This window comes from Callorhinus ursinus, unplaced genomic scaffold (assembly GCF_003265705.2).
Source record: "Callorhinus ursinus isolate GAN/ISIS: 27379988/994484 unplaced genomic scaffold, GSC_fseal_2.0 scaffold59, whole genome shotgun sequence".
Lineage (NCBI taxonomy): Eukaryota > Metazoa > Chordata > Mammalia > Carnivora > Otariidae > Callorhinus > Callorhinus ursinus.
In genome coordinates, this window is record NW_027397121.1 from 5,967,762 (window position 1) to 6,111,940 (window position 144,179).

At 43.1% G+C, this 144,179-nt stretch overlaps 1 protein-coding gene, 1 long non-coding RNA gene and 1 other non-coding gene across 5 annotated transcripts; 1 reads left to right on the top strand and 2 right to left on the bottom strand.

The window, feature by feature from the left end:
* Positions 1–16,033: 16,033 nt before the first annotated feature.
* Positions 16,034–27,555, bottom strand: LOC112815947 (uncharacterized). The gene is made up of 4 exons (XR_012375898.1): positions 27,414–27,555; positions 26,224–26,281; positions 16,371–16,548; positions 16,034–16,151 (listed from the first exon to the last, which is right to left on the bottom strand). It is a non-coding gene; the product is annotated as an uncharacterized lncRNA (long non-coding RNA).
* Positions 27,556–27,763: 208 nt separating this feature from the next.
* ILRUN (inflammation and lipid regulator with UBA-like and NBR1-like domains) lies at positions 27,764–120,265 on the top strand. Of its 3 annotated transcripts, XR_012375933.1 has the most exons (6): positions 27,769–28,133; positions 63,384–63,538; positions 69,526–69,723; positions 100,484–100,812; positions 111,766–111,972; positions 117,019–120,265. XR_012375933.1 is itself a non-coding variant. In XM_025862290.2 (5 exons), exons 1-5 carry the CDS (start codon positions 27,976–27,978, stop codon positions 117,052–117,054), a joined length of 876 nt encoding a protein of 291 aa, XP_025718075.1. In that variant the 5' UTR covers positions 27,769–27,975; the 3' UTR covers positions 117,055–120,265. The 3 variants fall into 3 exon arrangements, 2 of the variants coding, with proteins under 2 accessions (XP_025718077.1, XP_025718075.1); XM_025862290.2 differs by lacking the exon at positions 111,766–111,972; XM_025862292.2 differs by lacking the exons at positions 69,526–69,723; positions 111,766–111,972 and having other exon boundaries at positions 27,764–28,133.
* On the bottom strand, positions 95,644–95,746 carry LOC112816194 (U6 spliceosomal RNA). The gene has a single exon (XR_003206142.1). It is a non-coding gene; the product is annotated as a U6 spliceosomal RNA (small nuclear RNA).
* Positions 120,266–144,179: the final 23,914 nt, after the last annotated feature.

Genomic DNA, 144,179 nt, shown 5'->3' on the forward strand with positions numbered 1-144,179 from the left:
GAAGCCAGACACAAAAGAGTGCACACAGTTTGTTTTTAATTATATGAAGATCTAGAACAGGAAAATCTAATTTATAGTGGAATAAAATGAAAAAATTAGTTGTATTTGAGGGAGTCAAATTGCTGAGGCAATGAAGATGATGAAAGTATTCTATATTTTGGTAGGGAGGTGGGTCTCATAAATGTAGGCATTTGTCAAAACTCATCAAAATTATGCACTTAAAATGTGTGCATCTCACTGTCCACCACCCCCCAAAAAAATCTGTAAGTAACTACTGACCTATACTTGGTAGATTAGGCTTGAATAAATGAGAAAATTTGCTGTGGGTAATGGGAGCCAGTTTTCTCACAGTTGGATAAAGGGAGTTACAAAAAGGGGGAATATGCCATGTAATGTTGGATTAGAATTGGAGGTATCAGTATGAATTTGTGGTTTTATACAAATTTTCTGGCTTTGTCCACTGAAAGCGCCTAGAGAAGCAATTACATACCAACTTGCAATGAGCATATATAGCAGCCAGACCTGGGTTTCTAAATACCATTCTCCAACAAGGGGAACCAGGGTGTCTTGGAGAACAGACTTCTGCAAAGAAAGAATAAGATGAACCCGAAATATCTTCTCATGCCAGAAAGTAGGAAAGTGCTCAACAAATTCTGGGGATATATCAAAAGAACACAGGAGGGGCACCTGGGTGGCTCAGTCAGTTAAGCGGCTGACTCTTGATTTCACTCAGGTCATGATCTCAGGGTCCTGGGATCAAGCCCAGTGTCAGGCTCTGTGTTCAGCATGGAGTCTGCTTGAGATTCTCTCTCTCCCTCTCTCTCTGCCCCTCCCCTGCTGCTCACTCTTTCTCTCTCTTTCTTAAATAAATAAATAAATCTTAAAAAAAAAAAAGAACACAGGAACCAGCCTGAAGGGGCTCCCACCAGCCAAATCTGGGATAATCTGTGCATCAAAAATAAATAATGATGTTAGTGGATTATAACCCATTGAATCAAATAAGGATCCATGAGTTTATTCTGAAATAAATAAATATTTACTAATTTTTTTTTAAGTACACCCCATGCCCAACATGGGGCTTAAACTCATGACCCTGAGACTGAGTTGTGCGCTCTACCACTAGCCAGCCAGGTGGCCCTGAAATAAATAAACAAATGAATAAGTAAATAATGGAAAGGAGGAGATCTTCCTTCAATAGAATCATATCTGCTAATACAGAAGGAATAGTGGAGTTGGAAAATCATCATGGAAATGGAAACTTGAGAGTTAAAGTGTGATGAGGAAAATTCTCAAAGTATCTCCTCACAAATTACTTTTTAGCTATAAAGGGGAAACTAATAAGTTTACAGTGGAGAGATCTGGCAGCTTCCACCTTAACCAAGTGATTAAACATTATTAATCTTGGGACAGGGCATCTTCATGTACCTCCTGAAATCATATTCCTGTCAAAATGCATAACCTGAAGGTAAAGTTGAAGGAACATCAGCCAAACAAAAAATTATTTTATTCTACAAATAAAAAGCTGCCGCATTTTTCAAAAGGTCAAGAAAGGAAAAGTAAGGCTGAGGAATTGTTCCACATTAGAGGAAACTAAACACACCAAATAAATGCAAAGTATGATTCTGAACTGGACATTAGATCGAGAACCAAAACAGGTGTAATGGATACTATCTGGACAAACATTTTGAATATGGACTATATTAGTTTCCTATGACTGCTATCACAAATTACCACAAATTTGGTATATTAAAATAACACACATTTATTCTCTTACAGTTCTGAAGACCAGAAGTCTGAAATCAGTTTCACTGGGCTGAAATGAAGGTGTTGGCAAGGTCATGTTCCCTCATAGTGGTAAGGCACACAATGTCTCCAATTTACTTTTGAATAAATCAGAAATGGGGCAAGATGTAAACAATTGGGAAATCTGGGTAAAGGGTTGTACAGAAGCTCCTTATACTATTTTTGCTAAAATTTAAAGGTACCGGAAGAATAACTATTAGGGATGATAGAGGCAGGGCTAGGAGGACTAAAATTTCACGCCAAGTCTAAGATCAGTGGGACAGTTTCCTAATCAGAGGTAGGAAAATGGGCCAGATAATAATACTTTCTTGCCTTTGTATAGTGCTCATTTTTTAAATTATTTCACAGTGATTGTTTTATATGATCTTTGCAATAAGCTTATGGGATTAGAAGGGCAGATACTTTTATTCCCCAAAGGACAAATGAAAAACCAAGTCACTCACCTAAGATCCCACATGAGGTTAGTGGCAGAGTTGGCGATTAGAGACTCTCTCCTTATCCTGCTGTGCTAATTGTTAGGAAGTGGTTAAGAGCAGCTGAAATCAGACAGACCTGAGCTCAAATCCTGGCTACCACTCAAGGTAGGTAGGTTACGCAATAATGACAAATCAACCCTGAAATGTCAGTGGCTTAACACAACCAAGCTAAGGTTTACTTATTTTTCCCATTACAGTGTACGGCCAGTCAGCTCCCTTGAGAGGCTCTCCTCCAGGCGGTTTTTTAGGGGATCTGGGCTGTGTCCTTGGGAGGGAGAAGGAGGCAAGGTGGTTCTTGGCACGTGGAATGTTTTAAACCTGGAAATAGGGTGTATCACATCTATATCTGATTGACAGGAACTCCATACATGGTCCCATCTAAATGCATGGAGATCTGGAAAATGTAACCTTTCTGTGTGGTCCAAAGGAAAATAAAAACAGTTGTGTGAACATCCAGCTTTGGCTCTACCATACTAGTAAACATGAGCTATGTAAACATGAGCAATTTATTTAAACTCTTTCTAGGTTTTCTCATTCATTGAATGGAGAGAGCAAGACTACACAGGGTTGTTTTCTTAAATGAAGCCCCGAATGCCCATGGCATGTGTAGCACAGGGCCTCACACATAGTAAACCATAAATTCATGTTAGTAGTCTTAGTTATATCAGTTTGTTACAGTCTTAGTTATATCAATTCCCTGGCTGGTTGTGGAGTTATTCATGGCAAACCTTTCCACGTGCTGCCCACTTGTACCTTGCTCTATGACCACAATGTAATGGACATTAGTCTCCTCAAAAAGAAAGATCAAGGCCCTGGAGCAGGGCTCACATGGTAGGCTGGAATGTGAAGAGCAACGGGTCACAGGGTGTCGTTTGGCAAAATATACCTTAATGCAGATACGTGAGGGCAGTCCAGGCACCCCTGAACCCCCTGGGGTGGCTGAGATGGCCCCTCTGATTGTTCTAAACAACAGATGTTGACAAACTTCCAACAAAGTTGGCTAAGGAGTCTGTCCTCTACTCTGGAATTTAGAGGGAAAGGAAGACGTGGTATCCAGGAAAGGTCAGATGTAACATCTCTCCAGAGTTCATAACTTTCCCCACAGTCAGTGCCGCAGTAAGTGGCCCAACTAAAGCCTGTCCCAAGAGACCCAGCTAGGGACACTCTGGGCCTCCTGGTGACCTGAAAAGGAGAACATTGGGATTCATGAGCAGGAGTAGGATGGACTCCAAAGAGTCCTGCATGACCATGTCTTTTCTCCCAGGTGGAAACGTCCCTTTCGGTCTGGAAATGGGCACCCGGGGCCAGGATTTGAGAACTACAGCTTACACAGATCTTATTCCATTTCCTACACACAACCAAACCAGAATTTGACCCACCAACACAGAGGGTGGTTTAACCTTCCACCGATCTTCCAGAGGGGAGAAGATGGGCAAATTTGGTAAACAATGTAATTCATAATGGCATAGCCAAATTAGTCCTCTCTTAGATTAGTAGATGTCCCAGATCTGGGACACAGTAAAGTAAGAACTCAAGACTCCAGATAGAAATGTGAATCCACTTGAAACAAATAGCAAGTTTTACTGAAGTCTTAAGCATGCAACTTTTTGGTCATTCTTACAAGAAGGCCTCCCAATATTTCCAGTGGTTAACTGCAAGCCCTGGACTTCTTTGTGGCTCAGATCAGCATGAGTGGGTTCAGAACTCCTCTCATGTCCCTACAAGACCAGAGTCCAGACAGCCTTCCCCCAGGGTCAATGTTAGGCCCTGCTTAATTGTGCTGTGTTTGCTGACTAAACTCCCTGACCTCTGGGACTCTGGACCTTACCTGTCTCAACCTGTGGTTCTATTCCATTTCTCCCTTACTTTAGTGATCTCTGTGGACTTGACTCCTTTCTGCTGGTATCTGCCAGATCCTGGGAAGTCCTGTTTTCCTACCACTTATCAAAGGTGGCTCCAGAATTTCTGTCATGGGGATTCTTAAATGGGGCAGCCCCTTTGGAGGGTGGTTAGGCATGTCTCCCTCCTTGTGCAATCTAGGGTCATCCCTTACTTGATATTTCACATAAATAATACTTCTTGGAGCTATGGAACTTAGGGATGCTGAATTTCAGGAAATTGTTATGAAGCTGAATTTCCCTAGCACTTTTTCTACTTAAACTGCATGTTTACTTGGAGTGGCTTGATGAGTAGGAGGCTAAAGCCCTCCTCAACCACCTCTTGGTGCCACCACTGTCCACCCATCCATGACCAGAGGTAAAAATAAAGTGTGGAGAACATTTGCAATCAAAGGTTGTGGCAGTTTGCAGCTACCATCAACACCTTCCAGAGTTTCAAGAGGTGACACAATGGAAGTGAGACTAATAAAATGAAAACTAGAGAAGGAAAGAAAAAAGAGAAAGAATTTTCCAGAGGCAATTCTGCATGTACAGGCTCTTGATTCCTCTCTACTGGTTCCAGAAAGGATGGCTCATGAACCCATGTTGGTTAAAAGGCTTTTCTGGAAGAGGAGCAGTGTGGGGTCATGATTCAGGTGACTCAAGTTCACATTCTCTCTCTCTCTCTCTTTTTTTTTTTAAATTTTATTTATTTATTTAGAGATAGAGCATGAGCTGGGGGAGGGGTATAAGGAGAGGGAGAAGCAGACTCCCCACTGAGCAGGGAGCAGGACGACAAAGGGCTTAATCCCAGGACCCTGGGATCATGACCTGAGCCGAAGGCAGACGCTTAACAGTCTGAGCCACCCAGGTGCCCTCAAGCTCACATTCTAAATCCTGTAGCTCCAGGTACTTAATCCTGTGAAAACTGCTTCTCTCTCCCAGTCAGTCTCCTGGTCTGTCAAATGGAGTCAGTGACCCAGACCACCTCCCAGGTTCTTGTGAGGCTCAACTAAGATAATGGTGTGAGAGCGTAGTTAGGCATTTGGTTTGTTACAGATTTTAAGTTTCAGTCTATCTAAAAGCTTCTGGGCTTCTCGGAATTTCCTCAAAAAATTTTAGGGAACCTGACAATCATTTCAAACACAACTTGTTTTTGTAAACTCCCCTTCTTCCTCTCACATATATCTGTCTAGAGTGTCTGTAAAGTCCCCTTTTATAATGCCAGTGCCCCTGGGGGGAAGGCAGAGCTGACCCTTTCTCAGGTAACATCTTCTTTGTCCAAAATGCTTCAGCTCTCCACAGAAATGAGATATGGGCTGGGCCTTTGGGAAGGAAGGAAAGACCACTTGGAGGCCAGAGCTCTGTAAAGAAACTCAGGGACCTGATAGCAAGATGGTGGAAAACAAATTTAGTTTGCCTCCCAATTTTGCTGAGGGGAAAAACCAGGATGACCATCTTTCAACAGTTTAGTTATGTGTCCCAATTCCTATCCAAAGGGTTGGAATCATTTGTTTTCCTCTCTGATAGCTGTATATCTTTGTAAGTGTGTATGTATAAATTATATTTAATCCAGTCCCTTAACTGACAAGCCACAAATGGATGGATTAGAGTTGGAATCTGAGGTTCGCCTGGAATCTGAGGTTTCAGTGTTTTATCAGCCTTCTGTTTATCCATGAGACGTAAAATATGAAGGGACTAGGAAAATATTGAACCTTCTCAGGAGAAAAGCTCAGACTGTCTTTTTTGTGGAGGAAGCCTGGCCATTTTTTGTGAGCTGTGTTTTCCAAGCTCTTAATTTTCAGTCTTAGTATTTATCATCCAAACACTGAAGAAGTAGCTTTTCTCTTGCTGCTCTAATGCTTTTTTTTTTTTTTTGCTGCTCTAATGCTTTTTAATAAAACTTTTAAAAAATTAAGGTATAATTATATCCAGTAAAGTGTGAAAATCTTAAGCTTTTGACGAACTGGAAATGGGCACCTGGGGCCCATTTGATGAATTTTTACCCATGTATATACCTGCGTAACTCCAGATCAGGTTCCCTTGAATGTTTCCAGCACTTGAGAAGGCTCTCTCATGGTTTCACCCAGCCTTGTCCTTCCTCCCCATCTTTCCAGATAATCAACAGCCCGGCCTCTATCAGCAGAAATTTGTTTTGCCAATCTTCTCAATGTGACCAGAGAGACTATGCTGCATACGCGCTTTCAACATTATGTCTGTGCAATTCATCCATGTTTTTGCCCATAGCAGAAGTTCATGTTTGTATGTAGTATCCCACTGTGTGGATAGCTCACACTTTGTCCTCCCTGCTGTTTATTGGCATTGGATGTTACCCATTTTTAGTGATTATGAGTTGTGCCGCTATGAACATCCTTACGTTTCTGTTAGTGGACATAAGCCCTCTCTTCCCTCTGGTATATACCTAGGAGAGAAATTGCTGGATCAGAGTGTAAGCATGGGTTTAATTTCAATAGGTAAAGACAGTTTTTCCAAGTGGTTGTACCAATGTATTCCACCACAGATATACGAGAGTTCTTTTTTTTTAAAGATTTTTTAAATTTATTTGACAGAGAGAGACACAGCAAGAGAGGGAACACAAGCAGGGGGAGTGGGAGAGGGAGAAGCAGGCTTCCCGCCGAGCAGGGAGCCTGATGTGGGGCTCGATCCCAGGACGACGCTGGGATCATGACCTGAACCGAAGGCAGACGCTCAACGACTGTTGAACCACCCAGGCGCCCCAACATATGAGAGTTCTAATTGTTCCACAACCTTGCCAGTATTCAGTATTGCCATTCTAAAAAAACTTGTGCCATTCAACTTATTTCAAAAAAAAAAAAAATTCAGAAAGCCTGGGGTGCCTGGTAGAGTGTGCAACTCTTGGCCTCAGGGTTTTGAGCTCAAGCCCCATGTTGGGCCTAGAATTTATTTTTTTAAAAATCAGAAAAAATTTGTGCCATTCTAATGAGTATGTATCTCATTTGTGGGTTTTACAAACCACAATAAGTCTATGTACCTTTTAAGATACATAGAGGTACACAGACTTATTGGAAATTTTGGATCTTCCCTTTTGTGAATGCTTCTTTCTGTCTCTCACCCATTTAACTATTGGGCTGCCTATCTTTACCTTAGTTATTTATAAAATAAAATAAAATAAAAAATTTATAAAATTTTTTAGAATTTGTGTTTTGGATTTGAGTCCATTATTGGATACATGTATATATTTTTCCAGTCTGTGACTCACCTTTTCCTCTCGTAATGGTGTCTTTCATAATTTTAACAGTTTATTTTATCAATTATTTATTTTATGCCTGGTGCTTTTTGTGTCCTATTTAAGAATCTTTTGCCTACTCTCACTTTTTTTAAAAATAGAAAATTATTCTTCTCAAAATTAAGTTGTAAAAATATTAGAACAGATAGATTATCACAAAGAAGAAAAAGAATCACCTGGAATGATACCATCTAGAGATATAGCCTCTGTTAACATTTTGGTACATGTTCTAGTACTTATAAATGTTTATACATATAGTTTTTTGGTGTTTTCTTTTTCAAAAAAGTGGGATTATACTGTATTTATTTTTTAGTTAACCTTTTAAAACATATTTTATATAAACATCAGTAAATACTCATCCTCGTAATTTATAATGATTATATAATAACCCCTCATGTGGATATGCCAGGAGTATTGTAAAGTTCACATAATAATATGTGAACAAGCAATATCAGTAACACTAAATGGAACTGTCTCAAGGATTGAGAATCATTTGAGACATCTACCAAGGCAATGATATACAGTGTCAGAAATTCAGTCTCAGTTCTGCTGCTAACTCCATGGCCATGGGAAAGTCACTCAACATCTCTCCACCTTGGAATTCTCCATGTTAGAGAGGTCAGAACACATATTCTATAAGGCTTGCTCTAGCTCTGAGTGTCTGGGGATTTACCCATCACCGAGGCTGTTGCCATGTGTCTTTCCTTCTCCAGTATTTTGAGTGACTCACTTGTAATCCAAACAATCTATTACATCAGAGTAAACAAAAACCTTTGGGAACTGTGTGACAAGGTAATCATGTCCTTGGTGCAGAATGAGTGTAGGGGATATACATCGCAGCTTTACCTAAAATCAGCTGTGGTTGTGTGACCCTAAGGGACTTCCCTGGAGAGGAGCTAAGAAATTAAACTTTGCTTTTTATCAGAAGACAGGTAGTTTAGAGAGTTAAGGACTTTCAGGGGGGAAATCACTGTTGTTTAACTCTCCAAAATTGGGGAGAAAGAATCCCAAATTTAAAAAGACATCAAAGAAGGTAAAAGCGTAAAGACCTTTTACTAAGAGAGTTGAGCAGAGGAAATACTATCAGATTAATTACACTTGGAACTATCTCCTTGAATTACTGGAATGACAATTAGGAGTCTGATTTGGACAGTGAAGGTCAGAAAATGGAATTTGGGTTGGTGCTTACTTTTTCGCCACATCACTGTGGACCGATCATCTCTCTGAGCCTGTGTCCCCATCTATAAAATGAGGAAATGATAGTATCTCGTAAGCTTGTCAAGATGATTAGGTGACAGAAGTGTCTTGAAGCAAGTAAAGCCCTTCAGCTAGTCTTAGCATGTGGTGAGTACAATTTATTTTTCTTTTTGCAATTTTTAAAAATCAAGGCAAAATTCACCTTTCATAAAATTCACCATTTTAAAGTGTATGATCCAGTGGTTTTTCATATATTCCCAAGGTTGTGCAACCACCACCACTATCTAATTCCAGAACTTTTCCATCACCTCAAAAAAAAAACCTTGTCCCCATTATCAGTCACTCTCCATGACCCCTTCCCCACAACCCCTGGCAACCAGTAATCTCTATGGATTTACCTCTTCTGGACATTTCATATAAATGGAATCTATAATCTGCAATCTTTTGTGATTGGCTTCCATTAGCATAAAACATTCAATTATTGTTGTTATTCCTATTTTTTATTACTCATATAGCTTGAGAACCAAATAGCATAATGGATATGGAACCTCTTTGTAAAGAAGAAATTGCTCTGAAAATCTAAGAATTGACTTATCCATTGAGGTAGTCACTTTTTTGTGGGAACAGAGAGATGATCACAGGGACTTCCTAGAGGGAAAATAAAATCATAAAATTCAGAGGTATGACAGAACTGAAAATATCCTCTATTATCCAAAAATAAGTTACCCATTTGAAGAATGGTCAGTGAACTTTCTACCTAAAGCCTTTTGCTTGCTCAGTTCAGTTCTCTTTGCTGTGAGATTTGCCACCACCAGTCCAAGTCATCAGCCTCCCCAAACCTTTGCACCACACTATGCCCGGATGTGGGACTTGGAGGCAGGACTGTGGAAGATCTTAGGAGGAGGCTGTCAGCCATCCTCACAGGCCAGCTGCCCATAATGGCCTCTGACCTTCCCCAAAGGGTTGGCGGAGGCCACCAACAGATCTGGAAGCAGATACTACATTTGATTTCTAATCTCGCCTTAGTTGTGCTCTGATGTAATACAGCAGAAGCTTGGAGTCCATTTTTATTTTATTTGTGTGGATTGTGACTCATTTGGGAATTTGCCCATTCTAATGGTCCTGCCCAAATGCAGATAGCGATTTAGCAACATTCAAAACTCTCGAGATTATTAGCTCAGACTCTAAATAAAAAATGTCTTCGTTCGTAGAACTAATTATTCTGCTTTGCTTTGCCTTCCAGAGAATTTCTTGAAAGTTTAAGATCTCCAAAGAGTCTTCTCAGAATTTGTTTGACTTCTCTCCCTCATGCCAAGCCACAGGTGACTTGGCCTTTACTGTAGTGTTACCACAGTCTTGGTATGTTCTATAGATTGTTGTATGGTCTGTAGGTTCAGGCAGGGTCTTTGGCGTTTGTCATGTGGTCTGGTGAGAAATGTAAGCATTTCCTTCCAAGAGCAGAAGAAGGTTAGGAAAGATTGTTGAAATGCCTTTTCACTGACCTGTGTGATACTAGAGGGTTTTACCTCCCTGTTTGTCCCACGTCCCTCTTATTTGAAAAAAAAAAATTTGAGGGGCTCCTGACTGGCTCAGTCAGGAGAGCTTGTGACTCTTCGATCTTGGATTTGTGAATTCACGCCCCACTTTGGGGGTAGAGTTTACTTAAAACAATAAAATAAGGGTGCCTGGGTGGCTCAGTCGTTAAGCATCTGCCTTAGGCTCAGGTCATGATCCCAGGGTCCTGGGATTGAGCCCCACGTCAGCCTCCCTGTTCCTCGGGAAGCTTGCTTCTCCCTCTCCCACTCCCTTCCTTGTGTTCCCTCTCTCGCTGTGTCTCTGTCAAATAAATAAATAAAATCTTTTAAAAATAATAAAATTAAATTAAAAATTTTAAAAATTTTAAAAATTTTAAAAATTTAAAAATCTTTGAAGTGTTTCAAGAGGCAGTAGGGTATGGTTGTTAAGAGATCAGACTCTGAAGCCAGACTGCCTTCAGATTCCACGATCACCACTTACCAAAAACATGACATTGGGCAAGTTTTCTCATCAGTATAATAACAACATAATCACAGTAACTACCTTACAGGTAGAAATTATTACATTATTTTAATACAAGTAAAGAACCTAACAGTGCCTATGACATAGTCAGCACTGTATATGTTTCTTGCTTATAAACATATATGTATGTGTATAAAGAATAATATAACAAACATCCAAACCCTTACACACAAATCCTAACATTATGGTATATTTACGTTAGATACTTTTATTTTTTAATTTTTAAAAAGATTTTATTTATTTATTTGACAGAGAGAGCACAAGTAGGCAGAGCGGTAGGCAGAGGGAGAGGGAGAAGCAGGCTCTCCACTGAGCAGGGACCGGGACATGGGGCTTGATCCCAGGACCCGGGATCATGACCTGAGCTGAAGGCAGCCACTTAACCGACTGAACCACCCAGGGACCCCTTAATTTTCTTTTTAAAGATTTTGTTTTACTTTTATTTATTTTTTTAAAGTTTTTATTTATTTATTTGAGAGAGAGAGAGGAGAGAGACAGCACACACAAGTAGGGGGAGCGGCAGAGGATGAGGGAGAAGCAGACTCCCCGCTGAGCAGGGAGCCCCATGCAGGGCTCTATTCCAGGACCCTGTGGTCATGACCTGAGCCGAAGGCAGAGGCTTAACTGACTAAGCCACCCAGGCGCCCCTAAAGATTTTATTTTTAAGTAAGCTCTACACCCAACATGCGGGTGGAATCCAGAACTCCAAGATCAAGAGTCTCACACTCCATCAACTGAGCCAGCCAGGTGCCCCTAGATACTTTTAAAGATATAAAATACTACAGAAACAATTACACACATGCGTATGTATATCTCCCCTATTACGTTCCCTTCTTTTTCTTTCTTGAAATAACCATCCTTCTGAATTCATTACTTATTATATATTTTTTAAGTTTGTTTACTTATTTATTCATTCCTTCATTTTTAAGTGATCTCTACACGAAATGTGGGGCTCAAACTCATGACCCTGAGATCAAGAGTCACATGTTCTTCCAATTGAGCCAGCCAGGTGTTCCTACTTATTTGTAAAAGCTGATATATATGATTCCATAAAGATTGTATCCTATTGTTTCACCTGTTTTTAGACCTTATAAAAATCACATCATATTGTACAAATTCTTCCACCACTATTTTTTCCTTCAACCTCATGGTTTTGAGATTTACCCATGTTGCACACATGTAACTAGTTTAGTCATTTGAACTGCTGCAGGTGTTTCATTTCATGATTATATCACAATAGATTTATCCATTTCCCTGTTGATGGACATTTAGATTGCTTCCAATTTTTTGCTCGCATAAGTATTGTTGCAATGAACGTTTTTGTGTCTGTCTCCTTGCCACACATTTTCTAGGGCATATACCTAGAAATGGACTTGCTGGGATGTCAGGAAAACCGCCTCTTCAACTTTCCTAGACATTGCCAAATAGTGGCTGTGTTGAGTGGTTGTCCCTATTTTAACTTTCCCAGTAGCAAATGAGCAGTCATCTGGCTCCACACCCTCAGCAATGCTAATTAAGTTTGTCATTTTCTTCGTCCATCAAAGGGAAAACAATATTACGGTACGCTTCTTAAAGGTATTCTAGAAATGAAGGGAATATCTTGTAGTGGGTCATTGCCAATCCACTATGTGTTGGGCATCATGCTAAGTGCTTTATACTGCATTCTCCTATTTGGGTCTCTTACTGATTGTAAGAGGTAGAATATGAGATTTAGAAGTAGTAATTCATTTTCCCAACATCACATGGCTGATAGGCGACAGGGCTGGAATTTGAACTCAAGTGTGTCAGGATTCAAGGCCCCTATGATTACGCCAATGCTGATTTGCATGCATAATCTTTAGGAATGGCATTAAATCAAGTCTTTGTGGTGGTGTTAAATTTCTGGTAGAATGCCTTCCAAGAATGAACAATCTGGAGAGATAATATGGCTGGTTACCGTTTTGGGGTATTTTTTTTCCAATTTTAAGTGGTATATATTATGACTCATACAAGATTTTAATATAAATCATAGAAGGTTTCCATATATATTGAGGGGAAAATGTCACCCACAATCTCATGACCACACTTGACACAATATTGTCACTGTTCACACTCTAGTTGTTTTTTAGTGAGTATTTTTTCAAGAAGGGTTTGTAGCCACTTTAGAGCTTGAAGTGATGACAACACCATGGATGAGAAGTTACCCATAATGAGTCATTTCTAAATGCCAGACATTTATGCTAAGTTTTGCACATATGTTAATTCCTGTCTTTTTTAAAAAAATATTTATTTTTAGAGAGTGAGAGAGAAGGAGGGAGACAGAGAGTGGGGGCAAGGGGCAGAGGGAAAGGGAGAGAGAGAATCTCAAGCAGACTCCCTGCTGAATGCAGAACCCTGACATGGGGCTCAATCTCACCACCCTGAGATCATGAACTGAGCCAAGAGTTGGGCGCTCAACAGACTGAGCCACCTAGGTACCCTTGTCCTTTTTTTTTTTAATTGAAATGTAATTCAAATACCAGAAAATTCACCTTTTTAAAACGTTCAAGTCTATGTTTTTGGATGAGGAACTAAGGACTGCAACATTCTCCCATGTACGTGAAAGTTACAGAGGTTCAGTGTCAGTTGAAAATCTGGCACTTTGTTAATGGGAGAAAGGGAATAGGGGGTAGATATAGCTAAAACAGAATTGACCCTAAGTTGATAATATTGAAGCCAGGTGATGTATATGTGGCAGTTTATTATATTATTGTGCCTACTTTTTATATATGTTTAAAATGTTTCCATAATAAGAAGCAAAAAAAAATTTTTAAAGGTCTAGCATTATGCTTTAATGACAGATCTTTGTGTGTTGTATTTAGGTATTGAATGAATTCAGTTCTCTGATGTGAAAAATCAATACAATACACTAACCTTATAAAACATCTTATAGTTTACAAAACATTTCCATATTTTATTTCATAAGTACCCTCTGAGGTGTGCAGTACAGGTGTTACAATCTCCATGTCAGAGAAAAGAAAAGTGCGGTTCAAAGCAGCAGATCTGGGACTTTAACCCAATCTTTTTTTTTTAAGATTTTATTTATTTATTTGAGAGAGAGAGACAGAGAGTGCAAGCACAAGTAGGGGAAGGGCAGAGGGAGAGGGAGAAGCAGGCTCCCCACTGAGCACAGAGCCAGATGTGGGGCTCTATCCCAAGACCCTGAAATCATGACCTGAGCACACATCAGATGCCCAATGGACTGAGCCACCCAGGCGCCCCTAACCCAATCTTCTGACATGGACCTCAGTGGCCTGTTACCTTTTATTTGAAATGAATATAGCCTTGTTGCTTTTTCCTGATTAAAAATAATATATCTTATTTTAAAAACAATTTAGAAAAGTTATAAAGAAGAAAAATGTATATTCCTTGTAACCCTACCACTCAGAGATAATTACTGTTAACATTTTATTTCTTATCTTCCAATTTTTTTGTTTTTAATTTGGTAAAGAAATGAAACATGATAAAATTTTTTTGTAATCTTCTTTTTCTCTTGAACAATACAGTATTGTAAACATGTTTCCATGTCAATAAATATCAATCTGGATTTATTATATGATGCTATCATAACTTATTTAACTAACTTCCTGTTAGACATTTAGATGGTTTCTAGTATTTCACTATTATGAACAATGGCAGAATCAACATTCTTGTACATATCTCAGGTCACTCATTACATTATTTTAAGATACATGACTAGGAGTGGATAATCTGGGTCAAAGTATTTGGAAGGATTTTGATACATATTGCAACCAATCTAAGAAAGATTGCATGGGTTACATTCCCAACCATCCTGCAGTTTGTTTTGATTTGTTTCTTCACTGATTCATAGTTGCTTTTCTTGAGACAGATGTAATTCAAATATACCAGTGAAAATACAGTTCAATTTGTGAACCTACAATCAAGGTGTACTATTGAGCAAACCATCAATAAACAATTAACTGTTTGTCTAAAGTAATGATGTTCAAGTTTTAGTGTACATAAGAATCACCTGGTGATTCCTGGGCTCCATCCCAGACACACTGACTCAGGTTCTAGGGACATGGGACCCAGGAATGGACATTTTTGAAAGAGTTCCCCTTCCCCCAAGTGACTCTGATGTAAGTAGTACAGGAAATTACACTCAGAGAAACACTGGCTTGAGAATATACACAGGGGAAGATTGGGAGTTTGTTGGTTATGGACCTTAGTACCTTTTGGTCATGTGAGGTCTGGTAAGAAATGAAAAATTCACTTTCTCTCTCTCAGACTCATTCATATCATTCTCTCTCTCTCTCTCTCTCTCTCTCTCACACACACACACACACACACACACACACACACACACACATACATCATACTTTTGCAGAGAAAACAAACATTTTGCTTTGGCTGTCATGATCAGTTACAGAGACACATTTATTTATAGAGATTCTTCTTTGGGCTTTCAGTTTTGTTTTGTTTTGCTTTCTTTTCCAAGCAAGCCCCTCTGACATTCTTATTCACTTGAGCACCTAAAATTCACTTTAATTTCCCCTTTTCTATAGAAATTGAGATCATCTTAAAAGTGGTCTCTGAAGTTCTGGGGGTGAGCAGGAGAGAGACTGAGGGAGGCCAGCAAATTCTATTGCCTCTGAGGCAGGGCCCTTGAGGTGCTCTCACACTTGAGTCATTATCATGGCCCTCTGAAATTCAAATTAACTTTTGAGGCATATAACTTTCCAGGAAATGCTCACCTTTGCCCAGCTTCAGAAAATGGCTCTTGTTTTTCCCCTTGAAAGTTTATTTTTAACACCAAGACTTCTTTCTCATGGAACCCTTCAGCTTTTGCATGCGTGGTGGCATGGCTGGGGCTTCACACATGTGGCCCTTCTGGGCAGGTCTGCCCCTGTGAAGTGTATGCTGAGGGGAGGGCTGTGTCCCTGAGGCCTGGCTCCTACCCAGATGCCTGCCTGAGGCCCACTGTTGAGGACCGTACTGTCTAGGGCCCAGCTACTGTCTGGCCGCCCAAAGCAGCAACATCTATAGGCCCCTATGCTGAGCGGTAGCTCGCCTCTTTGGGTCAAGTCCGTGAAGACGATTTATTCCCCTGATAGGTAGTAAATCCCTGCTAGTGTGAAAGGACCAAATAAGTGTCTTTCATCCTCTTAAGCGGCAAGTATAGTCATTCATTCAGTGACAGCCATTTATTATGCATGCCAAATGTTTATCTCTACCTCATGCTGCACACGGGCATGGAGACAAAACCAAAGGGTCAGTTTTAAAGAAGAAAACTTTACTGAGTTATAATTTACATACAATAAAATTAACCATTTAAAGTGTACCATTTGAGGGGCACTTGGGTGGCTCAGTTGATTTCATCATGAGATCTCAGGGTCGTGAGATCGAGTCCCGCATCAGGCTTCACGCTCAGCGGGGAGTCTGCTTGAGATTCTCTCTCTCCCTCTCCCTTTGCCTCTCCCCACTCCTCTCTATCTAAAAAAAAAAAAAAAAGTGTACCATTTGATGACTTTTGACAAATGGATACACCCAACTAACCATCACCGTAATTAAGATAGAGAACAATTCCATCAATCCAACCCATAAAGTCCATTTATGCCCATTTATGCCCCTTCCCAGTCAATCCCTCACCATCCATTCAAGTTTCCTTGCAACCCTAGGCCTCATTGGTCACTTTGTAATGCTATAGCTTACTTCTGTCTGTTGAACTTCATGTGAGTGAGGTATGCAGAATGTAGTCCTTTCTGTCTGGCTTCTTTTGCTCAAGATCATATTTTCAAGATTCATCCATGTTGTATCTATAGCTCATACCTTTTGATTGCTGAGTATTATTCCATTGTACAGATATATCAGAATTTGTTTAGCCATTTTCCTGTTGATAAACATATTTAGATTGTTTACATTATTCGAATACTAGAAATAGCTGCTATGAACAATTATGTACAAGTATTTGTATGGACATATGCATTCATTTATTTGGGGTTAATACATAGGAATGGAATGACTGGTTTTATGGTAAGTATATACTTAACCTCTTAAGAAATGGACCAGTTATTTTAAAAAATCTCATTTTTAGTTGTCAAGTCCATATATATGTTACAAATCCCAGTTTCCTGATCTTGGTATTTTAGTTGAAAAGAGCACTGCTTTAAGAGTCAGAAGTCAGGGGTTTAGCTTAAGCATTACTTCCTGACCTAGAGTTTTAAAAAGGGGTCATATAGCTTCTCAGAGCTTCAGTTCTCTAATCTTATATGGGAGTTAACAATTTCTTCCAACAATAAAAAATTGGAAGTAGTCTCAGTCCATCAGTAGGAGATTGGTCAAGTAAAATACACTCCTAAAGTGGAATACTATGTAGCCATTAAAAATGATTATGTAAATGTATATTTACTGATGTGGAAAGCTGTTTTCAACATACTGTGAATGAAAGAAGCAGGCTAGAGAGGCAGGTACAGTATGATATCATTGAGGCAAATTATACAAAAAGAGAGTTTTATGAAAGATGTATTTACTAAAATATTTTTTAAAGATTTTATTCATTTAAGAGAGAGACAGAGAGACAGAAAGAGAGCATGAGCAGGGGGAGGGATAAAGGGAGAGGGAGAAGCAGACTCCCCGCTGAGCAGGGAGCCTTATGTGGGGCTTGATTCCAGGACCCTTGAGCCGAAGGCAGACGCTTCACCAACTGAGCCACCCAGGCATCCCATTTACTAAAATATTAATAATGGTTATCTCTGAATAGTTGGATTTAGGTTGTTTTTTTTTACTTTCTCCTTTATAACTTTCTTAATATAAATTTCTTAATTTTATTTGCAATAAGCATGTATGAGTCCTTGCAACCTGTTTTTCTTGAGGATGAGATGAGAGAATGGATGGCTATGTTGAGAAATTGTAAGGTTTTATTACATAAATTGAAAACATTAGTGTTAGTATTAGTATTTGTTACCCAATCTTTTCTGGCAGTATCCTAGAAATTATCAAAGAAACACAATTAGAAGCAGTAATGACAGTTCCATAGAAACATAATCAGGTTGAATATGGTGAAAATGTAAACTCCCTAGAAATGAAAGAAATCTAGAGTAAAGAAGAGGGCACAGGTTCTGAGCTGTGGGCTTAAATCCTGGCTGTCCCCTTGGGGGCATGATTTAAACTCTCACTCTCGATTTCCTTATCTGCAAAATGGGAATAATAATAATATTGATCTCATTTGGCTATGAGGATTAAATGAGTCAAAGTACCTGAAGTGCCAGACATTGGGCATATTGTAGGGGTTCATTAAATATTTCTTTCCCTTTTCTTCCTTTCCTTTCTTACTGCTAACTTGGATGCAGATAAGAAGATGCTTTACACATTGTGACCCAGTTGGAGAGAGTGAAAAGAGTGATCATAGTAAAACGAGAACGGTTGTGAGGTGTGTTTGTTTGTTTTTTACATGAGGGAGAGGTGAAGAGCTGGTGTTTACTGAGATGATGTCTTGGCTCTGGGAGATTAAAGGAGCCAAGAAAAGATGAAAGAAGAAAGACAAAGGAAGGAAAGAGAAAGAAGAAGGAGAAGGAGGAGAAGGCGGGGGAGGAGGAGAAGAAGAAGAAGAAGAAGGAGAGAAGGAAGAAGAAAAGAATGGACTACTTCTGAATGTATCTAGGTCGAGGGACTGGGGGACACGAGAGAAAGACAATCAGGTTTTCTTTGATATTGTCCCATTTGCCACAGTAAAAAAGAGACCCAGGGCATCAGATGCTTTCACCGGAAGAAAAGATGGCACAATAGGTTGGTGCCTCCCATTTTTGTATCTCTTGAGTAGGGAAATAGGGTAGAGGAACTGGAAAAACCCCAAATGTGGGGCATCTGGTTCTTTCCCATCATGCTTTGGATGGATGTTGGAAGCAGAGGTGCTGCCCACTATAGTAGGCTGCCCTTCAACCTCACCATTCACTTCCCAGAGAAAATGCCCCCTCAAGTACCCCTTAGATTTTATTTCCTTTACCTGGATTCACTTCTAGGTGTATTTCTGTGATCAGAACAGAAAACAGGAGGCAATAAAGAGGAGCCTGGGTCTCACAGCTGTTAAAGATTCCCAAACGCATGCAAAAGAATGAAATTGGATCGTTATCTTAAAACATATGTGAAAATTAACTTGAAATGGATTAAAGACCTGAATGTAAAACCCAAACTATACAACTCCTGGAAGAAAACATGGGGAAAAAACTTCATGATGTTGGACTTGGCAATGCTTTCTTGGATAAGACACCAAAAGCACAGGCAATGAAAGCAAAAATAGACAAATGGGATAACATCAATCTTAAAACTTTTGTGCATCACAAAAAGATAAATATTGTATGATTCCACCTGTATGAAGTATCTAAAAAGTCACAGACACAGAAGGTAGAATGTGGTTGCCAGGGGCTGGGAAGAGGGGGAAAGGGGAGTTATCGTTTAGTGGGCACAGTGTTTCAGTTTTACAAAATGAAAAAGTTCCAGAGATTGGCTGCAAAATAGTGTGAATATGCTTAATATTACTGAACTGCACACTTAAAAATAGTTAAGATGGTAAATTTTGTTATTTTTTTAATCACACTTAAAAGAATAAATAAATGTCTAAATGACTTTGTTGTAATGTGTCCCTTCTCTAGCCTGTTCCTCAAATCCTGTGAAAAATCACCAGGGCCTGGGTAAGGACTCCTCCAGCTGGTTAGCTACCTTTATATAGTTATTTATAGAAATGTATGTCCTTGTATGTATGTCCTCCCCCATTGCCATGTAATACCTTAATATTTAACAAGCATCTGTGCTTACCCCGTTAGAATTTCCAGTCCCGGGGAATAAGCACAGAATGTAAGTTTGGGTTCATGGTTATGTTTATGTAAATACTAACTGTAGCCATAGGTTAAATTCCAAAAAATTTTATTTTTTGCTTGACTTACTATTTTGCTCCACTTCAGTGATCTTTTTTTTTTTTTTAAGATTTTATTTATTCATTTGAGGGAGAGAGAGAGCATGAGCAGATGGGGGTGAGGCAGAGGGAGAGGGAGAAGCAGGCTTCCCGCCGAGCAGGGAGCCCAATGCAGGGCTGGATGCGGGACTCAATCCCAGGACCCTGGGATCATGACCTGAGCCGAAGGCAGATGCTTAACGGTTGAGCCCCCCAGGCACTCCTCCACTTCAGTGATTTTTTGCAGCATTCCCTATATAGAAATGAGTAAACCAAGGTCTACAGAGAAGCTCAGTAATTTGTCCATGGTCACATAGCACAAGGATGAAGGCTGTCTTTCTGGACCACTGTCCCTGACTCAGACTTGCTGATGGTAAGTCAGCAGGTATTTGCTTGCTCAACTGGATAGTTCATTGGACTGTTAGCTGCTTCCTAGGTTTTGCAGCTTGCAAAGTTTAAGGCAGCTGACATGGAGAAGAGAATGTCAATAACTGAAATGAACTCATGTGTGTTTTTTATTTGAGCAAGGAGCTCAACGCGGGGCTCGATCCCAGGACACTGGGATCATGACCTGAGCAAAAGGCAGTCACTTAACTGGTTGAGCCACACAGGTGCCCAGAAACGAACTCATGTTTGACAAGCCCCCAGGTCACCCAACTTTCTTTTCTTCAAAATGAAGTGTCTCTTGATGTTTTATGACACGATTATTTTATTAAAAATCTGAAAATGCGGATAAAAAATGTAAAAATATCCATCATTCCCCACACTCAGAGATTGTCATTGTCATCATTAATACCTTGAAGTATATCCTTCCAGACATCTCTTGCACTCATTCATGAATCTGTTAGAAATTGCAGCACAGATAATACTACAGTTTTCTTAGAGCTTTTATCATTCAAGAATATATTATAAACATCTTTTTATGTTAGCAGAGATAATGGATCCATCAATTAAAAACCAAAGTTTTATTTCTTTAAATATAAGAAAGTACAAAAAGAATTAAAATTATTAATAATTCCCTATTAATATTTCCAATCTTTTGCTATATAATTGGGTTTATACAGTATACTAATTTTACAAGCTGTTTTTTTCACTTAATTTAGTATAGGCAAGTTTCCTGGTAAAATTGCTTCAAGCTTATTGTCAAAACTCTGGAAAATACAGAAAAGTGTAGAAAGAAAAACAGAAATCTCCTGCAATTTTTCTGTGTGATAGAATCAGTTGTAATATTTCGATGGATTTCTTTTAGTTGTTTTACTGTACTTACTATAATGAGTTATATCCACATTTTAAAAAGACAGGATTATATTGTATTTACAGTTTTGATGCAGCTTTTATTTATTTTTTTAAGATTTTATTTATTTATTTGAGAGAGAGTGCACATGAGCGGAGGGCGGGGGTGGGGTGGGGATGGGAACAGGGGGAAGAGGCAGAAGGAGAAGGAGAAGCAGGCTCCCCTCAGCAAGGAGCCTGATGTGGAACTCGATCCCAGAACCCTGGGATCATGACCTGAGCTAAAGGCAGACACTTAACCGACTGAGCCATCCAGCTGCCCCCAATGTAAGGATTTTTAAAAATAGCATTAAACGTTCCTCAAAAATGTGTTTTCAAAGAGCTACATAAAGTCCTACCTTACCAACATAAAATTTTTAAATGTTATTTAAAGATTGCATCTTTTTAAAACAACTACATGCTCAGTGTAAAAATTCAAGCAATACAGAAATGTAACATTAAAAGTCAACATTCCCCATAAATTGGGTTGCTAGAGTTAGCAAATAAAAATGCAGGATACCCAGTTAATGTTTGTGACATACTAATATTAAAAAAATTGTTTACCTGAAATTCAAATCTAACTGGATATCCAGTTTTTATGTGGCAACCCTACCATAAACCCACCTTCCTTAACCGTTGGTATATATTCACAGTTTGTTATGCATATATTCCACACATATACATAAATATATACACTTACTATGCTTTTTAAGTAAATACAAAAGAGATCATAATATATATACTGTTTCACAGTTTGCTTTTTAAAAAACTCAGTCTTCTACAACTTGTCATGTTAGTTCATATAGACCTCTTTTTTTTTTTAAAGATTTTATTTGTCTGAGATAGAGAGAGTGGGAGAGAGAGCACGAGCTGGGGGGGCAGAGGGAGAAGAAGAGGGAGAAGCAGGCTCCCTACAGGGAGCCCCACGTGGGGCCTGATCCCAGGACCCCACAAACATGACCTGAGCCAAAGGCAGATGCTTAACCGACTGAGCCACGTGGGCACCCCCTATTTCATTTTTTAAATGGTGGTGTAGTATTCTATAGCATAAATATAGTATAAACGTATCAAAACTCTATGGTTGGTCATTTAGATTGTTTCCAATTTTCCAGCATTACAAATCTGTAATATATGTAATTCTACATATATCTTTGGCCATCTCTTTTAGTTATCTGTATGAAATCTAAGATACAAGATGCATGTTTAAAATTTTAATAGCCACTGCCAAAATGCCCTCCAAAAAGGTTTCTACCAATCTGTAATCCTATCAACATTGTATGAAATTACGTTTTTCTTCACACCTTGTAAAATACTGCCTATAATCAATCTTTGCCAAACTGACAGATAGAAATATTGCACTTTTATTTTAATTTGCATTTCTCATGATATTCAAAATATCTTCATTCATTTATAGGCCATTTATAATTTTTCTTGTCAATTGCTCATTCATGTCCTTTACCAATTTTTCCTTTAGACTGTTTTTTCCTTGTTGATCTTAATAGCTTTTTATTAAGTGATAATATTAATATTCTGTCCTGTGTGTTACAAATATTGTCCTTGAATTATCTGTTTGTCTTTTGACCATGCTTATGGTGTTTTTTAATTTTATTTTTTAACTTTTGCAGCAAAGAGGTTTTAAATTTTTTTTTAAAGATTTTATTTATTTATTCATGAGAGACAGAGGGAGAGAGAGAGGGGGAGAGAGAGAGAGAGAGAAGCAGAGGGAGAAGCAGGCTCCCAAGGAGCAGGGAGCCTGATGCGGGACTCGATCCCAGGACCCTGGGATCATGACCTGAGCCAAAGGCAGACGCTTAACCATCTGAGCCACCCAGGCACCTGAGGTTTTAAATTTTTTATACAGGCAAAACTATTGGCCTTTTCTTCATTTCATAATTGGAGATTTCTTCTAAGATTGTTAAAATATTCATTCAAGTTTCTAATTCCTTACTTTTTTGGTCATAGATTCATGTAAAATTATATTGGTGAAAAGAATGAATCCACCCCCGCCCACATTTTTTTTTCAACAGTTTCCCTATTGGTGGACATTTGGGCTCTTTCCAACTTTTTACTATTATATATATTATACTTTTTTTTTTTAAAGATTTTGTTTATTTATTTGACAGAGAGAGAAACAGCGAGAGAGGGAACACAAGCAGGGGGAGTGGGAGAGGGAGAAGCAGGCTTCCCGCTGAGCAGGGAGCCCGATGTGGGGCTCGATCCCAGGACCCTGAGATCATGACCTGAGCCGAAGGCAGTCGCTTAACCAACTGAGCCACCCAGGTGCCCCTATATTATACTTCTAATGAAAAGCTTATTTGGGGGACTTGGGAGCTATATATATATTTATATACATATAAATATATATATTATGAAGGTAACTCATATCAATTCATCTAAATTCACATCTACTCACCTTTAGAAAAATTATATCAGTTTACATTCCTAGAAGCAGTGGTGTTTGAGAGGACCTGTTTCTCCATACTCTTGCCAACAAAAGCTGTTATGTTATAAAGTGTTGACAATCTGATTAGGAAAAAGTGAGGCTTGTTGTTTTAATCCATTTCTTTAACTATGAATAGCATAATACATCTTTTAATATGTTTATTGGCCATTTGTATTTCTTCTTCTGTGAATTGCCTTTTTGTGTCCCCATTTTTTTTTCCTACAGGAGTTTTCATTATTTCTTTTAAAGATTCATTTATTTGAGAGAGAGAGAAAATGTGCGAATGGTGGGTGGGCGCAGGGTGGGGTGGTAAGGGTAGGGGGAGTGGGGGCAGAGGAAGAGGCAGAGAGAGAATCTTAAGCAGACTCACTGCTGAGCACGGAACCCATTGGGATCTCACCACCCTGACATCATGACCTGACCTGAGCTGAAATCAAGAGTTGGATGCTTAACTGATTGAGTCGCCCAGGTGCCCCCATTATTTTTTTAAGTTTATTTATTTATTTTTTTAGCAATCTCTATACCCAATGTGGGCTTGAACTCATGATCCTGAGATCAAGAGTTGCATGCTCTATCGACTGAGCCCCAAGTTTTCATTATTTTTAAGGGAAGGATGTCCATCCCTAATTAGAAATCAAATACTGTATTTATTTTTTAATTTTTTAAAAAAGAACTTGATTCTTTTTTTACTTCATCTAAGAGGTGAATTATTTTGAATGGAACCTGGAGATTTTCATGGAATCTAAAGGAAGCTCAATAACCAGAACTCAGGATGACAGGAACTTCTCTCTCCCATGCCTTCAGGTTTCTTATTTTTGTTTGTTTTTCTCTGTTTCTCTCTTTCTGCAGATGGGCATTATCTCGTTTTCATGGGTGCCCCACAAAGATGGTCCCTTTTCTGTATTTCTATCACTTTCAAGTAAACAGCCCTGGCCTGTTCCACAAACTCATTGAGTTCAGTTCCAAATTCCTGAGAGAGAGAGAGAGAGAATCTGATTGGCTGATCCCAAGTCAAGCATCTCCCTCTTGTCCAATCAATGGGGGCTAAGGGACAGGGCCAAGTAGGGCAGACATGGCTGCTGGAGGCCACACAGAGGGTCATTAATGGTTTGCAGAAAAGGAGGTCATCACAGTTTGGATATATACCCAAAAGCTTTCTACTATAAGTTGCTGTTATCATATAATGTACCCTAATGTCTATTTGGACTCTGTTCTCTTAATCAGTTATGCTGTAGTATAATCTTAGTACTAACTGGTCTTGGCAATTCTGAATCTTAAGGACTTAGAGATCTGCAGGCAATCTCAGCTGCCTTGGTAAGATGAATCACTTTTCTCCTAGACTTTCAACTTCCAGTGGTAGAATGGCTTAACTCCTTAAAGAAACTTTGAAACTAACCTGGTCTGGAGATTTGGGATTCATTTAAATTTCTTATACGAGATCACCAGCCCAAGAAATTCAGAAAGAAACTGGCTGGTCTTGGGCATATTCCAGGCAGTGGCATCTCCAGGCATAGTTCCTAACATTGTTTTGAGATAATACCTAGAAGCCCTTTTGGAATATTGCCATCAGCTTTTCTTCCTTAGGGTGGTGCTCAGCAATTTGTCCCTTTGTCTCTCAACCGGTCCTTCTCCATGCCTTCTTCCCGACAAAACAAAACAAAACAAAACAAAACTGCAGAGCCATTACAGCAGAACCATATGTGTTAATAACCCCTCAGATTCAAGCGGAAACTCACATTCCCATGAGAGAATCATTCAATGGAGGATGGAGCGGTTGGTAGTTCCTTCATACCTAATGTGCCAGCCACCTTGGTCAGTGTTTTTGCATAGTGGATCAGAATGGTCAGCTCTTTATTGTGGGTGACCATGCCAAGAATTGCAGATGTTAAGCATCCTTGGTCCTCAAGGAATTAATGGCTACGGTACCACTTCCAATCTCATGAGAACAAAAATATCCCCATGATGTTTCAGAATTCACTTGAGGAGTAGTTGTACTCCTTTGAGATAACTTCTGCCATGAACCGAAGTTCTCAGCCACTTGGGTCTCTTATTTGCAAGGATCTCTTTGCATTATGTAGGCTGTTTATGTGTGAGCTAGTATACCCCTCGTAGTGCATGGGGTTGGCCAAAAGTTGTTTCTCTTGGGTCAGCATTCTAATAGAGTTGTCAGGTTCCAATAACATTTTCTTCTCTTGGATTCTTGGTCAACACAACTTTAATCCATGGGTGTTGCAAGTTAACTTAGTTTTAGTCAATAGACTAAAATCAATTTCTTTTTTTTAAGATTTTATTTATTTATTTGCCAGAGAGAGAGAGCACAAGCAAGGGGAGCAGCAGGCAGAAGAAGCAGGCTGAGCAAGGAGCCCGATACGCAGCTCGATCCCAGGACCCTGAAATCATGACCTGAGCCAAGGCAGACGTTTAAACGACTGACCCACCCAGGTGTCCCTAAAATCAATTTCTGATTATTATGTAGGTAAGGCCAAATTGAACTCAAACCATAAGGGGAACTGTAGCAGAATATAGTGGATAGAGTGCTAGACTGGGAGTTTAGAGATCCTTACTAGCGTGTCATCTTGGGTGATCAGTTACCCTCTCTTGGTTTCAATTTCTTCATATGTAAAATGGGGAGGTTGGGCTCGACGGTCTGTTTCTTTCAGGTCTAATATCGGGATTTTTTATAATCTGTGTCCCCATTCCATCATCCATAAGATTGGGACAACATGTGTTCACCTCTGAGACAAAATTTTCCTTAATGTTAGTAAAATATTGCAACATTGTGGCCACCCAAAAATTAGGCCCTGGCAATGATCTAAGCTTCCGCACAGGTGTTAGAGGTGTAAGACCAGTTTGTTATAAAATGTTTATAACTACTGTAGAGTATGAGTTTGTAAGTATTATACCTGTATGCTGTTACAGTTGTCTCCCATAAGATAGTCACGTTGGACGGAAAAAAAATCACTGGAGAAGAGAAAGGGCATACATTCCATATTTTAATAGAGGACAAGGAAGGGAAATGAAGTAGAAGGGAAGCCAGGTGAAGAAATGACCTGGGCTACTAGTACCATTGTCTATTCCCATAATCATCTTATGTTTGTGGCCACAATAGTTATCATTTCTTGAAGTGTTTTTTATGGAATAGGCACTGTATTGAGCTTACATATTTTATCTCATTTAATTCTCACAGCAATCCTATCCAAGCAGGCATTGTGATTACCAAGAATTGGCAGAATGAGAATTTGAATCCTAAATGTGTATGACCCAGAACCCAGGCTTTTAAAGCCATTATATTTTATTGTCTTATTTGGTACTGGGACAGGAGGAGGTAAAATGCTTTCCCTTTCTAAAATCTTCTAGCAACCCAGACACTATTGGTTACTTATCCTAGTGCTGTCTGCTGTTGAAATTGTTATGGAAAACATACCCCATTAAGAATCTGAAAAGTGGGTTCAGTTTTACTGCTCTATATTTTTGGACAAGACATAAAAGCTTTCTGGATCTCACTTTCCTTATTTGTAAAACAGAGAGCTATGTGAAGGCAGAAGGCCATTTCTTACTCATTTCCTCTGTTGGATGTAGCGGTGTTGGGCAAATAGGAATGCAAGGGGGTAGACAAGATGGTCCCTATACTGCGTTTCTTTCTTTGATATTGAAATGGGGCCTTGACCAGGCAGGTGTACCATATGCACAGCAATATTTTGTTTTCTATTTTAAAACAGGAGGTATGCCAAATTCTCGTGACTTAACCTTTATTTTGAGAGGGTTGGTCCTGACCAAATGGGTGGGAGATTATGTGTGTTGCTGTCTGGATCTGTGATTGATGTTCGTATCCAGGCCTCCCTTACTTTCCAGAGACTTGATACTACTGTTGCATAACAGAAACAACACTGATAAATTGTAGTAACCATTATGAAGGGTGGCTGGGAACCAAGGATTCATGGCACTATCGATCCAGGAAAGCAGCTCTTAAAACTTATGCAAAAAGCCCTCCTTCCAGGGCGAGGGGCAAACCCCCGGCTAAGAAGACTGTGTTCTGCGTGCACTGTGGTACTTGACCTTGCCCTAGTCTCTTCTCTCAGACTTGATTTCTCACCTGCAAAATGAAGTTGCCGTAGACCGAGATCCCGGAGCTTCTCCCAAGACCCCGAGCTTTGACTCCTCCCCTTGAGTGTGGGGGCGGGGCGAGGAGAAGGTCAGGCCAGGAGTCACCCCAACCACCCGGCCGTCCCTTTCCTCCTTCCCACTACCCGCCCCCTCGCTCCACCGCGGTGAGGTCACGCGGGGGACGTCACGGGTTTGTGACGCCACTGAGGGGCGGGGCTCCAGGAGAGGAAGGGGCGGGGCGCAGGCGGGCGGCGCTTGCGCAGTGGGCGCGGCGCGGGAGGAGGCGGAGGCGGCGGAGAAGCGAGAGGCGGCGGCGGCGGCGGCGGAGGCGGCGGCGCTGGGGGGGGGGGGGGGGGGGGGGGAGCGAGAGAGTGAGTGAGTGGCCGAGTGAGTTTATCCCTATGAGGCGGTGAGAGGCCCGGGGCCTACCTCAAAGGAGCGGGGTCGCGGCGCCAGCTAGCAGCGGGCCCCCTCCCGGTCCCCGGGCCCGGCGGCGCGGCGGCGGCGGCTCGGTTTTGAGGAGGCGGGGAAGCGGGCGTCCGGCCCCAGCCATGGAGGGCATGGACGTGGACCTGGACCCCGAGCTGATGCAGAAGTTCAGCTGCTTGGGCACCACCGACAAGGACGTGCTCATCTCCGAGTTCCAGCGGCTGCTCGGCTTCCAGCTCAACCCGGCCGGCTGCGCCTTCTTCCTGGACATGACCAACTGGTGAGCCGGCCCCGCCGCGCCAGCACTGGGGCCCGCGGGGAAGGGAAGGGACACCCGAGCCCGGCGGCAGGGCGGGCCGGGCGGGCACTGAGGGGCACCCCCTTCCCGGGGCGTGGAGGGCGTGTGGGGGAGCCTCAGGGACATGGGGGAAATTTGGGGGGTGAGCAAGGCTAGAGAGGACCTACGAGGGGAGTGGGGGGCCACGGAGTGCACGAGGGGCGGAAGAGAGATTGGGGAGGGGCTCCTGAGGTTCTGCAGAGAATTAGGGGCCGAGAAACGTGGGAAGAGGGGAAAGACTTGAGTATCGAGGCATGGGGGTAGACTTGGGAGCAAGAGGGCTGTGGTGTTGGTTAAGAGTAAACAGCACAGGAAATCTGAATTTGGGGAGTGGGGAAAAAAGCCTGGGGTATGGAGTTGGGGTTGAGGAAGACAGGGATGAGGGGGGAACTCCGGGAGAGAATTAGGTGTTGTGGAAGGACCTGGGGCACGGGAGAGACTTGGGAGTTAGGAGCTGAGAACAGATATTGTGTGTGTGTGTGTGTGTGTGTGTGTGTGTTTCTTTTCGAGGACAGGGAAAAAGGAAAAAAAATATGATGGGGGAGGACAAGTGAGTACCGTAAGAGAGATGACTTTCCGAAGAGTTGTGCCAGGGAGGAGTGGGATCTACTAGTAGATCTCCTAACGGAGGACGGAGAGTGCTAGACCTGGGGCAGGGTCTGGAAAATCCTTAGGAAAAGTGAAGGGAATGAGATTATCTTGGAGGACGGAACTTTTGGAGGGGCCTGGAGTCCTGGACTCCAGAATGCCAGAATGGAGAGGAGCTTATCTGAAATAAAGCTCTGTTGTTTGGGATGTTTGGGAAAATGGAGAACTTGGCTTAGGCTGGGAATCAAGTTTTTTGGCTTGGAGTCTCCTTGTAGAATTGGGGCAGAAGACCATGGCACTTGGACTAAAGGAGTGTTTCTTGGCTTTGGATGTAGCACTTGCTATTTTTGATAAGCAGGGCTTGTTCTCTGAGGAGGGGCTGTTGAGTTCACTTAGGGTGAGTGATAAACTAGAGACCATTAGACTTCCTTTGAAAGGATTTCAGGTGAAACAACTCATTTTTCTTTGGTCAGAAAGCCAGGGGATGAGTGCCCTTTGCTCTCTGTGTTTGGGCATTCAGCCCCCTGACATGTGGAATCTTGTTTCTCTTGGCATCACTTCTACAACCAGCTTCCCCTTTATTCCACGTCCACTGAATGCCTCAGGCAATGCCAGAAAAAAGAGGCTGTAAGCCTAGTCTTTATCCCATTCCTCTTCTAGTCCTGTCTGGAATGATGCTCATCTTACTTGTAGCTGTGGTCACACCAAAGGTGAGATGTGAAATTTTTTTTTGTAGCATCATTGGTAGGTCCATTATTTTATCTTTAAACTTGATTGTTATAGCAAGAGTGGGATTGAATTTCTAGATGTCTAGAAAACTTTTTGAGGCATTCAATGCAGGAGATAGTCTTTATAGTTGAAGAAGCATTTGTGATCCCCACTTCTATCTTTTATGTCTGGGATTATCTAAGAGAGGGACTACAGCCTACAGTAGTTTTCTGAACACCAACCTATGGTGTTTAAATAGTCCTTGGTAGTGGTTATTGAAAACACTGAGAACAGGTATTACACTAGTGAAATTTAGAAGTAAAGCTGTACCTTGACGAGGATTCTCTTGCCCGCCTACTTCCTACCCCCAGCTCTTTTTCTTCCTTGTTTACACTAGTTCAGCATAGGAAACTTGGCATATTGTTGCTGCCAGTTTGGTAGGGGAGGATCATTATTTCTCCCCACCCCCTTGTGAGTCGTACCACTTAAGCCCTGCCCCTATAAGTTTTTAGTTCTTTAGAGTCAGTATTTATTAGTATAATTATTATGGCTACAAAACCAGTGTAATGAATTTTATATGTTTGAGGTGTGTGTGTTTAACATCTAAGATTGTTTGCTTTTAGGTGTGAAAGGTGAGGCCCAGTGTGGATAAGAAAAAAAACTTAAAAATTATAGTTGCATTAGAAAAATTTTATTTGAAAAAAAAAGAAAAATTTTATTTGAATTTCTTAATAAAAAATTATTAAGCTCAAAGGCACAGAGCAGCATGTATTCTAATGAGATAGCATTTCTGTATGAAACAAAGTGTGATAACATTTCTAAGCAAAGTAATAAGCCATTAAAAGATGGGTTCGGGTTTTAAAGCAGTTAGAAGTTAGTAGCTTCTTAGGAATCCAGGCAATTAAGTGATAATTCAGCTTTGAGCCATATTACCTAATTTTTTGGCTGTAGAAGTCATTTTTTGTCTTTGATTATAAAATGAAGAATTACTTGTGAACTGAAGAGAGTGAGGCTTGATATTCTTTTCTTTCTCATGAAAGCAGTTAGCTCCAGTATTATATTTTGATTCCTATTTTGACCTGGCTAAATTTGTCTTATTAGATTTTTATTTTAAATAAATCATAATAGCCATAGAAGTATATTTTTAGACTGTAATATAGGTCTTTCTGTGGCTTTAGCCAAAAGTTTTGTGTAAAACAATCACATATCTGCTAACCCACCCCAAAGAAATAAATCCATTTGATAAAGACTTTTTTTCTCTGAATTATCAGTCGAATGTTATTTGTTCACAGACCTTCAACAAATCGTACCACTCACACAAACACAGTAATTAGTTTTAATTTCCCTTTGTCCACCTGACATAAAAGTGGAGTAATTGATATCTTGGTACTCAGAATTTCATTCTACCTAAAAGCAAGTTTAGCAGTTTAGTAACTTGAAAGGGTATTTGATAATTGTCAAGAATCTTAAAATTCTGATAACCTCTGCCTGAAAAGGTTGTTTTATGAATTGAATTTCCTGTAACATGTTTTATAAATAAATTCTGCATCTTAGAAAAAAAACTAGTTAAATACAGTCATGCATGCGTACTTGGTCAAAACATTTGTGTGTTAAGAGATCTATAGTCTAGAAATGTATTGTTTTCAAGTGCCATTTAATGTCCAATTTTGCAAACTCTAGAGATAGTCCTAATACAGGTGGGCAAAATCTCAAATGGCTGTGATTAACCTGTTGATTTTTATTTATTTTTTATTTTTTTTAAAGATTATTTGAGAGAGAGAATGAGAGAGAGAGCACATGAGAGGGAGGGGGAGGGTCAGAGGGAGAAGCAAACTCCCTGCTGAGCAGGGAGCCCGATGTGGGTCTCGATCCTGGGACTCCAGGATCATGACCTGAGCCGAAGGCAGTCGCTTAACCAACTGAGCCACCCAGGCACCCAACCTGTTGAATTTGAGATGATTAACTTTACTGTAACTTCATAAGTGCCTGCTGTGGGTTTTAATAAGTAACCACCATTCAGTTGTTTGATAACTGTTAGAAAATAATATGGTAAATTAAAAATCATTATTTTAAAATGAAAGCCATAAGTTTTCTAAAATGAAACTTGATTTGGAAAGACTGTGCTTTTGTTTTCAAAAGTATTTTTTGTTGTCAGTAACAAATAACTTTTTTCTTTTTTAAAGATTTTATTTATTTATTTGACACAGAGACAGCGAGAGGGGGAACACAAGCAGGGGGAGTGGGAGAGGGAGAAGCAGGCCTCCCGCCGAACGGGGAGCCTGATGTGGGGCTCGATCCCAGGACTCTGGTATCATGACCTGAGCTGAAGGCAGACGCTTAACAACTGAGCCACCCAGGTGCCCCAGTAACAACTTCTTAAGAAGCCGTTGAAGAACTGACTAAATTGAATGTTTTGACTTTGTAAATTACCTACCCTATAAAGGATTTTTCCCCCTAGTCCTTAGTTCATTGAGCATTATGTAGATATTTCTATTTAATTTGGGATGAAGTATGTTTCAGTTTAAGCGTAAGCGTTTTTGTAGTGTTTATTCCTGAGCTGGCAGCCATGCTGCTGGAGATTGATGGAACTGCCTCTTAACAAAAGTAGTCAATTTTCAGTTCCTAAGTGAGTACATAAAGTGAATAAATGGTGTGGTGAAGAGACCCAGTATCTGAAGCCAACTGAAATGACTTGTAGATTACTATAACTTTCTGTAGGTGGAATGTCTTGCAGAGACACTACTGGGCTGTGAGTATAGAACCTGGAATTCTAAAACTGGAAGCAGGCTTAAGAGATTCTCTAGTTCATTCCAGTTTTTCCTGAAGAATTGTATATAATCCTTCCAAGCCAGCTTATTCTTGCATCCCTGAGGGCAGAAATTTGCATGATACCTTATTATAGTGTTTAATTACTTTTCTAGTTAGAATTTTGTCAAAACTAAATCTCTCTTACTGCAATTTAAAACTTTTTCGTTGCTTATACCCTCCTTTGAGATGGAGAATATCTAATAAACACCTTCCTTAAGAGGTCAGAAAGTTTCTGTTAATTCAAATCACTGAAGCTTTTTAACCATGTATAATTTAAGCACATTCCATTTAGTGATTTCTCATCCTTTAATGTAGCTTAATTTATTTGTTTTAAGGGGAAACCAACATGATTCAGAGGAGAACTTACATATGATTTAAAAAAAATTTAACATAAAACCATTTTAACCAATTTTAAGTCTACAGTTCGGTGTTAACATAAGATTTTAAGTTCACTTCTGACCCTCAAAATCATTTGTCTCATGTTTTTTAAGTGAGTTCTTTAGCATTTGTGACAGGCAAATAACACCTTTAGATTTTGTTTTATTTTATTTTATTTATTTTGTTAAAGTAGGCTCTATGCCCAACATGGGGCTTGAACTCAAGACCTCAGGATCGAGAGTTGCATGCTGTACCAACTGAGCCAACCAGCTGCCCCTAGATTTTATTTTATTTTTTAATACTTCTAGATTTTTAGAGGACATTAACTTAGGAATTAGTACTGGCCTTATTTCTTGGTACAGGTATAACTACAATAATTTTGACTAGCATATAGCCAGTGTTGACTGTTCATTTGGCTCGTGCTTTGAAGTTGTGGTGTTGCAACATACTAGGTGTCTTCAGGAAGTAGTGTGTATTTTTTGGAACATTACATGTGCCCATCATGGGTGGAACAGATGTTTTCTAGAAAAGTAACTAGGGAAAAACATTTTTATACAATCATGTCCTGTTGACTTTGTCAACATTGTCAGAGGCACCTGACTGGATAAAATATAGGTATAACTGACACAATGAAGCAAAATCAAAATCTAGATGTGAAAATCAGTTGTATCTCTTATTTCACAGTACCTCTCCTGCCTGATCTTTTTTTTTTTTTTTAAAGATTTTATTTATTTATTTGAGAGAGAATGAGAGAGAATGAGCACGAGAGGGAAGAGGGTCAGAGGGAGAAGCAGACTCCCCGCTGAGCAGGGAGCCCGATGTGGGACTCCTCCCGGATCATGACCTGAGCCAAAGGCAGTCGCTCAACCAATTGAGCCACCCAGGCGCCCTCTCCTGCCTGATCTTAATCCATTTCTCAGTCACCTGCATGGTAAATGAGTTTCTCATCCACTCTCAGGTTTATATGCATGAGTCTAAGTAAAGTCCCTTTATAACAGATAAACCATGATATTAATACTTGGTTTCTGGAAAATAATGTGTGCCAAGCAGCAGTTTTAGGGAGAGGGTAGGGAAGGATTGCATAACACTCAGTGACAGAGTGTTGTGCGCTCTATGACTTTTTAAAAAATATTTGATTGATTGATTGATTTAGAGGGCAAAGGGGGGAGATGGAGAAGGAGAGGGAGAGCGTGGGGGAAGGAGCACAGGAAGAGGGAGAGTGAGAATTTCTAGCAGACTCCCTGCTGAGCACACAGATGCTCAACCGACTGAGCCACCCCGGTGCCCCACACTCTACAACATTTTTAAGAAGGTTGAGAGTTCTTGCTTTAGAGTTCTTCTTTTCCGCTTTGTTCTTAACGTTTTTGAGTGGCACATACAAGTTGGGACTCTGGGTATAATGTAAAAAAGTTTACAAATAGAGCATCTAGATTCATTTTAGTTTTAAAACGAACACAGTAAAAAGTACATTGTTGTCCTACAGGAAGTCTTTACAAACAGTATTGCTGTGGGACTTGTATTTCTGATCATAGATGAGGTCAAAACTAATCTCTATTATAGCTAGGGTGGGTGGAGGTGGTTTCTTCACCATCTCTTATCTTCCCACTCCTTCCACACAGAATTTGTGTAGCACGTAACAGCAAAAACTATCAACCAGACAGTATTTAAATAAATGTATTTTGGATAGATCCTTAGCGGTTTAATACAAAAAGCAGAAGACAGCCACTATTATAATTTGTGCTCTAATAGGAAAGGAACATGTCTGAAATAATCAGAGAAAATACTAAATTAACTGAGTAAAATTTCAGAACAGGTAGGAATGGACTGAATCAAATGGAACCAGTGATTCACAAAAATTGAATGACTGCTATGGGCAAGTTGTGTTCTTAGCAGTTTTGAAATAATTAGGGGATTTGAATTGATGGAAAAGCAATGTATTGTAGGTAAAGGATGTTTCCGGAGTGAAACCAGGAAGGAGCAAGTGGAGTAGAGCCATCTAGGATCTTGGCTTGGCTAGAATGTGACAAATGGAATCAGGAAGCTTATTTTTATTTTTTGTTTGGAATATTGTTGATTTTTTAAAAAATTGAGATGAAATCGACATAACATAGAATTAAACCATGACAAAGTGAACACTTCAGTGGCATTTAGTGTATTCACAATGTGATAGCTACCACCTATGTCTAGTGGAAACATTTTCATCACCCCAAAAGGAAACCCTACACCTGTTAAAGCAGTTGCTCATCATTCCTTGGAAACCCAAGCCCTGGCAACGACCCAGGTCCATTTTCTCCCCCTTGCCTTGACAACCACCAATCTGAATTCTTCCCTATGCATGAACCTATTCTGGATATTTCATATGAAGGGAGTCATACAGTATTAGTCCTTTTGTGTCCAGTGTCTTTCAAGGTTCATCCATGTTGTATAGCATGTATCAGTATTTCATTCCTTTTTATGGCTAAATAATATTTCTGCATATGTTGATACCACAATTTATCCATTCATCCGTTGATGGACATCCAAGCCATCTCCAACATCTGGCTGTTGTGAATAGTGCTGCTGTGAAAATGCATGTACATTGTTTGAGTGCCTGTTTTTACTTCTTTTGATTATAAACCTAGGAGTTGAATTGCTGGATCTTAGGGTATTCTATGTTTAACTTTTTGAGGAAACACCGAACTATTTTCTACAGCAGTTGAATTATTTTATATATCCCCCCTAGCAATGAACAAAGGTCTGTCCCAATTTCTCTTTCCCTTGCCAACCACTGTTATTTTCCTTTTTTTAAAATTATAGTCATTCTTATGGGTATGAAGTGGTACCTCATTGTGATTTTGATCTGTATTTCTCTAATTACTAGTGATATTGAATGTCTTTTAATATGCTTTTTAGCCATTTCTATACTTCTGTGGAGAAGTGTTTATTCAAGTCCTTTGCTTTTTTTAGTTGGATTGTTTTTTTCAGTTGTAAGAGTTCTTTATATATGCTGGATACTAGACCCTTATCAGATATGTGATTTGCAAACATTGTCTCCTATTCTGTAGATTATCTTTTCATTTTTCTTGATAATGTCCTTCAATGCACATTTTTATTTTGATGCGGTCCAGTTTATCTAATTTTTTGTTGTTGCTTGTGCTTTCGGCATTATATCTAATAATCCATTGCTAATCCAAGGTCGTGAAGATTTTTCTTTGTTTTCTTCTAAGAGTTTTACAGTTTCTCTCCTTATATATAGGTCACTGACCCGTTTTGAGTTAATTTTTGTATGGGGTGTGAGGTAAATGTCCAACTTAATCCTGTGTAGCTTAATTTTGATTATGTCATATGCTCTGGGACTGGCTTCTCATTGACCCTGCATTAAATATATCCTTTACTTGTATTAAATATTGTCTTTGGCTAAACCTAAAAATTGGGCCAGAAAAGTGTGCAAGGTTTTCTGATGGGGGAAAGTATTATGGATGTTCTGTTGGTGCCCAAAACTAAAAAACTAAATGTGTTTTTAAATGGTCAATTCATCCTTTCCCCCATCTTACCAGCCAGCTCTTTCTGATCTTTCACTTTTCTGTCAATAGCTCCATTGGTCTCCCAGACGTTAGGCTTGAACTGAATTCTATCCAATGCCCTCTTGTTCCTGGACACCTCAAATCATTTGCCAAACCCCATTCGTTTCCACTGTACAGTGCACTTCCCAGCTCTTTTTTCCATTCCCCTTGCCACCACCTTAACAGGAATACTCTCCACATTGGCTTTCCACACCCATCTCTGTTCCTTCCCATCCATTTTGTGGACATACCACTACCAGATTAATCTTTCTAGATCACAGCTTTGATCTGGGCCGGTTTTTTTCTTAAAAACCTTTAAACAATGCCCTTGTTGCATACCAGGTAAAGAACAGAACTTTAGCTTGACATTCAGGGCCCTCCAAAGATTGGTCTTGGTTTATCTGCCTCTACGTTTCTGGCTTATCTTTTTTTTTTTTTTTTTTAAAGATTTTATTTATTTATTTGTGAGAGAGAGAGAGAGTGAGTGCACAGTGCGGGGAGGGACAGAGGGAGCTGGAGAAGCAGACTCCAGGCTGAGCAGGGACCCTATTTCTTCCTTATCTTATAGAAAATTCCCATGCATATAGAATTCTGCATGTGCATATATATGCACATATACCTAGAGAATTTTCTGTGTGTGCCTGTGTATATATATGTGTGTGTGTGTATTTTTTAACAACAGTGGTATTGTAATTTGAATAATGGTTCTTCCTATCCAGTTAAGTGGATACCACAGCCCTTGTACTGAGTTAGCTGTCAAGATATTTGGATAGGATGATCAAATAGGTATGTAGTTTTCCAAAAGTGCAGTGGTAGATTTGATCTCTTCAAATACAGTAGGATTCCTTCACTGTATTGAGCAACAGACTCTCATCCATTAATTACATGTAATTATTAAAACTTTGTTTTGCTGTGTTAAGAGCAAAATGTATTAACTAGTGAGTTCATCTGAATTTGCTTATGAAATATTGTCAGGGAACACATTTTATAAGTTAAACTTTTTAGTTTTCCAAACTAAACTTTTAATTTAGTTTAACTAAAAAGTTAAACTTTTTAGTTTTTTCCAAACACATGGAAGAGGTTTAGTTCTTATTAAATCACCTTGTGCATATGAAACTAATACTTTTCACTCGTAAGGGTAATTGATTTTGTGAGTGGCTTTCTAATGATTTGTCAAAGTTAATGTATATCTTGGGAGGGGAGCAGCTTATTTCAAATATGGAACTTAGCCCCACTGAAATTACTATGTACTGGATTTTAAAAGTCTAAAAATGAACAGTTGTGTTTTCTTATGTTTGAGCCTTGGCTCTGTGAAGTGTTTCCAAGGGTTCACACTTGAATTATTGTGCTTGAAGTCAGTGATTCATAGCTTACTGTGGAGCAACAGCCTACTACTCGATTGATTGAATGATACACAGAGTGCTTCTAAAGTGCTTTCTGGTCAGCATTTCTTTTCTTTTTTGGCCTCGATCTCAGGATCCTGGGATCATGACATGAGCTGAAGGCAGATGCTTAACGACTGAGCCACCCATGCGCCCCAGCATTTGTTTTCTAAAGTAAATTTTGCTTTTTAATTTTTCCTTTTAAATACTTTGATAATAGGCTTTGGGAGAATAGAAATCACTGAGGGATGGGGTTTGCATACAACTACAACTGGGAACCAACTGCCTTTAAATTTTTTTAAATTTAAAAATAAAAACTATTTTATTAGGATATAAAGTTTTATTGTGACATAAATCATTGCAGATAAGATAGAAAGTGCCAGTCAGCAAAAAGGAAACAAAAATAAGCCATACTCACAGGAGCCAGAGATAAATAATTTTAACCTTTTCATGTGTATTTTTCTAATACATACTATAGTATGTTACCTGTTTGCTTTACAAAAGTGGAATATTTACTGTATTACAGGTACTGTTTCAAGTGATTGTTTATATTTTAATGTTCACAATAATTTTAGGAAATAAATACTGTTATCCTCATTTTACAGAAAAGGAAAAGAGGCTTGGTAAGGTTAAGTAACTTGCCTAAAGTTACATGGGTAATAAGTGGTAGAAATAGGATTCAGATGTAAGCAGTTTGGGATCAGAGACTGTGCTCCTGATTGCTGTGTTTTATACACTTTGTGGGTTGCTAGGGCTGCCATAACAAATTGCCACAAACTGGGTGGCTTAAAACAAAAAATTATTCTCGGACAGTTCTGGAGGCTAGACATTGAAGTCACGACATCAGCAAGGCTGTGCTCCCTCTGATGGTTTCTAGAGAAGAACCATTCCTTACCTCTTCTTAGCTTCTGATGGCATTTCTTGGGGTTCCTAGGCTTGTAGGTGTTTCATTCCAACCTCTGCCTCAGTAGTCACATGGCCTTCTTCCTTGTGTGTGTGTCTCCAGATTTCCCCCTCCGCAGAAGGACACCAGTCAGTTGGATTTTAGGCCCAGCCTAATCTGACCTCTTCTAAACTAATTGCATCTGCAAAGACTATTTCCAAATAAGATCACTTTCTGAGGTTCTGGGTAGATGTGAATTTTGGCGGATACTCTTCAACCACTACATACACTATTTGTAATCTGCTTTCACTTATAAAATCTCTTATGACTATGGTATCTTTAATACGATTCTACACTTTTATGTTTAAGGCTTCATAGTATTCTGTTACATGGATGTAGAATAATTTAATAATCCTTTTTTTTGTTGGATATCAGGATTGTTTTTAATTTTTTATCACTATAAACTCAGTATTGAATATCCTTGTAGGTAAATCTTTGCTTGCATCCTTAATTATTTCCTTAGAATTTTTTCCCTAAAATTAGATTGCTGGGCTAAAGATAAACATGGCTTTTAATACTTTTAATATTTAATTGCCAAATTGTGTCTCTCATAAAGGTCAGACTAATTTGTATTTCCACCACTACTGTGTGAATAACTGTTCTTTTAATACCTCATCAATGCAGCATATTACAATCAAAAAAATTTTTTTTTCAGTTTTGTAGATTAAAAAATGTGACTTGTTTTAATTAGTATTTTGTCATTTTTAATGAGTACTTTTTTCTTTCTTTTTTTTTTTTTAATTGTCAGAGAGAGAGAGCGAGCAAGTAGGAGCAGGAGGAGGGGAAGAGGGAGAAGCAGGCTCCCCGCTGAGCAGGGAGCTCGATGCGGGACTCGATCCCAGGACCCTGGGATCATGACCTGAGCCAAAGGCAGAGGCTTAACCCACTGAGCCACCCAGGTGTCCCTCTAATGAGTACTTTTATGTCCAAAATGTCCATTTGTATTTCTTTTATGAATTGGCTGAACGTGCCCTTTGTCCATTTTTTTTGGTAAGGAAGTGTGCTTTTTTGGAAAGGAAAGTTTTCTTCCTGTTAAAGTAGTAATACTGAATACAGAAAACCAGCAAATTCAGAAATGTTGAAGAAACAATAAAGAAATAAAGCCACTGGGATGCCTGGGTGGCTCAGTCATTAAGTGTCTGCCTTCAGCTCAGGTCATGATCCCAGGATCCTGGGATCAAGTCCCGCATCGGGCTCCCTGCTCCGCTGGAAGCCTGCTTCTTCCTCACCCATTCCCCTTCTTGTGTTCCCTCTCTAGCTTTGTCTCTCTGTCAAATAAACAAAATCTTGGGCGCCTGGGTGACTCAGTTGGTTAAGCGACTGCCTTCGGCTCAGGTCATGATCCTGGAGTCCCGGGATCGAGTCCCACATCGGGCTCCCTGTGCGTGGCAGGGAGTCTGCTTCTCCCTCTGACCCTCCCCCCTCTCATGTGCTCTCTCTCTCTCTCTCTCTCTCTCTCAAATAAATAAAATCTTTAAAAAAACACAAAATCTTTTAAAAAAAAAGCCACTTGTAATACTACTCAGCTGTCAGTTTGTGTTCACATATATGCATATATAGATATATATATGATGTATATTTTAAGTTAAGCCTGAGTGGCTCAGTCGGTTAAGTGTCTGCCTTGGTCTGCCTTCAGCTCAGGTCATGATCTCCAGGTCTCGAGATCGAGCCCCACATCAGGCTCTGTGCTCAGTGGGGAGCCTGCTTCTTCCTCTGCCTCTGCCCCTCCCCCTGCTTGTGCTCTCTCACTCTCTCTTTCTCCCTCTCTCAAACGAATAAATAAAATCTTTAAAAAATATATATAACACGTAACTTTACAGCCTGCTTTTTCACTAAGCATAGATATCTTGCCATGTCTATTTTTCATGGCTGCTAGTATTCCATTACTTACTTTGTAACATAGTTAAGAAGCCATTTATTGATTATGTTGTTTTCCACTATTATAAATATCTGTTCGCTTTTCTAATTATTTTCTCCTCTCTTTCTTAATGTTTTTTTTTTTTAAAGATTTTATTTATTTATTTGAGACAGAGAGAATGAGAGAAAGAGAGAGAGAGAGCACATGAGAGGGGGGAGGGTCAGAGGGAGAAGCAGACTCCCCACTGAGCAGGGAGCCCGATGTGGGACTTGATCCTGGAACTCCAGGATCATGACCTGAGCCGAAGGCAGTTGCTTAACCAACTGAGCCACCCAGGCGCCCCTCTTTCTTAATGTTTTAAGAAATTGTGATATGACATCAAAAACTAATGAGGTAATGTATGGTGATTAACATAATAATAAAAAAAGGAAGTTGTGATATGTATAGCCTGTATATTTATTTTGGAGAAACTCTTAGAAGTGGAATTGCCAGGTCAAAGTTATGCCCTTTTGAAGGTTCTTGAACATTGACAGACTGCCTTCATGAAGGATATAACAATTAATAATCTGAACAGTTAGGCATTAGAAAGCTTGCTTTCTGGGAATGGTAATTTTTAATATTTGCTGAGAAGATTTATTCTGATAGATAAAAGGCATTACATGTTTTAGTTTGCATTTCTTTGCTTGGTGAAATTTTAAGTTTTACATGTGTGCATTGGCTATTTTTTAATAGACATTTTTTATATTGAAAAAGTATAACGAATCCTGTGTACCCACCATCCTGATTTCAGTCATTAATTTTTTGTCTTTTTTTTCACCAGAAGAACAGTATTGTACTTTTTTTTTTTTTTTTTTTTTGAGAGAGAGAGAGCACTGAGGCGGGGAGGGAGGAGTGTAGAGGGAGAGAGAGAATCTTCAGCAGACTCCACTCCCAGCATGGAGGCAGAGGTGGGGCTCAATCTCACAACCCTGAGATCCTGACCAGAGCAGAAATGAAGTCATTCCCTTAACCGACTGAGCCACCCAGGCGCCCCTCCAGTAAGGTTTATGCCAATCTGTGGTCAGTCCTCTCACCTCCCCAGCACTGGGCAACCACCATTCTGCTTTCTGTCTCTCCCAAATTTGCATTTTCTGGATATTGCATGTAACTGTAAACATTCAGCATGTGGCCTTTGTGGCTAATTTCTTTTCTTGAGCATAATATTTTCAAGGTTTAGCTGCATTGTAGCAGGGATTATTTATGGAAATTCATTCTGTTCTATTTTATTGCTGAATCTTCTACCTACCTTAAAAAATAATCATTATTATGAAAAACATAATTATTCAAACACTACCAAAGATTTTTCAATGAAAGGTAAGTCTTTTTTTGATTCTAGGTTTTGTGTCTCTTTGTCTGAGATGGTACCTACTATCAGTCTCCTCCTGTGTACCTTCCCAGACGTTCTACATAGTTTTAAATGCCAGTAAATGCCCTTGCTTTTTGGTATCTTTGTCATTTAAAAAATTGGTATGCGTAAGTTATATCTTGCACATGTTTTTTCAGTTTCCTGTTTTTTAACTTCTTAAAATTTTACTTAAATAATTATAAAACTAATACGTGTTTCTTGTGAAAAGTTTAGAGAGTACATAAATTCCTGTGTTTTCCCTCTCTCAACTCATTCTCTAGAAGTGGCCGTTACTCTGTTTTTTTCAGAGACACTGTGTACCTCTGTAGGCCTGTATTTGATCAGAGTGGTCAGAGTCCATGTGTGTGCTAATGAGGAGTTATTGCTATACTTTCCTCCATTCTACATGCAGATTTAAATCCTTCCTCCTACGGTTTGGGTTTCTTTTTTCCCCCCGAAAAAGAACTGTCTTCCGTATAGATAGTTAAAAGTCAGTGAAAGTAGTTCTTGATAGATGACTTTAGGTCTTAAATGTTAGGTCTTGTTGGGAAATTTTCTCCTCCACAGTGCTTTAAAACAAACTTTGATACATTGTCAAGTATGGACTTTAGGCCAGGTCATTTCAGATCCATCATCTACTTCATTTGTCAAGAGTTTTTCTAACTGGGAGAACATGATCTGTAGATCACTAGTATGGGTCTTATCTCCTCCCCCATATGCACCCCATGCAAATGGAGTCATGCTATATGTACTGTTCTCAGATTGGTTTGTTTACCTTCACAGTATGCTGTGGGCATCATTTCTTTTAATGGGTGCATGGTGTTTATTTCACTGTGGCTGACCATATTTTATTTAAATATATCCTTGTTGATGGACAGCTAGTTTCCAGGTATTTGCTTTTATAAAGCTGCTGTGGTACAGGTATGTTTATAAACTTGTAGGTACAATTCTAGAAGTGGAATTGCTGGGGCTGGGTGTATGGGCAATTTAAATTTTGATAGGTAGTATCAAATTCACTTCAAAAATATTGTAACAAATTTCATTTTTACTATCAGTGTACAAGAGTGCTTGTTTTGCCACACACTTTTATCAACCCTAGAATGATCTTTGTCTTTACATTGTTGCTGGTCTGGTAGGTTAAAAGTGTATTCATTTTAATTTGTATTGCTTTAATTATGAATGAGGTAGGACATCTTTCCATATCTTTATTGACTATTTGTATTTTCCCCCAGCTTTATTGAGGCCTTTTGTACTAATAAGTGTTATTACACTTATTAGTGTACCTACCTACCTCAATTGGATTGTTATTCTTTCAGTGATTTGAGTTGTTTGCATATTAAGGAAATTAGCATCTTACTTAATATTTGCCTTTCCTCCTGTTCGTCTTTTAACTTGGTTTATAACTTTTTTTTTTACTTAGTGGCACTTTCTTTGTGAATTTTTATGAAGTTGAAACCAGCAGTCTTTTTTGATTTCTGCTTTTGGTTTCATGCTTAGAAATCTTTTCCCCACATAATTGTTACATAATTATTATATATCTCTGTTTTATTTATGATTGCAAAATTAACATATAAATCTTTTATATAGTTGAAATATATTTGGTAGTGTGGTGTGAGGTCGGTATCTAACAGGTTTTTCAGATGATTTATTTTTCCCATTTTTTTGAGAAATTCGTATCTTCCGTCCCCCCGCCAAGATTTGAAATGCTATCTTTTATCATGTATTAAATGCAAATTATATATATTCGGGCTTGTTTTTACACTTTTTCCTCTGTTGTATTGGTATTTATGTCCAGTTTTCTAGGGTTGAATAAGAGTTTTAAGGTTTACTTAGAAGGTATTTTTAAAGGCAATTACATTTTCTTCTTATAATTTAATTTTCATTTTATCCAAGTTATAAATGCACATAATTTCCACAAGTAAAGTAGTTCTACAGGGATTAAGAACAGGGATTCTAGACCCCCTTTTCCTTCTTTCACTTGCCAGAAGCGGTCTTTTTCAATTCTTTCAGCTGATTTTGAGATTTTTTGCCTTTCTGCTGATTTCTTTTCTTTCTCTCTCTCTCTCTCTCTCTTTTTTTTTTCCCCAGTTTTAACCATTACCTGTTGATTGCCCACAGGGACATGAGGATTTCATTCTTTGATAGCCAGTGTGGTGGTGAAGAGCAAAAAAGTTCAAAGCTCTTTTGCTACTTACTATTTGTATGACCTTTGGCAAATTATTAACCTCTCTGTGCCTTTGTTTTCTCATATATAAGGGCAATATCTGTTTTTATCTGATGAGTAGATAAATTAATATGTGTAAAGATTTAGAGCTGTGCCTGGCACATGGTAGTTTCACTCACCCTATCTCCTGTTCTCCCACTTGAATCATTTGTAATTTGGTTAAGTCAGTTTTTAGCGTTTATATTGTTTTAACTGTTTAAATGCTTATTGACACCTGAGCTATTAGTATATTTAGATTCATTTTCCTTTTCTGTGCAATCTTTTGCTGCCCCAAGGGCAATAATTGTGTTAACTTTTGGTTTGCTCAGTCTCTTAGATATTTTTTCCCTAAGTTACCCTCAAAGTCCTTACCAACTATGAATCCCTTCTTGGTAAGTTCAGACAGTGTTGCATCAGTTTTAACTTTTTGAAGAAGTTTCTTGCAGAGCATTTGACTTCCTCTGATCTGGACTGGTTGGGCTCTGGGTGTGCTGCACAGCTCTTACCACCCCGGGGACCCTGGGGATTTCTTTCACACTCCTACTCCCCAGCCTTTGTTGGAAACCTTGTTTCCTGGACCCCATTTTTTTAAACTTCCTGAGAGTGCAGAGGAGATATAACTTGAGACTTTTGTATTCTGAAACTATATTTTACTCTGCTGCTTCGTTGATACCCCAGTTTTGGTTAGGTAGCAATTTTAAGGTTGGAAATATTTTTCTTGGAATTTTGAAGGCCCTGCTCCTTAGTCTTCTGTTTCTCAGTATAAATGTTCTGATTCTTTGTTCTTTATATGAATCCCGTCTTTTCCCTCTTTGGAAGCTTTTGGTAACTTTGCTGTGTCCTTGGTGTCCTGAAGTTTGATGGTGACACATTTCAGCATGTATTTTCTTACCTTGTGCTCAGCTTTGGGGGAGCTTTCTGTCTGGAAACTGCCCTCTTGTTCTTGGGAGATTTCTTGGAGTTAATCCTTTGATTGCCTCCCCTTCATTGTCTGTGTTCTCTTTTCTTAGATCTCCTATTTTTTTAGGTATTGGACCTTCTGGTCTGGTCCTCTTCTCTTTTCAGCTTTTGACTATTTTTTTGCTCTGCTTTCTGGGAGATCTCAGTGTTGTTTTCTTCAAGTTTCCATTTCTGTCTGCTTGCTGTAGTCTTTTTCTTTCATATTTGACACTTTACCTTAAGTATTTGGTTGTTCTTGGCTGTCTACTCCTATTTAAAAGTAGGACACAGAAAGTGGATTGGAAGCTGTGGACCTGACTGTAGTTTTTGTTAAGTGACAACTTAAAAAAGCCCCACCCGTTTCCTCCAGGGTGAGGCATTCACCAGGCTTCATATGCAGTTTAGACAGTTGTAACTAGTTGGGTTTAGGCGAATGCATAATCTCTCCTGTTTTTATCGGTTCTTCACCTTCACTTTTAGGGTACCCAGTGCTATTAATTCCTGAACCTTTTGGGAATCCTCATTTTCAGTCGAGTTGCTTCTCTGCTTTTCCACTGCCAGCTGAGGAGGATTCATCTTTCTCAGGTTGGCTCAGTCATTTACCACTTGTCTGTTTACCTTCCAGGGCCCCAAATGTTGCTTCCTCACTTGCTCACTTTGTCCTTGTGAGTTTATGACTTCTTCCCCCCATTTGTCTTAGTTTGTTCAGGCTGTTATAACAACACCATACAGTGTGTGGTTTATAAACACCAGAAATTTATTTCTCACAAGATCTAGAGGCTGGGAAGTCCCAGATCAGGGTGCCAGCACATTTGATGTCTAGTGAGGGCCTGATCCTGGTTCACAGATGGCTGACTTCTCATTGAAACCCCACATGGTGGAAGGGGAGAGGGATCTCTCTAATCCCATTTGTGAGGGTTCTACCCTTAATGACCTAATCACCTCCAAAGTCTCCACCTCCTAATACCGTCACATTGGGGGTTAGGTTTCAACATGTGGATTTTGGGAGGCAAAAACATTCATTCAATCTGGAGCATCATGCCTGCATTTTAGGAGGGTTTGGGGGGAGATCTGAGGTTAGTGCATACATTTTTTTAATTGGAAGCTGAAAGGAAGCATTGGATTTGCATCTAAAATTTTTTATTTTGCCTTTTCATTCTTACTGTGATTTATGGGATTGTTTGGATATGTTATAAAATTTCAGCATGCCAGTTGATCAAGTTGTGATTTTGTATATGGATAGCTTTCCTTTGCTGAAATGGAACTGTTTTACCTGAAGGACGAAGAACAAATTATTAATGGTTATTTTTGGCTATGAGATTATAGTTTTTTATTTTCTTTTTTATACTTTAATTTTTAATCTTTCCTTTTCACTGTAATTCCTAAATTTTCTACAGTAAACGTATTGCTAGAGCCTAAGTTGAGAAAAATTGTAACTCAAATCCTTGGATAAAAATTGGCCCTAGATTCGAGCGTGCTGTGCTCTTCTTTTATTTAATGCTAAATATTTCACAGTTGTGTTACATATGTCCTTTATTTCCATTAGGTAATCTGCAGTTACATACACTAAATTTGGGGGGGGTGTGTATTTTGCAGAGTTCATTCTGATCTATATCCCCCAACTTTTTATTTTGAAGAATTGTAAAACTATAGAAGAGTTGAAAGACTAGCACAATGAATACCTATGTAATTGCCATTTTACCACATTTGCTTTATTTTTAAGCACCTTTACTGAAGCATAATTTACATATTATAAATTAACCCATTTAAAATGGATAATTGATTTTTAGTAAGAATTGAGCATCCATCACTATAATCCAGTTGTATATTTTCATCACTCCAGTAAGATTTCTTCTGTTTACTGTTTTTTTTTTTTAAGATTTTATTTTAAGGTAATCTCTACATCCAACATGGGACTCGAACCCACAACCCCTCAAGAGTCATGAGCTCCACCAACTGAGCCAGCCAGGTGCCCCTCCCTGTTTATGTTAATCCCCATTACTATCCCCCAATCTCAGGCAGCCACTGATCTTTTTTCTTTCTCTAAGTAGTTGTTTTTCTCCACTTTTTATATCAACGGATTCATATAATATGTGGTCTTTTGTATCTGGCTTTTTATACTTAGCATGTTTGTGAGGCATCTGTTTATGTATCAGTATTTCCTTCATTTTTGTTGCTGAGTGTTATTCCATTGTATAGATATGTAGCATTTTGTTTATCCATTTACCAGTTGAACATTTGGGTTGTTTCTACTTTTTGGCTACTATGAATAAAATTGTGTGAACATTCTCTAGGAAGACTTTGTGTGAATGTGTGTTCACACACATTCTTCAAATTTCTTTTGAGTAGATACTTAGGAATGGATTGCTATTTTGTATTTAATTTTTTATGAAACTGCCATACTTTTTTCTAAAGTAACTACCATTTACATTCCCACCAGCAGTATATGAGAATTCTCTGTATGGATTTATAATTTTTTTTTCTTGAACCATTTGATATAAAATGCAGACAGCATGACATTTTACCCCTTGGCCCTTCAGCAAATATCTCCTAAGAATAATGGCATCATCCTACATTACTGCAATATTATTGTCACTCTCTAGGAATTTAGCACGGAAACAATAGCATTATCCAGTATATATTCCATATCTAGATTTTCCTGTTTGTTCCCCAAATGCTCTTTATAACGTGGGGTTTTTTTGTTGTGTGTGTGTGCATGTGTGTGTGTGCGTGTGTTTAATCCAGGATCTTCTCAGACATCTCATCATATTTGGTTATCAGGTCTCTTTACCTTGCCTTCAATCCAAGTTTCCCTCACTGTTGTCATTTGGATGTTTTATGACATTGACATTTTTTAAGAGTCCAGCCCATTTGTCCTCTAGAGTGTCCTGTCTTGTTGATTAGTCTGATTGCTTCCTCACAATTAGATTCAGGTCAAACATTTTTGTTGTTAGAAATAATACATGGATGATTCTGTGTCTTCTGTTGTTATCACATCCGGAGGCATATGCTGTTAGTTTGTCCCATTATTATGCTATATTTGAGTATTTGTTTATGATAGTGTCTACTTTTTTTTTCCTTTGTAATTAATATGTAATCTGTGAGACACTGAGAATATCCTTTCCCTCAGCAATCTTTCTCCCAACTGTATTGGTATCTGTTGATGATCCTTGCCCTGAATTGTTTATTGCCTGAGTCGGCTGCAAAAAGGTAATTTTCTAATTCTTTTGTTCCTTCATTAGTTGGCAAGTCTTTTGTAAAGATATTGCTGTGATTTTTAAATGGAACTTAACAAATTGGAGTCATGAAGGACTTTATGCTGAATGAAGAAAATTTTTGGTTATTTTTTAGTATATCTTTTTTTAAAATTTTTAGTGTTAGGTTAATCACCATAAATTACATCATTAGTTTTTGATGTAGTGTTCCATGATTCATTGTTTGTGCATAACACCCAGTGCTTCATGCAGAACGTGCCCTCTTTAATACCCATCACCAGGCTAACCCATCCTCCCCCCCCCCCCATTTTTTAGTGTATCTTAGTAGTGTGGAATGAAGTGTACTTGCTTTACCCTCAACCATAGAAGATCCAAAGAAAAGGTGCCGGAGAGAGAGCTCTCCTTGACTTTTGTAAAGCCAGAAATATATGAAATTCCTTCACTGTGTTTCCATTATTTGGTGTGTTTGTTTGTTTTTCTGTCTTTGAGAGACCATACTTTTTTAGAAAGAATCAGAAAAAGCTACAGAAAAAATTTTCCCTGGGTTTTTATTAGTTTTTCTTTGTAAACCAAATTGGGTAGATTTTTTTTCCTGGTTGTTTTTTTTCTTATGGTTTTTTTTTTTTTTTTTTGGTAGTAATTTAACTGGTGGCAAGTATGCAGTGTCATGTAAGTAGCTATTTTTCTTTTTTTAAGATTTTATTTATTTATCTGAGAGACAGAGAGAGATCACCAGCAGGGGGTAAGCGTAGAGGGAGAAGCAGACTCCCCACTGAGCAGGGAGCCCCATTTGGGACTCTATCCCAGGGTCCTGGGATCCTGACCCGAGCCAGAGGCAGACGCTTAACCGACTGAGCCACCCAGGTGCCCTAAGTAGCTATTTTAAAAATATCCTTTTCTTTTCTTTTGTAATGTGCCAGAAATGCCATAGTTGGATGAGCTGTCTAGGCCTGACTACTTGTCATCTGTAGCTAGTTGCCCAGAACATGAAAACATTAACAGAGTATGTGAGATTGTTTTCAAGTGTCATAGGACTTTTAAAGGAAATTGTCTTTAAATGTTGTCTTCCTTGTTTGTTCTCAGTGATTAGTTACTGAAAAATGGCAACAATCTCTGACCTATTTATACTGTCATTTATTATTGTGTAAAAGAAAAAGGGGCTTGGTCTTCTCAGGTTTGTGAGCTATCATAAAATCTGCCTTTATCACATTTCTCTGAGTTCCATCTAATTTAATTTAGTCTCCTAGCTGTAAGTATGTAGTAAGTAAGCTTTTTAAAGGTATCTATCTCATATGTACCAGAGAGTAGCCAAATATAGCCATAGAGTATTTGGAGATGGGTTGGCTGAAGAACGAGTAGAGTTGGCATTAATGCCATGTAGCATTATTTGGTGGTGATAACATTGCACTGGCTTTGTTCATCATATTACATAGAACTTAGTCAAGGTTTGTTTACCTTTTTGTTCTTACAGGAGAAAATAAGATTGATAACATAAGGGCTTTAGATTCTCTCTTAGATGTGTACCCTAGTGTGTATTTTTGGAGATGAGGTATACTGAGGTCGACTTTTGTATTATCTCCAAAGATGGTATGGTCAGCATTGTTCTTTAGGGAAGATGAAACTGAAGAGGCTTTGAAGCTGGCCCTGGTAGTGTGCCTTCAAGAAATTTCAAAGGCAAGAGCATTTTAATCAATGGTGTATATAAAAGGTGTGTGATATTTCTTTTCAAAGACCATGTATTTTCCCCTATATGTGGAAAAACAGCTAACTTTGAGAATGGAGAATGGAGTGTTTATTTACAATTTAGCCTTTAGGCACTTTGTCCTTTTTGTAGAATAAAAAACCCCCAAAGTTTCTAGTATTAGTTCTCTGACTAGGCTGCAGGAAAGACACATTTGACCACTCCTGGCTTATTGTAAGTTTCCTGTTAGGTAAACATACTTTTGAAAACCATACTTAATTATAGATTTACCTGATCATTTCATAACTGCTACTTAAAATTATGTCTCAAAGAAAGTTTCATGAATAACAGTAAACCACAGATGTTTTGTTTATGAAGATAACTTTGAATCACGTTTTCTGTTTGGCATTCTGGGACTTTTTTGGGTATCATACATTTTCATGTCTCCTCTGGACCGTTTCAGTTAGTATCTTCAAAAGTTTCAGTTAGCCCTGAACCTACTTATTGTTTACCTTTTCAGGAACTATTCATGACTGTTAAATTGGGGACCAGAAAAATGGGAGTTATTTCTAAATATGCATCTCTAATGGGTAATTGAGTTCTTGAAAGCAGAGTTATGATGAAGGAAATGACTCAGTACCTTTTTAATTATCTTTCTTTCTTTTTTTTAAGATTTTATTTATTTATTTGACAGAGAGAGACAGTGAGAGAGGAAACACGAGCAGGGGGAGTGGGAGAGGGAGAAGCAGGCTTCCAGCCGAGCAGGGAGCCTGATGCGGGGCTCGATCCCAGGACCCTGGGATCATGACCTGAGCCGAAGGCAGACGCTTAACGACTGAGCCACTCAGGCGCTCCTTTAATTATCTTTCTTTAGTCTGCTTTCATATTCATAGTTTTTTCCTTTTATGATGAATATTTTCAAATAGTAAAGAAGAAAGAATAATACAACGAATAGCCAGCCATTCATAGTTTTTTGCTTCTGTAATAAATTACCACAAACTTAGTGGTTTAAAAAAACATCAACATATTATTTTACAGTTATGAAGTTCAGAAGTCCAACGTGGGTCTTACTGGGCTAAAAACAGGGCTGTGTTCTTGCTGGAGAATCCATTTTGTTGCCTTTTCCCACTTATAGCAGCCACGTGCATTCCTCGGCTTATGGCCTGGTTTTTTCCATCTTCAGAGCCAGCATGCTGTGTGAGTCTTTATGTGGCGATCTCCCTGGTTCTCTCTTCCAGTTCCCTCAGACCACTCTTGGAGAAGTGATTACATTGAGTTCCCCAATAATTTCCCCATTTTCAGGTCAGCTGATTGATTAGTAGCCTTAATTTATGTACCCTAACATTTACATGTTATGGAGAGTAGGGCTGATGAAAGTGTTCTAAAACATGGTAATGCTTTTACAATTCAGTAACTTTACTAAAAAATCATTATATTGTACAGTTGAAATGCGTGAATTTTATGCTATGTAAATTATGTTTCAGTAAAGTTTTTTTTTTTTTAACTTTAGATGCTCTCTCTCTTTTTTAAGATTTTATTTATTTATTTGACAGAAAGAGAGAGAGAAGAGCGGCAGGCAGAGGGAGAGGGAGAAGCAGGCTTCCTGTGGAGCAGGGAGCCCAGCACCGGGCTCAATCCCAGGACCCTGGGATCGTGACCTGAGCCGAAGGCAGACACTTAACTGACTGAGCCACCCAGGCTCTCCTAGATGCTCTCTTTGCTTTTAGAAGTCCAAATTTCTTAATGAAACATATTGGTCCCATCCAAATTGATTTTTTTTAAATTGTGGTAAAGTACACATACAACATACCACAGTAATCATTTTTAAGTATACAGTTCAGTAGTGTTAAGCGTGTTGTATAGCCAGCCTTCAGAACTTTTTCATCTTGCAGAATTGAAACTCTATACTTGTTAAACAATAACGAGTTTCTGTTATTTCCCCCTTCCCTCAGCCCCTGCAGTTAGTCATCCTTCTACTTTCTGTTTCTATGAATCTGACGACTCTAGATACCTCATATAAGTGGAATGATACAGTACTCGTGGGTTTTTTTTTCTGTGATGGCTTATTTCACTTAGCATAACGTCTTCGAAGTTCATCCAAGTTTTAGCATGTAACAGATTTTCCTTTTTAAGACTAATATTCCATTATATGCATATACCATTTTTATTCACCCCTTCACCTGTTGATGGACACTTGGGTTGCTTCTGCTTTTTGGCTGTTATGAATAATGCTCTGAACATTGATATGCACATATGTCTTTGAGACTCTGCTTTCAATTATTTTGGATATATACCCAAATGTGAGATTACTGGATCTGAGTTAAGTTTTAATTTATCTTTCCAGTTCCTCTTCTGCCTCTTGTAACTGAGTTTGTATCACACATACAGACTCTATCCCTGGACACAGTATGTAATTTTGAATTAATCGGAGCCTATTATGTTGTAGGTAACAAACTCACTTCAAACTAGATAATGCTAAAGATGTGTGTGTTGGAGTAGGAGGAGGCATTTTAAGGATGTTGGTATGTTACACAGAACCCAAAGACCTGAATGTGTTTGGACTTTAGGAAAAACTGGACTTTAAAATAACTCAGGTTTCTTTCTTTCTTTCTTTCTTTCTTCTTTCTTTCTTCCTTTTTTTTTTTTTTTTTTTAATTAGGCTCCACATCCAACGTGGGGCTTGAACTCACATCCCTGAGATCAAGGATCGCATGCTGTAACAACTGAACCAGCCAAGTACTCCATTAGGTTTCTTTTTATGTTATGTTCTGTGTAGGTGTTTGCAGTGGTCTGTCTCTGGTGAAGAAAATCATGACTGTCAAAAGCTCCCATATGTGGAGTTTATAGCCCAAATATTGTGGGGAAAACCCTCAGTTCCAAATTCCGGGGTGCCCCCACCCTCACATTAACTGTGGAATGACCTCACTCTGTCATAAGGAGTCATATGTGGAAGTGAGGGCATTGCCTAAGCGAGTTAACAACTAGATGCTCTCATCTCCCTCCCCAGTGGGGGTCAGGTCCAGCTATCATACTGTGACTTACTGTCAGAGGTGACCCGCCCCACCAGCTGAAGGTCGGGGGTCAGGTCCAGCTATCATACTGTGACTTACTGTCAGAGGTGCTCCACCCCACCAGGATGATAGCTGTGCTTTCCCAAGTTTGGTTTTGATTGGTCCAGATAAATATTTGCATGATCCTGCAGCCTGTGGGCTAACTGGTAGATTTTTTTGTTGTTATTCCTCTGCCCTCCTTCTTATAGTCCCAGTATATGAGCTTGAGAAGAAAACCAGATAAAAAGGAGAAAGGAAAAATACTGTATTTTGGTTACCAGTTTATTCCGTTTACTAAGCACCTTCTATATGCCAGGCACTATTCTTAGCCTGGGGGATATAAGCGGAAGAATACAGAGCATATACTGTCTTCTATAGGCAGGAGCAGTATGATATAATGAGCAAAGCTCATGGTCCCCCGTTAACTCATTTCACTGGCAGAGGATTGAAGGCTTTAGCCTGGTTTGCCCCAAAAAGATTCCCTATGTCTGATATTCTTCAGGACCATCCTTAAGAGCAGCACAGGGGCTATAGGGACGGGGTGGAAGATAGTTCCTTTTATGAGTGCCATGCTGCTGTAACTTCCCCCTCCCAGGAACATGCTACTTTTTGGACCTAGGGTTTGACTAGGAGTATAATTACAGCCTCCTGCTGATAGAACTCCTTTAAAACTGCAGTTCACTGCTCATCATCCATTTCATACTGGTTCATTCCCGTTGATAACCAACTCCAGTAATATTTAGGCTTTTTAGTCTCTAAGATTACTGAAGAGAATAGCTGGGACCAGGTTTAATTCTCCTTGGTTTTGCTTATCTTCCTACCTCAAGGGCATGGGTGGAAAATTCTGGATTTAGAGCTTTCTCAAATCTTCTATGGAATGTCACCCCTGGATATTGCCCCCTTCCCCAGTTGCATTTCTGTCAGACAGTACTTTATAATGAGCGGAGGGGATGGCAGTTTGGGGGAACCCTGTGAGAAGTGTTTTTAAAGGGGCTGTCTACATTGTAGTCATCCAGGGTCTCAGTTTCTTAGTGGCACAAAGAATTCAGTTGCTGAAATTCAGCAAAGTAATTATCTGACCATTAGAGGTTTTGGATCTTTGGCTTTATAGGCAGAAAGGGCTTTGCTTAGTCATTATATTCTTATGTGTCACATCTCCTCTCTAGGAGGCTGGATTGGGCTGGATTGTGTTTTGCAGATTGGATTGTTTTGCAAAACCTTACTGAAGTTAGCACAGTGAGCAATTTCTTTTTCTTGTCCAAAGCTCGTAAGGCTCCATGTAGCTTTGGAGCGCATATGGAGTGTAACCAACTGGTTTGCTACACACAAGGACTGCTGGGCTTCCCGGCCTGAGATGGGGGGGAGGCCTCATTTCACTTGAACTTTATTATACATTTTGGGTTTGTCACTTTTATAATACTTCAGTCTTTTATCAGGACTTTATTGGAGGTGAACAGAACCCTGTCAAATTAGCCCAAGTAAAAATGAGAGTTAATAAGGAGATCCTGGGAGGATATCTTAGAACCTAAGTTAGAAATTCATTTGGGTTTCAGAAACAACCAGAACCAGGGACTTGAATGTTGTCAGGCCTCTTTCTTTCTGCCTGTTTGTGAGTTTGTGGTCTTTTTTCTTGGAAGAGTGCTTTTCTGTGCCTTTTCCAGTGGGCAAAATATGGCACTAAAAGCTCCAGGTACTCAGGGAGAGATTGGTCTCTCTTTCGGCTCCAGTCCCAAAATTCTCAGGGAAGCGTTGAGATTGATTCAGCTTTGGGTCAGGTGTTCATTCCTGGACTAATCCTTTGTGGTTTGGAGCAGAGTCATTTACTAACATGTTATGTTCTTGTCTTATTTTATATCTGCTTTCCTGGGGACAAGGAAGGCGGTTCCCAGAGAAAAAAGGCATACAGCTCTTCTTCATCTATGTGCCTTTGCACATTCTCTCCCTCTGTCTAACTGCTCCTTCACTCCTCCTCTAGGTGGTTAAGGAGGCCATCAGTTTGTTATTACCTGGTCTATGAAGCTTTCCCTCAAAGTCTAAGTTTGAATTAGGTATTTCCTCCTCTGTACTTTCACAGTCCTTGGTTATGTTTCTCCTCTGACACTTACCACATTGAGTTGTGATTAATTATTCCCAAATATTTCTTGATAGACTTTGCATTTCTTTGTAGCGGAGACTTTGTCTTATTTATCTTTATGTTTCCAGTACCTACAGTCATGAATGAGTTAAAACTTAAAATAAATGAGTAAATACTGCATACTTACTGATAGAGAGGGAAAAACTTTGTGCTTATAATGCAGTTTGATCCTTAGATAAATGTTGTTGCTTCCTTTAGTCCTAGGAACTGGTGGGAATAGGAAATATCATTTAGGGTGATCTTGAGCATAAGGATTACCATACTTGAGTTAAGGTGAGGTGCTCTGCATGTCTCAGCTTGTTCTCCCACTTGATTTCCCAAATCTCAGCCTCACCATTGATTGCAGTTGCCATGTTAAGTGTCACCAAGAGCTAGGGTCTTAAATAGGGCAGGATCCCATCCATACCCAAGAGTTTGTCCAGCTTTGTTTTCTGTTAAAAATGTTCTTCAGCATGAGGTGCTTGGACAACTGGATAACCACAGGCAAAAGAAGGAAGTTAGACAACTACCTAACTCCTTATTAAAAATATTAACTAAGGGGCACCTGGGTGGCTCAGTCGTTAAGCATCTGCCTTCGGCTCAGGTCATGATCCCAGGGTCCTGGGATTGAGCCCTGCATCAGGCTCCTGGCTCAGCGGGAAGCCCGCTTCTCCCTCTCCTACTCCCCCTGCTTGTGTTCCCTCTCTCGCTGCTATGTCTCTCTCTGTCAAATAAATAAATAAAAATCTTAAAAAAAAATAAAATAAAAAAATTAACTAAAATGGATCAATGGTCTATATAAAAGCTAAAACAATCAAGCTATTAGAAGAAACAAAGGGATAAATCCGCATGACCTTGGATTTGGTGATCGTTTCTTATATTTGACATCAAAAGCATGAGTAATGAAAGAAAAACTAGATAAATTGGATTTCATAAAAATTAAAGCTTTTGTGTATCAAAGGACATTATTATTTTTAGAGATTTTATTTGAGAGAGTGCATACAAGTCGGGGCGGGGGAGGGAGAGAAGAGCAGAGGGAGAGGGACAACTGACCCTGTGCTGAGTGTGGAGCTGTGGAGCCAGACTCAGGGCTTGATTTTACGACCCTGAGATCATGATCTGAGCCGAAATCAAGAGTCAGACACTTAACCAACTGAGCCACCCAGGTGCTCCTCAAAGGACGTTATTAAGAAAAAGAAAAACCAGACTATTTGTAAATCATCTTAAGGGTCAACTGTCCAGAATATATAAAGAACCTCTTACAGGTCAACAACAGGAAGATAAACAACTTAGTCAAAAACTGAACAAAGGATTTGAGTAGACTTTTCTCTGAGGAGGATATACAAATGGCCAACAAGTACATGAAAAAATGTTTAAGGTCATTGGTCATTAAGGCAATCCAAATCAAAACCATCAGATATCACTTCACGCCTAGTTAGGATAGTTATAATTGGGAAAAAAAGTGTTGGTAAGGATGTGGGGAAATAGGAACACTTGTACATTGTTGGTGGAAATGTAAAATGGTTCTGCTACTATAGAAAACAGGTGATTCTTGGGGCGCCTGGGTGGCTCAGTTGGTTAAGCGACTGCCTTCGGCTCAGGTCATGATCCTGGAGTCCTGGGATCGAGTCCCGCATCGGGCTCCCTGCTCAGCGGGAAGTCTGCTTCTCCCTCTGACCCTCTTCCCTCTCGTGCTCTCTATCTCTCATTCTCTCTCTCTCAAATAAATAAGTAAAATCTTTAAAAAAAAAAAAAAGAAAACAGGTGATTCTTCAAAAAGTTAAGCACAGAATTACCATATGACCTAGCAGGTTTACTCAAAGGTATATTTCCAAAGAAATGAAGCCATATACTTAGACAGTTGTATACGAATGTTTGTAGCAGCATTACTCATAATAATCAAAAAGTAGAAACGACCCAAATGCCTGTCAACAGATGAATGGCTAAACAAAATGTGGTGTGTACATAGCATAGAATATTATTCAGCCATAAAAAGGAATGAAATACTGATTAACATGCTACAGTTTGGGATGAATCTGGAAAATATTATGCTGAGTGAAAGAAGCCAGACACAGAAGGTCATGTATGATTCCCTTTATATAAGTTACCCATAATAGGCAGATTCGAAGAGACAGAAGATTAGTAGTTGCCAGGGAATTGGGGGAGGGGGTGGAGAATAGGGAGGAGGAGGAATGAGTAGTGATCACTTAATGGGATGGGGTATTCTTAATGGGTATGAGGTGATGAAAAATTCTGGAGCTTGAGAGAGATGGTGGTTGCACAACATTGTGAAAATACTAAATGCCACTGAATTAGATACTTTAAAGTAGTTAATTGTATGTTATGTGAATCTCACCTCAGTTTTTTTTAAAAAAAGGAAAAATAATTTGATCATGACTTATTAGCCAAAGGCACTTGGAAACTAAACTTCTGCAATGCCAGTGTTGAATTTGCTCTGTACTTAAAATCTGCTTTTTTCTTTTTCTTTTTCTTTTTTTTTTAAGAAACAAACAATAAGCCTATTTTATTATCTCAGATGACAAGAATGCCCAGTGTAAGATGGCTCTGGGTTTGCCAGATTTAATTTAGTGGTTTATATCATCAAGGACACAACAGTTTTTCCCTCTTTCTGATTGATCATCCTTAGCATATCAGGCATAGCCTCATTAGGTCCCCTGAGGTTCCTGGTAGGTCTCTATGTTCCCAAGATGGTTGCAGTAATTCTCCTCACTGAATTTTCTTGACTTCCAGGGGCAGGAAAAAAGGATACCTTCTCTCTCTCTCTCTTTTTTCCATTTGCCTTTTTATTATAAACTTTTCAAACACAGAAAATTATGAAGAAATGTAGTGTTTACCAACTACCCTTATACTTACCACCTAGATTCAACAGTGGTAAACATTTTTGTCATAATTTGTTTTCTCTGTATAAACATTTTTTTAATCATTTGAAAATTGTAGGGATCACAACCCTTCATCCTTAAATATTTCAACATGCTTCTCCTAAAAATAGGCATTCTCTTAAATAACCACATACTAAGATAGGAAGATAATTTACAAAAACTTATTATTAGTAAAAGATATCTAGCCTATGTTTAAATTTCCTCAGTTGTCCCCAGATGTATCTTTTATAACCCTCTTTCATGTTTTTAAGGAATTGGGATCCAATCAAGGACTCCAAGGACCATGTATTGTGCTTGGTGGTTACGTCTCTTTAAATCTAGAACAGTGCCACCACCTTGCCTTTTCATGGCAGAATGCTTGTTCTTTACTTTCTATTTGGAAAAGGTGTAACTGCTGATGGTAGTTAGAATGGTCAGTTCTAAAAAGTAGTAAAATTAGTGGATCAGTAAATAGACAGGAAAAGAAGAGAGAAGAAATGATCTTGGACTTGCTAGGGCTCCAAGAAGTGGGTAAATGCTAGTGTAAACTTACTCTTAAAATGAAATTTTCCATACATTCTTTTTTCCTCACAGTCCTCACATATTAAATAGTATCATCCATGAGTTAATTTTTAGGTTTGAAAATACTGAGGCTTCTTCAGCCCAATTCCTGTTGCCTACCTGCTGTCATGTGTTTGGTTTCATGAAATTCGCAGTTTTTCACGGTAGTCACAAGTACTTATTTTTTGACCCCTCTTCTGGTCTTCCACATTTGATTCCTGTCGAGTTGATGTTGGAAAGCCCTAACAAGAACCTTTTCTATTTTGCTGATCCTTTTTCTAGTCTGGTTTTTCAGTCACTCAGAGATGATTTCAGTCACATTAGAGATTACAGGTGGGCTTGTGGCCTTAGCAGTAATCATCAGCACTCCAGAGGTGAGAGAAGCTTCTTGTGGTTCGGAATAAGTATTGCTCACAGCCCAAAGATGCTGTTGTTTGTGCTTAACTGAATCAGTTCATTATTCTGACTTCCCATTTTAATTTGTGTCCAGAAATTGGGTAGTTTTCTTTTTCTCATAAATAATTTGGATCTTTTTGAGTTTCTTGTTCAGAGAATGGAAAGAGAAGGTATCTAATCTTATTTTCCTGAGAATCTGAGCTAATTCTTGGTCTTTAATTGACCCTCTTTACATTCTGACATTCCTTCTTTAATTCTGATTTCCTGATTTTCTTAACTCTTTTCTACCGCCATATTTTTGGGTGATGTTCTTGACTGTATATTCAGTAGTTAGAAGGTTTTTCTTTATAAGATTGGTAATCTGACCTGTATATGTATACATAGTGCAGAAATAAATTTTCTGTGTGAATATTTGCAAGATTAGAAATGTGACCATTTTCAGTAGTTCAACTGAAGCGGGGAGGATTACAACTAATTTGTTGATAGAATTCGTGATGGTGGGGGCACCTGGGTGGCTCAGTTGGTTAAGTATCCAACTCTTGATTTTGACTCAGGTTATGATTTCAGGGTTGTGAGATCGAGCCCTGAGTCAGGCCCTGTGCTCAGGGAGCAGTCTGCTTGAGATTCTCTCCTCCTCCCTCTGCCCCCTCCGCCTCAGATGCATTGCTCTCACTCTCTCTCAAATAAATAAAATCTTAAAAAAAGAATTCATGATGGTAGTTATGTTCTTAAGAAAATCAGGTGTTCAGAATGTTATTAGATAATTGGAAAGTTCTGGGCAAGCTGAAAGTTTTATGCCTTTGAATAAATCCTCCTAATTGATGGTCTAGCATGCGGCAAGTTATTTACCTGTCAGTGCATTTGTGGCCTCCTCTATAAAGTTAATGTTGGACAGTATTGCTTCTGAATTACAAAATTGCATTTCATCAGGGAACGCATATCAACATCACCAAATTCTTCTACTCTGAATCAGGTTCACCTGATTATCAGTGTATTTGAAACTGTTGTGCACCAAGCCCATTTTTTCACTCAAGTAGGAAAAGCTGCCTTGGGCTGATAACCTCAGTGTTGAGAGACAGTTGGAGTTACCCTTTTTGAATGTCCCTAGCTTGCTGAAGTCTGCTGGACTATAAGCTGTGTAAAGGTAGGGGCCTTGCCCATCTTGCCATCTGTTCTATCCCTACTCTCAGGTTGAGTGCCTAGCACACGGATAAGTGCTCATTATTAAATATTGGTTGAATGCCAACCCTACGGCACTCACACACATTGATACGATCTTCACAGCCAACCTTATCATTGCCAACTCTGTAATATAAAATATAAGCCAGCCTCTGATACAAAAACTCAGTTTTGTAGATGAGTAAGCTGACGTAGATGCATAACCACTTGTTCAAAGGCCCTCAGCCAGGCATAGGCGCTGCCTCCAAACAAAGCCATTCTAAATTTCACCATTTCAACCACTTTGCAGTGTATAGTTCTGTGGTGTTAAGCATATCCATAGCCATCACCATCATCTTGGCCTGTGCTTTTTTCCTCAGTTACAGTGCCTGCCTTTGTTCTTCAGGGTGCTTTTGGTTTAATCTGAAATCAGATTAAAAACTTTTTTTGAGCAAAAACACTGGAGGAACCTGGAAGTTTAAACTTTCAGACTGGGCTGAATACGGAGTCCATGTTCTTCCTTTTCCCATTTCCTCAGCCAGTTCCTTGTCATGTAGAATTTCTTGTTGGCTAATAATAGCTGAGTATGTTGATTTGAACGGGAATACATGCTCTCATATCTCCTTGTTCTCACACTGAATTGGAGCTGTTTGGTCTATTTCTGCCGTTGCTTGGCCCAATAAGGCAGTGATCTAAGTGGTCCAAGCGCCAGGAAGCTGTGTACCCACATTTTAAGCTGTGTACCTGCCGAATGGGTTAGAGCACCACTGGACTAAAGTCCACTCTTGGCCTTGTACTTGGGAAATTAATTTGCTTTGTCATCCTCCACTCCTGCTTCCTGCCAGGAGTCCAGTTCACTACTTTCGGTTTCACTTTGGGCTTTAAAAGTGTTTCTTAATCTTTCTGTGGCTGGATTACCTATATAATACAGGTACAAATAAATAGTTTTGTTGGCTTGACTGTGGAATGAGTTGGGCTGTGTGAAACAAGATTTGAGGCCGCCACATCTAAGTAGGATAGCTGAACGTGTTCATGTTTCTACTGCAGTGGTCCTTTCTGATATCAGGCAGAGCCAAGTGGTGAAATATGACACATGCTGGGGATGAGAATTGGCAATTGTCCTGAGTGCACAAATAGTTTCTTCCCTCCCAAGCATATTTTACAGCCAAGTGAACAGAAAACAATTCAGCAGGCTACTTGCTGGAGTTCCTGCAGCAGAAAAATTATCTTTATAAAAGGGTGGACACATAGCTTTTACAAAAAGTTTTCAGAAGAACAAAATACAAACTAGGCTTACTTTTCTTTTCCTCATTTTATCCCTAATTCCTAAGTGTAAGGCTGATTCCAGATACACTCCTAGGGCCTGTTTGTGGGTGGTTAGAGGCTGGGCGTCCCCAAGTTTGACCAGCCACATATTCATTTTGGATCACAGTCAGCTGGTGAAGGAAGTTGCTGGGAAGACTGAAGTCCAAGATGGTCAAGCAAACAGGCAGTTTGGCCCCTGGCCCAGCTCTGCTCCATGTCAGTTTTATCCAGCACACACACACCAGGCAGGCAGTTGGTGGTGGTGTAATTCCAGCCACCACTGCCTAATAGGACAGGCCACCATTGCGTGAGGCCTGACCTGAGGCAGCTGCTCTGAATATAGCCCTCCTTTGTGGCAGCTGCAACACCTGGGCTTCAGGCAGGCTCCCGGCAGAAAAGTATTTGCTGTTAATAGTATGTCTGTGGCACAGTTGTATACTGTCACAGCTTGTTTCCTGCTATGTTTATGCATAATTAAAAACAACCCACTGGATCCACTGGCTTATGGTTGGGTTACGTTTAGAAAAATGCAGCTTGTGTTGTCCACTTTGGGGGACTAGAGCTGATGTCACTAGTTTAAGTAAGACCTTAAGAGGAGCAGTTAATGTAATTCCTGGCAATTTCTTTGATCTCTGTAATGAACACAGCTTGCTTAGTGGCCTTTGGTTTCTGGCATGGATGAATGCACTGTCAATCATGTGTTCCAGTTCAATTAGGGACTCTAGTTTGTGTGCTTGGTAGTTCCTTCTGACATAAGGGGGTTTATGAGTAATTAAAAAGAACACCATCATTTACAAAATGGTGCTTCCAAAACAGAAACTACAAACGGCTCCTAAACATGTAAAAGATACTTAACCTTTTGAGTCACAAGAGAAAACCATTTTAAGGCCTCACTGAGATCTTATTTTTAACCTATCAGATTGACACAAATCCAAAACTTTGAAGGAACACTGTTGATGAGCAAATGGGGAAATAGACACTCTCATACATTCTTGGTGGGAGCAGTAAGTGTACAACTTTATTTTTATTTTTATTTTTTTTAAAGATTTTATTATTTGACAGAGAAATAGCAGGAGCAGGAGCACAAGCAGGGGAGTAGGGAAGGGAGAAGCATGCTTCCTGCCAAGCAGGGAGCGCGATGCGGGGCTCGATCCCAGGACCCTGGGACCAAAACCTGGGCAGAGGGCAGACGCTCAACGATTGAGCCACCCAGTGTACAACTTTATTGAGGGAAGTTTAGAATGTATCTGTTGAAACCACAAATCTATACCCTTTGGCCCAGCAGTAGTATCACTTAAAGGAATTTATTCTGCAGGTGGACTTGCATGTATATAAAAACAATGTTTGCTTAAGCTTATTAATGGAAGAATTAAAGATTGGAAACAAGCTCAGAAGTGGACTGGTTACATAAATGATGTATTTGTACAAAGGATAACTATAAAGAACAAGATATTATGTACTGACATAGGAATGTCTTCATGGGAATAAAGCAAAGGGCAGTGTATAATATGCCACTAATTGTATAAAAGGGGGAGAAATAAGAATATATATTATTTGCTTGTATGTGCGTAAGGAAGTTCTGGAAAGATACTGAAGAAAGTAATACGAGCAGTTATGTGTGTGTGTATGTGTGCGTATAGGAAAGAAGAGATAAGATCACTGTTTTTCACTGTACAAAACTTTTGAACCATCTGCATGTGTTGCCTTTTCAAAAAATTAAATAATTAGAATGTCTTTTAAAATAGTTTTTTTGAATCCCAGTCATGGTTGTAGAAGGAGCACTCTTTTAATTGACTTCCTTACCCATACTTACTATCCCTGTGGGTACGGCGGAGATTTCCTCATACTGTTGCCAGTGGTGCTGGTGTTTCTTACTTTTTATGTGGGCACTTGGGAGGAAAGTGATGCACAAGTTTGTTTGTCTCGGTGTTTTTCCTGTTGTTCCTCAGACAGAACCAGTGGCTCTAAAAATTTATATATCACGAGCCTAAGGTTCTATACCAAACCCTAAGAAAGGGGCTTTTTCCATGTTTTGAGAACCAAGATAATAGACTCTGGACAGGACTAAAGTAAAATGTTTTGCCTTTTCTTTTTGTTTGTAGGAACCTACAAGCAGCAATTGGCGCCTATTACGACTTTGAGAGCCCAAACATCAGTGTGCCCTCTATGTCGTTTGTTGAAGATGTCACCATAGGAGAAGGGGAGTCGATACCTCCTGATACTCAGTTTATAAAGACATGGCGGATCCAGAATTCTGGTAAATGATAATGGGCAATTCTTCATTGCCCAGTTTTCTTTGTTTAGTAGTTAAAAGAAACAAGGAAATGTTTTAGCTTAAGTTATATGCTTTTGTAACTCTGAGCTTTATCTTATACATGATGTAGTACTATTTTTTTTTTAAGATTTTATTTATTTGAGAGAGAGAAAGCATGAGGTGGGGGAGGGGCAGAGGGAGAAGCAGGCTCCCCACTGAGCAGGGAGCCCCACACGGGGCTCGATCCCAGGACCCTGGGATCATGACCTGAGCCGAAGGCAAATGCTTAACTGACTGAGCCACCTAGGCACCTGATGTAGTACTTTTTTGTACTGGTGTGATGACCAAATAACAATGAAATGTCCCCTGCCCTAGATCAGGAAAAATAATTTAGATTTTTTTTTTAATTTAGGTCTTGATGGCCTCTAAACAATTCAGTACTCATTTGATACTAGGAACTAGGCCTCTGTGTGGTGGTGGTATTATCTCCACCTGTACAGTTCTACTCCATCATTTTAATTCTGCTCTAATTAATCTTCCAGTTCTTTCCAGCCGGCTAGAGTAGGTACATCCTTGAATAGAACAAGGTGGTTAGAAAGAGCTGTGAGCATCTCCTCTTTTGAAAGCTCTTTTCTTTGTAGCTGCAAGGATGATTCTTTATGAAATTTCATTGAGATATCTCTCTGAAATGTTAATACCACTTTGAAAAATAGGCTAAGAAATGCAGGGATTTGCTCAAAATGGGAAAGATGGAAAGATTGAGAAATTTTTTTGAGGCATTGTTGTAATGTACTGCTGACTTTAAGAAAAATTTTAAAAATAAGTTAGTGAAAGTTCTTTGAAAAAAGGATCTGAATATGTATCTGGTAACAGTTCATTATTACCTTTTGCTTGTTAAATTCTTTTCTAATGACTTTTTTAATTTGAGTGGGTTTAGTATTGCTTGTTTCATGCAGTAATTATTCATGCTTCTGACTAGAGCAGGATGCTTTAACTTCCTTGTTACCGAGGACTTGAGAAATTCTGAGAGTTGAGAAACTAGGCAGAAGGCATATTTAGCTAAAAATCTATGCGTATGGGGGAACCCTGTCTAGCAAGGTGATCTGATGTGAAGTGATGTAAAACTCTCAGGGCTCAAATAAACTTGTAAAAATGACCTTTTATTGACTTCACTTTTTAATTCTTTGTACTTTAATTTTTTTATGATGGGGAAAGACTGGCTAAGCTAGCCGTTTATGTAGTAATGAATGTACCAAATTGTTATTCTTAGTTTTTCTGATTTATTTAAAAGTAACTCTCCCTTGGATGAAAGTTCAGTGTGTCACTGAGGAAATGCCTGTAATCTGGATTGACCCATGGTTGTAGATGACTGGAGACATTCACGGCTTTATAAAATTTTCATTGGTTTCTTTTCTCTTTTGATTGTAACAGTGTGGGGCATTGTTAGTTTGAGAGACACTTGGTAATATGGGAAAATAGCCATGTTTCTGTTTTTCTTGAAATTCTTTTTTTTTTTCAAAGCTTAATTATACTTCTTTCCTTTTGGGGGGGCCTGATTTCTTTCTCACTTTTCTTAATGTTGTGGGCTTTTAAAAATATTAAAACAATCTCTTTCTTTTTAAGATTTTAGAATTTATTTATTTGAGAGAGTGTGCAAGAGTGGGCGCACATGGGGAGGGACCTCCCTCTGGAGAGGATCCCAAGCAGACTCTGCACTCCGCAGAGCCCCAATCTCAGATGGATGTGGAACTCGATCCCATGATCCAAGATCATGACCTGAGTCGAAATCAAGAGTCAGATGCTTAACTGACTGAGCCACCCAGCCGCCCCTAAAACAATCTCTTTAGTTCAGCTTCTGTTCATCATGTTTTTTCTCTCAATTACCAAAACCTGCTAAGATGCTGATCAAAACTGCTTTTGAAACTTACACATGAATTCAATTTTATTTAGTTAAAAAAAATTAAGACCTTGTTTATAGCAAAAACACTGAAAATGGTCTGGCTTTCTGTGAATTCTTTATAGTATTTTTAAATATTAAAAGTTCTTAGAGTACCACTGAAATAGCGGAGATAGCAGAAACCATTTTGTATGTCAGAAATCTTCTTGATACATCCATTCACTCACCAGACAGTTCTTGAGTTAATGGAGGATTGGGAGGGATTGGTACAAAATGGCTAAATGTCAGATCAGAACCCCAAAGAGCCTACCTTTCTTTCACCTTGGAGAAAATCTGTATTGGTGGGTGGGGCTGGCTGCTTTTTCCACTTGGTATGGTAACTCCAGTTTAAGACAGCCTTTGGATCTGCAGTCTCTCTTCCTGTGAAAGGCCATTCTTGTGCCTGAACACTTCTTGAAAAGAGTTGGGCAACAATTGGCTGGAGATTTTACCCTTCAGGTTACTTTGAACACATGGATTTTTTATCCTTTTGGAAATTGTTCATCCATTTTTAAATAGTTTTGTATCTGTAAGCTACCTGCTCTCGATTTGATTAAGGAGAACCTGGCCTTCCATAACGAAGTAATAGTTATTAAAGAGAAAGAGGGAAAGCATGCATGTGTACTGGTTCTTCGGCATCATTCTAATCTGGCCTGAGTTCTTTCTGGAAATAGAGTAACGCCGAAATATGGCAGGCCTTAGCTGTTTCTCCTCTGGCTCTTTTACTCTCATTCATAACCTTCTCTTAAGAGATAAGTGCTCACTGAAATAGTTTCATAAATAATTTTCGTGGTATTTCTCTGCTGTCATGTTTTAGGCATGCCAGGCATTTGAATATACAACAGATGAGATTGGTAGGACCTGCATATGGCTGTCCCAGCAGTTTCCCCAGTTAAGATAAATGTGTCACACGTTGTTTAAAATTCAACTTTTAAGACCATGGAAAAACGGAAGTCAGACATTTAATGACATAGATGCGGAATCCCAGGATCCAAACTTTTGGCACTATATAAGTTTTAGAAGCTTGGGAAACTTGAACAGGAAACCTTACAATTAAAATTGAAAGTAAAAATTTGAAACTGTCCCTCCAAGGTGAAAATGGACAATTTCCCTCACCAACACTAGCTTCTCAGTTGTTACAGCCATGCTCTGTTGTCCAACCATAGTGAATGTAAAGCTGAGCAGGTTATGATAACGCTGGTATTTCTTGGACTTTGGTGAAGTAGTTGTGATTGTCATGTGAGAAAGTGGCTTCACAGTCAACTTTATTTTTTGTGAACAGTTGAGAAAACTTGAAAAAGAACAACTGTTTCCTCCATTTCTTTTGGCTCCTTAAAATAGTTAATTTCTGCCTTTCTCTTCAGCACGACTGTGGAGAAGGTAATTCTGCTTCATCCATTCAGCAAATTTTGTTATATTCCAGTCCCTTTACAGCAGGTACGGGAAGAAAGTAGTGACAAGATCAATGAGGTTCCTTTTTTGTCTGCCGCTTAATTGAAATGCAGTCTCCAAACTTCTAGGGATTAAAAAGAACAGGGGATCTTCATCAAGGTTTGTCTTCTTCCTCATCAATCTTTGGATGTTCCTTACTATCTCCCAACTATTTCTGTAATGACTTACACCTGGTAAGTCCAGGCTTTCTGGAACTGATGGACTTTTATTTCATTTTTGTCATGTTCTCTATCATCTCAAAATTGTCATATGTCAGGGTTTTTTTGATTTGTTCTGTTTTTACTTTTTTTTTTTTAAATTATATTCCATGATAATTGGAGAATCACAGCCTTGATCGTATGTGTGCTTGTGATACTTGGAAAGTCATAAAACACAGATGAGTCTTTCTTTTCTTTAGATGTATCTGTCCCCCAGTAAGCCAGTTTGTAACTGAGACTTAATTTGAAGCCCTGTTGTATTAACACTTCTCAAATCCAGATTTTAGGTATGCTAGTGGTCCATACAGCTCAGCAGTATTTACCTTCCTTCTGTATTAAGAACTGGTATCTTGGACCTTCTTAGAGTTGCCAGACTTACTAGGCTGTAAGAACTAAATGTCATAGTGAACTCTTGGTAACTCTCAGAAAGTAAATGATTGGTTCTTCACTTTATAGCAAATTAACACTTTAGAGTTGATGGTGGATAACTCATCCAATTTTTTCTCCAACAAGCTCCCTAGGCACCACATGAATAGAGCATCTGTAGTAAAAAAGATCAGGACCTTAGCTGCCTAATTTGTTAATCACTTAATGTTTACCAACTAACTCAGTGTCCCTGGAGCACAGCAGCACCCCTTCTTCTGCAGAGCGGGGAGCTCTGTCTCAGCTGCTTGTGGTTGTGTGCTTGGGACAGCCAGCCACTCATTTCCCACACCCAGGCAGTCTTGGTTTTCCTTAGTTTCTTAGAAGTTCAAAAACAGACACGTTCTTGGGTTTTCATACCAACAGATGTTGTCTTGTTACCGGTGTTGTGTGTATGTGTGTTTGAAAGAATAATTGTGAATTCAGCCCCAACACAGCAGTTGAATTTTCCTCTTGGATCTCAGTCTCTAAAGAGACTGACATTTTCCAAGGTGCTCCGTGCCAGTTGCTGCTGTTTTTGACCTCAGACTGATAGGCTTTTACCAAGCCCGTGGGCCCCAGAAATGCCAGACAATATGCAGGTATTGCCAGGGTATCCCCCACAAGCTTTCCATCCGCAGCAGTTGCCCTTTATGGTGTTAACTTAGGACGGCACTTTGCTGGCGGGTGTGTTTTTAAGAGGGTCTGACAAAACATTGTGCCCACTGCTTCATCTGCCACCCCTTAAAATCCAGGAGCCCCAGAGTGTGCCGTCCATGATGGGGCTGCAGTCTCAGCAGTAGAGCTGTGGCTGCCTTTCTCTCTGGTCCCCTTGGCAATAGTAAGTCCTCAGGTATATCAAAACCAGTCTGGCACTTCGAGAACAAGATACTAAGGCGTCCTAGAGTACTCTCAGGAGATCAGTTTCAAGCGTGCTTTGTCCTGGGAGTCCTGCTGTGTCCACCTTTTCACGGTGATTAATTTTTATAATGTATAATTTATATATCCCCCCAAAAGACACAGAGGTTTCTGTCTACAGTAAAAAGGAGTATACTGGAGAGACTTCACTGGAAAGATGACCTCGAGGCACTGAGTGGCCCTGTGACTTGTCAGAACAAGTCAATATTATGGATTGCTTATTTTGAATTAGTTTACATAAAAATTAGTACAAAGGCGAAGTACCCAAATAAGATCTTTATCACCTCCAAAGGAGGAAAGACATTCCTGCCAATGCCTTGTCCCTATATTGCCATTCCTATCCTTTATACACGTACCTCTGGCTGATGTCATCACCTCTGAGACCAGAGTTCAGTGTGCTGTTACCAGGGGAGTTCATGTCACTGTTCCTATTTTCCCCACTGCTGTTTGAACCTGAAAATGAAACTTTCACTTGACTCCTCTGTCTGTATTTGCAGGATCTCTTGCACTTTGGTCTTTTCATAGTTAAGGATTCCAGAAGGAAAAGTTGTATATCAGGGGAAAAGTTGTAAAATGAAAGTGATATAGAAATTATTCCTCACGTGTTTCATCTGCTTGCCTTGATAGAAAAACCAGGGGCAATCGCATGTATTTTTACTTAGAATGTCAGCTTAAAAAGTTCCAGTGAAATGGGCATGTGTTACCTCTTAGTGAAGAAAGCAGCCCTCCAAAGATGTGGGTCTGTGCTTCATTTCCACGCCTCTTCGTGGACATCATTCTTAGATTCTACGGATTCAGTGTGATGTGTGGCTTCCCCTGGGGTCCCCTGAAACACATCTTCTTGAAGAACTGCCTTGCTTTGGTCATATGTGCCTTATCTTAGGGATAGACTGTTGGTCAGAGGTTGTTAACTCTGATAATTCCTTCTGGTCAGTCTTGTGACATTATATAGCTCAAGGATATGTGGCTAGGTTCACGTATGTGCCAAAGACAGAGAAAGCGGCCTCTTCTACAGTTTTGTAATGAACTGCACCCAGCCTAGGACCACTAATTGCCTAACATTTTTTTCTTTTGCTTGAACTCAGGGGCAGAGGCCTGGCCTCCAGGGGTTTGTCTTAAATATGTCGGGGGAGACCAATTTGGACATGTGAACATGGTGATGGTGAGATCGCTAGAGCCCCAAGAGATTGCAGATGTCAGCGTCCAGATGTGCAGCCCCAGCAGAGCAGGAATGTATCAGGGACAGTGGCGGATGTGCACTGCTACAGGACTCTACTATGGAGGTGAGTATGTCCTTGTGCAGCCCAGGGTGAAGGAATTAAGGTAACATCTTACAGCATTCCCAGTGTTGCTCACAGAGCCTGTCAAATTACATAACAAGGCGTGGCCTCTTTTAAACAGTCACCCCGAGCAGGTAAATGACTTGAATTTAATGACCATCTAATTGGTTCAGTCTAGTGCTCTCCCTTTTCCACTGGCAGTTTAAAGTTTAGTGAAGTGTGTGAGAGATCTATATCTTGCATTCTGAACAGTGATTTAGTGGTGCTGCTCTTTTTATTACATAATCTAGTAGGTGCTGTAAGAATACTGAAGGCAATCCTTGTTCTCAGAGTCTCTAGATGTAAGTCCTATAAAAAAAGAAAACGCACAAGATGTGCATACTTCTCCCAACCAGACAACCCGTCAACACCTCTCTCTCTCCTCTCTGTTGCCATACTTTTTGAGCAGAGTGAGCTACACTGCCTCTTCTTCCCTTTTTTCATTTGTTCTTCAACCCAGTTTATTCTTTACCCACTCTGGAGAAGTGAAAATCAGAGACTACCAGTTTCCAAATCCAGCAGCCACTTAAGTCTTCGTACTAACTGACCCTCTGTCATTGGGCACCGTACTCCAAATGTGTTCTGAACTGTGTACCTTCCTAGACTCACATGAGAGCTGTCTTGTTTCTCTTCCTCTGAGTGATTTTTCCCTGTCTCTGTCTAGTCTCCTCTTTGCCCCGGGATTGCTGGATTCTGAGCTGGGTCCTGTCCATGCTCCGTGACCTCATCCATCCGCATAGGTTTGGCTGTCACCAGTACAGTGCGTGGCAGTGTTCAAATTCGTATCTGTGGCTGCAAACTCTCTTCGGAGCTCCAAACCTGTGTTTGAACTGTTTATGGACAGAACACTTGGACAAAAAATTAAAAAAAAAAAAAAAGAACACTTGGACATCCTGTAGATGTCTGAATCTTAATGTCTCCCAGGCAAAACTTAACATTCTTCTCATCAGGACCCCACTGAGGTGATCAGGCAGGAGCCTTGGAGTCATGTTTTGTTCAGTCTTAAAACTGTTCTTTATCACAAACCAGTTCCTGTTGGTTCCACTATATCCCGTGTCCTGGTAATCCAAAGAAAAGTAAATAGTAAATAGTTCCTGCCTTGTGGGAACCCTTAACTGGACTCAAGGCCAGTGGGGCCTTTGGAGTGATTTTAAGGGGTCCTGGAATTAATGTTCTTCTATATGTTTTTGCAGCCAGTGGAAACTTTGCATATTTTTATAGCCCTGAAAAATTTTAATGTTAGAAAGTGTGTCTCATAGTGTTTATATGACATCATTCTTTGCCTAAAACCTTCGTGCCTACTGTACTGAAGCCCAATTCCTTGGCATGGGGCTTAAAGCTCCTCACGATCTGGCCTCGTTTTCACTTTTATCGTCAGTCTCCTCTTTACTCCCCCACAGCCAGTCCCCAAAGACACCACATGCTTTCACTTCACCATGCCTTTGCTTGTGTTGTTCCTATTGCCAGAAATATCTTTTCTTTCCAGTAAACTCCTGCTCATATTCAGGGCCGTGATGAAGTCACCATTCCTCCTTCCCCTTTCCCTCCTTGCTTACTGTTCTCACAACCCCATGGAAATTTATCCCTCCTTTTTTCATTAATATTATGCACAGGCATATGTATTATACTTCACACATTGTATTTTAGGTGTTTGTTTACTTACCCTTCTCTCCTGCTAGACTGTGAACTATTTGTTGAATGACAAACGAATGTGCAGTCATGTATCAGAATGCAGAAATGATTTGTCCCTTCCCTTCTGGACTCTCTTTTTCAGGCCACTTTTTTTTTTAATTAATATATAATGTATTATTTGTTTCAGGAGCAAAGGTCTGTGATTCATCAGTCTTATATAATACCCAGTGCTCATTACAGCACATACCCTCCCCAATGTCCATCACCCAGTTACCCTATCGCCCCATCCCTCTCCCCTCCAGCAACCCTCGGTTTGTTTCCTGAGATTGAGTCTCTTATTGTTAGTCTCCCTCTCTGATTTTGTCTTGTTTCATTTTTTTTCTCTCTTTCCCTATGATCCTCTGCCTTGTTTCTTAAATTCCACATATTAGTGAGATCATATGATAATTGTCTTTCTCTTGATTGACTTATTTCGCTTAGCATAATACCCTCTAGTTCCATCCAGTCTTCTTGCAAATGGCAAGATTTCATCCTTTCTGATGGCTGAGGAATAGTCCATTGTCTACATATACCACATCTTCTTTATCCATTCATCTGTCGATGGGACATCTGGGCTCTTTCCATAGTTTGGCTATTGTGGACATTGCTGCTATAAACATTGGGATGCAGGTGCCCCTTCGGATCACTGCATTTGTATCTTTGGTGTAAATACCCAGTAGTGCAGTTGCTGGGTCATAGGGTAGCTCTGTTTTCAACTTTGTGAGGAACCCCCATACTGTTTTCTAGAACAGGCCACTCCTTCTAATAACTTTTGTATCTGCACAGTTGAAAGTACAGTTGACCCTGAACAACATGGGGGGTTAAGGGTGCTGCACAGTTGAAAATCCACTTGTAACCTTTGACTCCCCAAAAACTTTACTAATAGCCTTGTTGACCAGAAACCTTACCAATAACGTTAACAGTTAATTAACGTATATTTTGTAGTTACATGTTTTATATACTGTGTTCTTACAGTAAAGTAAGCTAGAGAAAAAATGTTATTCAGAAAATTGAGAGAGAAAATACATTTACAGTACTGTCTTGTATTTATTAAAAAAAAAAAAATCCACATATAAGTGGACCTGTGAAGTTCAAACTCGCGTTGTTACTTCCACTGCTGAGCTCCCATTGCATTTTCTCCTTTTTCTTTCCGCCATTGCATTTTCTCTGCACCTCTCACTCCCTTGCCTCTCTTTGGCACCTTACCTCTTTCTACCCAGTTATTTGACGAATGTCTGATATACCTTTAAAACTTAAGGTGATACATGTCTTGTTTATCTTTGTAACTTCAAAAAGCTGAGCCCAGTGAAAAGTGGAGATTTTTTAAAATGAATGTCAGTGTTTTTAAGGGAGGGGCATGACCACATATGTGACTTAAAAAAAAAATCCCTTTGATGCAAAGATACTGCTTCTTACTGTTTTCTAGAGTTTGAGAGCTCTGGTCACGTGCACGTGCACACGTGTGTGTGTGTGTGTGTTTCAGTGTTAAGATAAATATAATTATCACTATGTGGGCCATTAAAATTTATACTTGTAACATCCCCCTCCAAGTCTAGAAGTAGGTAGAGTATAAAGTATACTAGCTTTGGAGGCAATAAAGAATTTAAAGCCTTTCTTGGTTATATGATCTGTGAGTTGTTTCTCAGGATTTTGTGAAATCTAACACCTTCAAGAGATCTTAATAATTGATCTAGTTCCATGATTTTCAAAGCATTTTTTTTTAAATCAGTAGAAACCTTTCCTTTCTAAGAGCATATATGAATGCCCCCTCAAAAAAAGGGAAAACCTAAAAATGAAACCGGTTTTGTTGAATTGGGAGCCTCCTTAACCTGTGTTGCCTGCTCTGATGACCTCTAGTGCTGTGTGGTGCAGTTTGCAAACAGTTCATCTTCTCTAGTAAAGAATTCAATTCCATTGTACAAACTACTAATTTCATTGAATCCAGATTACTCTTGATTATAACACATCCTGATAGTAGAGATGGTAAACTGCTGGCAGAATGTGAATATAGTATACATAAAACCACAACTGTGAACATGTAAAAGAAAATAAGCTGCCTTGTTAACTGTGATTGGCTCTTCTCAGTTTTTCTATGAAGTCTCACCTTGCAAGCTCATAAAGTGTGGTGTAGTGGGAAGAGTTTGGAAAGTAGGCTTAGGTTGCCTGGGCACAAATTTGGACAAGTTAGGTAACTACTCTGTGTCTCACCTTTCTGTCTTAACAACAAAGCTTGTTTGTTTTGTTTTTGGTGGGTGGTCTTCTCTACAGTCTTTAGATGGTCTTCTGTAGAAAGAGTAATTTTCTTTATTTTTACACTTATGTTTCAGTTCATTTCTGTTCCTCAAAAGGAATTTTTGCTTTATTTAATAATTTATAAAGTTGGTCCCCTTCCCCATTTTAAATTGGTTGTGCCTCTCAGAGTATCTCAAGAGAAGTGCTCTTGGCGTCTTGTGTGGACAGTTCTCCATTATGTGGGGCATGTGTATATGACCCTTGGCCCTCTCTCACTAAATACTTTAGCTTCCATATTCATCTTTACTGGCAACCCTCTTCTTCCACCACAGGTTTCTAACCACCTGGGTTAAATACCACTAAGTATCTGATTCCTGGCAGATTTATTTTCAAGCCCAAACATTTTCTTTTATCTTCTTTTTATAGACTTTTGCTTCTTAGGTAAAAGCTACCTGTTATCTAATATCTGCTGTATGTCAGGCACTGTATTGGTCTTTGTACGTATAAATTACCTTTTATAAAGGAAGTATTGGCTACATTTTATGGATGAGGAAACTGAAGACCAGAGATAATAATTTGTCTAGGGTTCAGTAAAAGTTATAAATTAGTTATAAATTATTATAAATTAAGAAAAGTAGCTTTATGACCTTTGTGATTAATTTGGCCCTCACTACTACAGGGGGCTTACAAGGAAACTTTGGCTCCAGGGTATGGATACTTGTCAGGGCTTAGGGAGGATAGGGTATATAGTCCCCAGGTCTTCTCTACATTTCCATAGTAAGTTAGGAATGAAGTGGGGTTAATATTGGTGAGGCGACTTTTAGGTAGTTGGGTAAATATGAGTGTTCCGCAAGGAGTTCCTGCCTGCTCAGAGATGCACACTTTGTAAGAAAACTTAGGACACTTGACTCTTGGGAAGCAGTAAGCAGCATGCGTATCACCATTTTAGTCTTAATACCAACAGTAACATGCCTCCTCTCTTCCTATAATAGAGTACACCCTTCCAGAATTCCATAGGGAAGATTTACCCCTGCACTGTGATGGTTCCTTCTAAGTCAGAAGCATTCTGGTTGTGAAGTAAGCTAAGATGAAATGATAGTGTGGTCATCACGTGCTGATGAAGGTATCTCCCACTTGAAGTAGCTCTTCTTGTTAATAGTTCACATGGGTCCCTAGGGACATTGCACATGTACATTAAATACACATTGTTCATTTAGTTTCTCAGAGGTTAGAAATGGGACTTTCCTCATATATATATTTTTTAAAGATTTTATTTGACAGAGAGAGACATAGCGAGAGAGGGAACACAAGCAGAGGGGTGGGAGAGGGAGAAGCAGGCTTTCCATGGAGCAGGGAGCCCAATGTGGGGCAGACGCTTAATGACTGAGCCACCCAGGCGCCCTCCTTATATATTTAAGATTTATTTATTTTAGAGAGAGAGGTTGGGTGCATGGGGGGGGGGGCGGGCAGGGGAAGAGGAAGAGAGAGAATCTCAAGCAGACTCCCTGCAAAGCAGGGAGCCTGATGCGGGGGCTCAATCTCACAACCCTGAGATCACAACCTAAGCCGAAACCAAGAGTCTGACACTTAACCAACTGTGCCACCCAGGCATCCCCGGAACTTTCCTTATTAAGCTCCTAAACCATAATATGTCCCACATGTTAGAAAACTTATTGGGTGCTCCATATAAACCACACTATTTCCTAAAACTTTTTTTAAGTTCTCCTTCCTAGCCAGGTGATGCAGGACTATCCCTCCTCATTCTTCTCCTGTATTTTAACTGATCGGTGTTGTAAAAGAAGCCCTGGTTTCCTCTAGATTCCATACTTGTGTCTTCCATTTAAACACTGTTTTACTTGGCACTGCTCTTTCCCTCTTGCCTTTTGAACCCACCTTTTTTTTCTTTCTTTTTTTAATTGAAGAATAGTTAACATACTATTGTTTTAGTTTCAGGTGTACAACATAGTGATTTGATATTTATATATAGTATGAAGTGGTTACCACAGTAAGTCTAGTTACTGTCTGTCACCATGCCAAGTTGCTATAGCATTATTGATTATATTCCCTATGTTGTACATTACATCCCTGTGTGTTATTTGTTTTATTACTGGAAGATTCTGCCTCTTAATCCCCTTTGCCTATCTTGTCCATCTTGTTAAAAAGAAACCCTCCCCTTTGGCACCTGTGAGTTCTTTGTATCTGTGAGTCTGTCTGTTTTGTTTTATTAATGTAATTCCACATATAAATGAAATCATATGCTATTTGTCTTGTCTGACTTATTTCACTTAGCATAGTACCCTGTAGGTCCATCCATGTTGCAGATGGCAAGATTTCATTTTTTTTAAATGGCTGAGTAATAGTGTGTATGTGTGTGTGTGTGTGTGTGTGTGTGTGTGTGTGTGTGTGTGTGTGTATACATGCCATATCTTCTTTACCCATTCATCTTTTGGTCAACTTGGCTATTATAAATAATGCCGCAATGAACATAGGGGTGTGTATGTCTTTTCAAGTTAGTTTTGTTGTTGTTGTTGAATACCTGCTGGATAGTATGGTAGTTCTGTTTTTAATTTTGTGAAGCACCTCCATACTCTTTTCCTTAGTGGCTGCACCAGTTTACATTCCCAGCAGTGTATAAGGGTTTCCTTTTCTCCACATCCTCATCAAAACTTGATATTTCTTGGGGTGCCTGGCTGGCTCAGTCAGTAGAGCATGCGACCCTTCATCTTGGGGTCATGAGTTTGAGCCCCATATAGGGCATGGAGCCTACTTAAAAAAAAAAAAAACACCTTGATATTTCTTGTCTTTTTGACAACAGCCATTCTGACAGGTGTGTGATGGTATTACATTGTGGTTTTGATTTGCATTTTCCTGATGATTGGTGATACTGCGCATCTCTTCATGTGTCTGTTAGCCACCTGGATGTCTTCTTTGGAAAAATACCTATTTAGTTGACCTTACATTAGAACTTCTTTCATCTATATGTTGGACTCAAAAGGTTGCCTCATTTCCTTCTAGAAGATCCTCGGTAAGGCACTCTGTGTTTCAATTCTGGTCTCTAGAATTCTGTAATATCAGAAATATGAGTAGCCCTTGAGAACAACAGATTTCTTTTTTGATGAAGAAATGCTGCTAGCCTAAGCTGATTGTGCCTTGTGTGGAAAATGTTTTTATATTTAGAAGGGATATTTCAAATGTAAATGGATCTGAAATCCTTAAATATTTTTATGTTGTAAGGTTTATATTAAGTGTATAAGGTGATGTGCTATTTCAGCTTCAGAGAAGGAAACCTGCTGTTGGTGATAGTGCCACCAGATGGTGGTAATTATTTGGTGGTTGTGTCTAGGTAGTTCCACATGAGTCAAAGGCAATGTGAAATGGCTGTACTGTTCAGATTAACCTCTAAAATGCACATATGTGTGTCATGAACCTGTTTGGAGCATTGAAAATCAAGAAATCAGACATCAGATGGTGTAATTGCTTTGAAGTTCAACTGTGAGTAGTTCTAATGTGTGGTGTTAGTGCTAGCAGTTTGCTTCATAATTAGTTTTATTATTTGATAGAAGGGAAAATATAATTTGAAAGCAGCATCTTTTTTTCTTATGGTAGCTAAAGCCCTTTTGTTAACAAACTTCTCTGATCTGGAATGTTAGGATTCATGGATTCAAAATTTGGAGATTGACAGTTCCTTAAAAATGTTTTTAACCAAATACAGTTCTTTCTTAAAACATGAATATACTTCTTGTTAAAAAGAAAAAAAAATAGTTCTAAAATCCTGACAGTTTTAAAGATTAAATACTCAAGCATAATTTGCTTTTAAAAAATAAGTATATAGAATCCTTAACTTTTTGTGTGTATGCATTGGTAGGGGCTATAGCTGGGGCTGGATCTAGTTAAAAAGTGTTGGTTTTTTAAGGACTTTATTTATCTGACAGAGAGAGACATAGCGAGAGAGGGATCACAAGCAGTGGGAGTCGGAGAGGGGGAAGCCGACTTCCTGCAGAGCAGGGAGCCCAATGCAGGGCTCGATCCCAGGACCCTGGGATCATGACCTGAGCCGAAGGCAGATGCTTAACAACTGAGCCACCCAGGCACCCCTAAAAAGTATTTAGTTACTTAGTATAACCCTGTCATAGTAAGACACATAAAAACTGCATTTCTTTGAGTCTTAGGTGATAGTAACTTTAATATGCATTATTGGTTTAATGATTACCTTTCTTGCCGGGAGAGAGGTAGAGCCATTATAGTAAATGAACACATTCGGTTATATGTTTAATTTCAGAAATAATAAAAATGAGGGAAAAAGAGCAATGGTGGGATATGTACATTTCCCCTTTGCAAAAAAAAAGATGTACATATATGCTGAAGTTGTTTCACCTGAGAAATTCTTAAGGTTTTACTGAATTATTGTGTAACAGGAAGTTTTAGTAAGTGCAGTATGGTGTACAGTTTCTACTGAATCAGGCCAGATCATATCTCTTATAAAAGTAAGGAAGCAAGCATAATTGCTTTCCATTCAAATCATGGTGAATACCTAATTTATCAGTATGTACTATAAACCTGCTGAAAATTGTGTGGTTATTTTGTAACAGACTGATGATTACTGTCTAAAATGATCAATATATTGGTCTCTTAAGCTTTGTCTGATAATTCCTTAATTACTGCTCAGAATGTAGCCATTACTTTATTTTTAGAAACCTCCCATTAGTCTTGTAGTTAAGGTGGAAATCTTTGAAGAGGATGTCTCCTTACTGAAAAGCAAATGCATTCTGTTCCTGTAATGATGCTTTGATACTAGCCCCATAATAATTCTAAGGGGTTTTTCCTTGAAATGGCAGAGATATTTATCACTTAGAAATTAGTTCATTCTATAATCTTTATCTTGAAAAAAATACTTCTTTTAAAGCCCTCTTTATTTTTCTCCTTTTATCTTTAAAGAGCTTATGCTTCCCTTTCTCTACAAAGAGGATGTGCATATTGGACATTTGGGCTCTAGAAAGGAATGCTGTGTGCACCTGTTAACCTCTGGATTTTGCTTTGTAGTGATCTGTGTCCTTCAGTTACCTCTTGATTACCTTTTTTTTTTTTTAAGATTTATTTATCTGTGAGAGAAAGAGAACACAAGTGGGAGGGGCAGAAGGAGAGGGAGAGAGAATCCCAAGCCGACTCTGCATTGAGCACAGAACCTAACACAGGGCTCAAACCCACAACCCCGAGATCAGGACCCGAGCTGAAACTGAGAGTTGACACTCAACCGACTGTGCCACCCAGGCGCCCCTCTTCTTGATTTCTAAGAGTTTTGCTTGTATTTTGTTTTGAGATGGTTTTGAGAGCAATTGAATTCTAAACTGAGTTAGGCTGTGGCTTAGTAGCCACTTGAAAATCATTTTTCCTTTTTAGTTTTAGTTTCTCTTTTATGTTTAGAAATCAGAAGTGATTAAGAAAGCAGATCCTATTTCTGATCTAAGTCTTATATGAGGACTTTTAAAAATGTTTAATAATAGGAGCATCTGAGTGGCTCAGTCAATTGAGCGTCTGCCTTCAGCTTGGGTCGTGATCCCAGAGTCCTGGGATCAAGTCCTGTGTTGGGCTCCCTGCTCAGCGGGGAGTCTGCTTCTCCCCCCACCGCTCTTGTGTTCTTGCTGTCCCTCTCTTTCTCTCTCTCCCCGCCTCAAATAAATAAATAAAATCTTTTTTAAAAAATGTTTAATAATACATTTTATGTTAGTATAGCCAAAATAGGATCATTTCAACATGAGGCTGTCGCCATATTTTGGGTAATCAGTAGCTACATGTGGCCAGTAGCCTACCTCATTGGACGGTGTAGCTCTGTAAACACTAATATGTTGTACTTTTTTTTTTCCTTTAAGAAATTGTATAGAATTGGTGGTATTCTTTTAAGGAATTTGTCAGTGAAACTGGGAGGGTTCTTTTTTGGAAAATTTAAAATTACTAATTCAGTTTATTTTCATAAGTTATGGATCTGTTCAGGTTATCTGTTTCATCTTGGGTGACTTTGGGTAATTTCAAGGAATTGATCGTTTTCACTAAATTGTCAAATTTTTTCCAGGTAGAGTTGTTTGTAGTACCCTTTGTTGTTTTATTTTTTCTTAAAGATATTTTTTATTTATTTATCTGACAGAGAGATAGCACAAGTAAGCAGAGCGGCAGGCAGAGGGAAAGGGAGAAGCAGGCTCTCCGCTGAGCAGGGAGCCCGATGTGGGGCTCAATTCCAGAACCCTGGGATCATGACCTGAGCCAAAGGCAGCCACTTAACCGGACAGAGCCACCTAGGTGCCCCTACCCTTTGTTGTTTTAATGCTTTCTCTGTAGTGCTAATCTCTTCTCTCATTCTTTTTTTTTTTTTTTTTTGAGATTTTACTTATTTATTTATTTGAGAGAATGAGCACGTGAGCGCACGCGCCTTGGGGGAGACCAGAGGGAGGACAAGCAGACTCCACACTGAGCATAGAGCCCAACGTGGGGCTTGATCCCACAACCCTGAGATCGAGACTGGAGCCAAAATCAAGAGTCAGATGCTTACCAACTAAGCCACCCAGGCGCCCCTCTTCTCTCATTCTTGATGTTTTGTGTTTCCTTCTACTTTTTTTTCTTGATAGATTTCTTAAGTTTATTGGTCTTTTCAGAAAAACAGCCTTTAGTTTCATTGACTTTTCTTTCTTTTTCTGTTTTCAATTTTATGGATTTCTGCTTTTAATTTTATTCATCCCTTCTGCTTGATATGAGTTTATTTTATTCTTTTTTTTTAAGATTTTATTTGACAGAGTGAGAGAGCAGGGGGAGCAGCAGAGGGAGAGGGAGAAGCAGACTCCCTGCTGAGCAGGGAGCCTGATATGGGGCTCAGTCCCAGGACCCTGGGATCATGACCTGAGCCGAAGGCAGAGGCTTAATCAACTGAGCCACACAGGCGCCCTGGGTTTACTTTATTCTTTTTCCAGTTTCTTAAGATGGAAGCTAATGTTGACCTGAAACCTTTTATAATGTAGGTGTTTAATACTATTTTCTTAGCCTGTTTTGGGCTGCTGTAACAAACTGTTATAGATTAGGTGGATTGTAAACAACAGCAATTTATATCCCACAGTTCTAGAGTCTGGGAAGTCTGAGATCAAAACTCCAGCAGATTTGGTGTTTGGTGAGGGACTGCTTCCTAGTTCACAGAAGGCTGTCTTCTACGTTCTCACATGGCAGAAGGGGTAAGGGAGCTCTCTGGGTGGCTTTGTTTTTTGTTTTTATAAGGGCAGTAATCCCGTTTTTGAGGGATCTACCCTCACAACCTAATCATCTCCCTAGGATCCCACCTCCAAATACAATCACATTGGAGATTAGGTCTCAACATAAGAATTTGGGGATGGGGGTGCAGGGGGGCAGGCACAAACACAGCAACTGTAAATTTCCCTTTAAGCACTACTTTTAACTACATAACACACATTTTGAAACATTGTATTTTTATTTTCACTCAGTTGAAAATAATTTCTAATTTCCCTTGAGATTCCCTGTTTGAGTCATGGGTTATATAGAAGTGTGTTGTTAAATTTCCAAATGTTTGGTGGTTTTTCTGTTATCTTGTTTAATCATTTCTAGTTTCATTCCATTATGGTCAGGGAACACAGTTTATATGATTTCAGTTCTTCTGCATTTATTTAAAAGATGTTTTTGACCCAGGAAATATAGTCTATCTTGTTGGTGAATATTTCATGTGTACTTTAAAAGAATGTTTATTTTGCTATTTTGAGTGGAGTGTTGTATAAATGTCACTTATATCCAATTGGTTGAGGATGTTCAATTTCTCTGTGTCTTTATTATTTGCTTGTTTGTTTGGCCTAATAGTTCTATCTGTTATTGAAAAAGAAGTGTTGAAGTCTCCAGCTACAGCTTTGGATTTGTGTATTTCTTCTTTCGGTTCTGTCAGTGTTTGGTCCATATATTTTGAAGCTTAGTTGTTAGGTGCATACACATTTAAAATTATGTCTTCTAAGTGAATGACCCATTTATTATTGTGTAATATCCCCCTTTTCCCTGGTAATTTTCTTCACTCTGAAGTCTATTTCATCTGATATTAATATAGCCATTCTAGCTTTCTTTGATTAGTGTTCACATGATATATCCTTTTCCAGCCTTTTACTTTCAACCTACCTATGTCTTATATTTGGAGTTTCTTGGAGACAGCATATGGTTGGGCCATTTTTTTCCCCAGTCTGATAGTCTCTGTCTTCTAATTGGTATGTTTAGACTACTCACATTTAATGTAATTATTTATATATTTGAATTTAATTCAACCTTTTTTTTTATTTCTCTTTGTTCTCTTATTTGAGGGACTTTTAAGTCCATTATATCGCTAAACTTACTAGTTATTTGCAATTAAATTCTTTTAAAAGTGTATTTTTTCTGGGGCACCTGGGTGACTCAGTCAGTTAAGCATCTGCCTTCAGCTCAAGTCATGATCTCAGGGTCCTGGGATCAAGTCCCGCATCGGGTTCCCTGCTCAGCGAAGAGACTGCTTCTCCCTCTCCCACTCCCTCTGCTGTTCTCTCAGCTTGTACTTTCTCTCTCTCTATCTCTCTGTCTCTCTGTCAAATAAATAAATAAAACCTAAAAACTGGTATTTTTTCTGACAATAAAAGAAATATAGAACTTAGAATATAAGAAATATAAAGAACAAAACATTTGCTCTTCTATACTGATATAAACACTGTTAAGGTATGTATCCAATATTAAAAACAAATTTTTATTTTTCAAATGTGACGTTATGTACATATAGTTGTGTATACTACTTTTTTTCCTACTCACTGATATTTTAGGATCTTTCTCCTGTTATTAAATATTTTCAAAAATACAATTTTTAGTAGTTGAATAACATTTCATTGGATTACTATTAATCAAAATACTGTAGATAATTTTTTTTTCTTTTTCTTAAGAGCGGGAGAGAGACAGAGAGAGGGGCAGGGAGGGGCAGAGGGAGAGGTAGAGAGAGAGACAATCTTAAGTAGGCTGCATGCCCAGGGCGGAGCCCCATTTCGCAACCCAGAGTGAGACATGACCTGAGCCAAAATCAAGAGTCAGACACTTAACCAGCTGAGCCACCCAGGCTCCCCTAGATAATTCTTTTTTTTTTATTTTTTATTTTTTTTTTAAAGATTTTATTCTATTTATTTGACAGATAGAGACATAGCAAGAGAGGGAACACAAGCAGGGGGAGTGGGAGAGGGAGAAGCAGGCTTCCCACTGAGCGGGGAGCCCGATGCGGGGCTCGATCCCAGGACCCTGGGATCATGACCTGAGCCGAAGGCAGACGCTTAACGACTGAGCCACCCAGGTGCCCCGATAATTCTTTTTTAAAAAAATTGCAATAAAATGGTAAAGTGTACAACTTCACGGCATTTAGTACATTCACAGTATTATTGTGCATTCATCAACCATCTAGTTCCCACACATTTTTATCACCCCAAAAGGAAACTCCATACCCATTAAACAGTCACTCTCGATTGTCATAGCCTCTGGCAGCCACTATGTGCTTTCTATCTCTGTGGGTTGTTAATTCTTTCTGCTGAGGTGGGGCAAAGTATATAAATAGTGATCAAATAAATGTATTAGCCATCTGAAAAATAGAATCTGGGCTGCTTGCTAAGAATGAATAAACCATACTTATTTGGCTCACTTATAGTTAAAATCATAATTTTTTTTTTTTTTTAGGTAATAGTAATTAGCAATGTGATCTTTAGGAAATTATCTTTCAGTGACTCCAGGTTTTTTTTATCTATAAAATAAAAACAGTACCTACTTCATAGAATTTTGAGGGAATTAGAGGAGTTAATGCAGTTTATAGAACAGCAACTGGCATGATAAGTGCTGATTAAGTGTTAGATGCTATTATTATTTTAGCATTTTTGTTATTAAAAGATCTGACTATATTGTGAAATCTTGTGCAGTAATTACTCTTCAACTGTTAGCTTGTTTTGTATTAACTTCTTAGTAAAGGTTCCTTAAGGCGTTTGTCACCTCATATCCTAGGGTTCTGGCTTTTTTTTTGGAGTTCTAGTGGGATTTTGATGGTGGAGTCAAAGATTCTAGGTCCTAAAATCAGGAAGGTGTTGAACATTTTTGTGGAGTACCCAAGGCAGAAGAATATTCAGCTTAATGTGAAGAAAGGCCTAAAATCTATAATCTAAGCTTCTACCTTAAGAAACTAGAAAAAGAAGAGCAAATTAAATCCAAAGTAAACAGAAGAAAAAAATAAAACTTAGAGCAGAAATCAATGAAATTGCAAAGAGAAAATCAATAGAGAAAATTGGCAAAACCAAAAACTGGTTCTTTGAAAGATCAATTAAATCAATAAGCCTCTAGGGGCGCCTGGGTGGCTCAGTTGGTTAAATGTCTGCCTTCAGCTCAGGTCGTGATCCCAGGCTCCTGGGATCAAGCCTGCAGTTGGGCTCCCTGCTCGTTGGGGAGCCTGCTTCTCCCTCTCCTGCTCCTCCTGCTTGTGTTCTCTCTCTGTCAAATAAATAAAATCTTTTTTAAAAAATCAAGCCTCTAGACAGGCTAAGAAAAAAAAGGAGAAGACACAAATTACTAAAATAAGAAATGAGGGGCGGCTGAGTGGCTCAGTCATTAAGCGTCTACCTTCAGGTCAGGTCATGATCCCAGGGTCCTGGGATTGAGCCCTGCGTCGGGCTCCCTGCTTGGCGGGAAGCCTGCTTCTCCCTCTCCCACTCCTTTTGCTTGTGTTCCTGTTCTTGCTATCTCTCTCTCTGTCAAATAAATTAATTAAAAATAAATAAATAAATAAATAAAATGAAAGAAGGAACATTACTACAGATCCCATGGATGTTAAAAGGATAATAAAGACATTATGAGCAACTCTGTGCTTGGATGTAATGGGCCAGTTCCTCGAAAGATACAATCTGCCAAAGCTTACACAGGAAGAAAATATGAATATGCTTTTATCTATTAAAGAAATTGAATCAACAATAACCTTACAAAACAGAAAGCGCCAGGCTCAAATGGGTTTACTGGGAATTCTACCAAACACTTAAAGAAATTATACTACTTTTCTAGAATCTCTTGCAGAAGACAAAAGCAGAGGGTATACTTCCTAACTCATTCTATGAGACCAGCATTATTCTAATACCAAAACCAGACAGAGGTATTACAAGAAAAGAAAACCACAGACTGTTATCTTTCATGAACATAGATGCTAATATTCTTTTTTTTTTTTTTTTTAAGATTTTATTTATTTGGGGACGCCTGGGTGGCTCAGTTGGTTAAGCAACTGCCTTCGGCTCAGGTCATGATCCTGGAGTCCCGGGATCGAGTCCCACATCGGGCTTCCTGCTCTGCAGGGAGTCTGCTTCTCCCTCTGACCCTCTTCCCTCTCGTGCTTTCTCTCTCTCAAATAAATAAATAAAATCTTTAAAAAAAAAAAAAAGATTTTATTTATTTGATGGAGAGAAAGAGAGCAGGAGCGGAGGGGCAGGGGCAGAGAGAGAAGCAGACTCCACGCTGAGCAGGGAGCCTGATGTGGGACTTGATACCAGGACCCTGAGATCGTCACCTGAGCGGAAGGCAGATGTTTAACTGACTGAGTCACCCAAGTGCCCCTAGATGCTAATATTTTTAACAAAATAATAACAAACCCAATCCAACAATGTATAAAAATAATTATACATACTATGATAAGAGGAATTTATACCAGATATACAAGACTGGTTCACCATTCAAAAATAAATGAATGTAATCCATCATCTCAATAGGCTAAGAAGAAAAATGACATGTTCTCATCAATAGATCCAGGAAAACCATTTGTCAAAATCCAGCACCCATTCATGGTTAAACTATTGGAAAACTGAGTAGAGGGGAATTTCCTCTACTTGATAAAGAATATCTATAAAAAATCTTCAGCTAACATCATAATGGTGAGAAATTAGAAACTTTCCCTCTAAGATCAGAAATAAGGCAAGAAAAAGGCCACTGCTTTTCAGCGTCATACTGGAAGTTCTAGCTAATGGAATAAGACAATTAAAAGAAATAAGGTATATAGGTTGGGAAGGAAGAGCTAAAACTACTTTTTTTTTGTAGATGACATGATTATGTAGATAATCTGAAAAAAATGACAACTACTGGAACTAGTTAATAAGCAAGGTTGCAAGATACAAAGTTAATATGTGGAAGTCATCCACTTTCCTGCATACTAGCAATGAACAACTTGAATTTGAAATTAAAAGCACATTACTATTTATGTTAGCATCCCCCCCAAATGAAATACCTAAGTATAAATTTATCACAATATGAACAAGATTTATATGAGGAAAACAACACAACTCTGATGAAAGAAATCAAAGAATTAAGTAAACAGATTTTCTATGTTCAGGGAGTAGGAAGACAATATTGTCAAGATGCTGTTTCTTTCCAGCTTGATCTATAGATTCAACACATTCCCAGTCAAAATTCCAGCAAGTTTTTGTGTGGATATCAACTGATTCTAAATTTTATATGAAGATGCAAAAGACCCAGAGTAGCCAACTCATATTTGAGAAAGAGAAAGGTGGGGCGCCTGGGTGGCTCAGTTGGTTAAGCGACTGCCTTCGGCTCAGGTCATGATCCTGGAGTCCTGGGATCGAGTCCCGCATCGGGCTCCCTGCTTGGCGGGGAGTCTGTTTCTCCCTCTGACCCTCTTCCCTCTCGTGCTCTCTATCTCTCATTCTCTCTATCTCAAATAAATAAATAAAATCTTTAAAAAAAAAAAAAAAAAAAAAAGAAAGAGAAAGGTGAAGAAATGACACTCCCTGACTTCAAGATTTATATAAAGCTGCAGTGATCAAGACCATTTGCGGGGCCCTGGGTGGCTCAGTTGCTTAAGTGGCTGCCTTCGGCTCAGGTCATGATCCCAGGGTCCTGGGATCAAGCCCCACATCGGGCTCGCTGCTCAGTGGAGAGTCTGCTTCTCCCTCTCCCTCTGCCTGCCTCTCTGCCTACTTGTGCTCTCTCTTTCTTTGTCAAATAAATAAATAAAATCTTTAAAAAAAAAAAAAGACCATTTGGTATTGGTGAAAGAATAAAGAAATAGATCAAAGAACAGAATAGAAAGTCCGGAAATGGATACAAATATAGTCAGCTGATCTTTGCTAAAGAAGCAAAGACAATGGAGAAAAGATAGTCTTTTCAACAAATGGTGCTGGATTAACTAGATATCTACATGCAAAGAAATGAATCTAGACACAGACCTTATATTCTTCATAAAAATTAACTCAAAATGGACCACAAACCTAAATGTAAAATAGACATGGCACCAAAGAAGATACACAGATAGCAAATAAACATATGAAAAGATGTTCATTATCATGTCATTAGAGAATTGCAAATTAAATTCAAGCAGGTTACTACTATCCACCTATTAGAATGCCACAAATCCAGAACATTGACAACACCAAGGTTCTGGCGAGGATGTGGAGCCACAGGAACTCTCATTTATTGTGGGCATGAATGCAAGGTGGTACAGTCACTTTGGAAGACAGTTTGGCAGTTTCTTATAAAACAAATACTCCTGCTGTGTTATAACTCTTTTATTCATAATTGCAAAAACTTAGAAGCAACCAAGATGTCTATCAGTAGGTAAATGGGTAAATAAACTGAGGTACATCCAGACAATGGAATACTTCCAGCACTAAAAAGAAATGAGCTTTCAGTCCATGAAAAGGCATGGAGAAACTTTAAATGTATATCTCTAAGTGAAAGAAGCCAATTTGGAAAGACTACATCTGTATGATTCCTATATGACATTCTGGAAAAGGCAAAACTGGAGACAATAAAAAGATCAGTGATGGCCCGGGGTTGGGGGACGGAAGGATGAATAGGTGGAACACAGGATTTTTAAGGTGGTGAAATTATTCTGTATGATACCATAGTGGTGGAATCATGTCATTATGCATTTATCAAAACCCATGGAATGTACAACACCAAGAGTGACCTCTAATATAAACTATGGACTTGGGTCATAATGATGTGCCTGTGTGGGTTCATTGATTATAACAAGTATCACTTTGGTGTGGGATGTTGATAGAGGAGGAGGTTGTACGTATGTGGCAGAGAGTATACATGCATCTTCTCGGTTTTGCTGTGAACCTAAAACCTGCTCTAAAAATAAAGTCTTGAAAAATAAAATTATTAAAAATACTTCTTAATAAAAACATTAAAAAATAACTTTCCAGGTTAAATGGTCTGGAAGGGCTTTCCCTAATATGCAGTATTTCAACTAAATAGACTCAGATTGGTGGCAGGGAAAAGGCACCACATTTCCAGACTGCAGTAATTAAGCATAAACTCAGGTTGAGTGTGACTTGTGCAGTTTGACATAAGTGAGGGTTCTGTGTGGGAAAGAGTGGGAAATGGATTGGAGGTGATAGTACTCTGAGGAATATTTACACCACCAGTCATGTGGAAGAGAGATGAGTAACAGGCTATCAGGGGCCTAGGAGGGGCATCTGTATATGCTGTGTACTTCAGATGTCAGTGAGTGGTGAGATTGACTTTTCTTTTGTAGGATTGAGAAGTCCAGATGGTCATGAGTGAGCCCTAAGATCCCGCGTGTGTGGATGTTGCTAGACCTAATTCAGTTTAGGGATGAGTACTCATTTGCTTCTCCAAAGCTCTGTGCCCAGATTTGAGCCAGGAAGATAATTTGGCCTATTAAGAGGCTTCGATGGAAATGAAGAGGACAGGGTGCTTGTGCAAGTTGTGCCAGACCAAAGAAATGAAGGAGAAAGTGAAAAATGCGCGGAGAAGGAGAATGAAGAAACATTTAGGAAGTTCTGCTTTGTCACTGTCTTTGACTTGTCAGTGAATGTGATGTCTGTAATGTAACTCTCTTTGGAGAGAACGATGGGGGGAGGGGTTTTGTTTTGCTAGTTCTTGCATTGGCCCTGCTTGGATGGTGGTGTTGACTGGTAGCAGTTTCTCTGAAGCCAGAAACAAAGCCTGTCCTCTTTTAGGAGGAGGGGGAAGGGAGAACAGAGTTAATGTGGTGTATTACCAGATCTCTAGGACAGAAAAGCTTTCACCAGGAATAACTAATTAGCATCAGTAATGCTGTTTTATACATTTTGTCCATGATTATGTCAAAGATAAGGTTTGAATTTCTAAAAAAGACAAATGGGGCCTACGTCTTGTTATGCCTTTAAGTATTCAAAATATACATAGTAACTCCATAGAAAGTTATCAGATTCCTAAATTAAACTTCATCTTAGAAGCATGTGTATGAAGAGGAATGGCCTTTTTTTTTTTTTTAAAGATATTTAAGTTTGAATTAGGTAGTCTAAAATTTGACTTTATGATGAACCAAATTCTTACTTGGAAGTACTTCTCAAATATTCTATTTTAAATTATCCTTTGATAAAAATACTATAAATATCAAGAAGTTCTAAATGTGTCCCAGTCAGACTAGTTGAGAAATTCAGCAGTAGTAGTGAAAGAATAAGACCACCAGCCATCTTTCTACCTATTTGCATATAAAATGGGTAAAATTTAAATAGTAAGTCCTTTTATCCAGTGTTAAATATTTAAGTTCTTTTCAACATAACTGCCAAAATCGTTGTTAAAATGTTAGTTTAATCTGTGTATTTTTATGCCAGTTGCATAAATTTGGCTATTAATGTGTTGTGGCTGTAGTTTTGATTCCCTGCGTTACTCTTTTTTTTTTTTTTAAAGATTTTATTTATTTATTTGAGAGACAGAATGAGAGATAGAGAGCACGAGAGGGAAGAGGGTCAGAGGGAGAAGCAGACTCCCTGCTGAGCAGGGAGCCCGATATGGGACTCGATCCCGGGACCCCAGGATCATGACCCGAGCCGAAGGCAGCTGCTTAACCAACTGAGCCACCCAGGCGCCCCGATTCCCTGCGTTATTCTTAAACCCAGTTGCACTTAAATTTAAATTAGTACTTTAAGTTGCTTTAATGTACTTGCAATCTATCTTAGTTTTCTGCACTTGTGCTATTACCCACTCAGATTATGCTTTATTAGTAGGCTATAGAAGTTTAAATAATGAGGATGTTAATATTTCCATCTTTTCTGCCAGGAATAGTTGTCTCCGTTAACTATTTTCTATTTCCTGGTTGATGGAACGCTCAAAACTGACCAGGGGTAGGAGTGCTGCATGGTGTTACAGATAAGCACTAGATTAGGATTAAAAAGAGCTGACTTCTGTTCTTGTTTTTTATTCTGCCACTGATTGGCCTTGAAGGACTAACTTAAAGTTACTGGGTCTCGGGGTATTTTTTGCTTGTTTGTTTTACTTGTGAAATATGCATGACAAAATTTACCATCTAACCATTTTTAAGTATACAATTTAGTGGCATTAAGTACATTCACATTGTTATGCAACCATCATCACCATCTACCTCTAGTATTCTTTTTATCTTACAAAACTGAAACTCTGTACCCATGAAATAATAACTTCTCGTTTCTTTCTCCAGCTCTTTACATCACCATCCTACTTTCTGTCTCTATGAATTTGACTCTTCTAGGTACCTCATATAAGTGGTATCATATAGTATTACGGTATTTGTCTTTGTGTGACTGGCTTATTTCACTTAGCATAATGTCCTGAAGGTTCATCCAAGTTGTAGCATGGATCAGAATTTCCTTCCTTTTTAAGGTTGAATAATATTCAATTATATGTATTTACCACACTTTTAGAATGTATTCGTACATCATTGGACACTTGGATTGCTTCCACCTTTTGGTATTATGAATAATGCTGCTATGAACATGAGTATAGAAATATTTCTTCGAGAGCCTACTTTTAGTTCTTTTGGGGTTCCACCTAGAAGTAGAATTGCTGGACCATATGACAGTTGTATTTTTAATTTTTTGAGGAACCACCATACTGTTTTCCATAGCCACTGTACCAATTTACCCTCCCACCAACAGTGCACAAGAGTTCCAGTTTCTCCACATCCTTGTCAACACTTGTTATTTTCTGTTTTTTGATAGTAGCCGTCCTGATGGGTGTGAGGTGGTATCTCGTGGTATCCCTAATTATTAGTGATGTTGAGCATCTTTTCGTGTGCTTTTTGGCCATTCAGCTTGTCTATTCAAGTCATTTTTCAATCAGGTTTTTTTTTTTAAAGATTTTATTTATTTGTGAGAGAAATTGAGAGCACAAGTGGGTGTTGGAGCAGACGAAGAGGGAGAAACAAATTCCCCACTGAGCAGAGAGCCTGATGTGGGGCTCGATCCCAGGACCCTGGGATCATGACCTGAGCCAAAGGCAGACGTTTAACTGATTGAACCCCCGGGTGCCCCAGGTTTTTGGTTTTTTTTCGGTAGGAGTTCTTTATGTATTCTGGGTGTTACAGTTTGCACATACTTTCTCTATTCTGTGGGTTGCCTTTTCACTGTTAATTGTGTCCTTTGATACACAAAAGTTTTAATTTTGATGTAGTCCAATTTATTTTTTCTTTGGTTGCCTGTGCTTTTTTTGTCATAATCCAGGAAATGATTTCCAAATCCAATGTCATGAAGTTTCCTCTCTGTTTTCTTCTAAGAGTTTTATAGTTTAGGCTGTCATGTTTAGGTCTTTGATCCCATTCTGAGTTAATTTTTATATATGGTATGAGGTAAGTGTCCAACTTTATTATTTTGCATATGATAGTCAGTTTTCCTGACATCATTTGTTGGAAAGACTGTCCTTTCCCCTTTGAATGGCCTTGCCTGTTTTGTCAGAAATCATGTATGTGAGGGTTGACCATATATGTGAGGGTTTACTTCTGAACTCTCTCTTCTCTTCTCTTGGTCTGTACATCTTTTTAACAATACTACACTGTTTTGTTTACTGTAGTGCTATAATAAATTTTGAAATTAGGAATTGTGAGACTTGCAGCTTCCTTCTTTCTCAAAATTGTTTTGGCTACTGAAAATTGTTAGAGCTTTAGTGATGCTAAGAGCAATCAAAGGATTCAAGTAGTGATAGCCTGAGCCCTCCATTGCAGAGATCCTCCCTGTCAACCAACCTTTCTCCTAATGGTTTCATTCATTGATGATTATTGCCTGAATCATTTCATCAGGGGTTACAAAGTGATTATTTCTTCCATATACATTAGCTGGTATAGTTCTGGAATAAAAAAAAGTTTTCTTCATCAACAATGACATTCTGAAATTCAGTTTTATAATAAGGCTAGATTAAATGCTTAATTCTTTACCTTCAGTTGCCAATTTTTAGAGGAAGGAGTTGGTGCTCTAGTTGCTTTCAGTGAAACTAATGAATGAGGAGGGAAAGTTAATGGTTATATACCTTTCTTATAGGTATCCTAAACTTTTAGATTTCATATATGAAACTTATTTTAGTTCATTGTAGTTAGGGACCCAGGAATCTGTATTTTTCACATGCAAGCCACATGATCTTGATGTAGGTAGTCTGCAGAGCAGACCGCTGTAAAGTAATATGATTGAAAACTGGTTACTGTTTTGTTGTGTTGTCTTCCATACTGCAGGTGGTGTTTACTGACAAGTTAGTGCCCAATCTTATCAAAGTAATTGATTTTTAAATTACAGCATTAAATGTTAACTTGCCTAGGTAAGGAGGTCTTTTCTGCTCTTTGTTTACTGTTATTGTTACAGTCCTTCAGCTATAGTTAGACACAGCCAGTCATCAGACTTTACTCTTAACATTAACTGACTTCCAACAGGGCAACACAGTAAACATTTTCTTTTTAAAGATTTTATTTATTTGTCAGAGACAGAGAGAGCACAAGCGGGGGGAGCAGCAGGCAAAGGGAGAAGCAGGCTCCCTGAGCAAGGAGCCCCATGTGGGACTGGATCCCAGGACCCTGAGATCATGACCTGAGCTGAAGGCAGACACTTAATCGACTGAGCCACCCAGGCGTCCCTTTTCGTTTGTTTTTTAACACTACTTAAATGGTGCTAAGTAGTTGTGCATAAATAATTTGCTGTTTATTGTGCACCTATCCTATGCCAATCACCATCCTACAAAATTTATCTCCAGTTCTTACTGTCTCCCTTTGACCTAGGTTTTTTTGTCTTTGTTTTCTTTTTGTTGTTTTTTTCAGTATCTAAGGCATTTCTACTATTCCTAAGTCACAATTTACTAATGATATATTTAGAGGAGTCTCCCCATTACTGCCTCCTTCAGCCAGATACCCATTTTTATTTATTCATTTATGGTTTATCTGTACAGTGTTTGTTTTGCTTTGTCTTGCAAATACTAGCCAGTATTTGATCCTTTTCTTACACAAAAGTATCATAACTATATAGATACTGATCCGCATCTTACTCCCCCACCCCCCCCACTTAATAATATATTCTAGAGATCGCTCTAGAAATCTTCATTCCATTTTATGGCTGTACAGTATCCCCTTAGGTAGACGTGTTATCATTTTTCTAGCCAGTCACTACTGATGGACATTCAAGTTTCTAAAAATCTCTTGCTCTAACATATAATGCTGTTATATAAGAAGCATATATGCTTCTTCCCCATTTCACTGCTCTCCTTCATAGCAAAACTCCTTGGAAAATTTTGAATCAGTAATGGCTATCTCCACCTCTTGATTTCTGGATTCCCAAATTCTTTCCATCGGGCTTCTTTCCCCACCACTCCACTGAAACTGCTCTTTTCAAAACACCAGTGACCTACATGATCCTACCTCCAAAGCTTTGTTCTCACTTCTCAACTGTATTTGAATTATTAGGTACACTGGACCCAATTGATGACTCTGTCCTCCTTGAAACACTTGTGACTAGGCTCTAGAACACCATATACTCCTGGGTTTTCTTTATTCTTGAGGCTATTCCTTCTCTCTTTTTTCCTCTTTCCTGTGGTATCAGCTGATGGCTGGGCCAGCCGGCCCGCTTCATGAGAGGGCAGGGCAGTGTGTGCTGCAGGGAAGTGGGAAGGGGTGCAGTCTCTGCATCTAGAAGTTGCAGCTGGGAGGGGGAAGAGAGGAAGGCTTCTTGTTTCAAAGGTCACCTGAAACAAGCCTGAAGGCTGACAAAACCAGAATTTATTGGTGTAATACGGTGAGGGCAGGCTCTCCAGGGGAATTGTGGAATGCCACACAACAAGAGGGAGGAGGGAAGCAGCCTCTGTAAGGTTTGGGTTCCTGTTGAAGGATTCTGAGAATGCTCTAAGGGAGATGGGGGGGTCAGTTTTGGATTGGTTGCTATTTCTGAGGCAGGATTAGAAGGGAGAATTATTTAGGGTTTGGGTGCTATCTTGAGGCAGGGGCAGTTTAACAATTAACAATTGTCAGTAATCGATGCTACAACAAAATGGGTCTGGGGGCATCATTGGTAAGAAAGCAGTAGTCACTCAGAGGGTTGTTATAGCATTTTGTAGCTGCTGCATGATCTTGGGGGAAATGTTTTCTCTTATTTTTGCCCCTGCCTTTAGAAGTGTCTGTCCTTTCAGCCCAGTTAAGGGTAGGGTTTTTTTCTTTTTCATTCTGAGCTGATTTTCATCTTTGATCTAGATGTTTTTACTCTTTCAGTTCCATGGCACAGATTTCCTGGATTTGGGAAGTAGAGATTCTTGTTAACTAAGACTGAAGCAAGTAATTAAGTGGTTAAATGATCACTGTAGTCCCCCAACCTACCCCCAAATTAAGGTTAAAAGCTCATACTTTTTAAACAGGGCATGATTCAGGAAAATTGAGAAGTAGGAATAGTTTCTTTGTTGTTGCCATTTCAACTTTTCGTTCTGAGCCCCTCACCTGGGCCTTCACCATCTCATCTCATCCAGGCTTTCACTGCTCTTTCTTAGGCCTTTTTCTTCTCCCCTTTGTGAATTTTGCCTAGTGGTTGATTTGATGAGTTTAGGGTGGCTTAATATATTCCTTTGGGGGCATTTGCATTTTAAAAGGAAATTCCTGAGAATAATACTGAAACCAAGGAACAAGGTTCTAATGCATTTGTGGCAAGGTGGGGTGGGGAGTGAGGGTGGGTAGTGAACAGAGTTTGAGCAGAGGCAGTCCTTCAGCCATCACTCAGAGCAGCTGATGAACTGGAGCCTGGCTCTACCCTTTTCCCCCCTTAGATGCTGAGGTAGGTGGTGTGTTGATAGACAAAGTTAAAGTATCTGAGTGCCTGGGCATTGTCATGGCAGCTCTATGTTGAGTAAATAATGTGGAAATGTAGACTGGAAGTTGAGACTAGTCAGGCAAGCCTCTGTCACAGAACGTAGGCAATATGTACTCAGCCCTCCTATGGAGATGAAATGTGAACCTACAGGTTGTAGCTCAGCAGTTGACTAGAGCCTGCATACCTCTCCAGATCCAAGTTGTTTCTTAATCCTCAGGGCAAATATGAGGTTCCTGTTGTGTTTTGAAGATGCATTGAGCTTTGGGAAGGATTCGAATTTACCACCTCCAAACCTAGATGTGACCTTCATGGTAGTCTTCCATGTGCATGCAGACTAAAGCCAGGCCGTGTCTCCTGGTGTTGTGGCATTCTTGTCTCACGACTCCTTGGGACAAGCCCAAGGCGTTTGCTTTAGGGATCAGAAGCCTACAAGATTTCAGTCCTAGCCACAGTTTGAACCACTTTGAGGTGTCTTTGTAAACTGGATTTGTAAAAGTTGTGTTTTCTCAAGTCCCCTGGCCCTTTCCCTTGGGAAGCCCAGACCCAAGTGGAACATATTGATGTGGCAGATTATTGCTTTCTTTAAGTGACTGCTGTCTGCAACTTGTGCAGGCCAGTTGCATGCTCTGGAAGACATTGGGCAGCTTCAGCCTAACATGCCCATCAAGATGATGGCTCATTGGTATAGTTGTTGCTGTTCCCTCTGAAGACTAGTGACTGGCCCTTACTGGCCCTTACTGGCGGTACTGAGAAGGGGTTGCACATAGGAGTGAACTCATGTGTCTAGTTTGAATGGAAGACTTTTTAGAATGAAGACCTCAACATTGGCACATTACTGTTAACTGAACTCAAAACTTTATTTAGATTTTGTTTCTGGTTTTTAAATACGGAACACTTCATGAATTTGCGTGTCATCCTTGCGCAGGGGCCTGCTAATCTCTGTGTTGTTCCAATTTTAGTGTATGTGCTGCTGAAGTGAGCACAGACTTTATTTAGATTTTATCAGTTGTTCCATTCATGACCTCTCTCTGTTCCCGGAATCCAGTCTCTGGTACCACATTACGTGTAGTTGTCTTGTCTTTCAGTCTCCTCTGATCTGTGACAGTATCTCAGTCTTTTCTCTTTCTCATGACCCATGACCATTTGGAGGAATACTGGCAGGTATCCTTTGTAATGTACCCCAGTTTGAGCTTTTCTGATGTTTTCCTCAATTTAGACTGATGTTACAGATTTGGGGAAGAATACTGCAGAGGTGAAGTACTTACCAGGGGGTACCTGATATTTACATAACATCACTGATGATATTAACATTGGTCACTTGATTAAATTTTTGGTTGCCAGTTTCTCTGTTGTAAAGTTACTATTATTCTCTTTCTCTGTTCTGTTCTTTGGAAGCAAATCACTAAGTCTGTCCCACACTCAGGATAGGTTGGGGATATATAAAATTAAACTCCATCTCTTAGAAGGGGGGAGTATCTACATATATTTGCAGTTCTTATGTAAAGAAATCTGTCTCTACTCGCCCATTTATTTAGTCATTTATTTATGTCACTATGGACTCATGTATATCTATTTTATACTTTGAGTTATAATCTAATACTATGTTATTTATTTTACTGCCCAAATTATTCCAGCTTTGGCCAGAAGGAGCTCTTTCAGGTATCTCCTATCCCTATGACATACTCTATCCTTTTTTTTTTTTTTAACACTTTCTTACTTTCTGATATTCCAGACTCATCTTATATTTTCCATGTCTTTAGCCCCAGAATCAGCCATTTCTCTGAGGAACTTTTTTTTTTTTAAGAGAATGCTATTCAGAAACCACTGGGCACTGGATATGTTCGGTGCTACTGGGCTATCATTACTTCTAGGCCTTCTCAGCAGACAGAGCTGGGTAACGTGTGTATGCATATTAACCTCTGTAAACAGACGTATCATTGTTTCTGTGTTTCTTCATCTGTATATATATTATGATAAACATGAGTTGATACTGATGTCTCTGACTTTAATCCAGTACCACAGAGTTCATTTTAGAATGCCTTCCTTTCTTGCTCATCTGTAATATCCTTCTTTAACAATGAGAAACCTTGCTCTCAGCATTTCACTGTTCATTTACTTACTCAACCCCAGTATACATGTACCCCTCGAGAAACAAATTTACCAGTTTGAATATTGTACTGATTTTTAGTAATTCTGTTGTAGTGGACAAATCATGGATGTTTGTTTATTATCATGTGATTTGATCTGTGATTGTAGCCTTTGGATATATGTCGTGTTTTTTAACATTCCTACCACAATCTGAGATGTCTTTGTACATCAGCATGGTTCATTAAGATTATGGAGTTGGCCTTCAAGTAAAATATTTTCTTTCTTTTTTTTTTTAATGGGCTCGAACTCATGACCCTGAGATCCGGACCTGAGCTGTGATCAAAAGTTGGATGCCCAACTGACTGAGCCACCCAAGAGCCCCAAAACATTTTCCTTTTACTCTGCATTTCTAATAATCTAAACTTAAGAAATAAAAAGTTCATGATCTCTCTTTAATTTATTATACATTTCTACAAAAGGAAGTTTATACTTATTATTAAAGTTATGTACTTACTAAAGGTTTTATATGTAAAAGGGACGAGTTGAATGAAACTGTTTACAGTACCATTTAGTTCCAAAGTCCTGGCTCAGGTGCTTTTTAAAAAACATCTTAAGGCAAGACATTCTAAAATCAGTTTCTCAATTTGCTTACTAAGCCCTGAATGTGTAGGCTTGGCACTTGATTCTACTCTATTGGCTACTTTTCTAGAACATCCTGTTGGCCCATTCTTATTATTGGTAGCGAAGATCTTATATGTGGGTAAAGATACTATGGCCTGGGAAATGGGACTGACTTAACTATAGCTGTAGTTCCCTAGGTTCTTGGTTCCCAAGTTCTTTTTGAAAAATAAGTATGAGTTGTAAAAGCTATTCTTTTTTTTTTTTTTAAGATTTTATTTATTTACTTGACAGGGACACAGCAAGAGAGGGAACACAAGCAGGGGGAGTGGGAGAGGGAGAAGCAGGCTTCCCGCTGAGCAGGGGGCCCAATGCGGGGCTCGATCCCAGGGTCCTGGGATCATGACCTGAGCCGAAGGCAGACGCTCAACGACTGAGCCACCCAGGCCCCCCTGTAAAAGCTATTCTGAGAGTTGAGCATTCTTAGTCATCATGTAAGTTGGCTTTAACTTGAAGTCTGATCTTGGGCCCATCACTTCCACCTCCAGACCTCAGATCCTTTATCTAGAAAGTGCAGCCATTCCATTAGATGACCCCTGAGATTCCTTACAGCTATGATTTTATCATCACAAATAGTAAAATATGTGGCTGGCAGTTCCTATCTCAGTAATTAAGGCATTCTGGGAAGAATTGGAAATGGTCATCCTCTCTAAAACAAGCTTATTTGGTCCATTTTTATCACCCTTTTTACTTAAATAACACATTCATTCACGCATACTATGCATGGGATGAACATATTCTGAAACATGAGGGCTAGCAGTGGTACCTAGATGGCTTAGACTGTACCCTGTAGAAGGTATATTTTGCTATTCATGATGACCTGTCATGATAATAACTTGGGAGGATCAGAACTGGAGTGTTCACTGTTGGTGTTTATAAATCAGTGGTTTCTTAAATGACCTTCTCTTTAGAGCTACTATGTAAAATCGGTGAGCAGTACAGAAGAATAGCCAAGGTGAGAGAGTGCAGTTGCTTATGTATGATCAGGCCCAATGAGTTGTATGCAAGAAGCTTTAGTTCTTAAAGCCAGGGCAAAAAATGTCTTTAGTCTCATATACTGATAACAGTCTTCTGAAGACTGTCCTTTCTCTTCTTGTAAGCATTTAGTTTCCTGAGCAAAGTGAAGGAAGCATATGACCTGTAACTGAGTATGTGAAACGTATCAGGAATTACAAAAGGACTTTGGGTAACGTGTGTATGCACTTTGGGTGAAAGAGAAGAAGTAAGAATTAATGTCCTGTAAGATAGGGCATAGCTATTGGGGGAAAATGAACAACAGAGTGAAGAGATGTTGCCTTTAGTTAGAAAGCTAGGCTAGGGAAAGCATGGAATGAATCTCCCTCAGCTGCCTGCAATTGTTCTTTAAGGCCTACGTCATGTTGGTTTATGAGATTGACTTAGAGCTTTGAATGAAAGTCCTCTGACCCAGTATTCCTGGCACCGTCCCACATTTCCGAGTGAAGTGGCATGCTGCATATCCTGGCTTACAGTGTTAACAGGTTGAGCTTCTGTGGCACTAGTTCACATGAGGATTCACATTTGCCATCATGAAAAGTTGTGTCTGGAATGGATACCATTCCTGGGAGTCATGCTTGCTCAGCTAGTGGCTGCAGAGTTGCTAATTCCAGAAGTGAACAGCAGATGTCACTGCATCTCCACTTTATTAGGGTTCTGGCTCCTAGCTGTTCACATGCAACCAAGTTGTTAATGGAGTTCCCAAACCACTGAACATAAATTGAATATTTATGGCCTTCATCAGATATCAAACCCAGATTCGAAATTGAGAATAAGCACGGCCCAAGAGGGTTTTCTTCAGTTTCTTTCGCTATTATTTTTAGTGTTGGTGGTTTTTTTTTTTTCCTATTCTTAATATTATCTGTATTTCTGTGTAGCTAACTGATGAAATTTATTAGCCTTTGCTTATCAACCATTCAGCAGTTATTTAGGAGACTTGGACAACTTTTCACATTTGTTTCAGCTGGGTTACACTTAAAAGCTTCTTGGCCTTTCTGTAGTGCTGCTTTTTAAAAGATTTCCAGCAGGAAAGTTGATGTCACTGTTCTCTAAATTGAGGTGCAGAACATCAAAGGAAGCTGTCCCTTTATTCTTCTGTTTGAACCCTTAGCTTCGGCAGTTGAGGAAATAACTGAATTATGACCAAAAGTCCTGTGGTGTATCTTTTTAAAACAAATCTCTTATGGTTTCAGTGTAGATGGTGGGGTTTCCCTATATGACAAAGGCAAAGTTGGTGTTAAATTGGATTATTTTAGAAAGCCTGGGACATACTAAATTTTTGGTATCCTTTGATCACATAGATCATTAGAAAAGAAAACCCAGGTGATACTTGCCTTAATAGTCAGGGTTAGTGCTGGTTTACAGATGTGTCCTGGTGTCATTATTAATTGTTTCCCCCTTTACTCTCAGTTATCCTAGTTTGGACAATATGTTGTTACTCTAAATTGCTCAAAGAGATGGGGGGAAGGGATCCTTGATAAGTTGCAATTCTAGGAATTATAAGTACTTTTTGGCTCAAGAATTATGCCTGCCTTGAGTTTTCTAAGTTACATACATTCAAGCTAAAGCATAAACCACAAAAAGCTTATAATTCTGGAAAATAGTTTTTAGGTTTCTATCTATAGATCATTGTTCTCTGGAGCAGTGATTTCCAGATATGGCTGTGCATCAGAATCAACTAGTAACCTTTTAACAAATACTTTCATGAGTCTTACCAGAGACCTGTACTGAATGTGCACTGGAGTTTGAATGTGACATTACCAACAATGAAGAAATGCATACAGTGCAAATGTACTGGGCTACTTTGTCAGCTTGCTAAAATTAGCATATAAAAGGACATTTCTTCCTATGGTTTGGGTGACATTTGGGGGTTCTGGTGGTGGCTGCTTTGGACCTTGAGGGTATGCCTGTCATTGACATGAATTGCCTTTTTGTTTCAGATGTCATCTGGGTGATTCTCAGTGTGGAGGTGGGTGGACTTTTAGGAGTAACGCAGCAGCTGTCATCTTTTGAAACGGAGTTCAACACACAGCCACATCGCAAGGTAGAAGGAAACTTCAACCCGTTTGCCTCTCCCCAAAAGAACCGACAATCAGATGAAAACAACTTAAAAGACCCTGGGGGTTCCGGGTTCGACTCGATCAGCAAAAACACATGGGCTCCTGCTCCTGACCAAACCGAGCAAGATGAGAATAGACTCTCACAGAACTCTGTAAATCTGTCCCCCAGCAGTCACGCAAACAACTTATCAGTAGTGACTTACAGTAAGGTAGGTGCCCTCGGAGAAGAGGAGAAGGGGTAGGTGGTGGGCCTTGGGACTTGTGATACCCTTTCATGGCAAACCTAGAAGCCTAGAATGTTCTTTAAGACTGCTTAGCTCTCCTGCCAACAGCAACAATACAAAAACCTACCCCTTCTCCCCTCCCCCCCCAATCTTCATATCCTGTGGATATTACTTTATCCACATTTATAATTTACTACTGTCTCTCTGCTCTGGTTTGGGTGTTGAAAGAACAAAGTTTTTTACCTTTAGCATTTAAAAAAAAAAAAGTCAAAATATCAGCAGCTCTCCTTCCATTGTAAATGTATACTAAACCTAGAACAACAACATGCTTTTGGAATCTCTTCCTACTTTGTTGTTTTTGTTTTGGCTTTGGGTGGGGCTTTTCTTTTTCCAAGGAAAAAAGACAAACTCTATTATTTATCCTAAATATTGTTTGGCTTTTGCTTTACTTAGCTTGTTTGCATGTATTCTTGTAGATGTATTTTCAGTCTCTTATGTCCCATCTGCCTCCTCGCCCACAACCCAGAGTGGCCCAAGTGATATTTTGACTTTTTATGTGTGGGGCAGTAAGTGAGAGAATTGTTTGTTGAGTTCACCATGATTTTAAATATTCTGATTGTTCTGAGACATTCTTCTGGGTGTTTGATTTCTTGACCTGCTTCTCTCCTTGCTAGCTGATTAAACAGTGTCTTCCACACTCTGCTAAGGTGATGATGGTTCTTGGTTGTTGGTTTGGGTTGGTTGAGTAAAGCCCTGATGCTGAGAGCTCACTCTTCTAGGTGTTTTGTGTGGCATAGGCCTGTGAGTATTCCTGTGCATTCTCTTCTGATTAATAATGCTGTGTATTAGGCCCAGCATCCCCCCTGTACAATCCTAAAACTGTTAAGTCTGCTGTTGCGTCATGTTGGCATTTACCCTCAAATTTTGAAAAATAAAACTGATGTTTATTTGAGGGACAAATTGCTTGTCTGTTTTAAGAATGGTATTTTTCTGACTAGTGCTTTATATATGGTCCAGATCAAGAGGCAAATTAAGAAACCTGATGATGTGAATCCTGTTTCTCCACACACTCTAGTAAGAGAGACTTCATTCACTAGTGGTGTAACAAAGGATTGATTTTTTTTTTTTTTGGTTGTTTGGATGGTTGTTATAAAGGATTCTGTGGAGTCATGTTGTACAGGATATAAGAGAAGTATCGGCAAGACAGTAAATTGCCTGTATTTGAGTTAAGATTTCATACTACAATAAAAGACTTTTCCTCTAAGCTCCTGTTTCTCCAGATTTCTCCTCCTTAAATTTAACCATCCAGAGTATGACTGTTTCAGGTGGTAAGTGAGCCAAGCCCTAGGTAAGCATGTCCTGTTAGAACTGGAATTTGCAGTTGAGTTTAATGGGAAATGCGAGTTGGAGGAGGCAAAACCAGTTGCTCCAGTGCTTTGTATAATGGAAGCCCCCTCTCCCAGCTGTGAGCTACCTGGCTCAGTAGTCACTGTGGTGTGGTCTTAGGAGATGGCTGGTGTTCTTGGCCAGGGCACTGCACTCATCTTCCTAAGTTGTGAACCTCTTAGTTGTTTGCAGCTCCTTTAGGGACTGATGCCTTCTCGCCAATTCTGTGATGATTGCCCTGGCCTTGAGAGTGAGAGCTGGGGTGGGGTTGGCAGAGAGTCAGAAAGGATTACGTACCAGCCTTAGTTGAGGTCCTACTATGTTGTCTTTTTTTTTTTTTTTTTTAAGGACTGTGCTATGGTGAGGCTAGAGGCTTTGGGGTTTCTTGAGGTTGATGAATTCATGGTATGTTACCTAGTTGTTTTTTGTTTTTTTGTTTTTTTTAATGAACTCTGTAGAATCATTTAGAAGTAGTATTTGCAAGAACCACAGAGAAGGGGCACCTGGGTGGCTTAGTCGTTAAGCATCTGCCTTCGGCTCAGGTCATGATCCCAGGGTCCTGGGATTGAGCCCCACGTCGGGCTCCCTGCTCAGAGGGGAGCCTGCTTCTCCCTCTCCCACTGCCCCTGCTTGTGTTCCCTCTCTTGCTGTGTCTGTGTCAAATAAATAAAATCTTAAAAACAAAAACACAGAGAAAAGGTTCTTACTGGAGATAGATGATATTCAAGGAGACTATTGGCTATAATGCACTGAGAATGTGGCACTTAGGGCGCCTGGGTGGCTCAGTTGGTTAAGCGACTGCCTTCGGCTCAGGTCATGATCCTGGAGTCCCGGGATCGAGTCCCGCATCGGGCTCCCTGCTCAGTGAGGAGCCTGCTTCTCCCTCTAACCCTCCCTCCTCTCATGTACTCTCTCTCTCTCTCATTCTCACGCTCTCAAAATAAATAAATAAATCTTAAAAAAAAAAAAAAAAAGAATGTGGCACTTAGGTCCCAAAGAGAAACTGGAGCCTCCCTTGTTTCTTTCTTTGCTTTTTTTTTTTTTAATATTTTATTTATTTATTTTTAGAGGTGGGGGGAGGAGCAGAAGAGGAAGGAGAGGAACAAGCAGACTCCTCCATGAGCAAGGAGCCCAGTGCAGCACTCCATCTCATGACCCTGAGATCATGACCTGAGCCGAAATCAAGAGTGAGATGCTTGCTTAACCGACTGCACCACCCAGGCACCCCTTCTTGTTTCTTAATTTAAGCAGACTCGTATTCAGAATGCACTTATTTGACATCTGGCAATTTCTCTGAAAGCATTTCTGGTTAAAGTTGAGTCAGCTCCACCTCTTTTAAGGCTCCTTAGGAATAGGGTTAGGGTGTAGACAAACATCACTAAGTATTTATTAACACATCTGTGCACTGTTTAGGTCAGTGTACATTGATCAGTGGGAGACTTGAAGAATAAAAGAAGTTGCCCCTATCAGCTAGCAGCTTATAGGAGACGCAGCAATCAGAGAACAATTCAGTCAAAACGTCTGGAGAGACCGGAACACAGTCAAAATGTGCAGTTTGTGTGTATGGCTGTGAATTAGAGTTAGGGCAGAGAGGAAGAAGAGGTTGAGTTGATGGAAAGGGCTTTTCAAAGGATAGATTTGGAAAGACAGGAAGGACAGTGAACAGTTTTAAGTGCTGAAGGCAGAATGCGTAAGAGATGTGTGGTCAGGAGATATGGGTGATAGACAATGAGATGTGGGTTCAGTCATTTGCAGGGCTTTCCTTGGAGGAGCAGTGGATGGAATTATCACAGATGGCTTTGACAAGAATTGGGATGGTACTTAAATGGATATCTTAAAGCAGAGCTTATTCATAATTCTAGACATTTGTGTTTGGCTTGAGAATATAGATCTGTTTATTTTTAAAGACAGGCATGCTTGAGTCTGCTCAAGGGTATACTTGAAGGGTATAATTGATACAGTGATGAGATCAGGTATACCAAAGTTAGATTTTAACTCTTCCTATGTGCCAGGTATGTTTCCATGTACTTCACATGGATCATCTCATTTTTTTGAAAGGAAAACAAAAGCTCCAGGGGACTTAGGAACTCCCTCAATATTACATAGCAATTGAGAGGCAGAGCTGGGATTCTAGTCCAAGGTGCCACATTACTAAAATGTGTCTTATTAATAGGTGAACCTGGGCTCCCCTAGATCCTCTTGTTGGGCTCGAGGCTGTGTTGAGTGAAAGCATTTACTGAGTTGATGATCAGTATCATCAAGGAGAGAAAAACAGCAGGGTTGAAATAAGATAAGTGGGTCTAATGTAAACTGAAGACTGCTCATGGCATCTTCTTTTTGAAGACTTACCTTGTTCATTGAGTCTTTAAAGTAGTGACTTCTTTTCCTGGTTAGTAAAAATAAGAACTTGGGTGCAGAAACTCTGTGTTTCTAATAATTAGCACCCTTTTATTTATAAGTGAGTTCCTGGGCTCTAGAGTTGGAGCATGTATTTTCAGTTCACCCTAGATGCCATCGTTATGGGGAAGAGAACCTGATGCCCTGGTGTCAGGGATCAGCGTAGACAAGAGATTTGACTTACTCTAAAGAAATTCCCTGTCTGCCATTAAGGCTGGGAAAGAACATGATGCTCTTGGAAGCCCACATGGTTGTAATAGGCACATATGGTTTCCTGCTGCCTCCATAGTTATAATTTAACTTGCTAAGATTGGTAGGATGAAATGAAAAGATTGCTTCATGCACCTGCTCTATGAGGGCTGCATGGTATGTCAACATAATGGCACATATGTCAGTGCCAGGAACCGGACACCCCGGGAGTCCTTCCCCCGCTGTACTTGAATAACCGTAAGCTCTCCGGACTCCATGCTCCGTGTCTGGGGGGAAGCCCTGGGTGGGAATGCCAGCTCTAGCTCCATCCCACAACCCAGAAGGCCTGGCCCCTCCCTGTGTGAGAGCTGTCAGGGGGAGTCAGAAAAATAAGTATATGCTGACCTGCTCCAAATATTCATAAATCTGACTCCTCGCCTTTGTTAGAAATTGGCTGACCTCATTGTCGGCTCAATTGTGGCTGACCTGTCCCATGTGAACAGTCAGATCGAGTATTGATGAAGGTTAGGTGCTGTTTTACTGAGCTCTTTTTATGTGATTAGCTCAAGAGCCTCTGAGGACAAAGAGTCACAGTAGGATAGGTGCTCACTCTGTTGACTCAAGGCTAGTCTCCCCATGAATTCTAGCTCTCTGACTCATCCCTGGAGGCCAGGATAGCTTCCGTTTGGACAGTGTGAGAATAGTAAAAAAACAATTTATAAAGGTGTGGAAGGAGAAAATTAAGTCCTGTTAAAAGTAGATGGCTTTTTTTTCTTATTTGGCAGTATTTTTTTTAATCTCTAAATGTTTTCTGAGAAGGCCTTACAGAGGAAAAAGACACCAAACGGTCTGATTTAGGACAGATGGTAATAAGGCTATGGCTGTCAAAAACCAAGGGGCTGTACTTGAGGAAGGCCAAACGCTTCATTTCCTTTCTCCAAAAAAAGGAGTAATAATTTACCCTGGGGGAGCTGAAAAGAATCCCAGACTCATTTATTTTGTTACTTAGCCTATGGCTCCTATTTTGTGTTTGTTCTTACTTTAAGAAAATGTTTGGAGCTGGTATATGTCATGTACTCCTCCTTTAAACTGAATTACAGTCTGAGCCACTGTTATTACTTCCGCCAAATGCTGGTTCAGAAGGAGCAACTTGTTATTATCTTTGTGGGGAGGTTCATCGTGGCTCCTCCAGCGTCAGCCACTGCCGAGTGCCATCTGCCCTGCCTGCCCACATTCCCACCTGCTTCTCTTCCTGTCTCTTTCTGACAGCCACCCTTGAGTATGTTTTGGATCTGCAGCTAGAGCAGGAGTCAGTCTGCTTTTATTGCATCGGAAGTCAGCTCTCTCCTAACCTGCTGACTAAGGCATAGAGGAGTTACTTTCCCTCTATTTAGGTGAGAGTCATGATCCCAGCGTCCTGGGATCTAGTCCCACATCGGGCTTCCTACTCAGCAGGAAGCCTGCTTCTCCCTCTCCCACTCCCCCTGCTTGTGTTCCCTCTCTCGCTCTCTCGCTCTCTCTCTGTTGAAAAATAAATAAAATCTTAAAAAAAAAAAAATCATGGTTGAGGTTACTGGGGGAGGTTTGCACAAGGCAAATCTTTTGCTCTGTGCGCCTGAGGATATAATGGCTGGTGGATCTTATTACCTACTTTAAAGTAGCCAGTCAGTTTAACATCATAATAAGGGGAGAGTTTGGGGTGACATAATGGAATTGGGTTTAACATTTGCCCAGTTCGGAGGGCCCTGAACTTGACCAGAAGGTGGGTGGTTGGTCTTCTGTAGCTGGGCTCAGTGGTTATGTGAGGGGCTAGAGGGCAGTGTGACCTTCCCACTACCATGAGACGAGTTTTTGCTCTCAGATGCTGACCCTTTCGTGAAAGGTTTAAAGATGGTCCAAGGAGAAGCTAGAAGAAAAACTTGCGTCACTTGATATTTTATCCAACTTTGTTTTCTTCTGACAAGGGACAGGTAGCAAAAGCACAGGACACCCAGGCAGAGGCCAATCCGAATGCAGTAATCAGAGCTATCAAACTACCATTTATTGAGCACTTACTATGTCCATGCACTGTGCCAGGAACTTTTTAAATTTAATTTTTATTAAAATTATCAATGTAAGGAGCCAAGTAGTTCTACAGAGTTTATTACACAAACACCAGTCACCTCCCTTCCTCCCCGCCCCCGGCATTTGCTCCTCAGAGGCAGCAGGCTCAGTGTTCGATAGGTATTACTTCGTTTAGTGCACACAACAGCACACAGTGCGGGGGCTGCTCTTTTCCCTCCTTTACAGTTACTGCGGCGTGAAGTACACAGGTTCCGTGATTTGCTCAAGGTCATGCCGCTAGGAATGGTAAAACCAGGGTACGAACAAAAGCAATTGTTTTTGACTCCTAGCCTGCTTTCTCGACAGTGTACTACATTGTTTCCCAGTCATAAATAGTGTTCAAGTTCATATTCTTACCAGCTGAGCTAACAGCTCTGGGCTAGAGAGAGAATGCTTTCCATAATGTAGTGTTATATTTCACATGAAGATCAAGCCAATTATTGAGGAAATATGTGACTTCTCTACTACTAAGCCCCCTCCCCTCACAAGCTATTATGGCAACTATAGAAACCAGTCTTTCTCTCTAGCCTCCCAAGGGAAAAGATTCCCTAGAACCTCCATAGTTACTTGGGTTTAGATTTTTGTTGACATTGAAATTTCCATTAAGTCACTCTTGTGACAGCAACACCTATGTCTCTTGAAGTCACAAAGCCTGTCTGTATTCCTTTATTATGGCCAAAAGACATGGTCTCTGAAGTTTTACTTTTCTGGCACGAACTTAAAATCTCCCTTTAAACATGCTTAATATTTTAGAACTAGAACATACTTAGGGGCTACCTTATCCCCTTTAAAGTCAGATTTTATTTCTGCAAAAGCTATCTAGAGAAAGCGGATTTTAGGCAAAGGGTCAGCCAATACAAACCGTGAGGTTGAGGTTTACCTGGTTTATTTAAGAAACAGAGTGAAGGAAGAGGAGAATAGAGAAAGATGAAGTCAGAGGATGGAAACCAGATCATGGAGGGCCTTGTTGGCCCTTCTAAAGCTTTGGGCTTTTGCTCTGAGGGGCAGAGGAAGCCATTGAAGGGTTTTGAGCAGAGAGATGATAAATAAACCCCCTGCCTTTGGAAGTGAGATGTAAGAGAGAACGGAGTAAAGATGACACCAAGGTTTTTGGCCCGAGCACTTAAAGGACGGAATTGCCATCATTGGAGAGGGAAAAGGTTATGGTAGAAGTGGGGAGAGGGGGGCACCTGGGTGGCTCAGTCAGTTAAACATCTGCCTTTGGCTTGGGTCGTGATCTCAGGGTCCTGGGATCAAGCCCCACGTCAGGCTCTCTGCTCAGCAGGGAGTCTGCTTCTCCCTCTCTCTGTGCTCGCTCTCTCTCTCTCTCTCTCAAAGTCTTAAAAAAAAAAGCCGGGGGTGGGGAGAGGTCCAGAGTTCCACTTGGGGCACACTGGGGATTTCTTTAAATATCCAAATGGAGATGTCGAGTGGGCTGTTGTCTATCCAAGTTGCATATAGAGTTTAGGAGAGAGGTCTGGGTGGAGATACAAATTTGGGAATTGACATATGGATTATATCTAATGCTGAGACTGGCTGCAGTCCACTGAGTGTAGAGCAGGGTTTCTCAGCCAAAGTCCTAAGACTATTTAGGCCAGGTATGTCTTGAGGCAAGGAGTTGGGGGTGTCTAAATGCATCATAAGATGTTTAGCAGCATTCCTGGCCTTTACCCAGTACATGGCATAGTACCATACAACCCCAAGTGTAACAACCAAAAATATCTCCAGACATTGTCCACCGTCCCCTGGGCAGGGAGATGACAAACCATTGGTGTAGGCAGAGAAGAGGTCCAAAGACTGGACTGGGCTTCATACTGTCTGTCTAACATGTAAACAAACCGCTTCATGTTATTCAAAGCACATTTGCTGTGTGTCCTTATTCTCAATTCATAACAGTCTCATGACTACTGTAGTTACAGTCTTCATTTGACAAAATGATACGGAAGTCGTAAGTGACTTGCTCACATTCACATAGCAAATTGGGGGTGGAGCATGGGCTGGAACTCAGGGACCCAGTGTGAGTCCAGTATTCTTCTAGACCACACTCTGATGAGGTTTGCTGGCAGAAGCAAAGTCTGTTGGTTGTTCCCTAAAGGTAGTTTATACACCTAGTGTCAGGTTGTAGAGACTTCCTCATTCATCTTTAAGAGCTCCAGAAGAATTTGTGACCAGGGAGGAAGCAGTGCAGAACGGAGGAACCTGCCCCGTTCGCTGGCCGATTAGTACGTTCTGTACCAGAAGGGGATTGTCAGGAAACTCTGGCTTAATGATATTACCATGACTCTCTTTTGAAAACCCAGAGGAGCCAGGAAAGTCCTCCCAGCCTTGCTGGTGTTTGCATTGGCATGGGTCGTGTGTACGTTTTAAAAATAAATTAAGCAAACACTATGAGCCTTAGAAAATGTCTTTTGTTGTTTGTAACATTACTGTCTGACTGAGAATAAAAAGTATCTCCAGGAACTCTCCCTTTTGTACCTCAACAGCTTCAAAGCTGTTCAGCTCCATTTTATTTGCTTTGGGGCTCTGAGCATTGTTTTAGACTGGCCTGATGGTGGGCAGTCCTGTAGCTGAAACACAGCCGGTGTTCCCAGGATTGCCAGAATATTTTATTTTAGTTGTAAGGGTGCGTTTTCTTTCCTAGGCTCTGAACTTTGCCTTTTAATATCTGATGGAAGTTGTGAAAGTTGGACTAGTGAAATTACAGGTTCAAACACATAAATTCAGAAGTGTGAAAATTTGTAGAGATGCTCAGGTTTCAAATAACTTGTTCTCAGCGAAGTCCACTGTAACCGTGTCCTAGCAGAACAGGTGCAAAATGTGAGGTTACGAGCTGGGAGCTGTTGGACCTCAGGGAGAAAACATGGGCTTCCTTAGAGCTCAGCTGCAAGGGAGACTTTTTCGAAAGCTGTGGACACATCCACTTGCAAAGCTTGAGGGTCTTGGGCTTTTTGCTGTGATTTCATGGCCCAAAGGGGCCAATTTAAACTGTTTGCTTTATACAGAGATAGCTTTGATATTACTGAGTTAGTGAGAGAGGCCTTCCTAGGTGCTCAACCCATGCTAATCCTTACCTTCAAAGAATTTACTGTCTGATTACATACATGTGACCAGCTCATAGGAAAGACTAACAGCCAGTAAAGAAGGAGTATATTGAGTTCCAGTTGACTTTTAAGTAAGTGTTCATATGAATTTGGAGGACGGAAAAGGCAGTGGTACCTTGGTAGATGATAGGCTCAAACTAAATTGGAGGGAAGAGGAACTCCACGTAGGAAAAGCCCAGAGGCATCCACAGGCAGGGTGGGTTCACGGGACACTGGCCAGCCTAGCTACGGAGTGCCGTGTACTTCAAGAGGGTGGAGCAAATTTTGAAGGAAGACCTTTGAAAGCCAAGCAAAGGAGAGCCAATGTTTAATGTTCAAGGAAGCAGAGTGACAATACTCTTGAGCAGGGTAGTGGCGAGATGAAAGCACATATGGCTGCATAAGACCAAGGAGAGTCCATTTCTTCTCCTACCTCCATCAGCCAGACGTTTGGGGGGTGGGGAATTCTGTGAATTAATTGTAAGAGAGGAGAGAGAACACAATAGCTTGTAAAGAAGGGGTAATTGATGGAAGGTGACAGGAGTTTGGATGGAAATTCTAAGAGGAAGTGGGACCAGCAGCCTCACCCAGTGCTTCAGCAGAACCCCCCCAGTACAGCCAGCGCCAGTGGTGACAGGGCTAGGAGCTTGGATAAGCTGCTCTCCTTTTGGGTAACCTCCCCAGGGAGACTCTTATCAGGTCTTTCTTCCTTTTTAGGAAGTTCCTCTACCCCGGGGCAATGACCATGAGAGAGCTCTGTGTGCCAGCCTCCCACCTGGATTCTAGCACACTTCCTATTACATGGGATTTGGGAGCTAGAATTTCAAATTGCAAGTAACTTTTTCTGAAGTCTTTACTGAAAGGGGAAGTCCAGCCCAGGCAGTATCCTTCATCTCTTTGTTGTAGAGCTTTAAATAATATGTTTTCATTCACAGTGATGTTTGAGTTTTATTCTTTATGGTGATTTTCTTGATTTGCCACGGGGTAGGTGAATGCTCTGCGAGTTGCCTTTGGCCATGGGGAGCTCTGGATGGATGGGAGGAAGACTGGAGGGAGGATGGAAAGATGGATGATGAAGGGAGGGGATGAGGGCGGCATGATAAAGGATTGGAGGGATGGGTAGAGGGAGGATGGATGGATAAATGACAAGGTCCCCAGCAGGACTGTAGAAGTTAGTTAGGAGCAAGAGAAAAACTATGTTACAGAGGTACGTATAAAAAAATGGTTTTGCAGGGCTTTTTAAAAAATAAATTCATCACACTTTATGACTGAGTCAAGCTTTTGAGCAGTTTTGGCACAGGCAGAAAGAAGACTGTGAACGGAGCCTGCCCCATGATCGGCCCTCGTGCATAAAAATAAGACTTCTTTTCTTTCCTTTGGCTGGTTCTCATACTCATCCTCAGCCAGTGCATCAAATGTATCTTTGAAATTTGGAGGACTGTCCCATGACAGTGGCTTGAACACCAGTGTGAAAGCATCTGCCGCAGTTCCTGTCCCACTAACGTGGCCCTTGCTCTTCCAGTAGGAAGCCCCCTTGAGCCGGTGGCAGCCACGGAGGGAAGGGTCCCGGTTTGCATCTACTTGAGACCGTCCTCCTCGCCCTGCCCCCTGGGACTCCAGTAGAGACTTGATTTTATTTCTAATTAATGAGAGACTAACAGGACTGTTGAGGGCTTGGGCAGTCGAGCCAGCCGTGTGAGCAATGCCCCACCAGCCCGTGTTTGCAGTACAGGATCAGGACAGAACTTAGTACTAAAGCCTGTATTCTTCTCTCCGCATTCAGTGAACTTAGTGCTGCGAAAGGAGCACTAGACAGACGCAGCGCTGACCAGGACTGGCCCAGGAAGTGAGGAGGAGGAGGGCCCGGCGGTGTTACCTGATGCTGCCATCAGTGTGCACCTGGAGAGCCCTGCCACGCACGCTCCTTTGTGTTAACGTGTGTGAACCTTTTTATTTATTTAAATCACAAATAAAAGCAAAATAAAGACAGGTATGTGAAAATCTCCATGTTGTGGTGCTTTATCTAAAACAACTAGATTTCAGATAGAAAAAGCATACCTCAAAAAGCCTTTGTAAGACAGTCTTGTTTCAATAGGCTTTTCAGCCTTCTTTTTTCCCCCTGGAATGTTAATGTGAAAAAACAGATGGCTCACCAGGGCAGAGTAGCTCACCGTCATTCACTCATTCGTGTTACTAATACTTGAGGCTTACTGTATGCAAGGCATAAAGAATTGGCAGAAGCAGGTTCCACCTTTTCCAAGGGCAGTTTGCTCTCCTGATAGCCCTGCACTTCGTGCTGTTGAAATTGATGAAGAAACTTTTAAAAAATATTCTAGCTGAAACCGAACTAGTGTCCAGTCCAGTCTTTTTAGTACTTTAGCCTGCGGTTAGTGTTTTCTCTGAGTGACAATTTTTAGTACTCTTTTGGAAAAATTACTTTGATTTCTGTATAATTTTAGGAGAACTTTTGCAGGTGCACACTCACATGAGATCAGTGATAACCAAATCACTGGCTGGTCCCCAGGGGCAACTATAAACTATTGCAAAAAATCAGAGAGAGATTATTTTTGGGTTTGCTTGAGAACAGAATCACAAGTATTGGATCTTAAATTGTCTTTTTTAAAGAGATTGTGGTGAATGGGACTGAGCTTATATTTATGTTTATAAATGTTGTCTTTAAAAATATTTTAAAATATTTGAGAATATTAGCCAAATTATGGCTCTCAGTCATTTTCCCATCGTGGAAGCGCAGTTCAGGACCCGGCCCAACTACTGTGATGTTTCGGCCAGCTCGAGGCCGGGGTCTTTTTCCCAGACACCAAGGAACAGAGAGGCACCTCGGTCTTAGCTGTTGGATATGGCACTTCTGTGCTGTAGGAGGGCTTACCTGCCCTGTAGCCAAGTAGAACTTAGGTCCCAGGGCTCATCACTACTACAGCTGTTGAGTGAAAAACTTAAGGAAGGCTGAGCATAGAGGCGACACCTGAATCCCCGTGGACCTGAAGGCTATCTCTCCTTTGCCAGGAACACTTTCTTGTTCCCTAGCGGATGTAGTCTTTTTTTTTTTTTTTTTTAAGATTTTTTTTGTTTATTTGTCAGAGAGAGAGAAAGAGAGCATAAGCTCAGGCAGAGGGAGAAGCAGTCTCCCTGCTGAGCAAGGAGCCTGATGTGGGACTCAGTCCCAGGATCAAGCTGGGATCATGATCCAAGCTGAAGGCAGACGCTTAACTGACTAAGCCACCCAGGTGTCCCAGATGTAGCCTTTGAAAGCCTTGAAAACTGTGCAACTCAGGTAGGCCCTGGGGAACTGGCCTTTAGACCTAGAATCAGCTATAGGACTTCTTTTCAGGGTTTGATTATTCATACCCTCTGTTAGCATGGATAAATCCAGCCTTGCTGCCAGTCCCTAGGTGGAGAGAAGTGATTCCTCACAGAGAGCAGCACGTAGCCTTCCGCATCAGACTCCTGAGCTTTGCAATCATGCTGATCGCCTCAATTTTCACTTGAGCCAGTTTAATTCAGGGCTCTGTGGTAACTACCATCTGATGCTTTCCTTATTAGAAGAGGCACAACTGTTATAGGAGAAGTGTCAAGTGATGCCAGATTAGTTAAAATACTTGGCATTTGCTTTTCCTGTGGATGGAGGTTGAAGAGTTCCTAGGCCCCAGAAGAGAATGGACACTATCTCTATTGCCAAACCCTGCTCTTAGGCTGGGGTTAGAGACATTAGCCACCAGAACCTGTTACACTGGGTCTTGGAACTCCAGTGGAATCTGAAGTGTGGATGGGCCTCCCATTTCCAATATACCTCCATCCTACTGTTAGGAAAGGCACGTCCTGCTTGGCCTCCTGCCATAGGACACCCTAGACAAGCTGTTCTTGGAATCTCTGCCAGGCTTTTCCTCCACCACAGGTATTGCATTGCCTGTGTTCTGTGATCCATTTGTGACACCTATAATCCTGCATGTGGGGAGTCTAGATGATAAAGTGGTTTTGAAATAGAATTGGCTCCCTCTCCCTTCCTCGAAGTGATGGTAGTTAATTTGGTGGGGTGGAGTGGGTGGGAAGAGGGTTTATTCTCAAGCCACCTTTCTGCACCAGTAAAACATCAACAACTTCCAACATGCCATTCTCTGGGTGAAAGGGACTTAGGTAGCATTTTTCCCCCAAAAGGCAAGGAACCTCAGCCACTAAGAGGGTCAACAAATCCATAATCTAAGCTAGTTAAGTACCTCACTGAATGTCCAAGGGCCAGGGCACTCACGTGGAAATCTGAAAATGCTCATCATGCCTTTGTTCCTCTCTCTGCCAGTTGCATTGGACCCATTTTATTTATCTGTAAAATGGAAATGTGCAATAGCTCCTTGGCAAAGTCACAAACTCCCTTCACCAAGCATTCTAGATAAGTCAAAAGGCTATTAACTTGCATTATAAAGGCCCATGTGAAGTGTGTGGAGCTTTGGTCTGGAAAACAGTTAAATTTAGGGGAAAATATTTCATAGAAAACAAATGCTGTTTGTTTTTCAGGTTTTCTTTAGTCTGTGCATTTTTTTTCCTGCACGGGGACCTTTGAGCATTGTATTGGTTCCAACTCTTGTGGGAATTCTAGGCCTTTATTGTTTCCTTGGATTGTTCCAGATGAACAAATGCTGGGAAGTACTGAGCACAGCTTGTTTTAAGTTTCCATACTTTCTGCTTCTGGTGTGTGTGACCTCCGACCAGGCCCTGCAGGATGGAGACTGAGAGCCCTTCGCTCCCCTAGCCCACCCTTGTTAATCAGGTGGTACATGGCCGCTGAGATGGTCCCAGCCTCATCTTGTGTGCTGGAGGCGTAGTTCGCTTGAGGGCTGGCAGACACGTGGCCATTTTAAACACCACTGTTCTTACCAGTTCTGTGCCCTTGTGTGGGTTCCCTCTCTGAGTTTGGAGATCTTGGCTTGTCTCAGTGGATCTTTGTGAGAATTACAGAGAATATGTTAAAGTGCCCCAACAGCACCTGGCGTGTAGTTGATGCTGCGTCCACGTTGGCCTGCCCCTCCTCTGATTCACCCAGTCAGGATTTTGTGTTCAGTGATAACCACCAAGCAGCTAGAGACATACTTCTGGTGTTTTGAGGGTTTATGTGGGGGAGGAAGAAAAGCAAAAGCGATTTCAATGCCTTCCCCTGAAAACACTATAGAAACTTTAATCTCCTGTTCCCTTTTCTTGGCAGCTTTGATCTCTGGCCTAGGCATGACCAAAGGGCATTCTTTCTTGGAGTCCTGTTTTTCAGCCTTCTGAGCCAGGCACTGTGTATTGACTCCTAGAACTTTAAATCCTGAGAAGATTTAGAGAGGAACCTGAGCTCTTCTCAGGGGAAGGGACCTTACTCAGGGTCACTTGGTGAGCTGGTGCAAAGCTGGGAGTAGAACCCAGATCCCCTCCCAGTTCTCCATCTACATCCTGCTGCAGTGGAAACAGGGAGGGTCTTGCATCTCTAGCCTGACCACCTCCAGAGAGCCCTGCCTCTCCTAGGACCCGGGAACCTAGGAGGCTGTGACCAGATGGATGGCATGACCCCCAGACACTTGTGTCCCCCGGGCCTAAGTGGCTATTTTAAAACTTGGTTTTGGAAGGGCCAATATTCCTGTGACTCAGAGATGTCTGACACTCCAGGTAGTAGTCTGGGAAACACTTTTCCTCTTTTAGTTTTTAATTCAGCAAACATTTATTGGGTACCTGTTGGGCCAGGCATCATGCTAGATGCTGGAGAGATGGAAGCAAACAAAACAAAGTCATACTTAAAAGGATTCTAATCACTGGCGACCCTGCAACAAGCACTATTTTTCCCTCCACAAAGAAATGTCTTTTTTTTTTTCTTAAGACAGTCAAATTCTGACTGCCCATATCCCATCAAGCTAATGGAAAATTTCATCTCACTCATTCTTGTGCCTTTTCACTCCTAATTGTGCCTGGATTCAGGATTCTTAATGTAGTTGTCAAGCATCAGGAAATGCCTCCGGGTCATTTGTTGTGGTTATGGCTGAGGCACCTGCTCTTGGTACCCGTTTGGTCCTTTTGGTCCAAGAGCCTCGCTGCTTGTAGGCCACTCTAGGGTATAGGACCCCAGGGAGGCTGGTCACCAGTTAACTTTTGCCCTCCTAGGTCTTGGCATTGGCTGGGTCTTTCCAAGGAGCACACTCCGGGGGGAGGGTGGGAAGGTGGAGGGAGGTATAGGTCATTCTCCAGCAAGTTCATGCCACTGATTTTGGTGTTTGCACATTTTGGTGTCTCATTCTGAACATAAGGGAAAAGTGGGACTATGAAGCCTTTTCCACCCAGGCAAGCAGCACCAAAAATACCTTTGGGAATTGAGAATAAACCTTATCACATGGCAGGGGAGAGGCAATGTGGGAGGAAAAAAATCAGACTTGGGTTTGAACCTTGGCTCTGCCTTTTCCTACCCATGTCACCTGGAGCAGATCTTTTAGTCTCTGCGGTCAGATGGGCATGAGTTAACTGAGTGTGGGAATCCTGGCTATGGGCTGAGGTTTAAAGACAATGTATACAAAGCTCCTGGTACCATGCCTGTTACCTAGGCGCTCAGTAGACAGTTGCTGTTGCTGCTGCAGTCTTGTTGTTGGTAGAAGGGTCATTAGCCAGAAGTAGCCTACATCTGAGGTTAAGGTGCAGAAAATGGTGGACAGGGATCTTTAGCAGAGAGGTTGAGACCTTGTGGTCCAGCAGGAAGGCAGGCTTTGTGACCCGGGTGGAGGAAGGTTGGTGCTGATTGAGGCAGCAGTTGAAAGATGAGGTCTACCGCCCCCCACTGCCTTCCCTCTCTCCGGATGACGTGATGCAGTGGGAACACTTAGCGACTGGCAGTGCTGAGAGTTGGCCTCTTGAGGTTTTGCAGGGCAAGGACAACCCTCAGGCTTTGTCTGTGCCATGGGGCTTCCTTCTGGCTCACTGGGGACCATAGATTCTTTGACTTGGTTTGATTGTCACGTTGTACCTGCTTTGTTTACCATCACTGACTGTGTTCACTCTCTTCCAGGGGCTCCACGGGCCTTACCCCTTCGGCCAGTCTTAAACGGGCATCGGCAAGAAGAAAAATTAACAAAAGACAGAAGGCCTGACTTTGGGGTGGGGGGGAGGGCAGGGGGTTCCTCTGGATTGCAGACCACACCGCATGGACCCCTGGCTCTGACCCCCCCCCTCCCCCATCCTGGAAGAAGAGGAAGAAGCAGAACTAGTTTTGAGTAAACTCAGTATGCATGTGTGAATGCTGAATCGCGGAATGGTGTTGAGGCTACTAAGAAGAAACCCATGCAGCCGCCTTGGGTTTGTTTATTAGGCGTCAGTCTAACAAGTCATTAGGTCACTCGGGAAGGAAAAAAAAGTTTCACATGGGGGAAAAAAAGCCATCTTTTTAAACAAAAATTATTTTGCCTACAGACAGGTTGTAGTTTTGAGCACATGTTAATTTTTCCCCCCTTTCCTCACTTTTTTTTTTCTTTAGGTAAGGGATAACGTACCCTTTCTAGAATAGCTGCTTGCTCTGGAAGCGATTCAGGTTACAAGCTGGAGTGGCATGTTTGGGGACTCTGCGGGTCCGTGCCGCAGGAGGACATCTCCTGCGCCACCCGACTCCAGCAGTCTCTGACCCCGTTTGTTTTTAATGGCATCGGCCAATGAGTTATCATCCTTTTCCTCTTCTTTTCTCTTTAATCTTCTGTTGATTTACACCTTTGACATTTGTATCCGTCAACCCCTGTGGCTTGTTACCATCAGAACCTCTCTGAAGACCAAACTTCCCTGTGTGGCCAACAGAGGAAGCCTTGAAGACAGATCTCGGGCAACATGGGAGTTTCTAAGGCCGAGAGGTGTCCTTCTGCACACACTTATAACAACTCAAATTGCTTTTCTTCCATGTTTCTCTTGGCAGAGAGAGATGCCATCACGCTTACTACTCTTTTGGATTCTTCATACACAGCGGCTCCCCATTCACTCTGGGAACAGTGCCTCTGTGCTGCGTACATGTGTGTGCCACGTGCACACACACACGGGTGTTGATGCAGCTCACCAGCAAAGTGTGCAGCAGGCAGGTGGAAAGGTGTCCAGGCTTCTCTGTTGTGACACAACTCCCTTCCTTGTGTTTCCCTCCCATTGTCCTTTGTGGTATTTTCACAGCCTGTTAGTGGAGGCTGAGCTGTTAAGGTATGGAAATATAGCCCCAAGCAGGGAGTTGGCCATGGGGAGGGGCCACAGTTACTGACTGTGATTTTGGAGACCACAGTTCGATGAAACGAGAGCACCCCCACCCTGAGCAGGATGCTTGGCTAGTGGGAGGTGGTGGGCGAGGGGCAGCCCAGCCAGAGCAGAGGCTACTTGGCTGGCTGCCCACTTGGGCAGGTGGCCCCACTGGAATCCTATGGATTCCAAGCAGGTTGAGCTGTGGACCTCTCCATGGGAAGCTTGAACCAGGCTAGAACAGCTGTCTGCCAAAGATACAAGAATATGCAAAGTCCCTCTTCTCTTTCCTTCTCACCCCCCCTCCTTCCCTTGAGTCTTGGCTGGTTTGATAGCCGCGGATGTGGATCTAGGGTGCGGTTGCAGGGTTACCTGCCTATTAACCGCATCCCCACCCACCTCTGGGGTGTGAGACAAGCTGGGAGACCAGGTGATGAGCGGCTGCAGGGGGTCATAGAGCCTGGGTGTGGGTGAGGGTCTGCCTGCCCGTCTGTCTCTTTCTGGGTGTCCAAGCTCCAGAAATGTGTGCTCTTTGTTCCTCCTTGTCCTCTTCTGAGACTATTGTTTTCTAAAGCTTGATTGTGGGAGAAAAGCTTGTATGAAATTCCTCCTTCACCTCCCCACCTCCCCAAAAATAAAAGGCGGGAAACCCTTTGGTCTACTGGAGAAGCTCTGGGGGAGGATGGAGCCAACCTGCTGAGAAGGTCTGGCAGCTGGGTCTGGGGCTAGCCTAAGGCTCACACAGGAGCGGCCGTTTGCAGTGCTTTCGAGTGCCCCAGTCCTGAGCAGAGCAGAGGGGCGTCCCTGGTGGGTGCCCAGGCCGTCACTGGCCCAAGCCAGGGGCTCACCATGACTTTTTGTCTGAGGGCCCTGTTGGGCCCAGCTTGCCACTACTGTTGGTGCCAACCTCCTGGGACCCTGCCACCCTGGAGCCCACACATGCCCAGCCCTCCAAATAGCACATCTCCAGCTGCCGCTGGCAGGATCGTGGGAGGCTTTACATGGCCTGGTTTCCTGGCCTCCTCATCTGCCGCACACCTGGTGTCCCTTCCCCATTTCCCAGGAGGGGGGGCTTTCATAGGTCACCGTTAGTGGGTCTGGTCCTGCCAGAGGCATCCTGCTCTTCCCCTCGGCTTGTAGGCAAGGTGACTGTCCCAAGCACATTGACTCACCTCCCAAGAGCAAACCATTTCTGTGTGCATCACTGGAGAGGCAAGCTCCTTGCAGAGAGCCAGAGCAAGCACAAGCCGTGCGGTAGGAGTTGGGATTCCATGGCTCCCCCAGGACCAGGGGGGCACCAGTCCCATTCATTCTGTCTCCTCTCACTGGTTTGAGTTCTGAGCAGTGCCTAGAGCCCCTCTCCTCCCCTGCCTAGTGTGGTGGTAGAAGTGACCCTTTCAGCCCCAGAAGGCAGGCTGCCTCTAGGCAGGACCACCAGTATCCGGCACCCATGAGAGGAGGCAGACGGCACCCTTAGGGGCCTGAGCCCAGCGAGGGAGGCAGAGGGGCTCAGGCCTGGGAAGAACCTAGCGTGTGCATGGAGTGAGGTGTGTGTGGATGTGTGTACGCGTGCATGCCTTTTTTTTTTTTCCTTTTTGTCATGGAGGCAGTTGAATTCGGGGTATTTTTCTACAAGAAACAGCCTTCTCTCCCCCAGTAAGGATTGGCTGTAACCTTAAGCTCATCATAGAACCTCACCAAGACAGCTCGTGTGGCTTGGGGGTGGCCAAGATGGGATCCCCAAATTCAGTCGGAGCCCCAGCAGGAGAGGATGGTGGGGTTGCTAGGGCTCAGAAATGCAAGCTGATTCCCCCACCCCACCCTGCCTTGCCTTTCCTTCATTTCCTTGAGTGAATGCTGGAGCAGCTGTGGCTGCCCCCTCCACCTGGACAGTGGTGTGTAGCAAGCAAGCTGGGTGGGTGTTTGTGGTGGGACCTCATGGTGCCTGGGAGGAGATGAAGATGGGGAGGTTTTTCCTTACTGTATAAATGAATATTTGTATGATTAAATTAACACACACACACACACACACACACCAAAAAAAAAACCTATTTTCATGTGTGTCAGTGAGTTTTATTGTGCCATCAAGCACCCTGTGTATCTGCTTGCCCCCACAGTGACTCTGTGATGTGCACTTTTTGGTTCCTGGGTCTTCCTTTTGCAAATGGGAAAACTGAGACTCTGGGTTTGATTATGTTTGGGAAATTCGCCCTGGGGTTATCATTAGATCTGCCCTTCCTGGCTTCAGTGACCAAAAAGGGGAGGAAATAATTTCCAAGGGCCTTAAGGTCCCCCCGGGTACTGTGCATCTCTCTAGCACTTCGCCATGCCCAGCACGTAAGCGGTAGCAGCCAAGTTAGTGCCCATCAGCCAGCAGGCCTTTCAGGTATGTAGCCCAGGTAGAGGAATAGCACAGGGGGAATGCAGAGCATCACGGGCATCTTTCCTCCTGGGAAAAAAGACAACGCTGAGTGGGGGAGTCCCCCTTCTTAGTCCCGGCTGGGCCTCTGGCATCCTAGATACAGACGGAAGAGGGAATGTGTCTTCCCTTACATGTTTCCCATGGCGGTTGGGTACAGTTCTTCAGTGCTCTAGGCACTGCTTCTGGCCACAAAAACTTACGTAAGTTTTTGTGGACTGGCCTGGCAACCTAAGAAGTAGGGACCACGTTCTAGGCAGTTGGAAAACCAGCTTGGAACCTTGCCCCTGTACTTAATGTGAGATAGGCCTATGGCCTTGGCCAGCAGATGGGGAGCCAGGTTATTACATGGTGGTCAGATAGCATGAAAAGCACTTAATTGGCATGACAGCAAATGGTGGGTTCACTGGATCCATCTCTTCATGTCTGTAGCACATTTAAGAGCTCAGAACTCAAGTTTGTTTAGTCACATAATCACTCCTGTGTTGAAGAGAAAGTGAGATCAGAGAGAAAGGGAGTTGCTACAGGCTCAGACCCATGGCCTCGGCTCCCAGATGCTGGCATTAAATTCACTTAATTGCAGACCCCCCCCATTGGGCCTTCACCCCTGCTGGCAAGGCTGTGTGTTCTAAAGGATGGTGAGGCCGTCTCCCCGTAGGCAGCTTAGTGAGGGAACCGGTGGCCACAGATTGATGACAGAAATGGAGGCACCACAGAGCTGGCCTCCACTCCACGGGCCTAAATGCAGGACTCCAGTTCCTCTGGTTAGCCTGGTCGCAGAGCCCGCACCCAGTGTGGGAGACTGGCCCAGAGACCCCTGTGGGGAGTGCCCTCACCCAGCCCCCACCCAGTGCCGTGACAGCACACCAGCATCCTGCTTCCTTCCAGGTGCCCCGGGCTGTTTGTTCTCTGCAGGAGAGGGGCCCCCACCCTGTCACCTGGGTCTTCTGGCAGCTCAGACCCACTCCTGGGCCTTCCTCAACACCCCTACCTACCGCTGGACACTTATTTGCTTGGCAGAATCTGTTTGTCTTTGGGGCTGTAACCTGTCAAGAAGTCACTAGGCCCTGGGAGAGGGGAGCAGGTTGGATGGTAGCTCCTGGCTCAGGCCATTCCCACGCGGGCTAGGTGACAGGGAGGGGGCTCTCTTGCCCAGGGTAGGGGTGGAGGTGCGGGGGGAGCCAGTTGCAGTGGTCCAGGCCCAGCCCTCCTGGCAGAACAAACAGGTCCTCAAGCCACTTCCCTGCCCCAGCTCAGGTTGTACCTGGGTACCTCCCACCCCATTCTCGAGAAGGCCCCTCCCTCACCTGCTGGCTGTGACCCGGCCACTTTCCCAGACACCACCTGGTGTCCAGCCCTGTGGCAGCCAAGAGAATGGGCCCAGAGGGCGCTCCTGGGAGTGCAGTAGGGAGCAGGCAAGACTGCTGTGTGAAGAGTGTGTTTGAGTTTGGGGGTCAGGGTGTCCAGAGAATGGATTCTGACAGGTTAGCATGACTGATGGGTCTCAGATGCCCTTCTCCAGAAGATGGATATGGCCATGTGTAAAAGCCAGGACTTCGATGGAGCTCTCAGGTTTGGGGGGTGGGGTGGTGAATATCCTTTTTGGCCCTTAGTCTGAGATGCTGTGATGTGGGGCAGTGCTTCTCAAACTTGAACGTATTAAGATGCAACTTCTGATTCAGTAAATCTTGGGGAAGAGGGCAAGACTCTGCATGTCTAACAAGCTCCCAGGTGAGCACATGCTGTTGGTCCCGAGACTGCATGTTGCATGGGGAGAGTAGAGGATGCCTGAAGGGATTGCCAGCACCCCCACCTTCTGGGTCTGTGAGACCGAGCCAGGTCTAGCCAGGGCTACGTTGGCCAGGCCTACTGGAATTTGAGGGAATTGAACAGTCATACTCAGTATCCCGAACAGTGATCTTCAAAATGTGGGCCATGGTTCCCAGCATTTCCCAGGGATTATCCAAGGCTGTGATTTCTGGCTTACACATTACTTCTACCATACTGCGTTTGTGTCACAAACAAATGTTGGCGTGTCCACTCTTAATTGTGGTTATATTGGTTGACTGCTATTGACCAATTCCTATTAAACTACTTACATGAATTACTTCACTTACTCCTCACAACCATGAGGCAACCCAGAGCAGGCAGGTCTGATGCTCAGTTGGTGAACAAGTTACTCTTAAGTCTCACGACTCCTGAGAACAGAAGTGCAGGTACTGAGGAGCATGCAGTGAGCAGCCCCCACTTAGTCCAGGGGTATTTGGGGGGAAGGGGCACGAGCTCAACCTGAAGGAGGGATGGGAAGGTAGGAGAGAGGGTGATGTGCTGAGACCCTGAAAGGAGGGCCTCTCCCAGGACTGTTGCTTCCTGTGGCCGATTGTATCTGGAGGGGGAAGAAGGAGAATGGCCTTCCCGGTGACTGTTCGGGAGCGCTCTACTGCCCTTGCCCCTTTGCAGGTCATATGATCACCCTTTTATTGACCATTACTTCTGTGCCAGGCACCATTCTAGGTCCTGGAGTAGGGCCGTGGCCAAAAGAGACGAAGTCTCTATCCTTGTAGAGCTGACACTCTAGTCAGGGTGGACAGACAACACAGATGTGATATGTCAGGAGGTGGCAGGTGCTGTGGGGAGAGAGAAAGCAAAGAAGGACAGGGAGTGCCGGTGAGGGAGAGAGGATTGCTAGAGAAGGCCAGAGAAGCCTTCACTAACATGCACGAAGAACACCTTGTGGATATGTGGAGTAAGAAGGTTACAGGCAGCGAGAACAGCAAATGCAAAGGCCCTGAGGTGGGAATTTGGCTGTTGCAGAGTGAGCAAGAGGAGTAGGAGGAAATGAGGTCAGGGCATCTGGATGGCTCAGTCAGTTTAGCGTCTGACTCTTGGTTTCATCATCATCTCCCGGTCATGAGACCTCTCTCTCTAAATCTTTAAAAATGGGGTCAGAGAGTTGAGGGGGTTCAAGTCAGATGGGGCCTTGAGGTTGGCGTTGGGTTTCACTTTGGGCGAGACAGAAGCCATTGGAGGCTGTGAGCACAGGGAGGGACACATCTGACATCCTTTAAAGGAGACAACACTGTAAGGTTACAAGGGCAGAAGTAGAACCGGCGTTGACTGGGAGCTGTCAGTGGGGTGGGGAGCAGTGATTAGATCTTCAGAACACTTGGGAAGTGAAGTATTTGCCCATGGGTAAGACGCAGAGTGCCAGGGGAGGGACGGGGTGCAAGATGGAGGAGTCGCTGTTCCCTGAGACAGGGAGGGCTGCCTGAGGAGCAGTTCGTGGGGTAGAATCCGGGGTCGGGTCCAGACCTGTGCAGTGTGAGATGCCCGTTTGCATCCGTGGGAGGCGTGGGGCAGCCAGGTGGATAGGCAAGTCTGCTGCGCTGGGGAGATGGGGGGTGGGAGACGGTGGGGGTTGTCGCCATTAGGTGGAGATTAGAGCTTCAGGACTAGAGCTCTCCATCCCAGGAGCGCCCCCAGGTTTGACCTCATCTGTCAGCACACTCCCTCAAAGCATGCTCGTTGCCCTAGCGCCCTTGTGATGAACTTCTCTGACCCAGAAGACAGACCCTCTCAGCTGGGTACAGAGGGCATGAGGGGCTCCCTGCAGTCCAGGCCAGGGGCGGCCTCACCCAGGAGCCAGGTGGCAGGGACATGGGGGAGTGAAGCCAGGATGCCGGGAGTTTGTAACTTCATTCCTGTGGTCCTGTCCTCTCAAGGACGGTCTAGGGCTCTGGAGCCAAGTTCTAGGAGTTCCTCCTGCTGGGCTGTGGGAAAGGGAAGTCTGAGAGAAGATGGGGGGCTGTGTCTGAGTGGGGGGCCCCCCCCCAGCCCTGGTCAAGAACCGGGACCCCTGAGACCCCTGACAAGCTGGGCTGTCACTGCTTTGGGCTTCTCAGCAGCTGAGGCCCCCCAGACAGTTCGAGGGCCGTGGGACAGCAAGGGCCAGGGAGGGATTGCAGCTGAGCTGTGAGGAATGCCTTCTCGCGGGGGACATGTGGAGAGCAGGACCCGTCCCTTGGGGCGGGGGGCGGGGGGGGGGGGAGGCCACCTCAGAGCTGGTGCAGGGTGGGCCCAAAGCCGGCAGAGGGCGTCCTGTGGCCCAGGCCTTGTCCGGAAAGGATGGACCCTGCCCTGGCCCAGCTCCCCACTCCTCCAGGGCGCGTTGCCCCTGCCCTCCACTCCAGGTAGGTGAGCTTCCGTTCCTGAATCAAGGCTCGGCTGTGTTTCCATGTGTGACTGGTCAGGTTATGCACTCAGAAGCTCACTGTCCTGACAGCTCCAGAGGCATCATGAGAATTGAAACCCATCATAAAAGTTTAGCACATGGTAAGTGTCCAACATGAGGTGAGCCGTTGTTATATTTTCATGACCTGAGGAGAGGGCCCTGGGACACTGGGCATTTGGGAGGCAGAGTCCAAAAGAATCCCTTATCTCAAGCAAATCCTTGTGACTGTTTCTTGGGTTGGGGTGGGAGCTGGGTTGCAGGAAAGGACCATTCTGGAAGGGAGTCTAGGAGATCCTAATTCCCTCTAAGAAGAGGCTCAAAAGGGAAGAGCCGTGTGGGCAGCTGCAGGCAGTGGGCTCCCAATACACGTTTGTTGAGTGGAGAAATGAACAAATGTGTAGGAGAGGCCACCCTGTGGGGGACTGGCCTGCTTTCTGGAGGTGCACACTGCCCAGCCCAGCCGAGCCCCCGGACGGCGGCGGGGCTCCTGGAGGGCGAGGGTGTCACAGGTGTGCATGAGGTTGAGAATGACAGCCTGAAACTTCTGCTTGGGAACTGGTTTGGCCACGGTGGTTTACCACTTCCGAGGGTGGAGCAGTGGGACCGACACATTTGCTTCCAGCTGCCCTCCAGGGCCCATATCAGCACCAGGGCCAGGGCCGGAGGCCAGGCCACAGGTGGGCGCAACAGCGGCATTTGCACCCGTTCCTCATGGCATTTGCTGGTGCCAGAGAGTGTAGAAATCCTCCGCACATCTCCAGCTCCCGCTCGTCTTAATGCCTCCTTCGCTGGCCTCTCTCCTCCCACACCTCCTGGCTTCCTGATAACTGAGCACCCTTTCGCCAGAAGCCATGGGGGCGAAGGCTTGTGGGTGGGGGCAGCTGTTACCCAGACAGGTCAGAAGGGCAGTCTGTGTGTGTGTGTTGTGCCCCTCCCAGCCCTCCCCCCCCCGCCCCTCAATGTGTGTCATCCAGGGCTGATGAAGACACCCGTCCCTGTGGGGAGATCGGACCTAGGAGATGGGAAAAGTGAGCACCAGGGGCCCACTGGAGAGGCTAAGGCCTGTGAGTGGGGCCCACGGTAAATATGCCATGCAGGAGGGTCTGGGGCAGCCAGGCCTCTCTCCAGCAGCCTTGGGTTGCGGACAGTGACCATTCCAGAGCATCCCCAAATACGAGAGCAGGAAGAGCCTGAGAGCCCAGTCGGAGAGGGCACTGCCTTCCCCAGAGTCCCACTGCCAGTGTGGCCACTCCCAGCCCAGGCTCTCTCCAGGACACCTGAGCCAGCAGGGAGAGCCAAGGTCCCCCAGGGGAGAGAAAGAATCAGTGGCTGGGAAACAGGAACCGACTCCAGCTGCCTCGGATCCTCAAGCCGGGCAGCCAGGCGTCCGGTGGGGTCCAATCAGAGTGGCAGTGGTTGGGCCCGAGGGACAGCAGCCTTGGCTCTCAGGACTCATTTGCATGAAGTGAGGAGGAATTTGCATCTTTGAGAAGTTACAGCTATGGGAAGGGAAGGGGGGCTGGGAGCCCTTGGCCCGGACTTCAGTCACCCGCCTCCCCCCGCACAAGGTGGGTATGGGGGAGCAGGCCCTGTGCCAGCCAGGCCCCACCTTACCTGGGGTGAGGAGCACAGCTGCGTCCCAGTCCCACAGGCTCAGCGTTGGGGTCCGAGGAACAGAGGCCTCCACACCTGCGTGCTCAGGAACACGCTCACAAGCACGTAATCCAGTGCGCGGCTGTGCTCCCCTCACACAGGAACGCACGCTCACACCACACACGGGCACCCACATAGCGACACAGGAGCCCACTCGTTCCGTCAGCCCATAGCCAGACGTACCACCATGCCCTCGGGGTCACATAACGCCACACCACCACGTGCCCACAGGAACTTCGCACCCTATGCACTTGTTCATACTTCATAATAATAGCTGGTGTTTTTCACTAGTTTTTATTTTAATTTTTCTATTCCAGCCTCACTGCTATCCTGTTACTGTTCTATACTTTACATACGTAAAGAACACAAAACTTACGGGTGCAGCTTGGTGAACTCTTTCCTACCAACACCCTGCGTCACCATCACCCAGGTCAAGGTCTGGAACATGTCCAGGGCCCCAGCAGGCTCCCCCATGTGCCTTCCCAATCGACGGTCCGCACAGGAAGAGCCAGGATTCTGATAGGGTCAGCACCATTATTATTCCCATTTAAGAGGCGAGAGACTGAGGCTCAGACCCACAGTCACACACTAAGAAGCGGCCAGACTGGAGGCTGACTCCGGACGGCCACACTGCATCAGTACCCAATAACACGCCCGCGCACACCCGCACAGTCGCAGAGAGCCCTGATCTCAAAAGAGGTGGAAGGGCCTATTTTGTTTTTTCCATGAGGAAAGCAGCCGAGACAATTTAAGCTTTGTTTTCAATCGGCCCTTAAAAGGGCGCGTCTTGGCTCACACAGGACCGGCTAGCTCTGTGCTGTGCCGTGTGCTCAGAGGCTGCAGCCCCTGGGGGGCCCCACTGGGCCCGTGGGGGCACGTGGGAGGACGCTTCTGCACTAGAAGGAGCCATCCAAGCGTTTTCACCGTGCCCTCCGTCTGTGGAAGCACTGCTGGTGAGGCTGGACTTTCCTCCTTGTATTCACTCTGTTAATACAGCACTATCAAGCACTTCCCTGCCTTGGGCCCAGCCCCGTCCTCCGTGCTGAGGATGCAGCAGTGAGACAGACCGAAAGTACCTGGCATCATGGGGCTGAACAGTGTGAAATAGGTTGTGTGTTAGATGATGAGAAAGGGTATGGAGACACAGAAGGGGGTAAGTGAAGGGGGGAAGGTGAAATGCTTTAAATAGGAGGTCAGGGAGGTCCCCACCAAGAGGGTGATGTTTGAAGAAAGATGTGAAGCAGCCGAGGGAGTGATCATTGTGATGTCTGGGAAAAGAGCCTTCCAGAAAAGGAGAACAGCCAAAAGGGGGGAAAAGACACAGGTGCCTGTTGGATTTTAGAGGCCAGTGGTGGATTTTGTGAAACGAGATTCTGACATTTTGCCTTGCCCCAACCTTTAGGCCTGTGGGACTGATGGAACCAGTCCCCTGTCTCTGGGCTCTGTCTCTTCACCCACATGATATGAGATCATGAGCTGCCGTGTCCACCTGAGCACTCTGTCCTCGAGGGCCTGCCCTAAACAGCAGAGGAGTGTCTGTGGTCACCCCCAGGTCTGGTCACAGCAATGCCTCTGGCCTGGCTGCCCTCAATCCTGAGCTGGCCACAGCCTCAGTTCCATGGCACTGACCCTTCTAGATGCAGTGGGCAGGGCTGCCATAAAGGAGACCCTGGTATAGTTCCTGGATATTAAAGCACTTTTCATATATTGGCTCTGTGTGTTTGGGAGAATGGGGTGGTATTACCGAAGATTTGTATGTGACTTGGATGTCATACACTTATCTGCACAGGTGTTGTTGAGGGGAACAGTGTATGAGAACTGACATTAGGGTCCCTTCGGACTCCAGCCTCCCTGGACACTCCCAGGCATGGCTCATCTCTAGCGGACCTCTCTCCTGGGTACCGCCTGATCACCGCCTCCCAGGATTGGCTCCACATCTAGGCCCTTTTCCCCTTCCCTTCACTTCCCCTTTTGCTTCTCAAAGACCTACTTAAGGAAAATGGTCACCCAAGACCATCTAGACAAAGGAGTTGGCAAAGAAGGAGATATTGACAGACACTCTCAAGTGATTTAGGAATTGCATTCTGCTGCAAGTAACAGTCCTGAAAGACAGTGGCTTCAACAAGATAGGGGTTTATTTTCTCTCATTAAATGTAAAGTCCAAAGGCAATTACAGGGCTGGCTTCCATCCTCAAGGCTTCTTCATGGTCACAATGTAGCCACCAGCTCCAGCCATCACATCCCAGTTCCAGGCAGAAAGAAGGAAAGACTGAATCAGTCGCCTTTCTAAGGAACTGTCCTGGAATCCCTACCTAACAACTTCATGTATATCCCATTAGCCAGAACTCGGTTGACTATTCTTTCTGTCTGCAAGGAATGCGGGCAGTATTCTAGCCAGGAAAATTGGAATTCCATTAGTAAGAAAGAAGGAGAGAGTGGATATTAGGGAGGCAACTAGCACTGTCTTCCCTATGTTGCCCTGTACTTCCATCTCTGTGCCTTAATAACGCCATGGTGTTCCCTCCACCTGTGGGGCCCCATCTTCTCACCCCAACCCTTCTATTCTCTGGTAAGGAGCCCACAGCACATTTTCTGAATCTGTTAGGGTTGCCAGTAACAGAACCACACCCCCAGGGTTACTTGAGTGAAAGGTGGGGGGAGAGTGGAATTACCTGTAAGAACACAGAACACCAGCCTATGCTGTCCATCAGAGAGGAAGTGCAGGGCCTCCCCACAACGCTGCTCAACAGGGACCAGAACTGGAGACAGCAGTGGACAAGCCAGATCCAGCCCTTGCCTCCAGGAGCTGACATTCTGATGGGGAGAGATAGCATCACACAGACCAAAGCCTAAAGAAGGTCTTTTCAGGCTCTTCTAAGTACCAAGAAGATAAACCAGGGAAAGGTAGTAGATAGTGATTAACCAGGTGATCAAGGAGCACCAGGCACATGGTTGGTACTCAGTAAGTGTGTGTGATAAATGTGGGTAGCCCTCAGGAGAGTGGCCCAGAATCCAAAGCCTGTAGACCCTTGAGAGGCAGGTAATAGAACACAGCTCCAGATGGAAGGGCCCAGGGCAGGTGTCAGGTGCTAGGACCCTCAGTCCAGGGGCTGGCCCAAGCCTGGAGAAGGGACAAAAAGAATCACAGGGGGTAGTAGAGGCTGTTCAATAGTTGAGGCTGTTCAGAGGAGTGGCTGGGTCTAGACAGCAAATGCGGAAGGCCCAAGACTGGTCCGAGTGGGTCTCCTAAGCGGTCCTCTCTAGTGAGTTGGGTCCCGTGTGTGTAGTTGAGTGGTGGACACCTGACAAAAGAGACACGGCCTCCCTCCCCTCAAATCCTCACATCCCCTCCTGGCCTCTCCCTGGGCTTGGAAGGGAACCAGCCCTACCCCCAAACTAGCCATATGAGAGAAGTAACTTTCACCACCAAGGGCAGAGCTCCTAAGCTCCAAGCACACTTCTCCATGGAGAAAGCTGCCTTGGGGTCCTAGGGAAGGAGTAAGAATGGGCTAATGCCCCCCAATTGTCTCTTTCTGCAAGTCCTGCTGCGGGAGACCTTGTCTCTCACCGTGATGTCTCTGAGGCCCTTTAGGAGGACCAAAGAAACTCCTCATGGGGAAGCTAAGGACCAATACTGCTTATGGGTCCATGCTGTTATTCATGCATTTTCTCATACAGGGGCTTCCTGGAGCCTCCCATGGACCCTCTGTAGAGAATGCTATCTGCCCCTCACCTGACACATGAGAACACTAAGGCTCAGAGACAAGAGTTCACAAATACTATCTCAGTTGTTTCTTCCGTTGATCCACCCAAGAAGGTATATGTTATCCCCATTTTACAGGAAACTGAGCCCTAAGGAGGTAGAGACCCTTGCCCCAGGTTTCAGAGCGTCTGGGCCAAGTCCTCCAGTTCCAGTCTTGCTATTGATGCCCAGTGCCTGTGTGGCAGTGCTGAGAGGTAGGTACACAGGTAGCACATGGGCTCCAATATCATTCATAACTGGCCAGGTGTGACCTTGGGCAGTTCACGGATCTGCTCGGCCTCAGTGTCCCCATTAATGAAATGGGGACCAAATCTTTGTCAGACTACGCTGTGCTCATGCTCACCAGGGGCCTCCACCCTCTTCTCAGGGCCAGGCAACAGCTGGGGGGCAGCTCCCCACTGTGCCCCAGTGCCCCCTTCCCCGCCCTGGCCCTGTGCCAGCTAGGCCCGCCCCTGCCACATCTTCCAGATGGCACTATAAAGCCATCCCCGAACCTGGGCCACCCGGGAACAAACAGCCCCTCCCTGGCCCCGCCCCGGAGGCCACACCCCACTGAAGCCCTCACCAGCTCGTCCCCTCCCACCATGCCTCATGCCTGCGGCCAAGGCCAGGGTCTGTCCATTCTGGGAAGGGGGAGGGAAGCCAACCAGGGAGACTGAGGCCAGGGCAGGGAGCTGCAAGAACTGGGCTCAGGACACCCGAGCCTGCCCCTCCCCTTTCCTTCCTCACCCTCCTACCCTCTCCTTTCTTTTTCTGTTCTCTGCCCTTCCTCCCCCTTCTCAAGAGAGGCAAACTGACCCACTTCCAATCAGTGGTTGTGACCTTGGGCAAGACAAACTCGAGGAGCTCTAAATGTTTCCCTCTGTGATAGTGGCCCCCTTCCTGGGCACCCCCTTCCTGGGCTGGCTGTGAAGGCTGAAAGACGCTGGCCCATCTGCCTAGCCCCTATCTACCACAGCGGAGCACAGTGGGGAGGAAAGGGGAGGAGCGGTACCCTTCACCAGGTGGGCTGGGAAGAAGCCTGGAGAGCTGAGGTTCCGGGTCCACAGCCCCTCCTCCTGAGCCCCCAGAAAGTCATCCTTTCAGCCGACACCCTCCACCCTCTGCGCATCAGAGGGCCCTGCTGGACAGAGCTCAGGCCTAGTTCGCCCATCTGCGCAATGGAAGTGTTGGAGGGGGTGTGGGGACAGGGAGGTGGGCTGGGCAAAGTGCCTGGCTCCTATGGCACGGAGACCCAGGTCTCGAATGGATCAAACGCCTTTACCGGAAGGACCCATGCCTGGACCCTGACCCACCCCTTCCAACACCTCAGTCACCAGGACTCAGGCTTTCTTCTTGGAAACTTTGATCTGCCTCCCCACTCAGCTTCTCTCGGGCACAGAGAGTCTGTCCTGTACGGTTAAATTGGTAATTACAGATTGCCGGTCCACTATTGTTTTCATTTGTTTTATGTACATTGGGAGGGGGTAGAGCATGGTGGTTCCCCGGCCAAGCCACCAGGGTTTACTTAAATCCTCGCTCTGCTCTTGCCAGCTGTGCTCCTCAGGAGGTAATGGAGCCCCTCCTCTGCCTCAGTTCCCTCATCTGTAAAATGGGTTTGATGATCGTGCCCACCTCCTAGGGTCGATGTGCGGCTTCAACAGTTAAAATGTGTCAAGTGCTGAGAATTTCGAGGGTCTGTGTGTGGTCTCATTGTGACTCTTGTCCACCTAGTGAGAATGGGGCCTCCTCCTCCCAGAGGGCACCCAGGGAAGCACCCAGTTGGAGCAGTGCAGAGGAAGAGCCATTGCAACCCACCAGGATGCCCACAGCCAGCCCTTTCACGTGGAAAGGCCGGCCCGCGGAGAGATGGTGCCGGAGCGGCCCCCAGGGTCCCAGCTGAGGCCTGAGCAGCCTCAGGCCGAGTGAGAGGCACCCCGTCCTGAAACCGGCCTCCCCCAGCTCTGCTGGGCTGGAGGACAAGGCAGTCCAGGTCTCCACTGGGCCAGGTGACCACCTGACCTGGGAGGAAAGACAGGGGCATGGAGATTTCGGCTCCTCATTCTGCCCACTTCCCTTCTCCGGGGGTCAGTTTCTTCATCCGTAAACTGGAATTGAAAGCTTCCTCACAAGGGTGTGTGGAGATGAAATGAAACAACGTATGTAAAGAGGCTTTCCAATCAATGTGACAGTACTGGGGATGGTGACAGAGAATAATTTCAGTGACGGGAAGATTGGGAGTCCCTCTCCACAACGATAGGGAGAGCCCACAAGGGACCTAGTGACAGACTGTTTCATCCAGCCTCTTGGCTTTCAGAAGACCAGGCCGAAGCCCAGAGAGGGAAAGGAACTTGTGGAGGTTGCACAGCAAGTCAGAGGTAGGGCTGCGTCTGGAGCAACCTGGTCCAGGCTCTTGGTCCAACTGCTTTGGGGCTGTGAAGACAGTCTCCAGCCTCATCTCCCCTCCAGCCCCCAGACGTCCCCCCGACTCCGGCCCCAGGCTCTGAGATGTGTGGTTAGGCAGGCCCTGGCTCCTGCTCAGCTACAGGCAGGTCGCCTCACCCCTGCCCTGCCTCAGCTTGTTTATCTCTGAAATGGGAATCAGAAGAGAACCCCGCTGTTGTGAGGACCCAGCGGTGACCCAAGGCCCCACTCACAGCACTTACTAGGCATTCTCTGCTCGGAGTTAGCAAGGTTCCTCCTCACTGCCACCCACAAGTCCGCACTGAGACCCCGGGGAGGGCTCTCAGTTGTCCGTCCGTTCCCCCACTCCTGTCTGTGCCTCCCCTGTGAGAGGCACCCAGCGCGGCAGCACCTCCGGCGGTCAGCACACGTCCCTTCCCCCCAACCTCCCTCCAAGGCCAAGCTCCTCCCTCCAGGCCTGGCCGGCCGCCGCCGCCCCTGCCCAACTTCTCAGAACCCAGAACCCCCTTCCTGCTCCGGGAGTCCTTCCCGTTCGCGCTGCCCCCCTCCCCCGTCTCAGCTCCCCGAGGGCAAGGTGCCCCCCGGGCACACAGCTGGGTCTGAGTAAAGAAAGAGCAAGCAGAGCAGGGAGAGGGCTTATGAGTGACACCTGAGATGCTGGGGGTGTCCTGCTTCCTGCAGCTGCTGCCAACCGCGTCCCAGCCTGGGCGCGGGGATGCAGTGACGCAGGCGTGGCGTCAGGTGGCAGGAAGGGGCAAGGGTCATCAGCGGGGAGGGAGGGCTGCTGCGTCCAGCGAAAGGCACACATGGCCAGAGGCCTCCAAAGGTGGAGGGAGGGGCTGGACTGAACGACCTTCCTGGGACTGACGGAGACCCCGCGTCCCGCCCAGCCCAAGTACAGGCAGGACAGGGTCATGATCAGCGTGGGCTTGGCTGGCTTTGCATCCTGCTGTTTCTTACTGGCTGTGTGTCCTGGCAAGTTAATTCACTTCTCTGGGCCTCAGCTTCCTCGTCTGCAAATGGAGGTTATGATACCTACCCCATAAGATTATTGTGAGAATGAATGACGTTATGTAGAAAAGGCATTTGTTCACAGGACTTCGGTCATAGAAAGCGTCCAATAAATGCAAATAGTAACGTTATTAGTATATTTATTAGTGTCCATGCACAGAGACTGTGAGAGACTGAATTGAAGCCACACAGCTGGCAAAAGCCAACGACAGACCGAGACTCCTACTTGGTAACTATAGCAAGAGGCAACAAAGCATGGGATTTTCTGCAGGAGGCACTGGAGCCAGGCTGCCTGGGCTCAAAGATCAGCCCTGCTGCTCAACCTGTTGACTCCAGGCAACCTCCTTGACCTCTCTGTACCTCAGTTTCTCCGTCTGTAAAATAGGGATTGTAATAATGCACCTGCCTCATAAGGTTGCTGGAAGGATTCAGGCAGGAGTTAATATGTGTAAAGAGCAGGGGAGGGGCGCCTGGGCGGCTCAGTCGTTAAGCGTCTGCCTTCAGCTCAGGTCATGATCTCAGGGTCCTGGGATCAAGCCCCTCATCGGGCTCCCTGCTCGGCAGGAAGCCTGCTTCTCCCTCTCCTACTCCCCCTGCTTGTGTTCCTGCTCTCATTCTCTCTCTCTCTCTGTAAAATAAATAAATAAATAAAATCTTAAAAAAAAAAAAAAAAAAGAGCAGGGGAGAACGCCTGGTACCAGAGCAAACACTCCATAAGCCGAGCAGTTACAGGGCTGTGTGACCTTCAGCGAGTGAGTCTCTTTCCTCTCTGGGCCTCTGCTGCATTCCCTAAAAAATGAATCATTAGACTAGTTCAGCTGGAGGCTCCTTCTAGCTCTGAGATCCATGGTTCTGCAAAGCAGAGACAGGCTGCGTTCACACCACACCCTTCCCATTTTACAGTCCTCGCACACCGGGGGGGACTGGACCCCTCCCCAGCCCCTCTGCTCTCTCCCACTCTCCTTCCCCCTCCTCCAGGATGGCAGCCAAGGGAGAGGGGCAGCCTTTGTGTTGAAGGAAGTGCGGAGGCAGTCACGGTGTTGGGGGGTGGGAAGGAGAGGGGTAGACCCCCCCCACAAGGCCTCTGTCCTGTTTCTGCTGGCTCCTGGTGTCCGGGGATAGGCCTGGCCCATTTACTGGGTTGGGACCCGCAGAGGCAAGCCTGGCTGGCCCCTCCATTGGGGGGGCGATCCTCAAAGAAGCCCCACATTGGCTTGGCAGAGCTTGGGTAGGCCCGGGCCGAGCGTGAAGACAGCAGAGGCCGTGAGGCAAGCCCTGGCCCACTGTGTGACTCTGGGCAGCCCCCATATTCTCTGTGGGGCTGTCTTCAGTTCTGACTCAGAGCCCTGAGTCTCAGCCCCTCTTGGAGCTGGTGACACGAAGGTCCCCACCCAGGGAGGTAAGAGCTCAATGTCCCCTTGCCCCAGAGGCCCCACACAGGTGGTCTTGCACTGCCCACCCTTCCTCCAACCCTCCCTGCTTGGCAGGGCTTAAGTCCGTTCGGGGGAAGGGTGCCTCTGACTGGAGCCCCAGGGTGCGGTGAGAGTGGCTGGAAACCCCAGATGAGGAAACAAATCCTATTCTCTGTCACCCCTCCCCTGACCTTCCTTCCTACATGGCTATGGCCATTGTCGTCCACACGGACACCAAGAGGAGGGAACCCAGCCCTGCACCCTCCCCACACACTCTGTTCTCCCCAGGGACATTCCCAGGCCTACCTCTGCCCAGTCCCCATTCCTGTCTCACTTCCTGGTTGATAGCTCCAGTCCCAACAGAACCATGCATCCATGTATCCATGCATCCATGCATCCATCCATGCATCCTTCCATGCATCTATCCATCCATCCATGCATCCTTCCATGCATCCATCCATCCATGCATCCATCCATCCATCCATCCATCCATGCATCCATGCATCCATCCATCCATCCATGCATCCCTGCATCCATCCATCCATCCATCCATCCATCCATCCATGCATCCATCCATCCATCCATCCATCCATGCATCCATGCATCCAGCCAGCCAGCCATGCATCCATCCATCCAGCGATGCATCCATCCATCCATCCATCTATCCATCCATCCATCCATCCATCCCTTTACACCACGGACAGCTCTGTGCCGGGCAAATTAGACAAAGCCCTGTCTTGAAGGACTGCTCACCCAGCGCAGGAGAGAGCAGGAGGAGGACTATTTGGTAAGGTGGGCTATGTGCTGTCATCTCAGAATGGTGGGATCAAAGGGGCGCCTGGGTGGCTCAGTCGTTGGACGTCTGCCTTCGGCTCAGGTCATGATCCCAGGGTCCTGGGATCGAGCCCCGCATTGGGCTGCCTGCTCTGCGGGAAGCCTGCTTCTCCCTCTGCCTCTGCCCCTGCTTGTGTTCCCTCTCTCACTGTCTCTCTCCCTCTGTCTGTCAAATAAATAAATAAAATCTTTTAAAAAAAGAATGGTGGGATCAGGGAATGCTTCTTAGAGGAGATGATGCTCGTGGATTCTGCTAAGTATGACGGCATGTAGCAAGTCGGGAAACGAGAGCCACTGTCAGCCTCACAAGGGCAAGACCTGTTTTGTTCACTGTTGTACCCCAAGTGTCTAAAACAGGGTGGCATGCAACAGATGCTCAGTAAATGCTGGAATAAGCAGATGTTTAGGGAGAGCTCCTGGCAGCACCTAGGGCTGAGTCTGCACGTGTGGTTGCAAGCAGAAGTGAGACGAACAACTGGGGTAGATTCAGCAGAGCCTCCCAGGCCCCCCATCTGCCTTCCACTTTCTCTGAGGGCCATGGGAAGCCATGGGAGGATTGTAAGCAGCGGAGTAACAGCCTCCACCACCCCCACTTTCCTTCCCTTTCTCCGACTCTGACTCTGATCCAGTGTGTGTGTCCACGCAGCTCCCCTTTCCTTCATCCAACAAGTTGATGTCCGTTGATTTGTGGAAACAAACACATATCAAGCACTTATTATATGCCACATGTTTTGCTGTGAGCTGGCCGTGAATCAGGCCGCCTTGCTGGCATATTACCCTCCATCCAGGACAGGGACTCTTAATCCAGTGTTCATGGAGAGGCTTCAGAGGGTCTGTGAGCCCCTGGAATTGGTGTGTGTGTGTGTGTGTGTTCAGAGGTGGGGAGTCCATAGCTTTTAGTAGATTCGCAAGAGTGACCATATAGGTCAGGACCCACACATGTGAGGAAGGAAGCTCCTGCACCCGGCAGTGCATCTAGACACTGCTGAAAAAGTTCCCATTCTCAGCCTACCCCTGACTCTGCCAAACCCTCCCCAAGCCTCTGTCGGGGGCTGGCGATTCCTGGCAGCAGGTGAGGGCACCAAGCACTTCCTGGGGCTGCTGCCGCCCAGCCCAGATGTCCCGCCCACACCCCAGCTCCCTGGGGCAACTTCAGCTGTGTTAGCTTTGAGAGGTTCCTGGGAACTCTGGGACTGTCGTGGCATCTGGGAAGTCACCATGGGGGAGGGAGCAGGGCTCAGGTCAGGGCAGAGGCAGTAGGATGGGAAGGTCCAACCCACACTACCAAAGGGGTTCCCCGGGGTTCCCTGAGTGAGGCAGCTGACAGAGGGGCATCTTTCAATGCTGAGTCCCACCTTGCCCACTTCCCACCACTCCCGCCTCCATTTTCCTTTGTAATACCCCTCTCCCTCTTCTAGCATCCCCATGCATTCATTCACTTAATTTCTTTCATTCATTCTTGGGCACCACCGAGAAAGAGGATTGGAGAGTGGTTAGGAGCACCAGGCTCTTGTGTCATTGAGCTGGGCTGGGGGGACCCCTAAGGGGCCAAGAAGGGGCCAGGAGAGCCCCAGGTAAGCAGGGAGCCCCCAGACCAGGCAGGCTGCTCCTCACAGCTCCCCCCGGTGGCAGATAGGGCCCTGCAGGCAGAGGGAGCTGGCCTGTGGCTGTAATCGCCTCGGCTGAGCTAGCCAGCCTGGCAGGACCAGTGCAGGGGTCCTGTGATGACATCATTGTCCAGAGCTCTGCCTTCCTGGAACCCAGAAAAGGAAGTCAACTGGAAGAATACACCCAATGCATCTCCAGCATTGCCCAGTGGAGCAGGTGCCCTAAACCCTCAATTGTGCCTCAGTTTCCTCATCTGTAAAATGGGGACAATTCAGAGCTAAACAATAGGAGCGATGTGAGAAATAAGTGAGTTAATACATGTAGCACTGTTCGTAATAACCTTGGCCCTGGGTTGGCGGTGGGTTCACAGTGTTCATTATATGATTAAAAGTTAAGAGAGGGCCATGCATGCATGATGAGTGTGTGTTGTAAACACAGGATTATGGTAAATCCAATTAATGTGGGTCCTTAAAAAAAAAAAAAGCCTCTGCAGTACTTGGCACATGCTGAGTGCTCCCTACACCCTGGCCATTGTCTAGCTGAGTGACAACGAAGTCCCTGCAGGGAAGAGAGCCCACTGAGGACAGGCCACCCGCATGCCAGGCATTCCCACTTCCTGTCTTCTCATTTGCTCCTTATGACATCCTTTTGAAAACAAAGCCTTGTTCCACCCCCCTTTTTTTAAAGATTTTATTTATTTATTTGACAGAGAGACACAGCGAGAGAGGGAACACAAGCAGGGGGAGTGGGAGAGGGAGAAGCAGACTCCCCGCCGAGCAGGGAGCCCGATGCGGGGCTTGATCCCAGGACCCTGGGATCATGACCTGAGCCGAAGGCAGACGCTTAACAACTGAGCCACCTAGGTGCCCCAGCCTTGTTCCCCTTTTACTGAGAAAAGAAAGAGGCCCAGAGGGAAAGTGACTGGCCCAAGGTCACACAGTGAGAATGCAGCAGAGCTGGAATTTGAACTTGGTCTCGAGACTCAGCGCTCTTCCCCAGCAACCCAGCTGCATTGGGCTCCTTCAGCCTAATCCAAACTGTGCCCTGAGGGCCTCTGACGCCCCACAAGCCCAGGACCCACCGGGGATGGCCCACCCTGCAGCCTGCTAGGGTGAGCCACCTTCAGCATCCGTTCTGTCGCCTGTCTCCTCAGAGCCCATCTGGTACAAGTCTGCGCATCCGCATCTGGGCCCCAGGACCCCACATGCTACCTACCCGCAGACACAGCCGCCGTTCCCTCCCCCCTTCCAGGCCACTCACCCTTTCCCCTTTGCAGGAGAGCAGGTGTGTGTTGGGAGTGAGGGAGTAGGGTGGTAGGAAGGAGTGTCTCCTAGAAGAACACACCCTTGAGGTCAGACAACCGGTGCACTTAGGCATCCAGAGACCGACCCATGGGCTGGGTGAGGGGCAGGAGGACCATGACTCTGGGCAGGGGGCAAGGCTCTCATCCGCCAAGAAGACCTGGCAGGCCCTAGGCTGCAAAAAGCAGAATCAACCGCCATGAACATCTGCCCTCGCAGGCTTAGCCCACTCCCCAGAGCTGCCCAGCAATGGCCATACTGTCCTGCCCAGGGTCCTGGCGGTGCCCCAGCAAGGCGTGGCTAGAATAGGGGAAAGCGTCCTGCCTGGGCTCCAACTCTTGCTGGGCTTTGCTGCTGTTGTGCTGTGTGACCTTGAGCCCTTCACTGCCCTCTCTGAGCCTCGGTAAAAAAAGGAGTCTCTAGGACTGGTTGATCTCTATCCTCCTGGCACTGCCCTTCCGTGTTTGTGGTTCTAACCCCATAGAGAGGGAGCAAGGGAGAATCCTTCAGATCTTGAGGCAAGCATCCCCGTTCCAGACAGGCTTTCCCCTGACCTCACAGCCCCCTCACACGCACACACCTAAAATTGCCCCAACACATCCCCGTGTCTCTGCTTTACTTTTGCTCCATAGCAGTAATTACCACCTTCTGACACACTCTGTGTCCTACTTATTTGTGTTTATTTTTCATTTCTCCCAGCCCGCGAACGTCAGCTCCATAGGAGAGTGAGATCGGTCTGTCTGCCTCGCTGCGCCCCAGCGCCCGGCCTAGTAGGTGCTCAATAAACATTTGCTGAGGGTGTGCCTGGGGGTCAGGCATGGGATGCTGAGGAGGGCCAGGAGGAGGAGGAGAACCGCTGAGAAGTCTGGAGGAAGGGATGCGGGCGCGGGGTCCTGTGGGCTCAGTGCAGGGGCGCGTGGTGAGGGCAGGGGAGGCGGCGCGGAGAGGGGCCCGCCCTCCAGGCGGTCTGTGTGAGGAGACCCCCCTCGGTGTCTGATGGCCATGCCTTCCTTCCTACCCGGGTCCCCCCACATGGTCTCGGGGCCGAGGCCGGGCCAGGCGGAAGGCAGCCTTCCGCAGCCTGACAAAGGCATTCGAGCCGGCCCTCGGCAAGCCTGCGCCCGATAAGGTGGGTAAATTTCAAAGGGGCTAATGGGGAAGGGGGTGGGCAGGGCTGCTGATAGCAGGGCCCCGGCGCTGCCAACGGCCTCCCCCTGCCTCCCGCTGCCTCCCACTGCCCGCCGCCCAGCACCACGGCCGGCCGCCGAGCAAAACAGGTTCCGATTGTGCTCTTATCTGGGACTGCGGTTTTGTAAGGCCCTGCTGGCTCTGCGCTAATGGGGGGAAAGGCAGCTCTAGGTGTGGGCAGTGACGCGGCCCCTCCATCGCCACCCCCCACGACGGCGGGCCGGGGGTGCACCTGGCACTCTGGCGCAGGCCTGAGGGACACCTGACGCACTGCACCCGAGCAGGGAGGGGGCCGGCGGTGGCTGAGAGCGGGACATGCTCCAGATCCTGGCCCCACGCTTCACCCTGTAGGCTGTTTCCCTCTGTGCCTCAGGTCCCTCCCTGAGGTTAAAATAGGCATGCTCATGTGAGGGCCCTGAAGGCGATTAAATAAATTAACGCTGTACAGCTGTGGGCATGGCCGCTAGGTCCTGGTGAGCGCAGGTAAGTGGGGTGGTTGGCAGGGAGGACCCGGGAAGTGAAGGGGCCAGGGCTTCGAGGCCCTGAAGTCTGGCTCCAACCACACCGCCTCCCAGGCCTCATCTCCCTCCACTGCTTTCTCTTTCTGCCCCAGCCATACTGGCCCCCTGCCGGCTCCACAGGCATAGTGAGCACAAGCCCACCACAGGGCCTTTGCTCAAGCTTTGGGGCCCGGAACGCTTAAGGTAACCGTGGCACTCATGCCTTTCTCTCCTTCATGTGTTAGCTCAAATCCCACCTTCTCAAGGGGATCTGCCCCGACCACTGAATTTCATGCTGCTCCCCATGCCCCACCCAGCACTCCTGACATCCTTGGCCCTATTTTTCGTGGCGTTCCTCACCTTCTGGAGTACTATATAATGTACTCATTTATTACTTTTACTGTTGACTCTGTCTTTCCCCTCTGGAATGTGAACCCGGCGAAACCCACTGCTGTAGCCCAGTGCACCGTGTGCCTGGCCCAGTGCAGGCCCCGAGGCCACGTACGTGTAGAGTGAATGGACTAATGGGGCAGAGACCAGGCCAAGATCGAGGTTGTCCCTTGGGACACCACCCTGCTCTACCATCACAGGGATGAGCCAGTAGGGAGGGTGCTGTGTGTGTGTGTCTGCCCCCAGAGAGGCCTGCCAGGTTCCTCAGGCTTGGAGGCCACCTCTGGCAAGAGCCCACTCTGGCTCAGTTCACAGGGAAACTCTGGGGCCCCTGAGGGCTGTACTGGGGCCCTGGGCGGAGATGAGGCCTCCTCTGATGGTATCCCAGGTGTGGTGGGTGATGGAGTGGGTGTGTGAAGCCACAGGGAAGAGTGCAGTACACAAGCAGGCCTTAGACACAGAAGATTTGCCTATCTACTCAGCTTCCCCCCTAGGGGCCTGGGTCTCTTTCCGAGGGGTCAGTCTGAAGAAGAACAGGAAATGGCATTGGTGAGGAAGCCCAGGGCCTGGGGAATGACGCCCCAAGCTGGGAAGGCCTCAGGCTCCTAGAATGGAGAGGGTCACACACTATAGCTCATTGCAGGTAATAGGTGTTTGAGAAACCAGTAATCCCACAGACGGCTAGCCTTCGGAGGGATGCTGGGGGCATTGGGGTCCTCTGAGACAGAGAGACGCCAAGTTTCTGCAGCCACCAGTCCATGGGCTCCTTGAGGACAGACTGTTTCTGGCCATCCCGCCCCCATACAGGGCCTGGCATAGAGTAGGTGCTCGAGAAATGCATGCCGGTCTGAACAGAAAAACATGTCATGGCTCAGGGGTGCCCAACGGCCACCCCTGGACCCAAGTGGCACCCTCCATGCGCCAGCTGGTGGAAATGCCTAGTTACGTGGTCCCGGAGGACACAGCTGCCACCCCAGGCTAGTCCTGGTCCCCTTGTCTGCCATTTGGCTGCAGCATGGTATCCTGGAAAGACACCAGCAGACAGGCCTGAATCCTGCCTCTGCTACTTTCTAGCCTTGACTTTGGCAAGATCTAAGGAGCCTCTGTTCCTCATCTGTGGAGGAGAAGGCCAACGGGGCCCTTAGGTGCTGGACTTATTAAGATTAGATGAGCTAGCTAGCACACACCACATAGGAGCACGGGTTGGAGGCTGGACTCCTATCCCAGCCCCGCTGTGTGTCCTTGGGTCTGTTCCCTAGCCTTTCTGGTCTCAGGGTCTTCCTCTGTGCCCTCTGTGGGGCCCCGCAGACCAGGCTTCCTGCCCATCTGCCCCTGCGGTCCCATCGGGGTGACCAGCCCCAGGCTTTTCACACTTCAGCAGGGCAGTCCTCCCCCGAGTTCTCCCCGCCTTCTCAGAGCTGGAGCCTGGGACAGAGAGCAGGGCCTCGTGTCAACTGGGCAGGGGCAGCCCCATCTCTCTGTGGTTAGCATGAGGCCCAGCCTTGACCCTGCCATCACCCCAAGGCTGCAGCTCCTAGGAGGACCCAAGTGGGACGATGGGGGAACAGAGAGATGGGGACAGGGAGAAACCTGGGGAGGTGACCAACCAACCAACCAAGACTGACCGCCCTTTCCAAAGTACTCCCAACTCCCATCGTCAGCTGACATTCACTCATCACGGTGCCCTGTCCACAAGGTCAGCAGGGCGAGTATTATCTCTACTCCACAGAGGAGGCGAGGGAGGCCCAGAGGGGCCCTGAGCCGGCTCATCGGCACCCCGCCAGTAAATGGGCCCTGCCCCCATCGGGCACTGTCCTCTAGGACGGGTGATGGGTGAGCAGCGGGCAGGAGCACCCCGGGAGAGGGCTCATAATCCGTGTGCAGGCTCCTGTCCCGCCGCAGCTCCAGGGCCCCTGCCCTAGACGAGTTAGAAGCTTAGAAAAGAACCACTGGGAGACATGAGGGCACAAAGAAATGGGAGCTGGGGGGTCTGCGAGGGCTGGAGAGAACACAAGAATGCTTTGTGGAGATGATTGCTCTTGAGATGGGGCTTGAAGGATGGACAGTAATCCCAAGAAGAAGAAACTCAGTGCAAATCCATCTGAACAACAGACAAAGGATGTTACTGGTTCATCCAGATGTTCGCTCAGCAAAGGCTCCCGCTGGGCTGGTCTTGCCGGCTGTCACAGCATACCTCGCTGGGGCCGGGGCTCAGAAACCCCAGGGCAAGAGAGAATACGCCATCGCGGTGGGTCAGAGAACAGTCCCGGGAAGAAGTGACATCAGGCCAGTGTGAGTGGTGTGCCAGCCCCCAGGTCTGGAGGGTGCCCACAACGGATGGGTGGTATGTGGAGGGAGGGAGAAAAAGAGAGGGTAGATTTCACCTGATGGGAGCTGGCCAGAAGAGGATTGAGGAGGAGACCAGCCTGGGGTGGGGGCTGGACTGCGGTCCAGTTGACCCAGTGACCCATGCCAGGAACCTGGGACTTGACCCTGAGGGGACAAAGGACAATAACAGGGTCCTATCAGGCATGGGACAGTCAAGGAAACTCCAAATTTGAGTCTGAGTCTGCTTCCCAGCATGACCTTGGGCAAGACATTTTCAACATTCTGTCCTCAATTTCTTTACCTAAAAATGGGCGTAGTAACATCTACCTAGAGAGGTTGCTATATGGAGCTAGATGACACACATCAGACTGGTGACATGTGGTTGGTGGCCAGCAAGGCATCGGGACAGGGTGTCTCGGTTCACAGGACACTTTCACTAATATTATCTCTCTTCCCACAGCAGCTCTGAGAGTTCTCTGAGGGATGGGGAGCAGGGGGTTCAGCAGGCTTCAGACACTCGGCCAAAGTCATGAAGCTGGTAGGTGACGGAACCTGGTTGGGCATTTGGGTCGGATCCTGAGCACATAATGTCACAACACTATTCTGGATGGATCAAGGTATTGAGGGGCTGTGTGTCCTCTAGAGTCCCTTCATGGGTTAAGGATAGTTTATAATTGGCCCTCCCTTCCCCTGGAACCCAACAGAGTGTCCTGGGTGGGCACCAAATCTGCCTTGAGCCCACCACTGATGTCTCTTCCAGCGGGCTCTTAGCACCTTAGCCCACGTGAGCCCCAGCTGAGCAGATGGAAAGTCCCCTGTCCCCTCCTTTGTTCCCTCTTGGAGCTTCCCAGCTTCCAGAGGCACCTACTCTAGGCTTGGGCAGGTAGAATCCCTGTCCACCCTCAGCTCAGCTTAGCCTGGTCC

Bases quoted from the DNA above. Each gene is read 5' to 3' on its own strand.
- ILRUN (XM_025862290.2), top strand. From the start codon at position 27,976: ATGGAGGGCATGGACGTGGACCTGGACCCCGAGCTGATGCAGAAGTTC. The intron at 63,539-69,525 runs GTAAATGATAAT...GCTTGAACTCAG, and splicing joins ATGGCGGATCCAGAATTCTG to GGGCAGAGGCCTGGCCTCCA. The intron at 100,813-117,018 runs GTAGGTGCCCTC...ACTCTCTTCCAG, and splicing joins CAGTAGTGACTTACAGTAAG to GGGCTCCACGGGCCTTACCC.